This window comes from Thalia democratica, chromosome 1 (genome assembly GCF_965202585.1).
Source record: "Thalia democratica chromosome 1, ktThaDemo2.hap1.1, whole genome shotgun sequence".
Taxonomy (NCBI): domain Eukaryota; kingdom Metazoa; phylum Chordata; class Thaliacea; order Salpida; family Salpidae; genus Thalia; species Thalia democratica.
The window spans coordinates 64,415,236-64,530,043 of record NC_139165.1 but is presented as its reverse complement, the minus strand read 5'-3'; the positions used below and the strand labels follow the sequence as shown (position 1 = coordinate 64,530,043).

The window sequence follows — 114,808 nt, the reverse complement described above, 5'->3', positions numbered from 1 at the left end:
TAAAAAAAAAAAAAACATATCGACTTAAATAACTGCTTAAAATAGAAAACAAAACACAAATAAAGTTTAAAATTTTTCCGTTCAATTTAAGATAAAGTTCTTACTGTTGCAAAAAACGTGTTAAACATTAATTTTTACAACTGTTTAAAATGATGAAACGAAGTACAACTGAAAATAACACAGACTCATCATAAAAAAATGGTACAGTATCAACTATGGTAAAGTATTAAAAAAAATTACAACTGTTACTAAAAGTTGCTGCATTCAACTTAACATTAAGTTTTTACCATTACGAAAAAATATATAAAACATTAGCTTAAGCAAAAAAAACAACGGCGAAAGTCAGCAGAAGCCTGGACTTTCGTTTGCCGTGAGACAAGCTCAAGTTTAACAATAGGGTTGATCACGCCAACTCGATCATCAGACCACAAGTTTCGGTAGACTGAGATCGGTTTCGTCCTTATTAGGACTCATCAGTTAGTCACAACCGAAAAACTTTTAGTCGTCAATCTACAAACGGTTTATGATGCTATCACATGAATCAACCATTTGCTAGCAATGATCAGTGACGTCAAATGACAATGAAAATACTCTTAAAATTAATTAACCTGTGGTAAAATATGTTTTAAATAAAAAATACTTTTCAAACTAGTTTCAGGTAAACTATGTATTTATAATAAAATGTGTCTACAAAGCAGCTTATACATCAAATAAACTTTTAGATATTACTCATAGATTATTAATTTGAAGTATTAAAACATTTTCTGAAAAAAAGAAAATATGTTATAATAGATGTATTAGAAAAATTAGTTAGTAATTAAATAAATTTTCTGATTTTAATGACGGTTTTTATTTAGTATGTTAACAACCCTGCAAAAGTTAACAAATTTTTTCATTTTCTTAAACTTTAATTAAGAAAAACTTTTTTTTTTAATTTAAAAAGTTATAATTGGTGCGGTACATACATACGACTGTGTTAAGCAGTTAAAAAGTTTTTATTATTGCATATATAATCCTATGATTTTCGTTTTAGTTAACTTCGATGGTAAAGGTGATTATTTACGTTTTTAGAAAATTAAATAGCCCTTCAAAGTTGTATAGTATTTCGCCTAGTAGGACACTTTAATTATAAATAACATACTGTTTTACCAGTTTCTTTTCAATTCTCAATTTTTTTAAATTTGTAAGTAAAGAACTATTATTCTTCGATTTAGGACTAAAAGTATACAAAACATAGTAAATTTTATAAAAAAAAATTTTTATTAAAGCACATAAGTTTTAACTTTTAAGATTTATATCAAGTTAAAGTGCCTTAGTTTGTTAATGTAAGTATTTTGTTTACCATTAACTTAATATTTTTTATGATGATTTAATTTGAGTTTGGTTCTTATTTTCAAGTTGCATACTTTTTCCATATTATCTAAATTAACATTAATTAGACAATTTCAAATTGAGATTTTTTATTCTACACTATCATTGTATTTGCATGAAATTGAAATTGTCTAATTAATGTTTATTTGCTCATTTTCAGTTGAGCTCTTTATTGTGGAACCATAACTCACCATAAAGTTAATACAATTATCTTATTTAATAAATTAAGTTTTTAACATTAAAAATATTCATATACATATATATAGTTTATTGGAAAAATAATATTTTGAAAATACTGGTACATATGTTTTATAAGACTAAACGCCTTAATCATCAGCCAGTTAAATTTAAAATAAAAAACACTTTGCTAAACCTAGATGCAAAAATTATACAAAAAAACAAAAAACATTATGACGTAATATTGTTCAGTACAAAAATCGATCTACCATCTAACTTTCAAACAACTAAAATTAACAAAAACAACAGTTTAGTGACCATAAAATACTTCAAAATGTATTGTATTTCAAGAGGAGCTTTTTCGTATGTCGACAAGACGATATGAATTCACTCCTCTTATTTAAACAACCTTCCTTTTTTAACGCATATATAACGGCTGTTGATTCTTTTAAGCACAGCCTACAAACAGGGTTATTACCATCTGCTATTGGCTGCGCTCTTTTTATCACCTCCCAAGTTAATTTGAAATCAATGTTTTTGCGCTTCAGGCCGCAAACATACTTCGAAAGCTCAGTTTTATTTTCGTATACACCACCTTTAGAAGCTTTTTTATGGTTAGCATACCGAAATCTGAACTGAGTGGAGCATATGCCGATGTAGAACTTCTTTTCAAGATCAGATTTAACTGTTGCCTTGTAAATAATAATGTTCTCTGAACGGCAATTGCCCCCCTTCAAATTATATTTACAGCCACCAGCGCAATTACACTGATTTTTGATTAAATTACTTTTGTTTAAAAACCTTTGATTGTGTGACTTAATTAATCTCTTTAAATTTGCCATACATAAATAACTGATTCGCATATTATGTTTGTTAAAGATCTTTGATAATGGGTTATTTTTGTTGAAGTGTTTTTTTACTAGATATATAAATTCTCTGCCGATATTTGTTTTGACTGAAGTACAGAATGGGGGATTATACCAAATAATATTTCGCTTTCTTTTATTTTTATTGGTCGTTTTGGCTTTTTGCTCCGTTGTTTCAAAATTAAGTTTATCTTTGTAACCGATTTTTTTCATTATTAATTCTTAATCTTGCTTTGTCAGTCGTCAACATTGGTGATTTAACAGTAATTCGTAACCCCATAGACTTGAAGAGGCGTGTTTGTGTTTTTTAGCCTTTCAACTTTAAAGCCAGAAGAATTGGGCAGTACAGCTAGACCATCGTCCCTTTTTACGAAATTTCAGTAAGTGATTATAAAAGATTATTAAATGAAAATATTACTAAAGATAACGAAAAATGTACTGATAAAACTTTAAATGATATTAATGTAGAGGTTATAGATTTAACTAAAAACTTAAAAATAAATGATAGGATTAAAAAACTTCCGTTAAAAAACGCATACATAACGGTCAAAGACCATAAAGAAAATTTCTTGACACATCCAAGTGTAGATTAATCAATACTAATGTAGGTCGCATAGTTAAGGTTAAGATTGACTGCATTAGTAAGGATGTGCGTTTAAAATCTAAACTCATGCAGTGGACTGATACAGACCAAGTCTTAAACTGGCTCACTGGTTTGGAAAAACAAACGTACAGCTTTTTTATGTAGTTGATTTTTATCCTTCTATCAGCGAAGAATTGGTAGTATAATCACTAAAATTTACTGGTAATTATACTAGCGAACCCACTGAAGACTTAAGTCTAATAAAAAACGCATGTAAATCAGTATTTTATGAACAAGCAAACCTGTGGCAAAAGAAGAGAGCAAATAACACCAGCTCTCTTCTTGATGTAGCGCAGGGATCGTTCATGGGTGCAGAGTTGTGTGAATTAGTAAGACTTTTTTTTAGACGGGTGAAAAATATCTTTGGTTTAGAAAGAGTTGGGTTGTACAGGGACGATGGTCTAGCTGTACTGCCCAATTCTTCTGGCTTTAAAGTTCAAAGGCTAAAAAAACAAACGCACGCCTTCTTCAAGTCTATGGGGTCACGAGTCACTGTTGAATCACTAACGTTGACGACTGACTACCTGGATGTAAAGCTCAACTTGTATGATCTCTCCTATATGCCTTATAAAAAGAAAAACGGTAAAATCATGTACATAAATAAATGTTCTAGCCACCCAAAAATATTGTAAACCAATTACTAAAAATGATTAATCAACGTTTAAATAAAAGATCAAGCAACGAAGAAAATTATTTAAAGACAAAGCAAGATTAAGAATTAATAATAAAAAAATTCGGTTACAAAGATAAACTTAATTTTGAAACAACGGAGCAAAAAGCCAAAACGACCAATAAAAATAAAAGAAAGCGAAATATAATTTGGTATAATCCCCCATTCTGTACTTCAGTCAAAACAAATATCGGCAGAGAATTTTTATATATAGTAAAAAAACATTTCAACAAAAATAACCCATTATCAAAGATCTTTAACAAACATAATATGCAAATCAGTTATTCATGTATGGCAAATTTAAAGAGATTAATTCACACAATTAATTAATTAAGTCACACAATCAAAGGTTTTTAAACAAAAGTAATTCAATCAAAAATCAGTGTAATTGCGCTGGTGGCTGTAAATATGATTTGAAGGGGGGCAATTGCCGTTCAGAGAACATTGTTATTTACAAGGCAACAGTTAAATCTGATCTTGAAAAGAAGTTCTACATCGGCATATGCTCCACTCAGTTCAGATTTCGGTATGCTAACCATAAAAAATCTTTTAAAGGTGGTGTATACGAAAATAAAACTGAGCTTTCGAAGTATGTTTGCGGCCTGAAGCGCAGAAAAATTGATTTCAAATTAACTTGGGAGGTGATAAAAAGAGCGCAGCCAATAGCAGATGGTAATAACCCTGTTTGTAGGCTGTGCTTAAATGAATCAACAGCCGTTATATATGCGTTAAAAAAGGAAGGTTGTTTAAATAAGAGGAGTGAATTCATATCGTCTTGTCGACATACGAAAAAGCTCCTCTTGAAATAGAATACATGTTGAAGTATTTTATGATCACTTAAATGTTGTTTTTGTTAATTTTAGTTGTTTGAAAGTTAAATGGTAGATCGATTTTTGTACTGAATTTTTGTACTGAACAATATTACGTCATACTGTTTTTTGTTATTTTGTATAATTTTTGCATCTAGGTTTAGCAAAGTGCTTTTTATTTTAAATTTAACTGGCTGATGATTAAGGCGTTTAGTATTATGATACATATGTACCAGTATTTTTAAAATAATATTTTTCTAATAAATTATTTAAAAGCCCTTTAAGTGGGCTCAGTAGAAGGTGTTCAAGTTTATATAATAATAACCTTATTTTATATTTACATATAAAATACATCATAGAGTTGAACTAAGTTATTGATGTTTAGCTAAATGACTTGAAGATCTTTCAATACATCAGGTCATGTAACCACATTTTTACCATCAATTTTTAATCATATTCAAATACTAATTTTAACATAAACAACACTTTTGACCTTTGTATCTTTATTTTCGAACCTTATTTTCTACATCAACTAACAAAAGAATTTGGTAAAAGAACTTTGATCATTAAACCAAATTTTCAAATAGAGTAAACCCCGTGCCATATTCTCTATAAAACTTGTTGGTTGTAACCGAAAAAATTCTAATCGCCAGTCTATTGTTAATAATTCTATCGCCGTTAATTGCTAATAAATATTAATAATAAAATTAAATAGTAAAATATAATTGGTTATGATTAAGTAAACTTTTTATAATTTGTCGTTAAAATCATTGTTTATTTTACTTTTTGTTAATGTTTTTATATGATTCTTTAAAGGGTGTTAGTTTGTTTTTGTAGTACTATTTACCTGATAATATTTAAAATAGAACTACTTTATTAAAAAAATTGGTTGTAAACATAACTTTTGAAGTCATAGGCCATATTAGTAGATTACAGTTATTTAGTAAGGCTTTTCACTATGGTATACAGTGTCATCACAACTTAGTTTATGTGTTGATCGCCCAAGTACTGCTAGGTAATACTCAATGGGTATGCATTACTATGTTACAAGATAGCCAAATTAATGGTTTATAGGAATATTGTATTTTATGAAAATCACTGGATATCCTGGAACTTATTTTTTTATGAAAATATCTTTTACAATTTTGTGTTAATTTACATTTAATTGCTACTTTACCTGGAAACTTGGAAAAACCTTGAAAAACCTGGAATTTGACATTAAAAGCAAAAATAATCGAAAAAACCTGGAATTTTTAATAATTTTAACATTTAGAGTACTAAAATTTCAATTTGACACAAAAAATCTATCATAGAAAATTTTTTTTTTTTCATCATCAAAAAATTTTTTTATTAAAAAACACATTTAAAATGACTTTACAACATCTTTTAAACGTTTTTGTACTATTTAACACAGTTTCTTTTATGGAAATTAACTTAAAACTAAAAATAGACCCAAAAATGTGTACTTTTAAAAACCTGGAAGAAATTTGGAAAACCTGGAAAAAAATTTGAAAAAATGAGTGGCAACCCTGAACCCTGTAATTTATCTAGTCAAATAAATTATCAATTAAAACCATAGTTGACTCATACTTAATTTTTATTTTATTTTTAATTAGTAGGTTTTTTTTGTAGATACTCCAGGTAGTACTCTAGATTAGCAAATTTTTAAGTAGTTATGGAGATTTTAGCAGAGTTGCCACACACTCGAATAACTCATGACAGTTTGAAATATTTAGAAATATCTAGATTACTCAGCATAACTCAGGCACGGTTGCCAAACACTCATGATACTTAGAATATTTTAAAATTTTTGAAAATCTCAGGACAGCGTAGGATATTTCAATCCTTTTTAAATCGTAGGCTGATCAAAAACAGTTTTGTTTAAAAATTTCTAGACATTTTTTTATACATTTTGAATGAGATTTACTTGCACAATCTTGTTTTAAATCTAATTTTGTTTAGAAACTCAATTTTTATTAATTTTGATTTATTTTAAGGGTTTGAAGAACTAGGATGTCTAAGAACAGTTTTTGGTCACTCAGTACAGTTTTTTAAACTAAAATACAGTACACATAAGGCTAGCTTAACTTTTTTCAGAAAACTCATGATAACTCAATCCAGTTTGGATATTTTATCAAGAACTCCCTATAGTTTTATGATTTTTGAAAACCTCAAGCCATTTTTTTTCTAGATCTTGAATGAGATTTAATTATTCTAGTTTCAATATTCTGATATTATGTAACAGATTTTGTTCAAAAAATAAATCTTAATGATATTGGAAAGTTTGTATAGTTTTTAAGAAGTTTATTTAAACATTTTCTTAAGGAATCTAAATAACTCAGGATGACTCAGGACTTAAGGTCACTCAGGACAATTTGGTCACTAATGTTATTTTTTGTTTTTATTATTTTTGTAGAATATTTAATTACTCAATAAGTAAACCTAAACTCAGATATATTATACTTAACTTAGGTCCACAATTTAAACTTTGTTAACTTAAAAATTTTGAATATAAATATTAAGATTTTCTAGCTATTAGCTGTTTAAGTTTGCTCCCCCCATAAGAAACCTATTGTAGTCTCCAAATTTGACCAGCTATATCTCAAAAAGTATTTGATTTTAAAAATCTGTAAAAAGCATCTGGTAGCTTAGTTACAATTCAAAAAAGTCAGACTAAATTGTGAAAAAGGTGATTTACATTCACCTATGCTCTTAAAATGTATTGATTATAATACAATTTGACAGAAATTTGATCTAATTTACCTGGTTTTATAAAAATTAAGGTGCAGAAAAAACTTAAAGTTTTATTACACTTCTTAAAAGCAACTATTGCACATTAGGCTAGCAACTGGAAATAAAAAATAATTTTTGAATTTATCTTAATAAAAGGCAAAGATTGAAATTAATTTAAAACTTTTTTTACTAAAAATAACATTTGATCCTATACGAAAGCTTGAAATGAAAACTACAAGCCAGTTTTTATTAAAAAAATACTTATTTAAAATTTGAGGTATTGTAATTTTTACAAAAATAATTCCGATACAAATGTATAAACCACAAATTTTTCAGGATCAATTTTTCTGGAAATTTTAAAATTTACTAAAAATCTATCTTCTTCATTTTTTGAGCAAGAGACCTCAAACTTTTACAAAGCGGTCCTTTTATAGTTTAAAGACTTAGTATTTTGTGATTTTAAAATATTAAAAAATTAAAATTTTAGATAAAAAAACAATAAAAGGTCACCAACTTTGATTGAACATATCTCAAAAATTACTTTGAATTTTTTCAAGCGGTTAAAATGTCTGATAGCTCAGATAAATAAAATACAATCAACTTTAAAAAATCAATGTGGACCCTTCATATGCCCCTAGTACAAGGGCATTTGAAGAGTTTTTGAGTATGTTTAAAATGATAAAATCAAATTAAAAAAGAATATTAGAAAGTTTCTTAAAACTAAGATATTTATTAATTTTTCATAGTTTTGTTTATAAATTGTTTTTACTAGTTAATTAGGAATTTTTTAGTCTTTTCACAAAAAATAGAAAAAAAATATACAAAATTATGTACTTTTTGCACTTGTTTTGGTCCTTGAACTAGTAAACCGCCTAACATTGTTGAAAATGAAACAAGTTGATCATATAAACAGGGTTGCCAAAAAACCTTGAAACCTGGAAAAACCTGGAATTTTTAACAATTTTAACATGTTAAGTAGTAAAATTTCAATTTCACTCAAAATATATATTATATAGATAAATTTTTTTTGTCATCATCAAAAATTTTTTTATTTAAAACACATTTAAAATAGCTTTAGAATATTGTTTCAATGTTTTTATACTATTTAACACAGTTTTTACCTTAAACTTAACTTTAAACTAAAAATAGATCCAAAAATGTGTACTTTTAAAAACCTGGAGAAAATTTGCCAAAAACATTTGGCAACCCTGTAAAATTTATGTATTTATTTTAGCCCTTAGTTTGGTTAATATTAATAACACTAACATCTATAGTCCACCAATGCCGTTTTTAAGTAAAAAAGACTACTTTTTTATGTACAGTAATTTTAAAAATATTCTACCAAAATTTTTTTTCAACATTTTTAATTTAAAAAAATAGTAGAATGTGTTCTCTTTCACACCTAGTAATATCTACAACCTATTAAAACAAAAAATAATTTAGATTATAGTTAATCTTGCTTTAAAAGTTTTAAATCAACCCATTAAAAAAAAAAGAATCAAGTAAAAACATTTTAAAAACTGCTACTTTAAATTTGATGAAATTTATTTTAAGAGAAACTCTTTTATTTATTTTAGAGATTGTTTTTATGTAATCTTGATTACAATTCAAGTGCTATGTTTGTAAACAAACTTTTTATGTCAAACAAGACCTAAAGTTGTTTGATTGGGTAAGATTTGAGGTTTTATGTTTATCAACAAACTTAAAAAATCAAGTTCTATGTGAATTGAGATTTTTTGTACTACTGATTCTAATATGTAAACTAAAAAGGTAGATAAATTGCACTGTGGTGACTTAGTCATAGATTAAATGAGTCTTACTGGAATTTCTTTTTTAAGTGTTTTTGGGAAGCCGTTCAACTTGGGCGTGTCAGCCAATAGGTCAATTAATTCAGACACTTCTTTTGACATTAGCTTTGACTTTATATACCTTTTGTAAAACTACTTCTCAGTTTTCTCCTAAGACCATTTTAAGACCATTTAAAATTACCCTCATTTTAGTTCTTTCAATAAAATGTTCTTCAACTTTAATTTTTTCCACTTTATGAATTATTGTAAACATAAATTTAAGTAAGTAAAGTATAACTTACTCTAAATTTAAACCTTTACACAGGTTATTTACGATTGAATCTTTATGGCTTAACTACTTTTAGCTAAATGTTCAAAATTTTTATACTTATAAAGTTTATACTATACTATAGTGTCAATTTTCAGCATTTTTATTCTAAAGAGAGCTAAACAAATTTAATAAATAAATTTTCTTAACTTTCAAAATGAGTAATTCGTAAATCAACCTTCTAATCTTTTATTCGAATATACTATAAGAGCCTTCTAGTGGATAGTTTATTGTTATTGGAGTTTATTGTGCAAAGATGGACTATGGCATCAAAACCTGAGCCGCTTAAACAGTACACACAAAAAAAGAAACAAACAAATTACATTCAATGAAAATTTAAAAACTAAACATAACATAGTAAAAAATTTCAAACAAATAGTCCTGTATGATCAATTATAACCTAGTAAGCACAAAAAACAATACAAAATAAATTCTCATATAAAAAATTATGCATAGACTATAAAAGATTGTACATTTACAATAAATAAAAAACAAAAATGACTTATAATCTTTAGGGGGAAGTCCTAGGGAAGAAAAACTATTCTTAGTGATACTAATATTTTAAAATGAATTTTTATTCAATAATAAATGTATTTTACTTGTGTTTATATTATTTAAATATATTTATTTTAGTTTTAATCGAAAATGTTCCACCCTCCCACACAAAACCACATCCTGCGGTAACCTATTCCACATGTTTATTGCTCTGCAGAAAAAAGAATTTTGCCACTGACTATTATTAAAATTATTTTATTATCATTTCCTCTCAAATTATAATTGGTCTGAGAAAAAACAAAAAACTAATTTAAAAATTCTTTATATTTACCATTAACAATTTTAAAAAGTGATATCTAGTCAAACTGCCATCTTCTATACTCTAGAGACTCCAATCTGAGCTTCACCAATCTATCTTTGTATGAGGTATTTGAAATGTTGCATCTTTTACAAACAAAACAAGTAAACTCTGCACAGACTCAATCCTAATAATGTCTTTTTTAAATAGGGTGACCATATTAGGGTATTGTATTTGAGTTTAGGGCGAACGTAGATTTTAAATAATTTAGTAAGAACTGATCTTAAAACTTTTAAGTATTTGGTATGATGAGTTTTGAGCAATTTTATATAAATAATTTACATGTTTGTTCCATTTTAGATTTTCAGATATATGTAGTCCTAAGTCTTTAAAAAATGTTACTGCTGGTATTTTAGTTTTATTAATTAAAAGCTTAATAGGGAAGGGTTTATTTTTATTGATGGTTAGAACTCGGCATTTTTGGATTTAAATCAAGTTTTCTTGTTTTTTGCCATTTGTGAATATTATCTAATGTCATTTGTAAAGAATTTTCTGACTTGCTAAATACTTTTGCAACATCTGCAAATAGACATATTTCGCTTTGAATGTGAGTATTAAAAGTAATATTGTTTATAGTTTTAAATATTAAACAAAGTCATAAACATACTTCAGAAGTCAAAGTTATTTGTTCTGAATTTCCTATGGCGACCTTGTTTAGAAACCAACTTAAAAATTCACTACTACTATATAATACTACTATTTAGATTTATTAGATATAAAAAAAAAACAAATAGTTATTTTTAATAATTAAAAAAAAAAAGTTTTGTTAATGCATATTTACTTGCTTTTTTGAACACTTTAACAGCAAACTTAATCCCTGCATATAGTTACATTTGTGAAATGGTCAAAAACTTGGGGATTTTTTTTACTACTTTCTTTTTAAGGTAATATAATCATAACTGTAATTAGTCCCATTGAAATATAAAAAGTGTATTTGTATCTTCAAAAGTATCTCTAATCTATAAAACAATAGTGCTTTATATAAAAAATATTTTTTAGTATATTGTTCACCTTATTGGTTTAAATCCAAAAAAAGTTTTAAATTAGATTTTGTGATCAATTTTAGATAAGAATTAATTACATTTTCATTGCTCTGATGTAATAATGTTTGGCTGTAGGAGAAACTACACTAACTCCTGTGTAATAGCATAATTATAAGCTAGAGAAGGGTTGCTACTCATTCAAGACAGTTTGAATTTTCCAAATCTCAACTTAGTTATACAATTTCAAGTTTTTTTTTCTGAAGTATTTGAGTAACTGTTTTATAAATTATACTGGCATTGAAATTAGTGTAGTTAAGGGCATAGGGGGGTTGACACTTATTTTTTTTTTGAAATTTGATAATATTTTATATAGTTTTTAACTAAGCTACAAGAAGCTTTTTACAAATTTTAAAAAATCAAAATAATTTTTGAGATATAGCATGTCATAGTTGGTGGCACAATAGGATCCTTTTGGGAGACGCAAACTAAAATAGCAAATAACTAAAAGTCACTAAAAATCTATCTCCTCCTACGTTTTTTGAGATAACTACCTCAAATTTTCAGGAAATGTTCCTTGCAATATTTAGAAAGTTCTGTTGGAACAAAAAAAAAAATACAAGATAAATATTTTATAACATAAAAATAAAATAAAAACTTTTTTTGTTTATTTTTTATATATGCAAGGATTATTCCTTGGGCACAACAGGTCTCGACAATTTTGGTTTTGGAGACAAAGTTAATTTTTAAATTTATTTATTTACAAATTATTTACAGGCCTGAAGATCCCTTAGGGGAGAAACATTGTTGCATTTGTAAATAAATAAATTTAAAAATTAATTTATTTTTTATATAAAAAAATATTTTTTTTTATACTGAACATATTAAGTCAAACTATCCTAAACTTTTACAGTCAAACAAGCAAAAGTGTCTGAGGCCTTACCAATGCAACTATTTATTTTTGTGTCCAATGATGCGTTTGACGCAACACTTGAGACAAGGTATACAAAGTTTTACATTTTCAATATCTTCGTCATTGACTTTGGTTAATGGTGAAATATCTGTTTCTTGACTTAGAACTAAAGTCTTCTTGAGACTTATAGTAAGGCCAAAATCAAAGCATACCGATGAAAACTGATTCAGTAGTGTCTGCAGGTCTTGGGCAAAGTGAGCCACGATTGCAGCATCATCAGCAAAGAGAAGATCACATATTTTAACAATCTTTAGATTTCACTTTGCTCTTAGACTTGCAAGATTAAAAAGTTGATTGATAACTTGTAAAACCTTTTTTAAGGATTTAAAAAACTCAGGATGACTCAAAACAGTTTAAAGTCAATCAGCACAGTTTTTTTTTGACTCAAAGTATGGCAACCGTGAGACAGAGTTTAAGTTTTTCTTTAACAAACTCAGGATGACTCAAACCAGTTTGGTTGTTTATTAAAAACTATGTATAGTTTAAAGATAAATAAAAACTAAGCTATTTTTTTTCTAGATGTTGAATGAGATTAAGTTTTTTCAGTTTCAGTATTGTTGTTTTTTATAACAGATTTATGTTAACATGTACTTGTATTATTATTTAACCAGTTTTGTTCAAAAAGTTGTTTTTATTGATTTTGAAAAGTTACTTAAATATTTTAAATAAATTTAACAGGGTGGCCACCAAACCTGGAATCCTGGAAAAGTTTGGAATTTGACAACTTTAGCTAAAAAAGCCTGTAAAACCTTGAGTTTGAGAAATTTTGAAATAACCTCAAAAAACTCAGAATTTTAAACAATTTTTACATGTTAAGTAACAAAATTTTGATTTGACACAAAAATCTATCATATAGACAAAATTTTTTTGTCATCATAGTTTTTTTTTGTTTTTTTAAACACATTTAAAAAAGTTTGACAGTATTTATTCAATGTTGTTATACTATTTAACTAAGTTTTTACTTAAAACTTAATTTTAAACTAAAAAGATACCTAAAAACGTGTACTTTCAAAAACCTGAAAGAAATTTCTAAAAACTAGTGGCCACCCTGATTAAATATTTTATTAAAAAATCAGTTTGACTTGATACAGTTTAAGGTCAATCAAAATAGCTTTTTTCTTGACCCGCCACACACTCAAGATAACTCAAGATAGATATTTTAAAGTTTTTAGAAATCTCAGGATGACTCTAGATAACTTGGAGTTATTGAATTTTTTTAAACTTAGGCTGATCCAGGATAAATAACTTTTTTAATGAAAAACTCAGGATAGTTTTAGGTTTTAATAAATCTCAGAATAGATTTAGTTGATTTAGTTTCAATATTTTGTTATTTTATCACCAACTTTGATGAGGAGATAGATTTTTATTAATTTTGAAAATTTAAAATACACTCAAGATATGAAAAAAACTCAGAATGATTCAGGACAGTTTAAAATCTCTCAGTTCAGTTTTTTTAGACTCAAATAGTGGCAACCATGAGGATAGTTTAAACATTTTCAAAAAACTCTGCTTGACTCATACGAGTTTGATTATTTATAAGAACCTAATTTTTTTAATTTTCTTTAAATCTCAAGCTAGTTTTTTTATAGCTCTTAATTGAGATTAAGTTCTCAAGTTTCACTATTTGGATATTTTATAACCAATTTTGTTCAAAATACTGATTTTTATTGATTTTAAAAAGTTTGTTTAATTTTTAATTTTATTTATGCTTTCTTTTATAAGATTTAAAAACTCAGGATGACTCAAGACAGTTTAAGGTCACTCAAGACAGTTTTTGGTCACTCTGGATTATTTTTGACTCAAAGAGTGGTAACCCTGTGTCTAAATATTCTACAAAGTTATAGTTTTTGTGTAAGTGTTTAGAATTACTTTGTTTTTACTTTGGCTTTGTTGAAAAAAAGTTGTGTTAGTATTAATTGAAATTTGTTGTTGTACAATTTTGATTGTCTAGAAGAATAAGTTAAAATACAAGTAGTTTTTTATTAATAACTACAGAGTAAAATTGGCTAAATAGACTTAATTCTTGATATTAAATATATAAACATTTCCTTTTAAATCTGAATTATTATTTTAGGCTGCATTAATTAAGTGCAATTGAAATCTTGAAGGTTTAAATCATTTCTAATTTTACTGACAATTTGTTTTTATTAAGGGCATAGCGTGGGGATGATTATTATTTTTACCAAGAAGAAAGAGTCGCACGTGTTTCTTATAAACGGCTCAATCTAAAAAGCAAAAAAAAAAAACAACTAAAAGTTTTAGTGCAAAAAAGTTTTAGAGCAATGAAAGAAACTTTCTCTGTATAAACTAAATAAAATTTTAATAATTTTTTTTTCTTAAAAAATCAACAAAAAGTTCAACTTTTTTGTTTCTTAATTCTTGATTTTTTTTTAATTAGAAAAGTTTTTCCAACTGATTTTTTTTCTTATTACACTTTCTAAAAGTTTTAAGTCTCTATCTAAAAAAATAAACACAAAGGATAGATTTTAGTGAATATTTAAGTTTCCAAGAAATTAAACTATAAAAAATTCCTGACCAATGGTTTGTATCAGATTTTTTTAAATCATAATGAGGATGTTAATCAAAAATCGTAATTTAAAAGTTAAATTAGTTTTGTAAGAAATTTCATTTTGTTTATTTCTATGTAAAACATAAGTTTAAAACCAAATTGTTATAGCTTAGTTATTTATTAACCATATTCTAAAAAAAGAATATAATAGTATACAAAGACAAGCATTTAATAATTTCATTTGCTGTTTTGTCAAAACATCATTTAGAATAGTTAATATTGCTATTATTATTTCTGAGGATTTAAATGTTAATAATTTTCAAGGGTTTTTCATTTATTATGTTGAATTCAAAATATTTTGAATATCTTTTACAAGCTGATAACTAATATTAAGTAGCACATTAACTTCTGCTTTTTTATGTCAATATTTATTATACTGATGGTCAAGGAAAAGTCTAAACAATTTTTATATACAGATTAACATACTTTTAGATACAATTACACAGTAGGGTGCTAATTTTTACGGCTACTTTTGATTTTCAAGCTGGTATTTTTTTTGTTTTTTGGTAATATCATAAAAACTCTGTACAAAATTTCAGATGATTTAAAGAAACTTTCACCTTGGCACCAACCAATTTTATAAAAACCACCCCAATGCAAAATGTATGGGATTCAAAAATTTTTATCTTGGCGTTTTTAGCTCAAAATTTTTGGATCCCATACATTTTGCTAATTGTCACACAAACAAACTGAACAATTTAAAACAAGTTGAAGAAAGTTTTATGGTAGAATTTCTTGTCTTTAGAAAAAAAAACTGGAAATTCAAAAAAATTATAAAAAGTAATAAACATTACACAAAGGCAAGATATTCCACCATAAAACTTTCTTTAAATTGTTTAAAGTTGTTCACAGTGTGTTTGTGTGATAACTAGCCACATGTAAAAAAATTTGAGCTTAAAACTCCAAGGTTGCTATTTTGGGATCCCATAAATTTTGCATGGGGTGGTTTTTAAAAAATCGTTTGGTGCCAAGGTGAAAATTTCTTCAAATCATCTGAAATTTTATACAGAGTGTTTTTATGACATTGCTGAAGCATTTTTTTTTCAGCTGGAAAATCAAAAGTAGTTGTAATAATAAGCAACCTATACACAGTCGGTAATGAACTGGAAATAGTAAAATCAGGTGTTTTAAATGGGAATGGGTCAGAATTGCACATAGACATAATTGCATGAGGGTGCAAAATTGCACAAGGGGACAAATTTGCACAAGTGACAATTTTGTACAGAGAGTCATTTTTGCAGGAAAGTAAAACAAAGAAAAAAGACAAGTTAATGAAAAACAAAATGAAAAAAAAGTTACTGACCAAGGGTAAAGGTAAGGGGTAACAGTGATAGTAAAAAGAAAGAATTATTGTAAATAAAGAAATAAAAAAATTAAAGTAAATAAATTGAAAAGTAGAAATAAAAAGCTACTAATTGAGGGTAAGGGTTAGGGGTAACAGAGATAGTGAAAAGAAAGAATTATTGTAAATAAAGAAATAAAAAAAAACAAAATTCAACCATGCAAAATTGTTTGCTCGTGCAACGCAACAGTGCAAAAGTGTCTTTGTGCAATTTTGTCGGCTTGTGCAAATTTGACACCTACCCGTTTTAAATATCTAGGTCTTATCATATTGAAATTTTTTTTTAACAATAGAGTTTTGAGCATTGTTACTTGATTTTCTTAAAGTTCTTATATTTTATAATTAACTCTAATCATCTCAGGTATAAATTAATATCTTAAGTACAAAGCAACCATTATTGTCTTGTAAGAATGTCTAATAATGAGTTGAATTTAATTGATATTGGTGAAGAAGAAACAAAATGTATCATGAATGACATTCTACAGCGAAAAACCGCTATTCTTGAAGCTATTGAACAATTAAAAATGGAAATAAAAGAAACAGATGATGATTTAGATGGAATGGAGGAACTAGACAATATTAAATCTACTGAAAAAGAACTTCTTGTAGCAATAAAAAATTTCAACAAGAAACCTAAAAAAGGGTTATCCATGCTTATGGAGGCTAATCTGATTGATAATTCAGCATATAGTGTAGCTAGTTTTTTGTATAACAACTCTGAAAAAGGTTTGAGTAAAACTGCAATTGGTGAGTATTTAGGCGATGCTGATAAATTCCATTTAGAAGTTTTAAAAGAATTTGTTTATATGCACAACTTCAAAAATAAAAGACTTGATGAAGCATTAAGAGTTTTTTTATGGAGTTTTAGATTACCTGGAGAAGCTCAAAAAATTGACCGGATGATGGAAGCGTTTGCTGAATGGTATTGTACTTGTAATCCTGGGTTGTTTTCTAACACTGATACTTGTTATATTTTGTCGTTTTCTGTCATCATGCTTAACACTAGTTTACACAATCCATCAGCTAAAAGCATAAAAGTGACAAAAGAGTCTTATATTAAAATGAATCAGGGTATAGATGATGGAAAGGATGTTTCTAGTGAGTTGCAATCTCAGATCTTTGATAGCATTAAAAAAAATCAATTTAGAGTTCCTGATGATGACATGGATGTATCTCAGTTTTTCAATCCAGATAAAGAAGGTTGGTTGCTCAAACAGGGAGGGGGGAGATACAAAACTTGGAGAAGGCGTTGGTTTGTACTTGAAGACAATTGTTTATATTACTTTGAATACACTTCTGACAAAGAACCAAAAGGAATAATACCGCTTGAAAACCTTCAAGTCAGAGATGTGACAGATACTAAAAAGCATAACTGTTTTGAAATTTTCTTGCCTACAGATGCAGTATCAGACAGCATCAAAAGAGCAAAGCCAGACTCCGAAGGTAAGCTTTTTGAAGCTAACAAACATATGAGCTATCGTTTTTCAGCTCCTACACCCTCAGAAAAAGATCAATGGATTAGTTTTATTAGGAAAAGCATTAGTAATGATCCTTACTATGATATAATTGCTGCCAGAAAAAAAAGCTTAGTTGATCGAGAAAAAAAAGTCTGAATTACTAGAGTACTATCTTATACAAATATAAACAAAAATTGAACCCAAATTAACATTTTATAAATAAAAACAACATTAACTGAAGTAATATTGCACTAAAAGTACCTTATAACATTTAAAAAATGTCTACATATCTTTTATCTTAAATGTACAACAGAAAATAAGTATTGTTTTAGTATTCTAATAGTATCAAATAGCTTTTACATTATAAAACTTAATATTTTTTACATTATTTTTGATATTTAGAGATTCTGTTATAGTTTTCTAAAATAAGTATTGTAGTTTTTATAAATGTATTTAAATATCTTTTACTTTTGTTTAATAAAGAATTTTCAAATAAAAAAAAACACCCGATTATGTTAGATAAATTTCAAAGTGATATATGCATATTTTATTAAAGAATTTTAACAAATGTTTATTTATTGTTGTAAATTTTATAATTTATAAGAAGTTTTGTACAACACAAACTTACAGAGATTTAGGGCCATAGGGGATCTAACATAATTTAGAAAAACTTACTCATTGTTTGAAATAAAGATACTTTTAAAAAATATATAATAATTTTAATTCACTTAGAAATATTGTTTTCTAAAAAGTTTCCCAATCCAAACACATGTAGGAAAAATTTTTTATTGTTGATTTCAGAAATTTAAAAACAAAGAAATACATGTCTCCTACATTTTTGTACCAGTTTACTACAATTTTTTATATAACATTCCTTGCAACATTGAACAACTTGTTTTAACAATTTTTTTTAAATGTTTAGTAGTATTTTTTTTTTGCTTAACTAAAAAAAAATTCTTCTGACTAAGTATATAAATTTTATTAAATATTAACCTGAGCAAGTTTAAAAATAATTGCTAAAAAATTGTTTGTGACAGATTATTAGTGAAAGGTTTTTTTTTACTTTATAGCTTGGTCTACCATAAAAAACTAATTAAACTCTCCAACTTAATTTACTTAAATTCCTCCTCAGGCCTCAATCTATTGGTTCTCAAAAACACAATTAATTTATTACATTTGTTGAAGTTGATCAGGTTGTTTGTTATAAGTATTTTTAATGTAATAAATATATAAATTAATTAGGTTTTAATAAAAGCTTATGTAAATTACTTGCCAGATTAGTTTAGAAATTATAAATCCTTTTCTTAAATTTTAAAGGTAAATATTTACTATTTGCAGTAAAAAAGTATAAATTAACAATTAAAAAGAGTTGTTATTAAAAACTTGTCTGTCAAAAAATAGAATATTCTACTAAGAAATATTTAAGTTTTATAACGACATAAAGCTTATACCTGTTTTTTCAAGCTTATAATTGTATCTAATCAAAAACTTATGGTAGATCTTTAAATATTTTGTTATAGTGGTCTACTAAATCCCATTGCTGGATCCCTTCGGATCTGGCCCTAGCTTGCAGAGAAACGGATTCAAACATATTTTAATTTGAAAAAAAAATTGAAACAAGATACAGGCTGGATTTCAATTTGAAAATAAAGTCATAATTTAATCTGGTGTCATCTGAATTTGGATTGGCGGATCTGGATGTTTAACCTAAATTGATACCAGACTGGAACTAATAGAACCTAATTTTCAAATCATGATGTAGCTCGAACCAGGTTAAATATTTTTTTCAAATAGAGATCTATTTGAATCTGGTTCTCTGCAAGCTATGGCCAGATTTGGCAATTTGATGTGGTAGACCACTATTGTTTTGTTATAGTTTGATAGCTTGTGTGACTAAAATTATTTAACTTATTAAGAATAGTTTCGTAAATTACAAATAGATTCCATAAATCAATACTTGTGTTAAACTATAACAATACTAGGCTATTTGATTACCTTGTTTTAATTATTTTTTATTATAATTGTGTTATTCTATTTGTTAATATTTTGTTTGTATGTTTTATAATCATATACTTTATTTTGATATACACAGTTATTAAAAAAAATATCATTAGTAGATCTGTTACTAATTCGTTTCTTCAAAAACTATTAAGTCAACTGTTTTTTGAGTTCCTAAGACTTTTTTACTTTGATAAATTTTTTTATAGTTCTCACAAAAATTTATAAAAATTACATTTCTTTCATTATCATTATTTTATGAAATACACAATATACTGTTGAATTAGTTTTGTAAACTTACAAGTGCACTAAAAAGTTTTGATTAATTTTTTAGTATCTTATAAGTGGCAATTTTTTAAACTTTTAATATTTTACGCCATTTTCACTTAATGTCGAAATTAGAATTACTACATAGTTTTTGAATGTTTATAAGATAATTCTAAAATTTTAGAATACCATATCTATATTTTTATGTCCCAGTTAATATTAATACAGTTACTGTACTTTTTTATTGTTTTTTTTTTAAATAAATTATTCTTTAGTTTTTTTCTTTTTCAAAGTGTGATTAATGTTTAAAATTTAATTAAGATAAAATTAAGATTTTACTTGTTTGTTCTTCTTGTTCTTATTTAAAAGTTATTCAGATTTTTGAATTTATTATATTATTTGAAATCTTATGCTTGAAATTTAAACTATATTATTTTAGGTTAAATATTTTAGACAGAATGGATAATGACAAAAAGTTAAACGAAACTAAAATATTGTTACGCTCTGTCTTGATGAGCTCACAAGATGGTGTAAAAATACAGCGTGTCCAGTCTGATTTTCATGAATTTGCTGGTTACTACATAGACTATAAATTATTTGGCTTTGATACTCTTCATAAGTTCTTAGGAAGTTTGAAGGAAGTAGTTAGAGTGCATGTTAGGTCTGGCGAAGTTACTTGTCATGCAGTGGCTGATGCTTCTACTGCTAGAATAAAGAATTTAGTTGATGGCCAAAAAAATAACAGAAAGAAAAAGGCACCTAAACGAGTAGTGTTGAGTTTTAAAAAGTCAATGGTAAAACCAATGTATTCAAGACCAAAGCAACGTCCAAACTACAACTATCCCAAGTTTGGTTCTAATGAAAATAGGTATTACAGGCAAAATTCTTTTTCTAACCCACTTACTAAGAGCTACCAGCCTAGAAAAAATGATAGTGTTTACAGTATTCACAAAAGACCACAAGCTTCAAGTCAGATATATGATAGGTATACTAATCCTTTAATAGAAAATCGCCCAAAGATGAGAAGTTTTATGAATGTACATCCAAAAACTCCACCTAAAGTTAAAAATGTTTTTAAGCCAAGTTCCACTACTCAATCGGTGAAAACAAAACCACAAGCTAGTATTACTTTAGAAAATGTTGACCATTACAAGTCTAGATTAAAAAAAGTTCTAGCTGTTGAAGGTGGAGTTCATGCAGAGAATATAAAAGATATATACAAAAAAAGATTTTGTGAAGAATTACCTGAAAAAGTTTATACTGACTTAGTCGCAGGAAAATTAAGTGATGTGGCTACTTGTGAAGTTACTACACTTACTAATAAAACAAAGACTATTTTGTATTTGTCTAAGTCAGATAGCTTGAATTCTCCAGAGACTTTTGACTTTGATAATATAAAAATAACTAAACATAAGGCTTTAGAAGTAGGTAAGATTTATAGTGTAATAGTAAGCTGTTTTTTCGATTGTGATGAGTTGTATGTTCAATTGGAAAACGAAAAAGATAGCTTTGACGAAATGACAGACATAATTTCCAATTCAAAATTAGACATAAACAATAAGACAATAACAACAGGAACTTATGTTATCACTAATTTAAATCAACGTGCAAAAGTTTTAGCTGTTAGAGGAGAAATAGCTCTAATTTACAATGTTGATGAAGGTACAAGTGATCAAGTAGAAATAAAAGATTTAGTTTTTATGCATCCTAAATATTCAAGCAATTCGGAATTTTCAATTTGTTGTCTGTTACATAGACCAGAAGGTAGATGGAATCCTATTACTTCAAATTCTTGTGAAAATATGTTGTCAAATCAAAAGTTAACAATGAAAGTAATATCAGCAACTTGTGCTACATCTTCAAAAGACAATGAAGTTGAGCACTCTGTTGTTTTTAAAAATGATGAAGGTATTAATTTGAATTCTAAGTTGTTGAATTTAGAACATGAACTACTTGAAAGTAATTGTAAAAGTTTAATGAACCCTGAAAGCTGGCAGCCTAAGTCGACAGTTGATCTTATTTTAAACGAAATTTATCATTTATTTATTCTCTCAGCTCCTTGCACAACAGAAATTGAAGCTTGTCTTATAGGAGAGGGCTATACTGATGAGTTAGTTAAGCTAGAGACCAGAATGAAAGATTTTTATTTAAAGGGTAAAGGAGTTAGCCTAGTTCCTAATAAATACCCAATAAACTGTGTTTATGCTGTAATTTCATCTGATAGTTGTGCGCGTGCAAGACTTATTTCAGTATTGAACAATGAAGGTGGTGATAATCAGAACAAACAGGCAAAAGTTTATTTAGTAGATAACGGCGAGTTTGAAATTGTTGACTTAGTGTCTTTGCGTGTTTTGACAGAAGATTTTGTTTCTCTTCCAATGCAAGCAGTACTTGTAGGTCTTGCAAGTTTGGATGCTGATACACTGTGTAGTAATTGCAATGTTTTGGAGTTTCTTAAAAATGAAGTGCTTCACAAAACTTTTGCTGCAAAAATTGTTGGTAGTATAAAATCTCAATCAGTTACTGAAAATAGAAGTTTAAACATGGTAGAATTAATTAAAGTAAGTGACGATAATGATGAAGTTATCAATCAAACATGTATTGATTTAATTTTAAATCATAACTTAACTCCAACTATTCCTAAAAACCAAAACTTTGAAAACTTTGAAATTTCAAACATTGATGCTGAACATGATCAATTTTATGTGCAAGTATATGGCGAGGGATTGAGAACCCTAAAAGCAATGTTAAACAAGCAAAAAACTGTTTTCAATATGATTAATCCGAAAGATGAGCTAGCACATAATTTGTATGTAGGTAAAATTTGTCTTGCTATTTTTAGCAATGAGCTGCATAGAGTTGAAGTAGTTGAAATCAATAAAGACGATAAATGTCGTGATGTAACAGTTTTTTTAATTGACATAGGTAGTGAAAAGAAAGTTGCTCGCTGTAACTTGTACAAACTTGAGTCTGAAAGTTTATTTTGCATACCAAGACAAGCAATCTGCTGCAAAATAGCTGATGATTCAATTGATACAAAGATGTTTTCTACAAGTCTAAAAGAGGCCAAAAAGTATCTAAGTAAAGTTTGTAAGAATCAATTGACTGTAAGTTTCAAAGATGATTTTTCTGTTTTTCATGTTTGTAAGACTGTTATATATTTTGATAACAAAGCTGTTCAAATTGTACCATCTCAATGTGAATCAAAGTGTCCAATAATTCGATTAGCTGAAAATAAGAAAAATTCAAAACAATTTATTGAAAATAGCTTGAGTAAAGAAATGGCCAAGTCTTGTACAGTTAATCCATTAGATTTTGAAAGAAGAAATAAATTGATCAGAGTGAAAGTTCTTGAAGTAGAGTCCCCTGATAAACTTCAGATTATATCAACTGAAAAATTAAAACTCCGAGACGAATTACGTTGTAGTATGAATAAGTTTTATCAAAGTTCAATTACTACTCTTAATTATGTGGAAAATGTTATCAAAGGAAAGATGTATGCTTTGCTTATTATTGAAAAGAGTATGCCAAACTGGTACAGGGTAAGAGTTGAAAGTCAAATGGATAATTTTATAAGCTGTTATATTGTAGATTATGGGACGTTCACTGTTGTGAAAGACAAGTCAAGATTTCGCCTGCTTGACCCAAACTTCTCCTTTTATAAGGATATGGTGTGTTTTGCTAAGCTTGGTGGAATTAAACCTAAAAACCTCCCAACAATGTGGCCATCTCAAGTAAAGGAGAGATTTTCTGCAATAGTGTCTTTTAAGTATTTCTTTTGTGAAATCCTGGATGTTGTAAAAGATTCTTATATACCTCAGCGTACATGGATGGCAGTTGCTTTGTGTGATACTACTGGTAAAAAAGACATTTGGATTAATGACTTACTTGTAGACACATGGAAATGCGCAGAATATGTTGGAAATTAAGTTGTTAATTTTACTAGAACATTTTTTCAGAGTCTGAAACTCATTAGTTGTTCTTTATTAGATTTAATAAAACAATTAGTTTAAAAATTTGACAAGTTTTTTATTTAAAATATAAGACTTTTTTGTTCTGACCAGCTTACAGTGTTTTGAACTTTATGCAGAAACTTCTTTGCTAAGGTACTATAAGCTACAGTCTTCAGCTTTCCATAAAGTTTTAAAATACATGTTACGAATATATTTATTCTATATCAAAAATTGTTTCAGACAAATACAAAGTATGAGTTAGTGACTAAAACAAATAATTTTCAAAAAGAGTTGTTAAACTAAAATTTAAAAGTAAAATATGCTTGTTTTAACTCAGAAGCAAAATTAATAGAATTAAGTGAAATTGTAAACTTGTATCTAAAAAAGTTAAAGAAATGTATTTTTTCTAATGTTTATAAAGTGGATAATAAAAGTTCTTTAAGGTATAAAATTATTATTTCAAATTATGCTGTATATTTCTTGAAAAATCGCATTAAATACTTAGATAAATTTCAGTTCATTTTTTTGTAGATAAGTTTATTGTACAGTATTTAACAAAAAATCTACATTTAAAGTTAGTAAATGTTTTCATTACTTTTTTTTTGCGAATTTAAGCTTTTTGTTAAATTCAGAAGTTTATTTCATGTATTTTTTTGTTTTATAGGAACACAAAGTGTTGTTTGCTGTTCAAGAATTGAAATGGTTGTAATATAGGTTCAAATATCAATATAGTAAAGTACAAGCCATGTTTAGAAATAAGTTTAATATAAAACATTACTAATATTTATTCTATAGTTTTTTTTTAATATGTTAACGATTGACAAATAAATTTCTATAATGTTCTGCTTCTCATATTTTCTATTGTAACTAAAATTTATTTTCTTTCAGCTGTAACAAGTTTTCAAAAGCTGTCTTCCTAATTGAAAATTTTTCTACAGATCAGGTAATTTTTAAATCTTATTTTATAGTAAATTTTTTAGCAACCAAAATACTGTTGGATGTTACCATACAATTCCGGTTAATTTAAACTTGTTGAGTTATTGTGAAAAACTCATACCGGCTAATATGAGTTTTTGAAATGAATAGCATAACGAGAAGGGGTCCATCTAGTTTTTTATAAATTGATCTTTTTTCTAGATGTTTATATTAGCTATTAACATTTCTACAGAGTTGCCACTTTACCTGGAAACCTGGAAAAATTTGGAATTTGACAATTTAGGCTAAAATAACCTGGAAAAACCTGGAATTTGAGAAACTTTGAAAAAAACCTTGAAAAACCTGGAATTTTGATCGAAAAACCTGGAATTTTTAATAATTTTAACATTTTCAGTTGTTAAATTTTGATTTGACACAAAAAATCTATCATATAATTAAGATTTTTTGTCATCATCAAAAAATTTTTTATTATAAAACACATTTAAAGTAACTTTACAGTATCTTTTCAATATTTTTATACTATTTAACACAGTTTCTTAAATAAAAATTAACTTAAAACTAAAAATAGACCCAAAAATGTGTATTTTTAAAAACCTGGAAGAAATTTGGAAAACCTGGAAAAAAATTTGAAAAAACGAGTGGCAACCCTGTTTCTAGCATATTAGCTATTATTCTAGGTGTTTATATTAGCTTAACAAATTTCGAAGTAGATTTTGAGATCAAGGGGTCAAGCATGGTAAGTTCAATAGGTTTTATATAAAAGACGCAAATCAAACAGATAAAAAACAAATATATTTTACTTTGTTTTTAACCAATTTTCTTTATATTTTATCGTTAATCTGTTTTTTAATAATTCAAAAATAAGAAACTTCAAAAACATGAAAAAAAAAACTTGTTACAAAAAACTAATCTTTTTATGTTTTTTGTATAATATTTATTTATTAATCCTTTGAAAATTATATCTTTTAATTTGTTTTAATCTATCACAAATTTTCCTAAAACTTTGAAGTCTTGAGTTTAAAAAATAAAATTATTTTGAAGTTTTCCAAAAAGTTGACTACAAAAAAGTTGCATTTGTATAAGAATATGTTATTTAGAAATGGCTATATCTCAAAAGCTAATTAAAATTTATTTTTATGAATTTTTATATGCTGGTTTTTGTAAATAAGAATCTTTAATGTCGATAAATTAAATGTTAATCAAAATAGTTAGGTATCAAATTTAGAGTTATGTTTTACATTTGAAAAACAATACCATCAAATAAAATTCGTTGATGTTTGCTTGACTTATGAAGACATATGATTTAAATGTGTTTTTGTTTCATTAAGAAGAATCTAAAAAAAACAAAAATAAAATACAGTAACCTCTCGCTTATTTACGCACATTGTGTCCACAGAAAAAATGCGTAAAGATACGAGAGATCGTAAAGATACGAGAGGTATCAAATAAACTTACTATAGTAAGCTGTTTTATAATATTGCTTCTAGTTAAAAGCAGACTGGGGACTTTCCTTCATTTAACAATTTGTTTTATTTTATATATAAATGTGAAAACAAAAGATAAAACTATACATATATTAAATAAAAGAATTTAAATTTATATAAAATAATAACACTCGTAGACAATTTTTAATTTTAAGTAGATTTTATCTTTGTTTATATGTAACTTATTTGATACTTAACATTTACATTCTAATCAACTAAGCAAATTCAATTTATAATTAAGCTATTTTTTACAATTAAGAATTGGTGTGGTGTCTATATTAAAGTTTGTTTCTATAGCGTTTTACAAAAATATGCATTTGGTGCTGTAATGGATTTCTTCTTTTGAACAAAAACATATAAGAAAATGTTTAACAAAAATTGTTTATGCTACTACAACATTTTTTAATTTGACCTTTGCCCACAAAGGATAAACTTATCTTGCATTGTATTAGAGATATATTAATGATATGTAATAGATATACTAATTTGTACAATATCAATATAAATTAAAAATTTAATTTTTTAGAATCTAAAATGCGTAACTAAACGAGAGTGCGTAACGTCACGAGTGCGTAAATATGTGAGAGGTTACTGTACTTCTGCCCAAAAAAAACCTAATTTCAACCCCAAAAATCACATATTTTTTGATTTTTCGACTAAGACAGTAATTAAATCACTTATACATGTTCTAGACTTATAACTTTTATGTTAACTGAAAACCTATAATTATAGGCATAAACTTAAGACATTTCAACTGCTTTTGATGTATTATGCCGTCATTATTATACAAAATATGCAAATTTTGTTTGTAAAATTGTACTTTTTTTTTTCTAATATAAAAAGCAAATTCTTCTGCTGTTTTTACTTTTATTATTTTTTGATTTGGAATGTAACATTTGTTGAGTCAGCCAGCCAGAAAGATGTTATTGATGTAATGTCATTTCAATTGCAAGTTGATGTATATATATATATATATATATAATACATTTTAAATCACTTTCCGTTATTAGAAATTATGATTATTGAGAGCACCTGTCTAAAAGTAAAATATCTAGACTGGATATATCATAGAAACTGCATGTAAATTTATTAAAAGTAGTGTAATTTTCTTGTTAAAATATAAATAGTTGTTATTAAATTAAACTATATTTATTTGTCTGTATTTTTATTTAGCCTTAAGTATGTTATTGTTAAAACATAACTATTAGTTTAAGTTTATAAAGTGTTATACATTTAAATTAATTAAAACTAAATTTATTAGTTTGTTTAAATGTTTTAAGTCCCTTATTTAAAAGCTTTGTATCAAATAATTTAAACTTTTAAACTCATAGCAGTATATTATTATTGTATTTACTTATATAATTGCTATTTACAAGACTGAGCACTTAGCAAGGTGTGAACTTTTATATAATTTATAAAAGCTTATACCTTGCTAAGAGCTATATTATACGGGAATGGGTCTAAATTACACGATCAAATAAAATTGCACGAAGACGATTTTGCATTAAGGGTCAATATTGCACGAGTTACATTTTTGCACAAGAGTAAAAAGTACAGAAAAAAAGCGAATAGAAAAAAAAAACTTGAAAATAATTGAATAAAAAAAAATACTGACCGAGGGTAAGGGTTAGGGGTAACAGTGATAGTAAAAAAAAGAGGAAAAAAGGTTATTAAAAAAAATAATAATAACTTACCAACCGAGGGTAAGGGTTAGGGGTAACAGTGATAGTAAAAAAAAACTAAATTAAAAAATAAAATAATTACAAAAATAAAAATTAAAAGAATTTAACTCGTGCAATTAAAATTGTCAAATTTGCACAAGGGGACGAAATTGCACAAGTGTACAAATTGCACAAAGACACTTTTGCACGAGGGGATAAAATTGCACGAAAAAACTTTTGTACAAGTAGACTTTTTTGCATGGGTTAAATATTTTTTTTAAATTTTTTTATTTACTTTAATTTTTTTTTAAATTTAATTTAATATTTTTATTTTTACTATCACTCTTACCCTCGGTCGGTAACTTTTTATTTTATTTTTAATATTTTTTGGTCTATCACTGTTACCCCTAACCCTTACCCTCGGTTGGTAGCTTTTTATTTGTTGTTTATACTTTTTTTATATATATTTTATTAATATTAATTTTTACTAGTTATTTTTAATATATACTATCACCGTCACCCTAACCATCACCCTCGGTCAGTAACTTTTTTTCCTTTAGTCTTTTAATTAGTTTTTAATTATATTTTTCTTTTTATTTTATTACTCTTGTGCAAAATTGACCCTTGGTGTAAAATTATTGTCGTGCAGTTTTGTTCCCCCTTTAATTTTTTGCACTCGTGCAAATTTGTCTTTGTGCAAAAGTATCTTCGCTCAATTTTGTGCACTCTGCAATTTTGACCCGCTCCCATGTTAAACACATAGTAAAATTCCATTTTACTAGGTATTGAGTTGATACTAACAATTATTTAACTGATTGTTAACTAATAAAAAAATATTAACCTTAAAAGTAAAAAAATATTCATAGTAGAAAAATATTATAAGAAATCTGAGTTGATAGTAAATGTGATTCACTCTTTTGTTAAAATAGTATCATATTGTTTCTTGGGACACTTTTTTTTTGATTTCTCTCAGAATTGCCCAAAAGTACTTTCTAAAGTTATCAATTACTACTACTAACAAGTTTTGATTTACTTTGGTTTTTTATATAACATATCCTTGACCAAATACTTTGGTCCAATGTAAATTGAATTATTTGCTTCAAAAAGTAGCAAGGTGCTTTTTAACTTTGCTAATTTACAGAGTGACCAGAATCCTTAAACATTGTAGAAAACATGGAATATTATAAAAATTATTGATTAAAAAATGATTGATTTATATTTTTTAGTAAAAGTTTTAAAATGTATTACAAATTAAAATAAAAACCATTGAGTATCCAAAATTTTTGAATAATTTATATAGAAAGTTCATTTTCGAGAAAGGTTTTGATATGAAAATCATTTTTGTAAATATAACAGTTATGTATGATATTTTTTAGAATTATAATACAGTGCTTATTCACTTATCCGGACATGTTGGGCAAGATTTTTCTGTAAACTTTTCCGGATAAGTACAAAAATAATATTTCTCATTAAACAATATAATGTTGTATATTATGCAATGCGTAATAAATAATAAAAACTCAGCTTCTCTTTTTCTGCTTTAATTTTTTTTTAACTTTTCTTCAATTTTTAAAATGTCGTACAAAGTCGACCTGCCTATGCTAAACTCCTCCATTGTAAAAGTCTTTGGCACATTTTGTTTTACCATGTTACAAACTGATAGTTTATTTTAAATGTTTAGTGCAACTTGTTATTTTTTATGTCTTGTCCATTTCTAAAACCTTGTATGTTGAGTGTGTCAAACTTATATAACTTATAAAAATAAACACAACTGTCATGTACCTCATCTTAAAAAAAAATACTTGAGTTAAAAATCAAACGTAAAAGAACTGTTATACATTCATTTTCTAAAAAGACTTGAATTTTAATCAACTAAAAAAAAATTTAAAAGTTTAAATAAAAAACTTTAAATGATGTGTTTAATTTTATTGATTAAAATAGTTTTAAAAACTGACTTACTTTGCATACAAAGGTTTTTAAAAGGTAAACTAGTTTTGAAAAACGTTTGAATGTAAGCTTAAATAGTGTTATTACGTCATAATATTATGAACTAATTTGCAGAATCTATAAAATCACTCAAAATTTTCTTACAGCATAGTAGCTTAAATGTTTGTTTCAAACAAAAATGTATGTTTTTAATATTAAGTTATATTTGAGTTTTCTTCTCGACTGAAACTGTCCGGATAAGTAAGCGTCCGGATAAGTAAATAAGCACTGCATATTAAATTAATTAATTTGTAAAGTTATAAAGTATGGGTGTGTATCTTTTCTACTTACTGGGTAAAATTTATTAGAATGTTTGTTTAGGTTGTCCTGTTCTTGTTGTAAAGTCTTTATTAGCTACATTTTTGTTTACCGCATGTAACCTAATGTACATGCTTATATAGTTTTTTTTAACCTCAGTTTTTAAATGTTATTACTATGTTTAGATTTATATAATTTATCTGTTTTAGCAATTTGTAACCATATTTATAATACTGTAAATTGTAAAAACTGTCAAAGTTTATTATAAATGTTTATTATAAATATAAATTTAAACAGAAAGTGTCAAAGAAAGAATGCTTGTCAAGTAAGTTATTTTTTGTAATAATATTGAATTACTAAGTTATTGACTTTTTAAATACTGTTTCATAATGGGCTGAAACGGGGGCTAAGCAGCAGTTGACGACAAGAAAGGAATTTTTTTGATTAGAAAATGATGCAAGTTGTTATTACTAAAGTTTAATTATTAAAATATGACTTGCTGCAACTACTCCAAAACACCTGACATACTTATTTATTACTAATCTTTTTATTTTTTTGTCAAATTTAGTATAGTGTCTATCAAAAATTAAGATATAATTATCAATAACCAAAAATTTAAATTTTTAGTTTTAATAAAAATTTCAATATCTCCACTGTTTAGAAAATAAAACGTAAAAAGTTCTTAAATGTTGGTCAAAACACTTTAAAAAAAAGATTCTAAACTGAAAATTTTTGAATTTTTTTAAAGGATATCTAGAATACGTCCTGAGAAAATTAGAAAAGTAGAGGTCTCTCTTTAAATTTTACTAAACACAATGAATTTTCCCAAAAAAAAAAAGCAAATTTAAAAACATAAAAATAGTTTAAACATTTTGAAGTTTAAAAAACTTTGTTTGTTTTTTAATGGAGACTATACTGTATCAGATAAGAAAGGTAAGAAGAATAGATATATAACTGTTTTAGGCGTTTTTTCCGGAGGTTGTTGCAAGCTTTAATTTTGATGATAAATTAAAAATTGCTTCTGATTCGTTTTGAACAAAAACTAACATGATTTGATCGTATTTAATTTTAAGTAATTTCTAAAATACTGAAAGCAGAAAATACACATAACCAAATTTGAAAATACGAAAATCAGTTGTATAAAATTATTTATAACTCTAACTTTAAATTTTTAATCACCAAAAAAGTCTACCGCTTGCTAGATTTATTAGCTTTTTACTGTGTTATAATTTGCCCTTATGGTATTTCAATTTACACATTTAAAGATAATTCGTTTAAAAAACTCTACCTAATTTCCAAATGAATCTTTTAACGGGTATATCTTCTACAGTTAGTTGAAAAAATCAATAGTTAGTATTTAGATAAATGCCCTACATTCAAGGTCTCAATATTTTGTTTAATTTTTCCCCTTTTTTAAACATAAATGAACTTTAAGTTTGTTATCATATAAAGTGATTTTGATAGTTAGCGTTTTAATCAATTTTTTGTTACGTTTAGAACATAAACTTTTTTAATTATCATAATTGTATGTTTTTGGTTTTGTTTATATAAGTACTATGTCTACTTTACTGCAGCCATACATTCAGTTGAAGTTTTAAAATGAAAATTTGGTTTGATACTCTTAATCTAATTTAAACGTTTAGAACACTCTGGCTTACTCAATTTGGTTTTAATTTTTCAGCAAAAAACGACTTAAGTTAAGCAAGGAAACTATATGTATACATCACATAATAATTTTGAAAATTTTATAATTTTTTAAAACATTAATCTACTGTAGGAAGTTGTTATATTTCGAAATCTCATTAGTTTAAATGAAGGGTTGCCACGGGTCAGTTTTTTCAGGGTAAAAAGTCAGTGTTTTTGGTCAAAATAACAAAACGATTAACTTTCTATAATAGCTCAAGACCTCAAGTTTTAATATATTTAAGAAAGGGTATTGTTAGAATTAAGTTAAAATTAGATACATTTAAATACAAATCATTTTTTAATAAATTAAATATTAGTGAAAAATAAGCAAATTTTTTTGAAAGTTGCTAAGATGTTTTAGATGACAATTGGACTTTATTAAGTAATACTTTTTTATTGTTTACTTTGTATTTTCTATCTAAGAGTTAATTTTTTTCGAAATATATTGTTTTTTTCTTAAACTTAAAATACTTCAACAATTTAAGACATAAATCTCAGATAAGTTTTAATTTTAAAACTATTTTTAAACTCCTTCAAACCTTAATACAGGGGTTTGCCAGCCTTGTAGAAATCGCCTGCCTATTTTTATAAAAACACTAGCAGGCCACACTGTATATAAAGATCTCTTCGGTAAGCCGAAAATATTTAAAAATAATTGTAGTAATTGATATAAAAATACTATTTTGAACCAAAAATTTATATAAATATTAAAGCACTAGTAACTGATAGTTATTAAAAGTAGAACTTTATTTTAATTTTTCACCACAAAAAACTTGGCTTTTTATCGTTTTTGAAAATTTAGCTGACTGCTGCATTAATATATCATATTTCTGTTTATAATTTGATGCACTAGATTAAAAATAGAAGTTTTTTACTGTTTTGCCTGTAGTAATTCTAAAAATATTTAATTAGTTCTGACGTAATTGTCTAACGCAATTATGAAATATATATATATATCAATATTTAATAATGTACTATCTATAAGTTTAAGCTAGATTGGGGTTTTTCAATTAAAAAGCATCTACTGATTTCAGTTTATTAAAAAAATTGAAATTTTATATGTAAAAATTTTGCATTGCTGCTTGATACACCATTTTTTTCTGTTTTTTGTCAATGTCTTAATAACCAATCACATAACAGTATTGGAATCGAAGCTGACCCTCGTCTGTGCGGCCGCCTCATCGACGTGATAGATGCAGAGTGGATCAACAGCGAGCTTCCACTCGAAGACATTCTTGTGCCTCTCGATGAATTGCCAGACTCCGAACAAGTAAATATTTTGTGTATTAATTTTTTAAGTATGTAATTTATTAAGAAGAAATATTTTTTTATTTAATGTTAATTTAAAGATTGTTTTCATATATTCTTTCAGCATATTTCAACATATTTAAAAGTTAAGTGCAGTTTTAATAAGTAAATAAAAATTTAAATTGTTTTTAGGTGAGTTTATCATTCTATAGGCTGTTCCACGTGTACTACACAATGATCACAGAAAATAAGCTAATATAAAACAATGAAAAATTACTATATATAAAGTTGAGGCAATTTCACAATAATGTAGTAATTTTAATCCGTATACTGAGTTGCATAAGAATGAGTTTGAAAAAATCAATATTCATAATTTTAAACAATAAATTATGATACAAGTTTATGGTAATGAAAATACAAAAAAAAAAGTGATATGAATTAAAGTACAACAACTAAGTACAACAGGTTTTTAGACTAAATGAAAACACAATATTTTTAAATAACTCTACTATTAGCAAAATAAAGTAAAACTAGAGAACTCAGGATTTAAAGTAGCATCTTGCGAAGTGTTTGCATACTTAGCTTTTTTAATTTAGTCTAAATAAAATCATTTTATTGTTTATTATAATACAAGTAGTATTTTAAGTGAAGTTTGATATTTTTTATTAATGTTCTTTGTATTTAGTACCGTTACAAGATTGAATTTGAGCTTTAAAAAGTTATTTAACTACATAACTGCAAACAAACAAGACATTTTGTGTAAAGTTAAAAAAGTTGACTAGAAACTTCAGGGTTGCCAAAAAACCTGAAGTTTTAAATAATTTTAACATAAATAATAAAATTTAACATATATGTTAAGTAGTAAAATTTCTATTTGACTCAAAAAATCTATCATATAGATAAAAAAGTATTTCATCATCAAAAAATTTTTTATTAAAAAAACTTTTAAAGTAGCTTTAGAGTATCATTTCAATACTTTTATAGCTATTAACACAGTTCTTACCTTAAACTAAACTAAAAATAGACCCAAAAATGTGTACAAACCTGGAGAAAATTTACCAACAGCATTTGGCAACCATGAATAAAAAAAAGATAAATTAATAATTTTTCACATTTTATACTAATACTTGGAAGTTGTGAATTTGTTTATTATTATCTATTTGTGTTCATATCCAATTGTATATATTTTTTATCTAAGTCTGATGTTCCTTAAAAAATATGGCGAATGAGAGTATAAGTAGTGTTTAAATTTGTTAGCGCGGAATAATATATTTTCAAAACTGTATTTTAAAGAAGATATCGTTTACGGAGTAATTAGATATTGATTAGTTTTTTTATAAAGGAAAGCAGACCAAAAGAAACTGTAAAAGACATGGAGAAAAAGTGGAATGACACATGTATGCAGAATTTGCTTGACAGAATCGAGCATCGAGAATAGTCTTAATGAAAAACCTTGATGAAAAAATTAGATTTTTATTGCTGAAAATTAAATGCATTTAAGTTAACATAAATTGCTTTGTTTATTTGCATGCCACATACAAGTAATTGTTCAAGTCACTAGCTTCAGCGAAAAGACAAGTAGTTTAAATCGGTTATCCATTACATTTTATTCTTAAAAATTCTAGATTTAAAACTAATTGGTAATTTTTAGCTTTAAAACAGCAACTTATCCAAAAAAGAGCTTTTTGTAACAAGTATTTTGCTCTACTGTGCTTTTAATTAATTTACAGTAGTAGTGATAATAATTTATCAAGATTAAGTGGCCTGCAAATACTTTTTTTAACAATGCAGACTCATAAAAAAATATTTTTGGTATATCTGTCCCGCCAAATAAAAAAGTTACCCACCCCTATATTAGAGCTTTTCAAATCATGAATACTTAAAACTTGTTCGATTAATTAAGTTAATTGTTTTTGAATGGAAAGTGGTAACAAATAATAGTTAAATTAGCTTAACTAAATGTTTTATTTTTTCTCGATTTTTTTTCGTTATTTTAAAATGAAGTAAAAGTTTATTGGTATTTCATTTATTTTCGAGACTTTGTTTTATAAATACAATATTATTGCTATAAGTAATTTTTATACTACATATTTTTTCCACTGTATTAAGTGTAAAGTTCAAACACTTGTTTAAACAATCTGAGTTAGGCTTAATATAAGATTCTTATTAACTTAGCCGTTGAATTTCAACAAATAAAAACTAAAAGGTAATTAACAACTTTCAACTAGACTTAACCCCTAACATGTCGATATACTGACCTAATTAGATAAGTAAAAATTTAGTAAGCTAACAACATCATTACTAATTTATTTTATTCTAAAGCCTTATTAAAACAGTTTTTTAGTGATCTTACCGAATGCAAGATCCGGAACCGGCCATCTTTTGCTTGGAACCGGATCAGGCCAAATCCTAATTAATAAATAGATCAGGATCCTTCCGGATCTAAAATTTTTTAAAAGACCCAGATTCTAAATTTAAAAGAATATTCGGTAGGGTCCAGATCCAATTAGTTTCGAAAGACTTTGTTTTCCGCGATTAGCTTCTTTCAGTTTTATATACTTAGTTATTGTGGTTTTAATATTTTATTTATATAAATTATCTAAGCGAAACAGAATAATTAAACTTTTAGTTAATCATTTGTTGTTAAAATGTAGGTACATACAGTAGTTTATCAAACTGTTATTAAGTTTTCATCTTAATTACGACCATTATTTAATCTACTGAAATAATTTTGAAGTAGAAAATATTTTTTTGGTTCTATTATAGTAAGTATAGGGAGATATGATTTGGTTCTTTTAAATAAGTAATTAGAAACCGGGTTTTACACACGGTCGGGATAGTTATGTAAATTTATGAATTTTTAAGATTTCAGAAATTTTATATTCTACATTTCATCTTAAATAGTATTTACTTGAATTAAATTTTTTATAACCATACTTTTTGATAAAAACTTGAATTTTAATAATTTTGAAAAGTTAGAAAACATTTTTAAGTATTTGGTAAAACTCCAGACGACTCTGTACAGTTTCATTGACAAAAAGAGTGGCAACCATGTAGAATGTAAGACTAATATTATTTTTAATATTATTAACTATCTAACAGTTCTAAGTTTATTTCTCCATAATTAAAAATGTCATTTGCATGGAAGTTTGACAGCGTAAGTGAGGAAGACCTTTGTTATGCAATTTTAAGTCTTTGAAATTAAACTCATTAAAAGAGGTAATGCTATTTCGTATAGCACTTCTTTACTAAAGCATATGAATTCGAAACATCAAAGAGGAATTTCAGAAGCTAGAAAATCATCATCCATAAAAGCAGTCAGCGATAATTCGTCCCTAACTCCAAACAAAGGAATCTAACAGCAATGATACAATCTAGTATTGAGAGTTATTGCCCTATTAAACAGTGAAAAATAAACGATCAAAATTCATAAAAGTATTATGAACATGATTGCTATGGGCAACCAACTATCTTCAATTACTAGCGATCAATGTTCCATAGACCTGTTGGCTGTTTTAAAGCCAAGTTAATTGACTCCGAGCACTAACTACTTCACTGATACAACGCTTCCTCAGACTTAAGAAAGTTTAGAAGATAAAAAAACAAACTGAGTTATCAGAAGCATCGTTTTTGTCATTTACAGGTGACATATGGGCAAATACGAATACAAAGACGTCATATCTTTTTTTAACAGCGCATTGGCTAAATGAAAGCTTTGAGTAAAAGCACCGATATTTGCACTATAAGCAAATAGAAGGTTCTCGCACTGGCTTTAATATCTGTGAAAACATAAAGGAGCTGCTTGAAAATTGAAGTATTAATATGAATCGCATTCACGTTTTTCTGCGCGACAATTCACTAAACATGAAGGTTGGTATGTTGTTGTTAGAATCTTCTTCAGCACCCTATTTAATTCACACGCTTTAACTGATAATTAAAGATTCACTGTTTTCAGAAAGTAACATAAGTGTGCTAACAGCCGAGGCCCGCCAAACTTATTGGCCACTTTAACCATTCTTCTACAGCGTGCAAGAAACTAAAAAAATCCAGATCACTTTAGGTTCATCAGTGTTAATGCAAAAAGCCTTGCTACTTGTGCAAGATGTTGGAACAAGGTGGAACTCAACCTGTCTTGTGCTGAAAAGACTAGATAAATTAAAAACAAGTGTCTAGAACTACGTGGCTAACAACAAGTTCAAACCCGAAAATATTTTTACAGCTGATGAATTGAAACTTGTTAGCCTCCTTGATGAAACCTTTTTATATCGTAACGCAGAAGTGTAGTAAAAATAACTCATTGCTGTCAAGTGTAATCCTGCATGCAGCAATACTAAATATTTTTGTAATCGTAAAGCTAATAGTCCATCAGGTCTAGATCAAAATAGTTCTACAACCTTGGCAAAAAATATAGAGCCTTTCGAAAGAAGGTTTTATACTACTAATAACAGCACACGAATAGACTTTCATGAAAACGACTTGTTTTTACTCACAACAGCTGTTGATCCACGGTATCGACTTGACATTTTCCCTGCTAATCTAAAACAGAAAGTTTTAAGGCTACTGAAATCACAAGTAAAAAATCATAGTTGTCGTGAGACTGGTCAAAGTGGTAAAGTTCCTCTAGTACCACCTAATAAACCTAAAGCTCAAATACCTACAAATGATATTCCCAAAAAATTTTTGGCGTTCTATTCTACATTTAAATCGGAAAGAAGTGCAAACACTCACGAAAGTGAACAACAAGATTCAGTTGATCAGAAATTGAGGCTTTTTTGGCTGAAGAAAATTAATCTGCTGAAGAAGTTAAAGAAGCTGAAGTCTTGTCTTGGTGGAACTCAAACAAGAAAAAATACACAAATCTTGCCAGGTTTGCAAAAAGGTATCTTTCGGCACCACCATCTTCTGTTTATTCTGAAAGCTTATTTTCAGAAGCTGGTTACTTGTACGAACAAAAGCGAAATCGATTGCATCCAAAAACCGGCGAAAAACTTTTATTTCTATATCACAACTTTAAAAAACAAGAATAGGTAGATTTTTTTGTTTTTTTTTTACAACGTTCTTTTTCCTAGTACTCAAATAATACATTTAGAGCAGTAACATTGTGTTTTTTTTTAACAAAATATTTGTAACAAACAGTTTTTACTAATTTATGGTATTATAATAATTAAATATTATAAGTTTGTTCTCTATTAAAACTACACAAAACTTAAATCAAAAAATAGATCCGAAACCGGATCCAGCCGAGTCTTAATTTGAAAAATTAGATCCGGATCTTAAGTAGTGGATTCGGTAGATCACTAGTTTTTTTCTATATAACTATTATCAGTATTGTTTTCTTCACCATGAAATATATTTACAGGCTTGCCAAAAAACCAGGACTTTGAAAATTTAGGCTAAAAAACCTTAGAATTTTTAACAATATTTCATGTTAAGTAATCAAATTTCGACTTGACACAAAAAATTTTTTATATAGACTAAATTTGTTTGTAATCATTAAAAATGTTATTTAAAAGAATCAGTTATCTGTTTACAGTATCTTTTTAATATACTATTTAAGACAGTTATTTACCTTAAACCTGATTTTATGTTAAAAATAAACTTATAGTTTTGATACCTGGAAGAATTTCATAAAACTTGAAAACATGTATCAAACACTTTTGACAACTTTGTATTTAACACAAATGTTAAGTTCAAAAGAAAGTTAATTTTGATGCTTTCTATTGTTAAACATTCATTGTCAAACTAGTTACAATGTCGTATTCTGTTATTAGTAATTCGAAAACAACAGTTAGATATTTAATTGCTTGGCTCTGGCTAGATTTCGGTCAAGAAAATAACGGAAAACTATAAGAAAAGCCTTGCTTAAGTTTATAGCAAGTGAATCTCTTTAAAGTATTTACTAATAACAAAATTTGTATCTGAAAAAAAAGAAAAGTAACACCACTAAAAAAATTTAAATTAATAAGCGATGAAGACAAAATTCAAACCTCATTAACAAAATAAATAAAAAAAGTTAGTATTTTACAGTTTTTGTTTGCGTCAGGCTAGATTTTTTTTTTAACTGCCATAACGTTAGCTTTTGAAAGTTCCAATGCTTGAAAATATTTTTTTAGTAAATTAAAAGTACTGTTTTTCTCATAAAATAAACTCTTAGTTTTTTAGCCTTCATTTTAATACAATAATGGCAAAATGCTTCGAAATTTGTGAGTTTCTAACGCAATTTTTAGAATTTTTTTTAAGAATAGATATTATAACTTCCTAACCAGAAATGCTCTTATCTGATAAATACACTGCTATATTTGCAAAAATTCTTGAATGCATTAGTTGTACGAAGGCAATTACATAAAATGAATGTATCCATGGTGGAAAATTAAAGTTTTTTAAGAATGGGTGATCATTCTTAAAAATAATTTTTTACATATGTCAGTAGCACTTGAATAACAGTTCATCTTCCCAAAATTTCGATGACATTTTCTGGAGGCCATTTTTAATTAAGTACATATTTTGAAAAAAAAGTGTGCTTAAAAGTTTTATTCTTAATAGAACTAATCTAAAAAGTTTTGTCGTTTTATCTAGTTATGAGCCAACCAACAGAGTTTCCGAAAAAGTTAGTCTAGTTTTTCAAAGTTTTGCGTACGAACTTTGTTTTTAGTAGATATGGTGTAGGATTGCTAAAAAGCCTGGAATTCGATAATTTATGCAAGAAGTCTTTATTTTCGAACAAAATTACTAAAAAACCTCGAATAAGTATTTTCACATGAAAAGCAATGAAATTTTGATTAGACGAAAAAGTTATATCATATTTAGAACATTTTTGTATCATTAATTTTTTTTAACACATTTAAAATGGCTTTAGGTATATTACAATGTTTTTATAATATTTTATACAGTTTTTTTTTACCTTAAATTAAATTTTATACTAAAAATAAAGCGAAAAACTTGTTCTTTAAAAAAACCCGAATGAAAATTAAAAGAAAACTAACCCTGTATAGTGAATGGGAGCAAATATAGAACGTCTTATAAGTAAATAGGTATAAATTTTAACTAACGATTATTATTATCATAAATAAAACTTTTTTAAATAATCACATAATTTAGTTAATATTCGTTTACCTTTCCATTCTATCTTTTTATTATTTTTTTTTTTTCTTAAAGTTTAAAAGATTAGATTAAAAAAACGTAATTTTCTAGCTCGTGAGAAATTGTAAAAGCATATGGTGTACGACTACCGAAAGGTTTTTTCAGGTGCTAGACCAAACTTTTTGAGCGTTCTGTAAAGAGTATAATACTTGGTACTATTTATATTCTTAATACATTGGTTACTTTTTATAAAATAAAAAAGACTTTAAATTCTTTAAGTTTAATTTATTAAATGCATTAGAAAATAGAAAAAAACGACAACTACGACTCCTATGGTTTGCAAATAAACTTTTAAAATATTAAAAATCCTTAAAAGTAAGTTAGAATTTTACCTTTAAAATATTATTACAAAACAATGGTTTCGTTTATTAAAGTGTAATTAAAATTGCGTAAGATTAATAGAAATTATTTTGATTCAGATAGATTTTAGGAACAATCATACTTAACTATTTATGACTCTATTTAAAATTTTAACATACATGTAGTAACGTTTTATAAATTAATTTAATTATTTTTTAAAAGTTTTATAGGTTAGTAACATAAGCATTTATTGTATAGCTTTTACTGATAAATAGTATAAATTGTATACTTTTATATTAAGCTGTTAAATAGGTAACTAAAAAAATATTGAAAAAAAAACCTATAGAAGTAAAAATATTCAAAGGGGCGACTGCAAAATTTCCTAACCTAGAGAAAAGTATGTTTTCATAGAAAAAAACTTTGTACTTTTTTTCATGGTAAAACTTTTGCTATAGATTATAAAAAATATTTTTAAAAGTTTAAATTTTACTTATTTCATATACTTTAAAAGACTAAAATTAAATAATTTATCACTTTTATAAAACTGAATTCGGCAGTTTTATACTCTTATTTTTAATTCAACTTAACCAAAAAATAGCTATCATTTTATTTTTTCAATAAATAAGAAACTTTATACTACTCACGCGATGACTAAGAAATATAGTTTTAACCGAAAAAGGTTAAGCTTTGGATGTGGTAGGTTAAAGGGTATAAGAACACAAAAGTAACTAAATGTTTTTTGACGAAAATAGAGCAAAAAAAAAGATTGTATTACTGTTTTTACTGTTTAAATCTTATAATAATCCGTATTATAATTAAAAAAAAAGTATTTGTTAATCAAATGAAATATCTTTTGACTTACTTTTTTTTCTTGAAAAATCTTTTTTTGGAAAAGCTCTAGTTATGCTTCAAAATAAAACTAAGAAAAGTATATGAAACAATAATAAAATTACAAAAACTAATTACAAAAATAAAATTAGTTTTATAATTGCCTTACCTACTTTAAATTTTTGCATCAAATAAGAATCTAAATTTACGTTTAAGTTTAGGTTAACGCGTAGGTGAGCACTAGAGCAATTATTCCAAAAATAAAGACTGTTTTTAAAAACTATTACGATCCGTTTACAAAAACTTAAAAGTACTGTGGAAATTTTGTTATATTTCTGATTTTTTCACATCTTATCTTACTTCAAAATTACTATTTAAAGCTCTATAAAATTTCTAATAATAATACAAATGGAGCTGTAAGAGTGTTTATTAATATACTTTTTAAACTGTTTAAAAGATTATCAATAAAAATAAATTCAAAGTAACTAATTTAATTAAGTGGTAATTTTACCTTTATAACTTAGCTTCTACAAGAGTTAAGTTTTCTTAAAAAACAATTTAAGGGCTAACTAAATGTTGATGTAGTTGTTTCAATATGCAGTTAAGTTTCCGTTATAAAATAAAACATAGGTGATTTGAGTTGTTAAACAAAAAAATAGCCCTTTAAGCTTTTTGTAAATAAAATTTAAGTTAAAAGTTTAACTCAATAGTTTTTAAGTATACAAAAAATAGTTTAACTTCATAGTTTAAAGCAGGGTTTCCCAAACTCATTTACTAAATCGCCCCCTTTTCAGAAATTTGAAAAAAATCGCCTCCCATGATTTATAAAGTATTTTTCTCTTCAGGAGTACGCACTTTTGAGCCAAAAAATTTCTATTAGAAATGTAATTTATTCTGGAACTTCTTATGCACGCACTTTTGGGCTGTGTTCAAAGTAATTTACAGGGCTTAAAAAAATATTTTATAGTTATTTTCTTATAATCCCAGTAAAGTGTATTAAAATACTTAAATATTAATAAGCCCTTTGTAATCTGTAATCAATTCTGTTCAAATATGAATTGTTTTGAAATTAATGAAACCTTTAGGTTAGTTGTGGACAACTTTTGTAGTCAACAAGTCATTTTTACTAAAAAATCCTTTCTAGTGTCGACTTGCTAAAAAATTTTCTTTCGGGCTGCATAACCTAAAAAACTAACATAGAAGAAAATTTAAAAACTCGAGCAAAATCGTAATTAATTTATTTATTATTATTGTGATCTAGGAAGTGTTATTGTGAACTGAAAACCAATTGAAAGCGTATTTCAAAGTATTAACTATCAAAAAGCTAAATTTATTTGTTTTGCACAAGTAGTTTTTAAGTTACTTAGCGGGCCGAAATTCGATTGGATCTGGACCGTACATTACCCATCTAAAATCTTAAGTGAAACCTGACATTATAATAATCTCTTATATAACGAATTTCGGAAATGCTAAGTAACTTATTTAAGTCGCACAACGTACTTAATTTATTTTATAAATAGGCATATTCTGAAATTACTTTAACATAGATTAGAAAATTACAAAAGAATGAACAGTTTGTTTTACACATAATGAAATAAATATTAAAACATCATTGCTGATCTAGTTTTAGGAAGTTTGACCGACTGGTTGATTATCTCACATGAAAAATGGTTTTACTAAAAGCTTCTGTTAATGCAGAAAAATTATTAATTTCATTCCTAAAAATTTCAATCAATAAGCAAGTTAGTTGTAAAGTTAAAAATTTAATTTTTAATTTTTTAAACTAAATGTTTCGTAGTAGAATACCATGAAACACTATTTCACTTGGAATAACTTTTAAAAAACTAAACCTTAATCCTAACAAAATTATATTTTCTTTACTTAAGTTAGAAAAATTAAAAATTAAAGTTTTCACAAATAATTTTGTGAACAGAATGTAATAAACTATATATTTTTTTTTGATTAAAATTTTGTTTTGTAACTGTAACAGTCTTTTCGATGACTTATTTAATTCTGTTCAAAAATGAGCTTGTTTTTTAGCTATCAACCTATAACAATTTAACAGAAGAAAAAAGTGAAAAATTATAAATTAGGTTTGAAATATTAAAATAAACAACACATTTTAATTGTAAAAATATATTGAACTAAGATAAAACAAAAAACAGCAGTACTATTAGTTTTAAATTTTTTAATATACAGATTTTTAACAATAATAAATCAAGTTAGAAAATAAAACTGACTTTAAGAATTTTTTAGTAAAATAGTTAAAGTCATTTCAAATAGAAACCTCAAATCTATACTCTTTTAAAGTCAAAAAATATTTTTTTACTTATACTGATTTTACAAGTAATAACAAAAATCTGTCAAATAAATAACTTTTAAACAAAGATTTTATTAACTATATAAAAAAAATGTTTAGTGTAATGTAAAACGACAAATATAAACTACAAATTTAACCAACTCAAAACATAACTATTAATAACTTTAAAACATATACCACTAAATAAAAACAGTAGACTTTCGCTTGAATTTGCACTTTGAACAAAATCAAAAAGTGCGAATTCAAAAATGCACTATCATTTTTTTAATAGCAAAATTCAGTATATTATAATGCAATTATGTTATGAATAAACGTAAAATCCACTAAAACATAAATAAAAATTAATTAAAAAAGATTGATCTATATAAGCTATTAAGTATAGTAAAATTTTTGCTTTGTTAATACTTAGTTAGTTATATACTTTATCTAATTTAAGTTTAAGAAATTATAAATTTGCACTTTTTGTTGAAAAAAGTTCGAACTCAAGAGGAAGTCTACCGTAATGAATATTCATTAGGCATTGAGCAAACCTGTTGTAGAATAAATAACTTAATAAAATTGTTATTATAAAAAGACTACTTAAATACAATACAAACCAGATTAAATAAGATATCTTTTTGAAAATAAACCAAAATTGAAAACCTAACAGAAAATAATGTCTGAAACTGAAGTCTAATCTAATGTGAAGGATAAGCTCCATGACTGCTTGCAACTTTTTTACATCTGGTTCTAAATCAGTCAAATAAAGCCTCAAGTCACCTCCTTTACAAATGTCTAGATTATATATTTTGCTCAAGATGTTGATAACTGAACTGAAAGCTTTCTTAACAACATAGCTAGAAGAAAAATTTACAAACAACAATCTAACTTCCTCTGAAATCATTGGAAATTTTTGCCTTAGTTTTTGTGGAGTCCAAAAGCTTTCATAACGTTTTTTGAAAAAAATTACGTTAAGTTAAAGGTCAGTTTGTAAGTCTAAGAAACATTCCTGTAAGTCAACGTTTACTTCGAAAAGATCTGCTGAGAACGGATCCATAATCCACTTCGGGACGTTTAATTGAAAAACGTCAGTAAAACGTTTTTCAATATCACATTAAAGCTGTTCAAGATGAGATGAAAATACTTCTACTTCACCTTCACTTTTAAGTTTTTTAAGTTTTCAAAACATGCAAACTGTGAAAACTGATTATTTTTAAAAATTTTACCTTACAGTTCAAGTTGGTTTCTGAAACTGGTTATCTTTTTTTTTTGAATTTTACAAGATTTAAGTTTTTACCTTGTAAAGTTTTGTTCAGATTGTTTATCTTACCATATAAGTCTGATATGTAAGTAATGTCTATTCTTGTTTTAACAGTATTGTCTGCCGATACCTTATCCTTTTCAGAAAAAAAAACCAATAGCTGAATTAAAAACAGCCAAAAATTTTCTAAACTGTTTCCTTTTGATAACCTTTTCACTTCTGTATATATTATCAACTTATTAAAAACCTCATCATTATTGCACAGCTGTTTAAACAGACGACTTTGTGAATGCATTTTTATTTTCTTGACAGCTTTTATCACATAGTTTAATGAGTCAAATGGACGCTCAAATTTTTTGCAGCTAAATATTTGTGATGTATATCGCAATGAATAGGAAATATATCAGGGTTAAACTCTTTGTAGTATGTCATTAATTCACGATACGTTCCTAGTATATTTCCATCTGTTGCAATTTCTATAAGATGTTTTGAAGGTATTTTATTTACTTCAAAATATATTTTAATTTTTCAAACACAAACCTTCCTGAGCTATGCGTTTCCATAGTTTGGAGAACGCAAGTTCTTCGTATGTTGTATCATCAACTATAAAACGCACGCAAACAATAAAAAGACATTTATTTTCTTGCAAAGAAGACTCGTCAACCTGCATCGAAAAAAAAATATTGCACAACATTCGAACTAACTTTTGTTCAACACGTTCTGACATTTCATCTTTACGTCTTTTTACAGTCTTGTTGATTAAAGAAATAGAACGTAAAACATCTTGAACATGTTTGTGATTTTACATTGTTTTGTTTTCTCATCTCGACGTTTTCTGAAAAACTCTACATTTTTATCTACATGTTAGGAATGAAATCTATACATTATTTAAACAAAATGGACTTTTTTGTTAAAGGTTTATCTCAGGGTCAAATATCTAATGGCAAGCAAAATTATTAAAATAACAAAAAAAAGTAAAAATTTTATGACTGCCCAAAATTATAAAATCGCCCCCCATTTGCCCCCTTTCCAGTAATAGCCCCCCCTTTCGCCCCTTTACTAAAATTCGCCCCCCGACTTACTAAAATCGCCCCCAGGGGGGCGATATCGCCCACTTTGGGAAACCATGGTTTAAAGTTTCAACCAAAATAAATTAAGTATGATTAAAATTTAGTTCGTGTATAGATATTTAACAAAAAAAAGTATAACTAACGGTCAAACGTTTTCCAAAGTTTGAAAAAAGACTTTTTTTATAAAACAATGCAGGGGCGTGTCTAGACATTTTTCAAAGGGGGCTCACAGTTTTTTTGTTCTTAATTCGCCGCTTAAGTACGCATTTCTTAGGTATGCACTCGCAGTTAAGTACGCATTGTGCGTACTACGCAATTTTTATCCGAAAAACTCTGTGTTTAAAATGCTTTTTTACTGCATAGAAAAAGTAAAAATGAATAAGTAATAATAGAAATATATTAGATTCTTTAATTTATTATACTGAAAACAATATTATAAAATAATTAAAACTAGAATAAATTTTTATAAAGAGAATTTCAATTTTGATTTAAATGTTAGTATAGATGGAGTTCTTACAAATATTTCTTTTAAATTTTAAATTATTTACACTTATATATCTATTTATAATAAAAGTAATTTTTTCAAGTAATTTAATCTATAAAATTTGAAATTTCACTAAAAAATGTTTAGACTTGTATGTACAATTAAATTAAAATATCTTTAAATTATAACTAAACGTTTGCCTGATGGTGCAGGGATTCTAATGGTGGTTTTTAAATTTCTCTAAATTGAAAATTTCAAAAAATCAAGAATTAACTTTGTGGCCAACAGATATGCAAAAATAAAATAACTTAAATAAAACATTAAAATACCATTAAATGATAAAAGAATAAATTGCCAGGTGGTGTAGTATTTGTCTAAAGATGATTTTGAAAACTCTTTTAATTGAACTTTTCAAAGTTTAAAAGCTTCACACAACATTATTATATACAATCAACTAAGTGAAACAAAAGTTTAAAGATTATATTGGACATTTTTTTAAGTAAAATTGAACTTACTAGTTGAAAAACAATACTTAATCAAAATTTGTTTACACAAGTAACAATTTATAATGGGAACTAAAAGCATATCCTAGTAAAAAGTTTCCCTGAAAAAAAAATGCTACTTAGAACTTTTACCTATTATCACGTCACCATTAAAATCCTATGAAATCTATTTTAGCTTGGCAAAAACGAGCATTTTTTGTTACGAAAACTTATAATCTTTCAGTGTTATAAATTCAACATTCATTATTCAAAGTTAATCGAATAACCAAAACAAAGTCAATAAACAACGATTTTAGTGATATTCTAAGAATTTATTTTTTCAGGGGGTTCACAGGAAATTAGTTAAAGCACGCCCCTGATACAATGGGTAAAATATTTGAAGCGATTTATTGTTTTATTAGACGAAAGAAAATATTGCCACCATAGGTCAGAAAACTAAAGCAAGGGAATTTTAAAGCTATTTAAAGCCATAGTTTATACTTTTTACTATAAGCTAACAAAAAACTATAGGTTCTTAACCTATATAATATATTCTTATTCTTCTGTAAAAGTCTAAAAAGACACTATTTATTAGTCACATAAAACCGTTGTTAGTAGTATTAACCGATCTCACTTTAATAAAAAATAAAAAAACTTTTTACGCTTAAAACGAGCTGATCCAAAAATAAACTAGAACTGAGTCACCAATTAACTTGACGTTGGTCATTAATTTTGATGATTCACTATACAAAACTAAATTTAAATTTCTCTAAAACTCGCATACTTTTATAGTAAAAACTATATTAACTTGTTTTAACTAGACTTTTTTTACTACTTAGATTATAAGTTAAAATTTGTAAGCTTTTTTTGGCTAGAGCTTTAATAGAATATTATGGTGTTTTGTAGAAGGAGTTTTAAGTGTATTACCTTAAAATCAAACTATCACGATAGTTTTCACATATTCTTAAGTATTTTTTTTTTTCAAAGCTTTTGAAAACATAACTTTTACACCAAAATTATAAACAGTAGAAGCACTTGGTTTTTGCTAAAAAAATTCAATTTTGTTATAAATGTGTAGTTGTTAACACAAAGTTTTAGTCGTTTTGTTTGTATTTCTAAGCATAAAAAATTCAAATTAGAATTTTTATAGTATAAATATAAGAAATATTAAAAAACTATAAGTTTCAGTTTTCCTTTAATAACACTTGTTATAAATTTTTATAGAGGTTTTTTATAAGTTTTTTGTTTACATTTTTGCTTTCATTTAACAATGATTTTAAAGGGAGACATCAAAAATTTTATTGTTTAGACATAAAAAACTATTTAATACATATGAATAATTCAACAACAAATGGTAGTAACTCGAAAAATAGTTTAGAAGAATCTACAACAAGAGCTTCTCAAGCAACAGCACTTGTATTGTCATTAGTTTTACTAATAGTCTCATTGTGGATCGCATCTTCAGTTATAATGTATGGAGTTCGAACGAAAAAGTGGAAATTTTATACAAAAGTTGTTTCTCAGAAAAATGCACTCGTATCTTTGTGTCTTGCTGCAGCAGGGCTGCTTATAACGAGCCTGAGGTTTATGACGACGGCTCTAATCGTCGCTATTGGATATACTTACGAAGAAAATGAAGAAGGCAACCGTGCATGTGAAATTTTGCTAGACTTTTCTGTAACTGTATATGCTTTCTCTATTGCTGCAATTTATTTCTTTGTGTGGTATCGTCAAAAGCTGTTTTATAGTCAACCAATGATGTCTCACTTAAAAACAAAAACAGTGATTTTTTTTTCACACAGCTTTGTAATTATTTTTCTGTGTTTTGGAGTTTCTTCGGTTATTCTGTTTGTAAATCCTGTAACGTACGAATTAAGCAAAAAGGATGGATGTAAAATTCTTGAGGAAGCTGAAAATGAACATTTGTCTAATTATTTAGTTGCTGCAACTTTAGTAACATCACAAGTTATTTTGCTTGGACTTTTACTTAACCCAACTATAGCACTAAGATCTGACTTATCTATTTCGTCGCTTGAAAAAACATCTAAAAGTATAATAACTAAAAACAAAAGGATTATGAGAGCAGCAAGGGCGGCTTGTCTTTGTACTTTAGTCTGCATAATATCAGATCTTCTGGCTGCATTCCTCGTTTCTTTTATTTTGACTGAGACTCGGAGTTCTTTTAGGAACTTGGTGTATGATTTTGGTTTGATTGTTAACGTTATTTCTATTGTATTTTGTTTTGAAAACTACAAAAAAATATTCACTAGTTTGGTTTGTACTAACAAAAAAAGCAATTTATCAAACTCACCAGTTTCGTTTTATATAACAAGTTAGCCAATAAAAACTTTCAATCAATTCAATAACAAAATGATAAATGTATTTAGTTACGTTTTCAACAGTTCTTACAGCTATACAAAAAATTTCAATGCAATTATAAAGCTTAAAATGAAATATGTAGTTTTAATTTTTTATTTTGTAGATTACCTTTTGAACAAAGATTTTATTTTTTTCGAAATGTTTCTCTACTTTTTTATCAATACTTGTCGAAATTTAGATTGTTTAGTTAAAACCCAAGCTAGGCGTACCTTGGCAAAACTTTTGTTTGATTGGTCTACGGAAAATACACTTATAGTACAAAGTAAAGCGAAAATAACTTAACAAATTGAAAATATTAATAAATGTTGTAAGCATAAAAAGTATAAACATTGGACTATATCCAAAGTCAACATGTTTGTGTACCATAAAAATGTCTTTGTTAGTTATTTTCTTTAGATTTAAAAATAACTATGTTCTCACTTATCGGGAGCTTGTATTTATTTCTGATCTTTTCAAAGTAAACAAAGACTTCGCAGCAATTGACTTTTAGCACTGTCATCGTTTTATCTTATTAAATGAATGACACAATAATAACTTACATTATTATTTACACTTTAAGATATTCTGTAATGTTATGTATTCTATATCATCAAACGTATAATAAATTGTTCCATAAATGCTTAATCAACTCAATACTTTTTATATTATTCTATAACCAATATATATTTTTTAAATTCCTTAAGATTAACTTTGTTATATTTTCAGTTTATTTTTAATGTTTTTCTTTTTTCAATTTTACATAATTCTGTAAATTTTCAATAATAAAGCATTTTGTTGAAGCGTCTATAAACTTTGAAAAAATCAACAGTCAGACGATACAATAGAAATAAAATAACTCTTTATAATATTTCATTCTTTAAAAAGTCAATTACTCTGACTAGCTGCGCAGCGTATTCAACAACGTAGTCCATTAAAATGATAAATTGGACACATTTAAAATCAAAGATGAAAATAAAAAAACATTAACATAAAGTGAAGTAGGATAAGGTAAAAAACTAAACAAAAACAATTGTTTTATATAAACCGCCTTAACCTCCAAAGAGCCATAATGTCCCGACTTTAAAAAAAGATTTTGCATCAAAATAGACTGCAATGTTAAAACTATTTTTTAGTCAAAGTTATGCTTTTTTAAACAAAACAAAAAATAGTTTGTTGTTTTGTCCTAAAAATGTAAAATAAAGCAAGGTTGAAGTTGAAAAATTTTAGAAAAATGAATAAAATTATTTACTAGAGGAATTTAGTAACCCTAGTTTTTGACCTTATACTTAAAAAAAGCAACAAACTTGTTTTGTTATACTTACTTATTACTCTAATAGCAGTCTGATTTTACTCTTTTGTAATGTTTAGATGAGTTTACTTTAGTGTGTAAAGTAAATATTTTGCTCTAAAAGTTTTATTTTAAATTAGAATTAAAAGCTTTTTAAACTAGCATGATAAAATTTAACACATATAGTTTAACAAAATAGTATTCTAAAGTTGAAAACTTTAAAAAAACTTTATCTGTATGAGTTTTTTACGTCGCTATGACAGAAACTTCAATGAACTGCATTTAGAATTTCATTCTATTTTTCAGCCGTCAAATAAAGTTAAAAAAGTGTAGGGGTAGAATACAAAATGTATATTAAAAAAATAAGTTAAAACAACTACAGTAATTTATTAACTTTACTAATATTAAGTAGCCGAATAAACAAAAGTAATATGGCATAAGCTGCGGTTTAATTTTATACATTTGTCTTAGTTTTTTTGGCTAAAACACAACAATTAATACATGCTTGCAAACCATATTTTTTCATTTTTTACAAACTACCTTAATTACAGCATTTCATGCGAAGTATCAGCTATTTATCTCTGATATATTTTTTACACTAATTGTTTCAAAGTGTTTCGAATGAATTCTTTTATTTTTAGAAAACAAAAAAGTTATTGTTTAAAATGAGATATATTTAATTTTCGCGATAGTTTTTAGATAACTTTAATTTTTCTATGAGGTCAAATTTTCTAAAGTTCACAAACCTGTGTATAAATTAAACTCTATTTTTATTCATATAGAAATTTTCAAGAATATAAAAAAATGCTGTTACATAAATCAAGTTATAACAAAAATAACTCAGTAAATTTTAAAGTTTATTTTGTTTTAAATGTTGTTTAAGCATAATTTATTTTAACTAACTTCGAACAAACAAAATATGTTACGTAACCAAAAAACAAAAAAAAATAGTTTTATATATTATTTTCTATTTGTCAAGTATAAACTTAAGCGAACATATGCACTACTGTTTCAAAAAACATCATATAATTATGTCGTTCAGTTCTAATTGTATTTAACTGAATTCCATAGATATTATTCTTTGAATTATGCTTAAAAGTCGTAAGTAAATAACGCAACTGCTTAAAAAATTTAAGCTTTAAAACTTTATACATTAACGAAAGTACGTCATTTTATTTACGATGTTGTGTATAACATGGAATAACATACAAGCTTACAATTAAAGCCTTATTAACATTTTAGTATTAAAACTTTTCAAAAATGTAGCAATAAGTGAAAGCTTTTTCGATTTAGAGAGTTATATAAAGTATTGACATCTTAAAATTTTTAATACTGATATATTTATAGTTTAAAATAATAAAGCATTTTTAAGATTAAAAACTCGTTTTATTCAAAGTTATTAAATTTGTAAGTAATACTTATACGGTAAAAATAATAATAAACTATCAAGAATTAGGTAGGTTGCTTATTTTTAGTCCTCTTCGTAAAATATTTAGTAAATGCCAAACAAAAAGTTATATATAAACTGTGAGATTTTTAAGTTTTAATTTTCTAAGCAGTTAAACTTCTAAACTATAACAATGTATAAAAATATAAAAATGTTCTTAACCACTATAATTAAATTATAAAAACGTTGCAGCTTTTCATCGAAAAACTTCTAAATAAGTTATTCTTTTTTTACTCAGGTTTGTTAAATTAAAATCATACTTAAATTCAAATCTTTTTATAATTAGTTTTATTGAAATTTTGATATTACAAAACTACTTTCTGATAGTATTTTACAAAGAAACTTTGTGTACCACACCCTATTAAAACATATTTATAGATTTAGATATTTCTTAACAATTTATTTGTATTTCTTTTATTTAATTTTTGTTTCAGTGTGGAAAAACTGAAGTTTGTTATCGTTACTTACAAAATTTTGTTATAATAATTATAATGTAGTACTTAAATTTTTAAAAACATCTAAAACTAGGAGTTTAAGGGATACATTACAATAATAACTTTTTTGTACTACTCAACGTTTTATAGCAATACTTTTTAGTTTTGATTTGAGCAAGAGTTTTTTTGTTATTAGATTTATTTATTTTACTTTAAAAAATTTTCACACTTCAACACTAAACAAATATTTTAGAAATCTTTTGTTCTAAATATATAGTTTTATACTTAAAAACTTTTTTTAGTAATACTATAATATATAACATGAAAAAATAGTTTTAGTATAGTGCATAGCTGAACTAGTACTATCACTGTTGTAAGTTTTCAAGTGTCTTGTTTAATTAGTTGTTACAAAAAATACTATATCTTATAATTTACTGTATTAAAGCTTGTTATTAAACTAAAATTATAATTTTTTTTTTTGAATAAACGGTATTTTGAAACATATGTATTTAATATATTAAAGCCTTTGAATAAATAATGAAAAACATATGTAAAATATTTTAGGTATTATGGCTGCTTTTTTATAATACATAGTACATTTTTAAACACCTAAAAAAGTAAATCATGTTAAACTTCAAAAGTAGCATATTTATTAAGAATAATGCATATGGTAAATTTTTACGCAATAGATTAAACAAATCGATGCGAGTATTTAGTAGGGAAATTATTTTGTGTAGGGAAAACTTCAAAAATAGACACTACTATACTAATTAGTTTTAGTTTGCGAAGTTGTATTAACAAAAAACTTGAATGTAAACTTTATGTAAAAAGGCTTAACAGTTAGTTTCTCAACTTGTTTATTTACATTATTATATTAAAATAGTTTCTTTTTAGCAAGTGTACTGAAATAAATAACATAAGGTTAATTAAAAAGCTTTACAAAACTTTGATATAGACTGATACTTTATTAACTTTAAATTACCTGCATTAGTTATGTTATATGATGTAGTATGAAAAAGTAAAGAAAAATGTTGTAATACTAATAACTGGCTTAGATAAGGGTTTCTAAAATTGACCAAAACGGCTCTTTAGGGGCAAAACTCTCAAGGAGGTAAATATTTAAAATAAATAACTAATAAAGAGGTGACATCTAATGAAAGGAAACAATTTTTATAAAATTTCTGCAAAATAGGCAATTATTGAAAAAAAAAAAAGAAAATTCTAGCTAAATCGTTTTATTTATGTTGTAAAAAATTTAAAATTAGTGACCTAGGATTTAATCTAAAAATAATCGAAAACATAAACAACCTGTTGCTAAATTAAACATAAGTAATAATATACTTTTAAACTATAAAGTTAATTTTTCAACAAAATATAATAATTTATTATTATTAAATAACTACTTTGTACAAACTAAATCTTCATAATTGACTTTAAACATAACAAATAGTTGTGTAAACCAGAATCAAAAGTTTTTACAACCTTTTTAAGCAAACGACTTGTTCAAAAATTAAATTTACACAGCTTTAATTTGTATACTTTCAATTATCATCAAAAATTTAAATAATAAATTTTGAAATGTAAAGCGATCGTTGAAGTATTTTGTGGTGTTTTGATAGTTTTTTTGAATACTTTTTTTTTAAACAACGTGCATTTTTATAGCAATTTTCTCAAAATTTTCTCAAAATTTTCATAATTTTTTAAGCTATATGGTAAAAAAAAAGTTTAACCTGAAAAACAATGGCCTAAAAAGTAATTTAAATATAAAAATAGATGGAACTTGGGTTAAATAAACTACTATTTTTTATATTTTGTCAAAAACTTATTTTACTCCTAAGGTATGTTAAGACACCAAATCAAGTAAGTAATATTTGAAAAATGCTAGAAATTTTTCTAACTTTACTATTCTAAAACTAAATATTTTAAAAGAGTTTTAGAACTTTTCCTTTTTCATGTTATAAATTTCTCTCATTAAATTTTCAAATAAAACCGCGAGCCATACAGCTGACATTTCTGTATAGCTTCTATAAAACAAGCATGCCGTATAAAATTTAATTTATTAGAATTTTAATTAGGCAGTGTTTTCTAAGCCTATCTAAAAATTATTTTGGTTTTTAAAATGAAAATATTGTTCAAACACTTGAGATTTGTTACAACACTGATTATAAACATTATATTTTTTTATTTTTCTACATATTTTGTTATACAGAACCTTGTTTGAAATAGTTACAGAATTTTCTACCTAAAAAAAGACATTAGGGTTCGATATAATAAAGGAATTAAAAAGAATATTTTTTTTTAAACTAGTTTTAATTAAAACAGGTTGCTTAACTAGTTTAAATCTTTCTTTGCTTTACTAGTTAGTATAGCAGCTATAACAATAAAAAAATTAATTTGGTTAAACATAAATATTTTTTCTTTAACTTTTTTTACTAAAAGAACTAATTTATCTAATTAATATGAGAAATTGACAATAAACTTGCATAAAAGTTAAAAAAGTAGAACTTGTAGAAAAATAGTTAAAAAAAATTAACACTATTCATAAGTTTGCTATTTTAATATGCTTTTTTCTCTTTAAGCTTGCTCTTTTTACTTTGTAGTAAAATTAAGTATGTATACTTTGAATAAATGTACTTAGTTCAATTTTTTTTCTTACGTATGTTTAGTGGTTACATGAAAATTCAAATTTGGACAACTCTAATTCTTAAAAAAAATATTTAAAAGACTATATCTCAATGAGTTAAATAAATTTAAAATAAGTTTCAATATATTTTAAAATTACTAAAAACAACTACCATTTTTACTTTATTTAAGCCATACCTCAAAAAATACTTAGTGTTTTGCAAAAAGAAAAAATGACTTGTAGATAATAATAGGACCTACGTGTGTATGTTTTATATTTGACAAATATCCATTATTTTTTTAGTTTTGGAACTTTCATTTTATTTTTAGAATTTGAGTTGTCAGAACTTGAATTGTCCAAATTTGAATAATCGTGCACTCAAGTTAAGTAATACAACGTAGCTTAAGTTACTCAGAAGCTTTATTGCTCATAAACTTTTTTAGAGTAAAAGTTGCCCTAAAACTATTATTCTAAAGCTATTTTGTTATTCAGAAATATTAAAATATATCGCATAACTTTAGGTGAGTGATTTAAACAACTAAAACTCATCTAATCAAACTAATTTGAAATGTGTTTAAAAATAAAAATAAGATAAATATTTTAGTTAAATATAACAACTAACTTTGTTTAAGAACATAATTTAAGTACGTCACATTTATAATAAACACTGGTTTATAAAAATACAGTATGCCTCTAGTTTAACTCTACTAATATTAAAGTTTAATTAAATTATTTTTTTCAGACCAAGAAAATTTTATTTAGAAAAAAAATATTTAGCGATGTCCCGTGATGCTCTAAAACAAAGCTCTTTAAAAATTCGAAGTAATGAAGTTAATGAAAATACACAGTAAAAAGCGTTTAAAGATAAAAACAAATATTTAGCACTTGAAAAATTGCTTTTTGAGTTTGAAAATGCAAGTATGAAAACAGAAGTTAGAAGTCCATGGGTTAAAATTGCGTGTGAAAACTATACAGAGTTGGTAAACAGACAATTAATTCACAGTACTAATGATAAAGCTGGTTCAAATTCTGTTACTTCATCTACCTATAGCATTGCCGGACCATCACCTTATTCTAGCATACAAAAAAGTAATGAACTGACCTATCAAAATGAATCATATTTATACTTTTTGAAACAGAAAGACTTAAAAAGCTTAAAAAAACATCAAGATTGTCTCAGTCATTATTCTGACAAAAAACTAGTTCACAACTGTTTTATCTATAATGATGATAATTTCTTGAATAAAAATTCAATAATACCAACGAGGAATTGTCAGTATTTTTCTGATGATGGAAATAGGGTACTTTCTACTATAAAATGGAAAGTAAAAATACGAAAAAACGGGTCCAGGTATATTACAAAGAAAAAATCAAAGGAAGAAAGCTACAAGAAAAAGTTGAGAAGAGATTGTAGTGAAAAACTAAAAGCTAATGATATAACAAAAGAACTAAACGAAAGTAAAAAAAAATACAATTCTAGAAAACTTAAAACCGAGCATTCAAATTTTACAAAAAATAAGTCTAAAAGAAGAAGAAAACTATTACTAATTGAAGATGTTAATGAAGTTCACGAACTTTTAAGGAAAACTAAAAACGATTTGGTAGCTAACTATATTTAGTTTAAATTTAATAAATTTTAAATAGTTGGTAACAGTAAAATTATCAAAACTGCTGATAAAAGACTTTTTAACTTCTAATAAACATTTATTCAAACTTGACGTTATTTTCTTACTCTTAAATTTTTCAAAAGTTTAATGAAATAAGAGCTATAAATTAATAAAGTACTGCGTCATCAGTAAATCATACTGCACCAAAAAAAAAATAAGTAGTCATCTGTAAGATTAATAACTACCGTAAACTTTCTAATTTTTATAACTTTCTTATATATAGTTAGACTTATTATAGAAATAGCCACTGCTGCAATTTTTCTCTATATGAAGATCAATAACAAAAACTTAAATATAAGAATAGATAAATTAGATGATTTATGGTTAAGTCACTAGTGAGCTTTTAAACACTATCTAGTGTTAATCTAGAGTATATATAAAGTTTTAAATATATTTTATATGCTTATAGCACAAGATAACGTTGCTTATTTTATTATAAATCAAATTCTTAGTTTTTGATAACCGATTTACTAGTATATTTTATTTTTCGACATTTTTAGAAAGTTATTTAAATATAAAATGTTTAACAGTCTCATTTTTCATAGTTTCATAGAGATTTCGTCTTAGATTTTCGACTTTGACTGTTGTTTTTTTAGAACATTATAGTTTTTATTTAAGTTTGATGTTCGACTCGATAACCAAGAGGTCTTTTCGTGCACTTAGGTCGTTAGACAAAAATTAATTTTGAGCATCCTTTCGCTTCTTTTTAATAAACTTACTACATTAAGCTTAAAATTTAGTTTATAAACTTAGATGAAGCTATAATTGTTTTTTTTTTTGGGACACGTTCAAAATCCACCCGCGATCAAAATCCACCCGCGTTCAAAATCCACCCAGTCAAATTCGAGAACCGCTTACCGAACGAGGGTACGGTAACATAATAGTGAAAAATATATAAAACTTTACTTTACTTAAAAATATTGCATTTTTTTATAATTTAAATGTTTCTAAAAAGTTTAGCGCAAAAGTAACTGAGAATTTATACTCAAAATAAAAATGTAATAAATATAATTTTTTTTTAAAGTTAATTTGTGCCAATTAAGTAAGTTTAAGTTTAAAAAATTGAAGCTTAAAAATGTGGTCAAAGGACCTGGTGTATATGGTCAAAAGACCTTTTGGTCAGTTATCTTTACTTTCTAATAAAAAACTTTTATGTTTACTAAATTTATCAAATATTATTTTTTATTTAGTGTCTTTAAGATTCACTATACAAATAACTTAAAAACAATTTAAAATCGATGATTAAAAGTTTAAATTACTTTAGATAAATTACTTAAATTACTTTACTACAATAGTTTAAATCTTTATAATTAAGTTATCATATTCATTAATTTTTTTTAATAAACTGTTTTTTTTTAATTTATACAATTTTAAAACTAATTTAGTAAAAACAAATCATACAGTTAAAAGCAGTTGAAATTAAATTCAAGTTCAAAAGATTTATATAAAACATTATGGTTTTCATATAAAAAACTAAATACTTGCAAATGAAATTAGTAAATTGTTTGTGACATTTAAAATGTTTAAGTAGCTGAAGTTTAAATAGATCAAGAAATCCAATGGTACTCTTTAAAATGAAAAATAAAACAGTATTGAACTATTTTTAAAGTGCAGTAACCTAATTGAAAAAATATGTGTTGAAAATTGTTTTTGTATTTCATGTTTAAAAAAAAGGTGCAAATCAAATATTTTATATACTACCAGGTTTCGTTGGCAAAAAAAATTGCGACCTTTTCAAGTATAAAATATACGAGCATTAACTTAGCTCGATTAGCATTTTTTGCAATTTTTAAAAAATGTCCAAACTTTGGATCCAATTATTTTCCTTGTCCTTAAAGCTAACGAAGATTTTTTTTAATTCTAGAGGACGCTACTTTGCCTTTAATTAAAAAAGTTCATTGAATTGGGGTTTGACTTTTTTATTGAGGCCCCTTAAAAAAATGTTTTTTTTGGACTTTTTTACTCCAACCGATGTTTTAGCCAAAAAATATTATTATTATTTTTATTTTAATATCCTTACTTTGTGTGTTTTCATTGGTCGGTGTTTTTTTTTTAATTTTCTAATAATTTAATATTATATATATACTAATATGCCCCATTATAAATTTCAAAGACTCTCAATTTTCTAACGGTCACTGTAACAAAAAAAAAATTAAACTTTTTTTAATACACTTAATTATGACTGTTTTAAATGGTCCATGCTTTTTGTTATCTAAACTGTTTTAATGTAAGACATGAACCACGGACGTTTTACTAAAATTATCATTGTTTGAACATGAAATCCCTCATAAAACTAATAAGAACTATCTATAAATTTTAATTTCAACCAAATATCAACAAAACTCATTGAAAAGGTCAAAAACCTATTTTGTACTAGTATTATATTCTTATTTAGGTTTTATCTGCTTTCCAGTTTCTGTGTATGCATGAGTTCATTAATTCAGTTCTTTTGTTGATGGAATTTGTATCAGACTCAAGTATTAATAAAGCTTCATTTAAGCACAACATGCATGTTATTATTCCTGATTTATATTTTTCTTCCTTTTCAGTATTTTCCAAGTTAATTTGTTGTTCTTGTTTTCATTTTTTAATTTGTATGTTAGTTTTGGAAGTTAAGTTAATTGTTTGTACTCGAGGTAGTTTTTGTCGTTTGGTTTGCTTTTATTTGTGGTATTGTGTGTTGCTATACGTTTTTTAGCTGATTAGTACTTAGTCTAATGTACATTTTTGAACGAGTGTGAAGTTAGCTTGGTAACGTTTTTCAAGAATTAAAAAAAAAAAGTCCAAACTTTAGATCTAATTATTTTCCTTATTTTAAAAGCTAAATAAAAACTTTTTTTTTATTTTAGAGAACGGTCCTTTGTCTTTTATTAAAAAAAAAATAAAATGGAATAAGGCTTGATTTTAAGTGTGGGGCCCCTTAGAAAAAATGAGTTTTTTTATCAGTTTTACTTAGCTCGAACTAAAAAAAAAGAAAAGTTTTCTTTTAATATTCAAATTTATTAACAAATCTGTACAACACTTTTTTTTTCCAACTGTTAATATTGATGAATTGTCTGTTTTTATTGTTGCCTGGTAAAAAACATTTATTGCCCTACATTCTCCTCCTTCCAGGGAGTATGTTTGTTTCTTTCTGCAGTTACATGATCCATCTTTGTTTGTTTTATTGTTGTTTATTAGTTTTTTGTTGTGTTTTTTTATTAATGTTTGTCATGCAGCTGTAACTTAATTTTATACTTTTTTTATATACTATTGCAAATTAATATCAATAGATTATTCTTTTTGTTTTATATTTTATTACACAAAGCTTTTCAAAGCTATACGAGTTTCATTCTCAAGTGATAAATTTTAAATGAAATTTGAAAAAAAAAATTGGTAAGTGAACAGCTAAAAAAATAAATTTAAATTATGACGTATGAAAAAATTCAAATAAATACAAAATTTAGAGATTTAACAAGTAAAACTAAAGTAAAGATATGTTTATTAAAAATTGTTAATAATTTTGTTTTTCCGTTTAATGCTATTTGCGTATTTAAATAGGGGCGCTATTCCTCAATCAAAATTGATTCCAGGCTGAGAGCTCGCTTTGCTTACATCGTTTCAAAACTTTAAAGATATGAACTATGTCAAAGTTTTGACAGGGTGTGCAATTAAAAAGATGTTCAAATATTGCGCCATTTTTATCTGTTCCGCAGTGGTCTGTAATTCGTCGGAATATTTGCCGTGATGTTTCTTCAATGTAAGAGATGCTCTGATCTGCAGAACAGGTTTATTTATAAATAATATTTGCGTCAAATACTTCCGAGCATTTACTTTTGTTGCTGAAGTAGTCAGAAACTTTTTTGCTGGTGTAGGCCGGTTTAATATTAATGTTGTGGTTTTGAAACATGGATGCGCATCGTTTTTGCAATCTTATTGAACAACTACCTACATTACGTAGATAACAACGAATAGCATCCATATTTCTATTGCTATCAAAAATTTTTATTGTGTACAAGGGGTCTACATAAAACTTTAATCATATAAGTTATATTTAAAGAAAACATCTACGGAAGTCATAAAAGCCGAAAGGAAAGGGCGGGCTTTGCTGATAAAACTAAGTCAGCAAATTTTTATGAGGTTTTTTTAATTTATTACCTTGTTCCTAAGTTAGGAATCCACCTTACCTAAAGATATTAAAAACTAATTATTAAAACATAATTTTTATAATAAATTAAAAAAAAACATTAAAAGCTTGTTTTCTGCTTTTTTTAGTTCAGACTGATTTTTAAATACTAGCCGAGCCGAAACCTGAACTTTCGTTGCTTACTAAACTTTAATTTTGTTTTTACCGTCTACAACTTTCAGCTTCTAATTAGTAAGACTGCAGGCGCTTGCCAAAGAACCAAACTAAGCTGCATGAACTTGAAACTATATTTTAGTATGAGTTTTTCTCACAAGATATGAAAGTCAAGGCTTTGGTCTTTATAACTTTGGTCGATGTTATATATTATTATTTGTTTGTTTGAGAAGTTTGCTTTAAAAACTGACCGACTTGCATAAAAAGGTAAAACTTTTTTTAAACGCTAGAGTCCCGGTAAGGGTCCAAAAAAGTTTTAGTCTAAAAAGATAAGCTAATATTTAAATATGTTTGCTAAATAATAGACTCTTGAACAAGTATTTCTTAAACAAATAGTTTTTTGATTGTGTACAATCTTGTTTTTTTTAATAATTTTTTTTGTTAAATTAATGGACAAACTGTTTAACATAGTTAAAATACGACATGTCAAAAATACTATACGCTTGACGATCAAAGTAAAACATTTTACAGCTTTTAAAAATATTAGACTTACGCCATACTTAAAATCTGGCAAGTACGGCGGGCAAAACTTTGTATAATTACTTCGAAAAGATGTTTATGATAAAAACAAAGTTTTGTTAAAAACTCTTTCTTTGTGTTTTTAAAAATCACCAAGTAAACTTTTTTTTGAGTTATAGTTAAGCTTAAAATATTTATTTTCGTTTAACTAAGGTATTAAAAGTAATGATAATTTCTACTGTACTCTTTTTTTATTAAACTAAAATATGTTCTCTTCAACGGAAATTAAGTATATTAAGACATTTCGACACAATTTTGCTTAAGTTTTTACAATCTTATACTTTTTCTGTTGTTTTTTTTAAATTTTATACGGATTAATCAACTTTTGTTAATTTTTTGATTAGACTATTTCATTTACAATCTATCAACTAAATTTTTTAGTGTTTAACTGAAAAACTTTTCAACCACAAGCAATACATTTAAAAAAATTTCAAGATAAAATTTTGTTAAGATGAAACGTCGTATAAGCTCTGATGGGAAATTCGACCTAACTTGCTTATTTTAATTGGAAATCTTTAAAGTAACCTTAAAAATAAAGTATCTATGTAAAGGTTAATGAATGTCGATTATGTTTTGGTTTTGGTGAAATTAGTGGTTTATTTTTCTAGCTGTTATTACTTAAGATAGTTAACAAAATTCTAAACACTTGGGATAAATAATTGTTAAGTATTATTATTTAGTTTTCAACAATTAAAAAAGTTAGTGACTCACTCTTCCTTCTCCAACAATGAATATTTAAAAACACTTTTTAAGTTTAACTTTCAAATATTCAGTTTGGCCATTTGACCTAGAAACCTCAAATCTTTTTTTTTTTTTTTTTTTTTTTAAAGGTAGAAAAACATCAGAAGAAACCCACTCTCCCCTCTACAACGATAAACGTTTTCTGAAGGTCATGCAAGTGAGTTTCAGCTCATCACGTGTTATTCCACCTGCCCTATCTTTTAAATTTACTAAGAAAAAAAAAAACTTTTTAATTAAAAATAAAACTAAATCTGTCTAAAAACAAAAAAAAAAAAACAAAAATGTTTAACTAACCAAAAATAAAAAACTAGTCCTAACCCTTTATTCAAAAAAACAAAAACCCTTGGTGACACGCCATTTGGCAAACACTCACAAGGCTAAAATCTCAACATCAAAAACCACAAAGTGTGGGAAAACCAATGAAGCTCAAATCCCCAAGTAAGTATCCACCGGCGCTACAACAAAACACACATCAACAATCCAATCATGTGATCACTGCCACCAGTGTGAACTCACAATCAGCTGTTGCAAACTCAGATAAACCAATATCTAATTTAAAGTATTTAGTTGTAGAAAAAACAAGCTAGACTAAAGAAAAACTGTAAGTAGGAAAAAAAGTAACTATTTGTATTAAAAAAAATAAAATATATATATACATTAACACTAAAATCAATAAAATTATAAGTGTTTTACAACTTCTTTAGTATTAACTTGGTTCAAAACTCAAAAAAAAAAAAAATAATAATAAACAAATAAATAAAATAAATAAGTAAGTAAAATAAATAAAATAGATATTAAATAAATAAACAAACTAAAAAAAATAAACATTTTGTACTAAATTTAAACTTTTACCTATAATATCTAATAAAAATAAAAAAATATATAAAAAAAATATATATATAAATAAATAAAATTTTAATAAATGAAATGATCTATCTTAAATCTAACACAATAACAAAATGAAAAACAAATAAAATATATTAACAATAAACAAAATTTATTTCAATAATTTATAACAATCACTCTTACATTAACAGGACATTCAGAAAATAAAGACCAACACACTACAATCTGATGCCCCAATAACATCAACCAAATTTCAACACAAACAAAACATACTTGCAGAAGCACTCTAAATCTACTCCTTGTAGTTATTCAACAAAAATTTTTTATATTTAAATTTAAAACAATCTTTTTTTAAGTTTTTAAAAGTTTCAGGGACACTAGACCAAAACTTGGGACCCAAATACCTAAAGCAGTTTAGGCCAAGTCTTGTTCTAGGTCTTTCAGTTATAAAATTCTTTTTCTTTGAAAATCTTGTATTGTGTGAGTGAATAGAGCTAGCAAGTGTAAATCTATTGTGTTCTACATCAAATCCTGTTATAGTATTACGCATCAACTTACAAATTTGCAATCTATACACATCATTTAATTTTAGTACACCAGTTTTTTCAAACAAAGGGTTTGTTGTGGTCAAGGCAGGCACACGACAAACATACCTAATTACTCTTTTTTGCATACAAACATTTGGTTTTAAGTAACAGTCAGCAGCACTACCCCAAGCAGATATACAATATTGGATGTGCGGATAAAACAAACTATAATACACCATTATCAAAGTGTACAAAAACCATGAAAAAAGGAGTTTTAAATTTTGTATGAAAATAACAAAGTTAAAATTAAATCAGAAATAACTAAAATTTACAACAAAAATATTTAGTAATTACCTACGATGATGTCAAACCAATATCAAGCTGAAATTACACAGTATTTGATGTTTTTTTTAACAATATTTTTAGGCTAAAAATATTTTTTTTAAGCTTAATATGTTTAATCCAAAAAGATACTGTAATTACTTACGATGATGTTGCACCAGACTTACTTATCATAAACTAATAAAACTTAATTATTTAACTGCTTTTATTTTACAATATAAAGCAATTATATCAATACAAAAATTTATCTTGATTACAATATTGAAAAATAAAATCATTAAAAATTTTAGCTTATAATAATAAATTTAGTTTTACTTTGTATTTATATAAGATGTTTAAAACAAAGTATCTTTTTAGAATAAACATATTAGGCTTTAAAAGTTTATTTTTAGCCTAAAACTTTGGTTTAAAAAGACATCTACAATATAGTTTCAGCTTAATACTGGTGGACATTATCCTAGGTAATTAAAAAAAGTTTGTACTTGCAAAAACCTGGAAAAAATTAGTACTTTGAAGAAAAAATGTGGCCTGCTAGCATAAGGGTCTTAATGGTGGCTTTAAAAACTCTCTGAGTTGAACGTTGCAAGATTAAAACCAATGGCTGTCAGATATGCAAAAAAATAGCCACCCTGTATTTAAGGGCATAAGGGGATAAACACCTTTTTTTAGAAATTTTATATAGTTTTTACTAAGCTACAAGATGCTTTTTACAGATTTAAAAAATTCAATATAATATTTGAGATATAGCTGGCCAAAGTCAAAGGCAACAATAGTTTCCTTATGGGAGGTGCAAACTAAAGCGGCAAACATAGACTATTTCACTAAAAATCTATCTTCTACGTTTTTTGAGATAACTACCTCAAACTTTCAGGAAATGTTCCTTGGAATATTTAGAAAATTCTGTGGGAACAAAATTTAAAAGATAAAAAAACTAAAAATTTTATAATAAAAAGACAAAAAAAAAATTGTTTTGATGTAGTTATCTCAAAAAACATAGGAAAGATAGATTTTTAGTGATTTCTAGTTATTTGCTGTTTTAGTTTGCACCTCTCATAAGGATCCTATTGTTGCCTCCGACTTTAACTGGCTATATCTCAAAACATTTTTTGAATTTTTTAATGCTGCCCTTAAAATCCCCCTTAAATCCCCCTATGCCCTTAACTTTATCTTCAAACATCTTTACATTAAGTTAACAAAATTCAAAATTGTTTTATGGTCCTAATTGTGAAGCCATTTATTGTTTATTGAACGACAAAAAAACACACTCAAAAGGTTTGATCTGAGGACCTGGTGTACAAAAAACCTTTTGGTTATCAAGTCATACACCAGAACAGTTTCACGTCATGCCCAGGACACATCAAAACTATCAAAACCAACTCCCAAGAAAAGTATAACACAATATTTCAAGATAAAAAATGATTTGTTGAAGTCTCAAAGCTCACACTCTCAATCAAATCAAAATTTTCCTAACACTGCAAATGAAAAGTACACCAACTAAAAGTTCAACTAGATGATCACTGCTCTTAGTTAAAGCAATAATCAGTGGGTTTACATAATTAACTTATAAAAGTTTAAATTCGATTACAAATTTTATAAGCATTGTCTACTAATCTAATAGCTATTTACTAAAAGATATTGGTACTTTTTTCAAACAGGTTGTAAATAAAAACATAACATGTAGTGAAAAGTTGTGAAAAATAACTAATAATATTTTTGATACTAAATCTACATCTTTTCTAAAATGAATAATTTGCTTGATGTGCATTGTAATTTTGTGGATGAACTAAAAGAAATTGGATGTAGTGAATATAAATTTTTGTAGCTATTGCTGATAATTTAATAATAAAAAAGATGTTGATTGTTAAGTTCTTTGAAACTGAAAAATGGTTTTGTTTTGAAGAATCTTTATCAAAGAACAAAATTAAAAATTATATTAAAAACTTAAATTAAATGAGAGTCTGTTCTGATGTCCCTAGTATTTAATTTATGAAGCTTGTAGCAATAATAACTCTTTCATACCTTTCTATTAGTATAATCAATGTGTTAAGTGTGGTGTGTTTTCTTAGTCTTTTAAACATGGTTAAGTGGTGTCAGTTTACAAATATGGTAAAGAAAAAAAATGTAAATAATTATAGACTTAATTCTCTTGATCTCCCTTTTCTAAAATTTTTGAGTTAGTAGTGTGTGAAGGACTGATTAGTTATCTTCTGTCAAACAATTTACTGCATTGTAAAAAATATGGCTTTAGAAAAAATCATATGACTGTGTTAGCAGTAAATAGACTATTGAGGATTTACTTAAGGCTGGTGAAAAAAAGAATAGGTAAATTGTTCTGTGTTTTTGGATCATGCAAAGAATTATGGTTGATGGTTAAGTTAAGGGCATAGGGGAGGAATTAAAACACTCTTTTCACAATTTGATTTTATTTAATAGAGTTTTTACAAAGGTACAAGATGCTTTTACAGATTTAAAAAATTCAAAATAGTTTTTGAGTTATAGCCGGTCAAAGTGGGAGGCAACAATAGGTTTTTTATGGGAGGCGCAAACTAAAACGGCAAATAACTAGAAATTACTAAAATCTATCTCTTCCTATTTTTTTTGAGATAACTACCTCAAATTTTCAGGAAATTTTCCTTGCAATATTTAGAAAATTCTGTCAGAACACAATTAAAAAAATTTAAAATAAATATCTATTACAAAAAAAAAGAGAAAAACTGTTTTTTTGTTTATTTTTTATATAAATTATTTATTTTTCAATTTAAAAAAAAATCTTTTCCACAGAATTTTCTAAATATATCAAATATATTGTCACGGAGGAATTTCTTGATTTTCACAAAAGAACTTAAAAAAAGCAAAAAATAATAAAAAGTACACAAATAGAAAAGTTCCACTACAAAACTTTCTTCTAATCATTTTAACAACGTGTAGAATGTGTTTTTTTGATGGTTGCTACATGTAAAAAGATTGCAGCTAAAAACTTAACAGTTGAATTTTTAAGGTCCCATGCAGTTTACATAGGGGTTGTTTAAAATAAATATTAAGTGCACCACGGTGGTAAAAACTAGGAAGCTAATATTTTTTATGTTGTTTATTTATGTGATTCCCCACACTGAAAAAAAAATCATTTGGAAACTCGAGGGTCAGGTTAACAGATGCACCCTATTGTCTAGTTAGCATTGTTGAGTTGGCTGAAGAGGCAGAAGTAAATGTCAAGTTGGAATCCAGAAAATAATTATTGAAGTTGTAATTTAACTGCTTTTTTTTTTTTGAAAAAGTTCAGTAAATATAAGGTTGTTTTTTAAAGAATAGTTTAATGTGACATTCAAAGAAAAAATGATTAAATTTAATTAGTTCAAACCAGTGCAGTAATATTGACATATAAATTGATATCAAAATTAAGTAAAAGAAAATATGAACAGTAGCTAGTAGTAGTACTCTATCACTGTCTAGCAGACAAAATTGTTTTGATAATTTTCCTAGAGTTTTGATATTTTTCCATAGATTTCCCTAGAACTTGGTTCTGAAACTTTATTGGGAACCCTGTATAAAACTTTGGGGTAAGCTAAGTATGGTTAAAAAATTTAAATATAAAATTGTTTTGGCTATGCTAGATTAGAAATAAAAGCATAATACTAATAAGTTTAGAGGGATAGTTATTATAATTGTAGTACATAAAAATGTGAATCATGTTAAGGTAATATGTTTAAGTTGTTAAAATAACTTCATCACATGGGTAAAACTTTGCATTTGCTCCAACTATTGTTCTTTTAAAAAGCAAATATAGCTTCAACAAATACATAGTTATAACTATTTTTAAATAGTGGTAATGAAAATTATTTAAAGTCTTATAAATTGAATAACATAAACAGGAGTTGCAGTTAGCTCATTTTGTTTATAAAAGTTACTATTAAATCCCTAAACATTAATACTTAAATTAAGACAAAATACCTTTCAAGTACTAAGTACTCATAGTATTAAAATTATTGATTGCATGCTGTAAGGTTTCAGATGTAAAACAAAAGCAAAGTTTACTAACCAAAGTAGACTTAACTACTTCAAAATGTTTGCAATTACAAAACTTTCTAAGACTTCTATTTCAAAAGTTTTATATTTTTTTACATCTTCTGACTTGACTAACTAAATGACAATCATGTACATAAAAAAAGTTAAAATTTAGTGAATATGTGTTTGGTGTAATTCTAGTTCTTAATATTTTTTATAATAAGAAGTTTTGTTTTTTCAGATATATAGATTAATTGAAATGTGTTGAAACAGTTAATTAAATATGGATCCATTGTTTTATGCTTTAAATACCTACAAGAAGAAAAAGTATGAGAAGACTGTAGAATTATGTACAATCCTGTTGGATAAAAATCCTTATGATAGAGCTGCCTGGGTACTAAAATTAAAAGCACTGACAGAACAATTTTATGTTGATGAAGTAGAAGCTGATGAGTTAGGTATAACTGAGTGTTTGTTTGATGACACTAAAGTTGCACAAACACCAAGACCAGAAACCAGCACTAATAATTTATCAGATTTCAATCAAGGCTTTAGCCCAGCTATTAGACCAGTTACACAATCGGGTAGGCCTCTCAGTGGGTTTGTCAGACCTGGAACACAATCTGGAGGGCACAAAAACATTCAACAAGTTCTGAAAACTGCAAGAACAGCAATGACTGCTCGTCCTGTCACAAGTGCAAGTGGACGGTTTATCAGGCTAGGTACTGCTTCTATGTTGTCTCAACCTACAGGACCTTTTGTCAACCTATCTAGGCTTAATTACAACAAATATGCATGTGATCCAGCTTATGCAAAACCATTATTTGAGTACATCTACTATCATGAAGGTGATATTTTAAATGCACTGGAACTTGCAAGATTAGCAAATGATAACTCAAATGGAAAAGACTGGTGGTGGAAAGTGCAACTAGGCAAGTGCTTTGGTAGACTAGGTATGCTTAGAGAGTCTGAAGATGAATATAAGGCTGCCCTAAAGATATCTTTTTTGCTTGAACCATTATTGCTGCTTGGAAAGATGTATTTACGGTTAGATCAACCTTTGCAAGCTATTTCAACTTATGAAAAAGGTTTAGAGAAAAAATCAAAAGATACAAAGCTTTTAGTTAGTACTGCAAGAGCATATGAAGAAATGAAAATGCCTAATGACTCTACAAAATGGTACAAACTTGTTATTGCAGAAGATAGTATAAGTGTTGAAGCAATTGCTTCAATTGCATCCAATTATTTTTATTCAGATCAGCCTGAAATTGCAATAAGGTTGTATAGGCGTCTTCTACAAATGGGTGTTTTAAATGTAAGTGTTTTTAATAACCTTGGACTTTGCTGCTTTTTTGCTCAACACTATGACATTACTTTAAAGTGTTTTGAAAAAGCTTTAGAACTAGGTGACGGTGAAGAATTAGCTGATGTTTGGTACAACATATCTCATGTTGCATTTGGAATAGGTGATAGTCTGTTAGCGTATCAGTGTTTAAACCTTGCAATAACTCTAGATAATAACCATTCAGAAGCTTACAACAACTTGGCAGTTTTAGAACTCAGACATGGTGATATTGACAAGGCAAAATCTCTTTTTCAAACAGCTTGTGAACTTACTACTCATTCTTATGAACCTCACTTTAATCAGGCAACTTTGTTTGATTCTCAAGGAGATTTGCAGTCTAGTTATAATTCTGTGAAAGCTTCTGTTAAAGCTTTTCCTCATCATTCTGATTCAAAGTTATTATTTAAAAAACTTAGTGTTCATTTTTCAAACATTTTATGAGTTAATTTATATTTCAAACATTGTGTATTTTTAAGAAAAAAACTTAGCTAATGAGGTTTTTTGAACTAAAAAATTTTAAGTCTGAAGGAACATTCATTTAGAGTTCAATTACATTCCGTATTGTTTTTTTTTAATAATTTCATATAATTTTTTACTGTGATCATTTTTGATGAATGTTGTATATATCTTATTGCACAAGGGTTTTGTGTTAAATTCACAAATTGGTCCAAATTCATAGTCTTATCTTCACTTTCAAGCACATATTTCAGTTTTTTCATACTTGTATTGGCTCTAAGTTGAACATTATTTTATATCTTTAATAGGCTATTATTTTAAACAAAATAAGTTATAATTGGACTAAAATGTATTTCTTTTTATTTTAAATAATTATTTTTAGTTTTTTAAGTGCTTCTATGACATTACAAAAACAGTGTAAATAATAAAAAACTTTAAATTATTCTAAAACTAATTGATTTTAGACCACTTTTAGTAAAAACAGCTATTTTTAAATTTTGTTACAAAATATTATTTTTTACTATTTAAAACTTTCTTAAAAGTTTTATTGTACTTGTGTAAATATGTTTCCCAGCTGAAAACCTTAAGAAGAACTTGAATTTACAGATATCTTTGAAAGTGTGTTGTAAGTTTTTTAATTGTGCAAAAAATAGTTAAAAGGTGGTATAAAAGTCTAGAGATTGAAGAAAACTCGTAAAACTTAAGGGTTTACCCAAAATGCTCTTAATTTTTATTTTTATAATCAACTAAGAAATAATAGTTTGAATCTAGTCACTGTAATATTTTTTTTCAGAATCTCCTAATTAATCTGTAATTTATTTATTTCCAAATTTTTGATAATGGTATCTTTAGTGAATAAGAGGTTCTTACTCAATAGTGCAGAAAAGGTTTGTTTAGAAAATTAATGTAAAAGCATAGATAAAGTATTTTAAACTAAAGCTCGAATATTCTAATATACAAGTTGCCCTACACTCAAACTACTCAGGATAGTTCGGCTAGTTTTAATTTGTTGAAAAAATCTCTGGCTGACTCAGTCTTGTTTGATTTTTTTCTGCAGAACTAAGGCTAGTTTGGATATTTTTGAAAATCTCAGCTAGTTTTTTCTGAATTATATATTTTTTCAAATACTGTGATTTTATAAAGTCCTTTTATTTTTAACACGGTACTTTCAGGAAGATTGATTAACTTTTTCAAGTTTTGGCTTAAAATTTAATTTATTTAAACTTTCTATTAAACTTAGGCTAACTCAGGATGGCTTGACATCACTCAAGCTAGTTTTTGGTCATTTGTGATGGTTTTTTTATATCAAAGAGTGGCAACCCTGTATACTTATCTTACTTAAACAATATAAGGCTTTTATAAGGTGTGTTTTATTTTACAGCATAATTAAAAGTTAATTGTTTATAATCCTGTTAATAAGATTTTAGTTAGTGTTTCTAGTTTTAAATCCCAAAATACTTAAAAAAATACTAAAGATAAAATATTAGTTAGTTTAGATGTATTAAAATAAAAAAATATACTGTAGTTTGAGGTATTTATAAGTATTGCTTTTGTAATAAAACTATTATTATTTCTTTTAAATTAGTTCTATTAGTTGTTTCCTAATAGTTTAATATACTTTAAGAATTAAGCGTATACTGTATTTTTTATTTTCTAAAATACTAAATCATTACAAAAAGTCAATAAAATAGTGTTTATTTTGTTTTAGCAAGTGTATGCCCGTTACGGTTTTTATTGTTCTTTATATTGATAATATAATGAAACCTTTGTAACACTATGAAAAGTTATTTTAACAAATTAGTTTTTAAGAACGTACAAAAAAAGAACGTTTGTAATAATCACTTTTTTTTCAAAAAAAAAAGAAGCATATGCGCATCTACAGGATTGCAAAAAAAAATTAGGTTATTTATGCTACACATGAAAATTTAGACTTGTTTGTATTTTTTTATTTATTTATAAAATTACTAAAAAACTCAGGCTAGTTCAATATAGGACCACTAGTGAAGATATCAAATAAAGTTAAAACACTTTAAATTAAAACTTAGTACTTTTATTTAAGTAAAGAAATAGATATTCCTAATCCCAACTCTGCTTTAATACTTTTAAATTGTTTATTATTTTTATTTTTAAAATTTTTACACTTATATCAAAATATATTTTTTGTGTTTTTTGAAAAGTGAAAGCATATGTTAAAAATGAGATTTTTAGATTTTTATTTTACTTGTTTATAAAGTATTAAAATTAGTTTGTTGTAGTAAAAATAAAATGGTTATGTAATAGTAACAAATTATATATTCCAGTAAACTTGTTTCGCTAGGATCTTTTGTTAACAAAAACTTAAATTTATTTTTTGAATAGTGAAAGGTTATGTAGCTATTTTAATAACTTTTTAATGTTATAAGTTTTAAATTCTTTTCTCATCCCTTTGTTTAAATTGATGTTAGTAGTTATGATAAAAGTTTTTTGGCAACGTAAGTTGTTTTTGTACGTTAATTTATTTTGTTAAGCAAAATATATTTAAATTACTGACTTGCATATGTTTCATATTTGAAGCATATGTAAAAGAGTGTTTGTATTTCAAAAGTACTATGTTACCAAATTTAAATAATATATCATAAAGTATTATTAATATTTCATATTTTTATTTTTATATGTTACAGTTAAAAGTCACTCAGCAATCAAGTGGAATACTAAAGCAAGGTGCAAGGAACTTGTCTATTCATGAATACCTTAGTTTGAGCTTGCTTAAAAGTGCAGGTGTTAAGACTCCTAATGGTGATGTTGCAGATTCATCTAAGAAAGCTTTTAATATTGCTGATGGTTTAAGTAAGTATATTTTTTGCTGTGTTATTAAAAAGAAAGTACTTAGTATTAAATTTTAAAAAGTATTAACGAATAGTTTGATTAGTTTTAGTAGCCAACGACCAGTGTACCACTTTAAAAATATATACCACCTAAAATTTTATAAAAACTTTATATTTTAAATAAGTTTTATAACAATGCAAGTATATGATTATTAGAAATTTTTAAGGTTGCTGTAAAAAAAACTGTTTTTAAGAAAATGCTAAAGCACATATACTCATAAAACCATTTTTACAGCTATTTTACTATAAGAATAAACAAAGTAAGCAGTTTCTTTTTGTGAAGTCCTTACTTTTAAAATGTTTTCCAAACTTAATAGCTTTACTCTTACCAAAATTTCTAGTTGGTCGTATAGTTGAAGTTTCTATTTGTTTGATAATTATATGCATTTTTTAAAGTTTAAAAATGGTCTATCGCATTTATTTTATAGTTGTATAATTTTATTTAAAGATATAAAAAATATGAAAAATATAAGTTAAGTCATAATACAAAACTATTGCTAAAACTATAACACTCTTGCTCTACTTATAAAAGACTAAACAAAAAAACTGTTAAGTTTTTTATTTAACAAAAAGTTTTTCTAAATATTTCTTAATAAATTAATCTTTCTCAATAATACTAATATTTAAACTTTTTCACCTTTCTATGGGTGAAAATAAGAATTTTTATACTAAAAATGCCAAAAATTTAAATAATCTTGGATAAATGTAAGAGACAGAAAGTTTTTGACATTGTAAAAATATCGAATTGTTTTATGCTTCATTATTTCCTTGTATGACTACAAAACTGCAGTTTCAGTTTAAATAGTTCCTTATACATGCAATAACCATAAGTTCGGACAACTGAAATTAATAATAAATTATAAAGCAATCAGTAACCAGTTATAAAATATTATGAACATTAAGCTAAGAATTAAACTGGTGACTATAAAAAATTAAACAAGACTTAACAATCGTATTTATTTAATTATTGTAGTTATTGTTGATTAAACCTCTTATCAACGTTTTTATCTTACATAGTATTATTGAAAATAATATTTTTATATAAAAGATGTAGAAGAAATAAAAAATCTTTGTATGTAGCAAACTCAGAAGTTGATTAAAACGTATAGTTTGCTTTGTAACCGTCTACAATTAAAAATACTTTTTATGTATTATTAAAAAAAATATGTTTCTCAGGCTCTAAAGACTCAGTTATTAAAGCACAAGTTTTAGCTGGTGGAAGAGGAAAAGGCCACTTTGAAAGTGGTCTTCAGGGAGGCGTTAAACTGGCTTATTCGTAAGTATTAGTATAAATAAAACATTTCCTATATTAAGATTTTCTTTGTTTTGACTTTAAAAATGTAGTAATTTTAATATGCCTTAGGTTTTTTATTTACAACCTAAGCTAAAATTCACATTTAAAACAGAACACGTAACATTTAACTTGATTAACTTTAAAAAAGTTAAACAATAATTATTAACTAAAACTTACAAGATTACATGAATTTATCTTTATTAAAGTATTTTAATACTTTTTCTAAATTTATAATCAATCTCTATCCTAATCGTTAGACCGAACGAAATTGAAAATTATGCGGAAAAAATGATTGGAAATAAATTGATTACAAAGCAAACCGGAGAACAAGGTAGAATTTGTGAGAAAGTTCTTGTTGTTGAGAGACTTTACTTGAGAAGAGAGTATTACTTTGCCATTCTCATGGAAAGAGGCATGGATAGATTTGTTAGTAAATCTTTAGATAAAATTTTACGAGTCATTGTTATCTAGAAATGTGCACAATATTTTTATAATTTGTTTTCACCTTTTTCATCTAAAAAGTTTTTCACTACAAAATTAGTTTTTTTTTTCAAAAACCTAGTAATTTATTATCAAATTTTTTGTTCTAATTAATGAATATGTAAAATATAGTTCTGTAATTTTCAATTTTGAAAAAGCTAAAGTCTTTTATGTGATTATCGTATTTTTGATGATCTTAGCCTATAAGTATACCATCTATTAATACTTTAAATTTGTATTGTTGTCTTTCTTAGTAACTCACATTCTATTAAAGAGTTGTATTATATTTTATACAAAAATATTAAATTTTTTGCTTGTGTTTGATAACTTTTTATAGATTCAAGTTTTAAGTCATTTACTATCAAAAATAATTTACTAATTGTTATATTAATTTTTGCTATTTTTTTAACTTTAATTTTAGTATTTATACTCAGATAAGGGCATAGGGGAGTCCATTTTTTTTATTACTAAAAATAACATCGGATATTATAAGAAAACTTGAAGTACAAACTACAAGACAGTTTTTATAGAATAAAAAAAAAACTTGTTTAACTTTTGTAATACTGTATTTTTTATAAAAAGTTTCCGATACAAACGTATGGACCGCAAATTTTCGAGGTCAGTTTTCTCGAAAATTTAAAAAATCACTAAAAATATATCTTATCCTTCGTTTTTTGAGCTAGAGACCTAAAACTTTCAGGAAACGTTCCTTTTATAGTTTTAAAGACTTTTAATGTTGCGATTTAAAAAGTAAAAATTATAGATAAAAAAAAAGGTGTTTTTTTTAATAAAAGTTTTATTTTTTATAATTAAAAAAAAATCCTGCATTCAACATTTTTAAAATTTAATAAACACTTTCTGTGAAAACTTGAAGAAGATTGGTTAAAAAATGAAGGAGGAGCTGAATTTTTAGTGAAATGGTCTTTTTTCGCGTTTTTGGTTTGCGCCTTCTATTAGAAACCTATTGAGGTCACCAACTTTGATCGCTTATATCTCAAAATTTACTTTGAATTTTTTAAAGCAGTTAAAAATGTCTGATAGCTCAGACAAAACTCTATATAAATAAGATCAACTTAAGGTGGACCCCCCAAGCGCTTTAATAGTAAGTATACATATATTTTTGGTAAAATATATTCAAAATTATTACAGATATTTTCTACAAATTTGTTATATATACATTGCTAACGTTGTCATCGATTGTTGCAATTTTATTACTTTTGGTTATTTAGGGACCAGTGTTGGTTGGTAGCAATCAAGGTGGAATGGATATTGAGGCTGTGGCTGCCAATACGCCAGAAGCTATAATTAAACAATTCGTTGACATTAATGCAGGTTTTTTGATTATACGAATAGTATGTACTTGCAATACTGCTAAATAAATGTATTATGTTTTACTTTTAGAATATTGGAGCTTATTTGTTAATAATTTTGACTAATTTAAAATGAGACATTATAAATTTGAATTAACAGAAAAAAAGGCTATAAAAAATCGAATAGTGTTTAAATGCAGTTGCATTCTGATTAAAAAAAAGTTCAGCAATTTATTAACAAAAAACGAAACATTTTTTTTGTAGTTTTCTGGTTAATGTAAGTTTTATTTTTATCTAACATGATTATAATTTGAGTTTTGGCTCAATAATGTTAACTGTTAGATATCGGTTTTGAAGTTGTATAATTTTTATTTTGTTTATCTGTTTTGTAAGTTAAAGAAATAATTATAGTTCATTTGTTTTTCATATTGAACAAATTTAAATTAAAGTATGTCAGTACAAATTATTTACTATGCATTCAAGGGTAGTTTGAGTTAGTACTTGTAAATGTAAAATAAAGTTATCTATAATACTAACAAAATTAAAAGTTGTAAAAAAGCTTAACAGTAATCTATAACAGTATAACACATGTTCTATATACAGGCCTACAAAAGCAAGATGCGCTTGACATGGCAACAAAGATGGGTTTTGACAGTGATGCAGCACAGCAAGCTGCTGAAACTTTCATGAAGTTATACAATCTGTTCATAAAGAAAGATGCAACACTCATTGAGATCAACCCACTTAGTGAAGATAGGGAAGGAAACGGTAAATACTTTAATAACGTGCTATACTTTTTTGTTCAAAATTGTTGAATTTTCATTTTATATAATATTTCACTCTTATAGATAAATATTAATTTTTTTATTTATCTAAGCCTAACTTGTACAACTCTTAATTAATTTAGTAAATTTACTAATAAAATAAAAAAGACATTCTTATAGAAGCAATAATTTTAGTATTAAACTGTTTTTTTTTATCGTAAAATTTAATATGTAGATGCTATATGCTAAATATCTATATGCTATGTAGATTACTAAATTTTCAGATTTAAGGTTTTAAAGTTAGTATGAAATAAAAATTTTCTATTAAACTTTGGCAGACCTATACATAAATAAAAAGTATGTATTTTTTGTAAATCGAAGCAACACAATTATCTCAATAAAAACCTACTATTTTACAAAAATACCATGTTTTATTATTAATCTTAATGAGAGTTTAAACTACAGTTTTAGTTATATATTCCTTTTTAAAATTGAATTTTTTATTTGATAATCTTGTTGATTCCAATAAAGTTATTTGTATAATAAATAAAGATGATGCTGAAATAAATAGATATTATTAAAATTTCATTTTAAGAACACAATAACAACAAGTTTTATTTTATAAATAGTCTTAGTTTTTGAGTTGTATAGTTTTCAAAATAAAAATGCTTAAAAAATTACTAGTTAGAAATATTCATGTAAGGGCAGTAAAATAAAACCTAAATTGTTATTCAAAAAAACGTTGAAAAGACTATTGTGATTACTTTACATGTGAGCTTAAACCAGATCTTTACCTATAAAAATTGTCTACTTTGGTGGAATAAATCTTTATGTTTTAAAGGGCATGTTTATTCGTTTATAAAGCAATGAAAATATTTCAAGCTATTTAGATAACATTAAAGTAAAATAAACACTTTAGCTTATAACTAATAAAAAAAAATTTTTCTGCCATCATAATAGTGGCGAATATTTATTGCAGTCTTGTGTATGGACGCCAAGTTGAACTTTGATGACAACGCAGCCCACCGTCAAAAGGATATATTTGATATGAGAGATTGGGCACAAGAGGACGCTAGAGATGTCCAAGCTGCTAAATACGATCTCAATTATATTGGTCTTGACGGAAACATCGGTTGTCTTGGTAAGTTGTGAAAAGTATATAGACTGAGTCGTTAAAAATTTCTTTAATTTTTAAGTAAAACAATCTAAAAATTATTGTATAAATAACTACTTTAAATGGTTTTTGGTATAGTGTTTAAGACTTAATTTTAACTTATAAAGAAAGTTTTAGTTTTTAAAACGTTACTACAAACCTAGATTTTAGATTTACGCCAACAATTTTTTATTAAATTTTTATATAAAGTTTATGTTTATTAATAAATTTTATATGAAAATTTAACAATATTTTTTTACTTAGTTCAATAGAGTTTTTTGTACACATACTTTTAAATGACTAGTCAAAGGTACAACAAAGATTATATTTAAGTTAGAAAACAAGTTTTTTGTAGTAAAACTTTCCATTATTTTTTAATGTTTTATACGTCTATGTTAAAAATTGAAATAATGTATGCAAAACTTAGTTAAAAAATAAGTTTGTGTACAAGTTTCTATATGTATTGCAATTAAAGTTAGCTATACAGACAAAAAATTATTTATAAAAACAAACATGCTTAAAGCCCGTGTTCGTTGTATTTTAGTTTTCTATGAAGGTGTTTTTATAATAATTAAAGAAAATCATGTTAATGCATTTATTAAAAATAATAAAATATTCAAATTAGTTTGTCTTAAAAACTTCGCGCCTAAAAATAAGTACTTTTTCATTTAGCAGAACCATACTATTTCATTGTAAAGTATATCAATTTTACTAGTAACAAATTCTAACCAATTTGCTAAATATGTTAAAATTAAACCTCTACTCAAAACTTTTATACCTATATTAAATTGTTCAGCTTTTAAATTTGATTACAAACATTAAAAAAGTAGTTAATGATATTTATTAATTCTTTTTATACTAAACAAAAAAACTTTAAATGTTATTATAGATATTTGTGAAACAAAGTTGAAACTAAAGTTATAAACAAATTAGTGATCTAAAAATATTTTTTTAGGTTTTTTTAGTTATAAAGTGTTATTATTTAACAAAATTAGAACTTGTAGAAGTCAACAATCTGTTTTTGATTGAGCTTATTCCACTAAAATTTTATACAATGCAAAGCATCATTAGCGTTAAGTATTTTGGACTTTAGTCTTTGTAGTGTTGAATTAATTTAAATATTAACTTGATCAACTTTTCATTTCGACAGTGGAAAGTTCAAAACTTTAAGTAATTATTTATTACTTACCTCATAAACATTTATTACAATCATTTTATTTTTAAAATTTATATAATATAGTTCTGATAACTTTTGTATATTTATAAGAACAGTGTTTAATAAAGTCAAGAGTTTTTTAAAACTATTCTGCAATTAATAAGTATTTTGGTTTATTTAATTATATTAAGAGATTATTCTTTACATACTGCATATATAGTACTTAAACTAAAGTCTTTTTTAGGTTATATATAATCTTTAAATTATGTTAAGCGAAATAAAGTTAATTGTTATTATAACAGAAAACTCATAATAAAATTTCAATACTTTTAAGTACTAATTTATCATTTAGCATTGATTATCTTTTGTATATAATAAAATTTTCAGACGATGTTTGTATAATAATATTAATATTAGAATAACGTATGAAGTAAAACTTATAAGAAAGCATTAACAACAAGTGTAGGTCGAACGCGTTAGAGCATTCCAGGCTGTTTGATTACATAATATTTGCTTAACCAACATAGTTACATTCAGTAGGAGAAAAATATGCTAACCAAACTTAAGTTTTAAATGGTATTGAACTTATTTGTAGTAGCTAGTCATAAATGTTAAGATAAACAAGTTTTTTTTTAAATATATTAAAATTTCTTTTTAAACTTTTTTATAAATCAAATAATAGTTTCAACTGTTTTTAAATATAGTTGTTAGTAAAACTTTATAACCTCTAAATTTAGCGGTTCCTTTGTGTGATATTAGGATTGTTGACTTGTAAATGCTAAAGTCAATAAGTATTTGTGAATACTTTATTTTGTTAATTAAAGTTTTTGTCTTAAAATTTGGGTATAAAAAAATACATAACGTAAGTTTTGCGTTGTAAAACATATTTTATTAACAAAAAGAAAAGTTATTAATTATTTTATACATGATTGGAATTCAAAAATACAGATTTTATCTTTTAAGGTAAAATTAATTCATTTAGCTAATTGATAATATTTAAGTTTTTCAAAATAAATAGTTTTAAGATTAAATGGATATCAAAAGTTTTTTATTAGACAAATAAATTACATTTACGTCTAAAAAGAACCACAAAAAATTTAAATTAGATTATATTTATGATATCTGTTTAAAAACTACTCTACTTCACAGTTTTATAAATTAATTAAGTTGTTAATTATACTAAATGTTTCTTAAAAAAAATACCTTTTTGTTTTATAATTGGCTTTTATATTCTGTAAAATGTATTTTACAAGAAACAAATATTAATGCAAGTTTTTGAATAAAGTTTATTAAGAATAAACATATGTCAGTAATTTTATAATGGAAATAAGTTTTTAAAGTTAATTAAAAATAAACTTTTTTTATTAATAATTTGATTTCAAGTACTACTAACAATATACAAAGTATCAATATTTATATATTGAAACAAAATCTAAAAAAATTGCAAGTTTAAAATTTCACCAAATAATATTTCCTTTTTTTACAAACAAACAATATAGAATTTACAGATATTAGGCTAGAAGGTATACTATGTATTTAAAACAAGACATGTTAATACAATTATGCTGAGTTGGTTACACCAGTAAATGTAACTTACCCATTAAAATTAGAAATAAACCGTTTAGTAATATTTTTCCTAATTATCTCGAAAGAACTAGAAGCTTTGGCTTCAATGAAAGTAGGTACTAAAAACTTTTAAAATTACAAAAACAGTAATCTTGCTTAAGTTGAGAATTGAGTTTAATTCAAAGACTTTACGAATAAGGCTTTATGTCTAAAATGGTTATAAAACTGACATATGAAATAAAAAGACATAGTAAGTGAGTTTAAACAAGTATAAAAAACTAACCTTAATTGATTTTTAGTGTATGTGCGTTTTATTTTCTAACTATAAAATTATTTGTTAAATTAAATTTATGAGAATGCTTTACAAGATTTTGCTTGTTTAGAAAGTTCAATAAAAACATCAACTTTTCACTTCAACCATATTTAGTAAAAAAACTTTTAAATTATTTTGTGGTTAAAATAAAATTATAAAAACCAGGGTTGCCACTCGGTCAGGAAAAGTCAGGAAATCAGGAAAAGTCAGGAAAAATTTTAAAAAATTACAAAAGTCAGGAAAAATCAGGAAAAAATGGGGGGTTTTGAAAAAAAGTCAGGAAAAGTCAGGATTTTTGATAAAAAAAAAAAAAAAATCAGATTTTGTCAGTTTAAATTTACTAAATTCCTTGTTTTCCAAAGCCTTCAAATGGTAAAAATTAATTAAAAGTCCTTTAAAGTCAGAAAAAATTTCAAAAATTTTCCTATAAGTTTACAAAAATATTTAATTTTATTTCCAATATCTTCATCTGGTATAAATTAGTAAAATATCCTTTACAAAACTGCAAAAATTGTCTATAAACATATTGAACAACCAGATTTTGTAAGCTTTTTAGTATTGATGATCTGTAGCAAGGACACTTCCATAGTGAAACTGTGATATATATAAAAAGTTTATCTAGCATAGTCTTAGAATCAAAGTGTTTTTTGTTTAAGTAAATATTTGAGTTCTTTATAACTAAGCAGTTAGTTTAGTATTTTATGTAACAAGTTAATGTGTATACTTTAACTCTTTATAATTTTTTCAAAGTTGTTTAAATTTATAAAATAAGTTATAAGAGAGGTATATGCCAAGATTAAGTTTATTTGTTTTTTTTGTAGAGTAACTTAAGTTTTTAAAGTAAATAAGAGTACATTTATTTGTTACAAATTTTATACTAAACGATAAGAGGAGTTATTTTATAAATGAAAGTAAAAATAAATGAGTGTCAAAAGAAAAAAAATGAAGCCCACAAGTTGTGGCTTGATTTAGAGAAAAGATGCTATTCAACAAGTTTAGGGGAAGCAGATGAGGGCGATTTAAATAAGTTGATGCAAATGATTTTAACTGCCAAGAAAATGAAGCGGAATGCAGTTCAGATGAAGGAAACCATATCTTCATTAGATGAAGAGGTTGAAGTGCTAATAAAAAACGGAAAAAATAAATTTTAGTACATACTTTTAAAAAAACAGTATTTGATTAAGTTCTTTATTGTTTTAATGTTTTTATTGTAAAAGTTCGTTATTGTTTTAAGGTTTGAGTTGTGAAAGTTCCTTATTGGTTCAAGGTTTTAATTGTAAAAGTTCCTTATATGTTGTTTGTTTATCTAGATACATTTGTGCTAGGAAATGCTAAAAAATTGTGCCTTTTTTCAGACAAGCTGTGTATTAAGGTAATAATACAGGTATTTTGCTGATAGAGCTGTTTATTACAAACATCAATCATACACAGATGGTTTAAGTGATTTACTGGAAGTTGGATGATAGAATTCAGCAAAAAACTGTTGTTTTTAACCTGTATTTAAATTAGATTGAAAGCTTTATATAGTTTCAAGTGTTAGATTATGTATTTTAGAATAAGTTTATTATAAGAGTTTGATTTAGAAAAGTCAGGAAAATTTAGGTAAAAAGTCAGGAAAAGTCAGGAAATTTTTCTCAGCTTGATCAGTGGCAACCATGAAAAACTCAAGCTTAAAACATAGAACCTTTTAATTTAGTCAATCAAAAAAAAATGTTTAACAATAGCTATTTTTAATTATGGTATAAAAACAACATTACGAGCTAAATGTCAGCAAAAAGTTGAAAATATTTAATAACTATTTTCAAAGAACTAACTCAAAACTTTCAACTCTTCTTTAATTTTCATAACTAAATAAATCAGTGTTTACTATGAACTGATCTGTGCCTTAACCATTTTCTATCTTACAAAATTTGAATACGCAACAGTCAACGGGGCGGGATTAGCCATGGCCACCATGGACATCATCGAGCTGCACGGTGGAACTCCAGCCAATTTCCTCGATGTGGGAGGTAGTGCCACTGCCGAGCAAGTCACTGAGGCATTCAAACTGATTACAAGTGATAAAAGTGTTGGTTGATATTTTTTAGTCACCATGTAAATTTTTTTGTTAAGAATTAAGTAGCTTCATCTATTATTCAAGTGAAAACGATTGATATAAATAAACTTATGATTATGAGTTTCAGTTGGTTTTAATGAAGTTCATTAGCTTTGTGATTTTTTTATTTAAGCTGTCAAGATGTTGTTTTCTGACAACCTCATTGTGATACAAAAAAGACATACCACACATCCAAGTTTATGTTTGTGTAATTGAAATTTTGTCGTAAATAAGTTGATATTATATGTTACAATACCAATAAAATGGAAAGTTTGTGAAATACTTGTAATATATAAATACGTTTATTATGTTTCATAATTTAGCATTATGCTTTTTATTGCGTATTTTTTTTGCTAAATATTTTCTGATTTTCATAACTAAAAAGGTATTCTTTTAACTTTTTAATAAATAAAAAGTTGTTTGAAAAAGTTTGGTCATATTTTTCTTATACTTAAAGTTTATTTCTCTTCAAAAAATTCTTTCAACTAATCAAAAAATAAAAGTGTTCATGGTGGATACATTTGTTTAGTATTCGAATTTTTAAGTGCGCCAAGAATAGTATCTTGAAAATCAACCTTTTTTTTTAATGTTTTACTAAAATAAACAAATTGAGTTGTTTTATAAAATTTTGATGTTCTCTATTTCTTGAAGAAGGACAAAAAAAAAAATAAAAACTTATTTGATAATTGTTTTTTGTCGTCTATCGAGTTTAGTATTTATATATGACAAAAAAGCTTTTGAAACCCTTAAACAATTTTTCACCTGTTGAATTGTATACTATTTTATAATTGTATAAAGTATAATACAAATCGATGAAATTACATATTTAATAATACTAAGTTTTATAGGCTTTTTTTTCTGTGTAAAACGAAAATTATAAATTCTCTTTTAAATTAGATTTAAAAGCCTTTAAATCGCCTTTAGATTTAAATAATGTGGTTGAGCACAACTTAAACTTTTTTTCTTTTTCATTTGCCTTCACTTACTATTATAGTCTTCAGGTTTAATTTTAAAATTTCTTTGGTTGTAACCATAAATAGACTTCGAAAAAATGTATAATGATCCTATCTAAGCTTTCATAGCAAAATATTATAAAAAAACAGAAATAAGAATCACTAAATAATTAGTATTTTAGTCAAATATAATTCAAGGTCAACGCCATTTTAGTCAATATTTTTGGTGGTATTATGAGATGTGACGTCATTGCAAGTGGAATCATTCAAGCTGCTAAACAACTGTCATTGACAATACCTATCATTGTCCGTTTGCAAGGTTTGTAAAATTAGTTGTGTATAACAATGAATAATAAAGTTGCTGTTTTGACATTTATAGTTTTACTGAAATAAAATTAAATAAAGTGTGTATAGTTTAATAAGGGTGAAGTTATGTATCATTTATGAGTAAAAAGTTGATGTTTTAATTGTTCATTAGTAAATGAAAACCACTTATAAAGTAACTAGTGATCTACCGGATTCAAATCCGGCCATTTATTGCTTGGATCCATATTTGCCCGGATTCGAAATTTGTAAGAAAGATCCTGATCCTAGCTGAGTTTTAGCCGGATCCGGATCAAGTTAGTTTGGAAAAACTTTGTTTTCCGCGATTTGAAGTTTCTTGCAGACTAGATTCTTCTATCGACTCTATAATTTTATTGTTTTTATAAACTTAAAGTATTTTCGTAAATTTAATGTATTTAAATTTGCTAAAAGTTTTTACAGTTTTAGTTTAACTATTTTATTCTCATTTAAATATATTAAATAATGTAAAAACTCTACAAATAAAGCTCATTTAATATTTGGTAACTATAACTTTAAGAGGAAGCAACTGTTCAACAAAATTTTGTGCGCGACAATGCATTTAACATGAAGGCTGGTATATTATTGTTAGAATTCTCTTTAGCACCCTGTTTCATTCACACGCTTCAATTGATAATAAAAGATTCATTGTTTTTAGAAAATAACATAAGTGTGTTAATTTAGTCACTTTAATCATTCTTCTACAGTGTGCGAGAGACTAAAAAAATCCAGGTCACTTTGGGTTCATCAGTGTCAATACAAAATGCCTTGCTACTTGTGCGAGATGTTGAAACAAGGTGGAACTCAACCTAACTTATGCTGAAAAACCTAGAAAAATTAAAAACAAGTGTTAAAAACTACGTAGCTAACAACAAATTTAAACCCGAAAATATTCTTACAGCTTGAATTGAAACTTGTTAGCCTCCTTAATGAACTGCTCGAACTTTTTTTATATAGTAACGTAGAAGTGTAGTAAAAACAACGCATTGCCGTCAAGTATAATCCCGCATGCAGTAGTACTAAAAAAGTTTTTAATCATAAAGCTAAGAGTCCACCAGGTCAAAGTAATTATACAACCTTAGCAACCTTGGCAGAAAATATAGAAGAAGCTTTCGGAAGAAGGTTTTATACTATCAACGACAGCACACGAATAAACCTTCATGAAAATGACTAATTTTTACTCACAACAGATGTTGATCCACAGTATCGACTTGACTTTTTCCCTGCTAATCTCAAACAGAAGGTTGTAAGGCTACTAAAATCAAGGTAAAAAATCATAGTTGTCGTGAGACTGGTCAAAGTGGTCAAGTTCTTCTAGTACCGCCTAATAAGCTAAAGCTCAAATACCCACAAATGATGTTCCCAAACATTTTTGGCCTTCTTTTCTACATTTAAATTGAAAAGAAGTGCAAACACTAACGAAAGTGAGCAACAAGATTCAGTTGATCAAGAGTTTGAGACAAAAGTTATTTTTTTTGGCTGAGGAAAATTTATCTGCTGAAAAGTAAAAGAAGCTGAAGTCTTGTTATCGTTGATCTCAAACAAGAATAAAATACACACATCTTACCAGGTTTGTAAGAAGGTATCTTTTGGCACCACCACCTTCTGTTTATTCTGAAAGGTTATTTTCAGAAGCTGGTAGCTTGTACGACCAAAGGCGGAATCGATTGCTTCCAAAAACTGGCGAAAAACTTTTATTTCTTTATCTCAACCTGAAAAAACAAGAATAGGTTTCTTTGTAGCTTAATGGCGTTGATATGAGTAAATGCTATTTACTAAATTACTTGCTTTTTTATATGTATAAAGTCGCTAAAAAAAATATTTTTATCTTATAGTTGGAGTTTTTTAAAATATAAATATAATGTAAAGCTTATCATAAAAAAAAATTAATTAAGTTTGCAATTCTTTTAATATAATATAATTTTTTAAAGCAGTGTAACACTTAGTTTCTTTTTCGTTATACAAAGTACAAAATTCTAGTTTAGTCGTATAAGTAGCTTGAAATTTAACATTTAAACTGAAATTTTATATAAATAAATTTTTTGTTTTTTTTTACAACGGTCTTTTTTTCTAAAATTCAATACAATATTTATACAATAACATTGTGTTTTTTTTTAACAAAATTTTTGTATTAAACAGTTTTTTCTAATAATGGTAACATCATAATTAAATTATTTCAGTTTGTTATCAATTGAAACTACATAAAACTTAAAACATTTAGTACTTTAAATAATTGATCCGGTAGATTACTAAAAGTAATCTATTAAAAGATAACATTAAAAAAAACCCTCAGTTTGTGTTTCTGTTATACCTAAGCATTTTGAAAATTTTTAAATACTTTAAAACAAGTAGTATCTTAGATTTTATAGGACATCATTTTTCTACAGGAACTCGAGTTGAAGAAGCCAGAAAGTTGATTGCCGAAGAAAATCTTGACATTATTACTTGTGACAATCTTGATAAAGCTGCTAAAATGGTAAGTCTCGATAATGGGTAACATATTTTTATTAATAAAGAAAACACCATTATTTGTCTAAATAATCTGAAAATGCGTTTATTTTTTGTTAAGTAAAAAAAAAAAAAGTTTTAACAACTTTTAAACAATTTTAAAAGTTAAAAAACATATTAGGTTGTCCGATTATCAAACATTGTTGAGTTGGCTCAAGAAGCAGAAATAAATGTCAAGTTTGAATCAAGAAAATAATAATTATTCAATTTGTAATTGCCTGCTTTTTACAATTCTATCATTAATTTCTTTAATTAAAATAACAAAGTGTGTTTAAGTGTAGGTCAAGTATACACAAGTTTAATAAAAGTACTTTGATTTTAGCTAAATACTTTTTATACGTATGTGTTTTGTTGGTAAAAATTTGAAAGATAATACAATAGTGCATAATACTTATTGCAACGATTTGAAGTTTAGGAATAGTAAAATAGTTAAATAATCTTGCCAAATAAAAAAGCCTGATTATTTTACTTTGAATATTTCTTACAAAGACTTTTTTACTATAATAATTGTTTACAAAGTGTAAAGTTTAAGACATACACTTTTATTTAAGGTAAACTTGTTCTAACTGGTGGTCTATTTTGTGAAAAGTATCTTTTTGCACTATTTTTATGTCTTATAGATTTTTATTAAATGCTTTTAAAACTTTTAGGAAAGTTGAAACTTTTTTTCTTAGTTATTATTCAATAAAACCAAATTTATTTTATGCATTTAGCTATAGTTTTTAAAAGGTGATCTTAATGCATACAATAGTACTATTATTTTATTTTTCTTAACTAACCACACTAGCTCAATAGTCAATTAGTTACGATAAGCTTGTAGTTATTTTTTTAACTAGTATTTATCTAGATTATCTAAATATTAGCAATAAAATTTTAAAACGAAAGCAGGTTTGTGTAAAACGAAAACTTATATAATTACCCATACAATAACTTCTGTACGCTATAAAAAGATAGAAAACACCAGTATGTTCAAAACTTTGCACAAAACATAAGTCAAAAATGCATGCTGTGCTTTTACGAAGATTGTTACTTTTCATCTATTCTATTAAAAAAATATTCATTTGTCTTAAAAGTATGTTCAATTTGTTTTTAACCAATTGTTATAAATATTTATATAACTTAATAAGTCCTATGAACTTTCAAAAAAAACTTTTTTTTTTTCTTTAAAATTTTAGTTATTATTACTTTAGAATATTACGTTTGGTTTAGCGATTTGGATAGATTAATTAGTACTTAAAGTTATAATGGTATTTTTATTTGTAACTGATATGTATCTGATTTCAGTACAGTAACCTACCTGCTAGGTACACATTTGCTAGGAACTAACCAGTGGCTAAGCGTGGTATTTTGGTCAGAGGGTGCGCAAATTTTTTTCTCAAGAAATCCCCTAAATTTAAACTTTTGTAATTAGCTGTAACAAGATCTTTTTATAAGTAATATAATTGAAATAAATTCATTATATTATATCATAAAATAAGTTCAAAGTAACTGTTTTAAAAAATACTTATATATTACAAAATAAAACAATAAAAAAAAAGTATAAATTTCATTAGAACTACTTATACTTGCACAAATGTAAACTTACTAAATAAAAATTGTTTTTACTACTTACAGTAAACTTTATATTTTTAAAAATGAATGTATTCAATAAAACGAAAGTATCTGTTTTATTTACAAAAAAAAATATCAATCTCTTTAAAATACAATACAACAGTGATAAAAACACCTCATTGCACATAATTTAAATAAAGTTACACAAAAGTTAAAATAGACCAACTTTATAACTGTTATTTCAATATTTTACAACTTTGTAAAATAGTTAAAAGTTTACTTTTAAGTTTAATTTATCTGATTGTATTTGTTTGAAATATAAATCACAAACAAAGTTTATTTCTCTTAGGCCGACACGCTTTTTCTTATATGTTTACAAAAATAAAGATCAGAAAACTAGCAGTAGTCTTAACATTTATTGTACCATAAAAAAAAACTTGTAAAACTGTTTAATTTTCTTTAAAGCGTGACGTATTTTTGTAAACTTTTTGTAGAAAATTCTGTCCTAAGGTTATACTACTGTGGTGCACTAGTTAATTACGTACTTTTTGGGTCTAAATTCTCATGAAGTTAACAATTTTTTCCTTATGGAGTTTTTCATCAACATCGGTGCGCACTTTCGCTTGCGCACCGAATCAGTATATTGGGTAGTTTTCCGAACTTGTCACTAATTGGTATTCAAAATTTCGTTTAACTTTTCGAATACTAGATAAACATAGTTGAAAAAGGCAAATTAAGCAGAACCAATAAAGGTATTACATTCTTTTTTTACTTCTTTTTTTGGGTGTCCCTCCCCACGTTACGCCCCTGGTACGAACTGCTGGTATGGTGCGCACTTTGTACGGAAAAACCTTTTTCCCTTAAAATTACAAAAAAAAAGATTATTTATACTAAACTTATATAATTTAAAATAGAATATAATGTACTATATAAATTGAAACCAGAAAACAAGTTATGAACTTACAAATTGTATATCAACCCAATATTTTAAACAAACATATTACAGTTTCTTTATCTAACGAAAATAACAAACAGTGCAGTTTAAATTTGCATACCTTATGATTAAAACATCTGAATAAAAAGTTTTAAAAAAATAATGAACAGTGTAATTAACATTTACGTAGTTAATGATTGAAACATAAATGTAAAAAAAGGAATAAAAATTTAAAATAACACTTAAAAAAACAAAAAATGAACAGTGCAGTTGAAGTTTAAATACCCTTTTACTGTGTAACGCCTCTAGCTAAATAAAATAAACTTTTCAATATTGCAAACATTAAGGGGTTTTTTATATTGTTTTGCCGCCAAACAAACAAAAGTTTTTAGTGCATGAGCTTACTGAATATTGTGTTTTTTCCTCTTGGAGTTTTTTAGATTGGATTTTTTTGAGTGAATCTTACATAGAGGTGGACTATAAAACATAGTGAGTATATTTAATATTGTTTTGGTATTGTTTTTGCAGTAAATTTCGTGTTATAATAAATATTTGATTTGTTTATACATGGTGGTTGCTGCATTCACAGTACTAGTTAAAAGTTTTTGCTAAAGATTTAATAAGAGTTGTAAACAGTTTTACTTTTCTTAAAAGTGATTTCAGTCAAGATTAATTCTAAGAGTTATAAAATAATTGAATTCTTTGAGTAAAATATTCTCATAACCAACTTCTAGTTATTTTATATTTGGTTGCTGCTATAATTAAATAAGTTTTAGTTTTTGCTACCATTATTCATAAGTTTAAATCATTGTGATTTTAGTAAATAAATTGCAAGCAGTCTCTCTCACTTATTAACATTTTGCTATCAAACTAAGTTATATCGGTTTTATACCAGCGGTTCAGGAGTGTGGCTTAGTACCCCTATACCCTGTTTAAATAATATCATCAGTGTAATTCAATAGCGTGGCTTTAGCTCCCCTATTCCCTAAATAACTTACATCATGGCTAGTAATACCACTAATGATGAGAGTGAGCTAAAATTTAAAAGACGAGTCAGTAACCAACTGTTAGAGCAAGGCTTCGAGCCCCGGCCTGTTCACCCGAAATGCTCTGCACTCCGTGACAGGTCTTGTCCCACTGGACAAGTATCGTCCACGAGTGTACGACAACTGCAACATAAATGTAAAAAGTGATATTAAAGAAAATAAAAATAAATTGTAATTTAAATCTAGATTCTGTTGAAAACATGTGTGTTAGTGTGAAATGTAGATCGAGTTTCCTAAACTGAGCCAAGTGGCTCCCTTAGGGGCCATTACAGAAATTTAGGGGGCCATGAGGTTAATCTTACACTAGATGTTCTATAGTTGACGATTAAGAGCAAAAAAAGGTCTATGGCGGTTTAAATGCTAAATTTGAAACTTATACTAGATATTGTTGAAAAAAATTAGGGGGCCACACGGCCATAATTTGAAAATTACACTAGATATTCTGGAGTTGGTGATAAAGAGCAACAAAGAAAAAAAGAGACCTTAAGCAATTTTAATGATAGTTTTTTTGAGAAGACTCATTGGAGGAGGCCATAGCTTTTTAATTTCTCTAAAGGAGGCCTTTTGAAAAAAAGTTTTGGGATCACTGATGTAGATTGTTATTTGGGTTTAGCAGACAATTTATGTTGCTCGGGAGTTAATTTCAAAACATTTTGAAATTTTTCAAAAGCTGATTGTTGCTTTCCATACTTGTTACAAGCAGCTACTTGCGTCTCTGCTGAAGACAGCTTTCCTTCTAGAATAACAGACTTAATGTAAGTGTTATAAAAAGTATTTGTAGCCTGTAAACTTTGGATATTTATTCAAATATCCATTGGCTCATCATAACTTTACATAATATTCTCTTCCCCATTAAATGATCATACAACTAAATTACAATTTAATCTCACGACTTAATAAAATATGATCAATGTTTTAATAAATCTGAATTTATTTAAGATTATTAAGTAATTATAAGTTAATTTTAAAGGTACGAGATAGATAATAAAACTTTAAGAGTTGAACATGAATATACATTAATAAATAAGTACCTACATATAATAAACCAATGCTCAAGACTTCTTATATACTTTCAACAAATATTCTTTTATTGTTAAAGTTTTTGTTTCAGAGGATTTTTCTTTTATAGTCTTTTGTAAACCTAAGTGGCTTTTAATATGTATTTATTAGGCTTAATGTAGGTAATTAAAGACCAAAATTTTCAAGGTACGCATTGGCAGTTGGGAACGTACTTTTGCACTGTGTTCAAAGTGCGTACTTATGTGGTAATATGTTGTATGTAAGTAAATAAATTTTAGTAAGTTACTTTTACATTATTAACGACAAAAAAGTCTGAAGTGTTTTTATTTAAGAAATTACTTGTTATGGTAAACTATAAAAGTTTTTTATCTGAAGTACAAAGAATGCACTAGGCTGAGTAAGTTGTGAAAATTTCTTGATATAAACTGTGTATTCTTAAAGTATGCATTTAATAAATAAGTACAGTTAAACTGACATGATAATGATGGAACAATATTAGAATAAATATTAAAAAAGTAGTTCTTTATTAAAAACTACATTAACCAAAAATTTAAGTATCAAAAGTAAAATTAAGAAGCGTTGTAAATTACAATTAGAAACTTATTTTCAATTATCTGTTTGAAGAAAATCGACTTGTTATGGTAATCTTTTCAAAATATTTTATATAAATTCTATTAATTAAAATTAAAGAACGTTTTATATTATTTGGTTAAAACAATTCGACTTTTAATTGTAAATAGTTAACCAAATAATAACAGCTAGATTACACAAGACACACAGGCTGTAGACTGTTGTGTTGTTGCAACAGTCTAATATATAGACTAAAATAATTTATGGAAGAATATTTCGAATATATAAAAATAAGGTTTAACAAACAGTCTACTTCAATAGTTTTTCAACTTTATAGTAAATACTTCACAAAAAAATTCATAGGACTTTTAAAAGAGTTTGAATTGTCATGTAGGCCAAAACTATAAATGAAGTAAGAACTACTTCTATATTTTAGATAAAGCATACAACTAAAAAAATTGTTATTGCTCGAACTTTTATAAAAGTACCTGCACTTAATTTTAATACTATCAAATAAAGTTTATAGAAATTGCAAATATAGAGAGTAATAATTTTGAATGCACCTTTTACTTATATTAACGTATCATACATGTAGTTGTGCATTTTTGGAAATATAATTCATTTATATTTGACTTTAAAGAGATTGTTTCACATTTGAAATAAAAAAAGTAAATGACTGATATAAAATTTATAAATATTGTACGTTAATTTGTCTATTGTAACTCAAGTAATTTTTTTAAGCAAACTAGTTATCATACCAAATAAATTGAAATAAGTTAAAACTTGAAAAAATAAAACACCAAGTAGTTTTATTTAGGTAAGATCCGAATCTTAAATTAAAAAAGGTTCTGACCAGGTCCGAATAATTAGAAAAAGTAGGACTTAAGTTTCTTTTATTTTTAAAGCCAAACGTATATAGTTTGAAATAAAAAGTTAAACTTATAAAGTAAATTTTAGAAAACAATCTAGCATAAACAAATCCATGACATAACATACTTTAACAAATAGTACTCGACTTGTTTTGTAAAGGTTTGTATTTACAAATATTTTATCGTTGCTGTAGAAATTACAAAAGTGTTTGATGAAAAATTCAAAAGTAAGTTTTTAACTTACATCTTATTGCATATGTTTCCTAAATTGGATTAATAAACCAATCGTCTTCAAAGTGCTGGATAAATTTGTAGGACTGCTTCGTCTACGTACTGTATTTAACCGACACGTTTAAGTTTTTTTGGTTAAACTGTTAGAGTTAGGTTTAAATTTCGCGTTTGGGTAAGGGTAGGATAAAATTAGAAATATTTATAAGAAACTCATTATAGCGTGTTAGTAAAAAATCTGCATGCATTTTATTGCAATCCTATAAGTTTGTTTAATACTCTAAAGCCGCCTAATAAATAATCTATGTTGGTTGATTCATTCATAGTAATTTTGATTCTTTCTTTCTATGATAGAGCAATCCTTTTTTGTATGTTTAAAACTTTATGTTAAATGATTTATTTCTTTTTAAATTAGCCGTTGTATACCTATACAAATTTAACAGAATTGACAGTCAATAAATCAGATTGTATAATTTAACTTAGTTACTTGCAGGAACAAAATATTATTTATACAAGTAGTAACCTAAAAATCATAAATACTGAACTAAGAGTGTAATTTAGATTAAACTATTTGAATAAAAATTAATTATCCAAATTAGACAAGATTTTGACAAAAAACCCGGATCAGACCGGATCGTAGTTTTGGATCCTGTAAATTACTATTTATGATTTCTGACAGCTGTATTTACTTAAACATAAGTAATTAGCTAAAATTTTAGGTTTCTTTACTACCAAGATTTACATTAGTTTAGATAAAGATGTTTAATACAATATTTTTTTTTCATACTTGCATACATGAGAGACTAGTGTATCTAAAAGCCAATATAAAACTAATTAAAGTATTTGGTTGTGTTCAAATTATTATACTAACTAAAGGGGTATTACAACTTAAAAATGGGTTTAAACTGTTTTTTATAAAATATTACAAAATAAAACACTGTGATACAAAAATGTCTACTTACATTTATAGTTCTAACTACCTAATTTTTTTATCTAAAAAAAAATGTTTACTAAAATCATAAAAATGTTTGTTTTAGAAATATAAGAAATGTTTTATATTCTAAACAATGAAACTATTTATCACAAGTTATAAGCTAACATAATCAATCTTAAATTTCAAGTTTTTCTACCAGATCAAGCTTATGAGAGTCGAAAAATATACCAGTATGTAATTGCTTTGTAAACTGAAATAAAGTTTTAAGGAAACAATTTTAAAAGTAAGCACTTTTCGTTTAAACACACTTTCCTCTATCTTGGTTATCAAGGTAACTTAATATCAACATTTTTACCACCAAACTAAAAGTGTTGCTTCTATAAGTGGTTACATTCAAGAACGTCTCAAAGGTTTTTTTTACGGATTTTATCAGCATGAGCAGAAAATCCTTAAAAGTTGGGATTTTCAAAAGAACCTAAGAAAAATGATGTTTCCGCGATCAACAAACAGTTTAACATACATGAGTTTGCCAGTAACTGTAAGGATGAAAACTTTTTGCTTAATGAAAACTTTTTTAGCTAAATATTCTGGAAACTGTTTCATGCCAACATAAAAGCCTAACTATGTAAACAGACAGAGTTTGTCTATTAGACTAAGTATTTTGAACATTTATATCAAATCGTTATATTATGTTCCTTTTTCTAATAACTGATTTGTTTATATTTAAAATGTTAATTTTGTTTTGTAGTAATTTTGCTTATAGTATCGTTAATTCGTTTAAGCATGATTTTGAAACTTTGAAAAGTTCGATACTTTCAAACAGCTAGTAGTAATGTTAATCATTTAATAACTATTTAAGTTTAAACTTAAATTTCAGACAATTATAACAAAATTATATATATACTTTCAAAAGCAAGCATTTGCTGGTCACGAACGATTTTTTTAAATAAAAATATTCGCGGCCCACAGTTGTAGTTTTAGTTTTTACTTTCCACAATAAACCTAAAATATCCAGCGTAAGTTTTAAAAATCCCTTAAGTTTTACCAATTTATTTTCTCTTCACTTCAAACTACAAAATATCTAGCGTAAGTTAGAAAGTTTTTCTTTTGCAGGCCACATTTGTATGCTTGCGGGCTGCATCCTACTTACGAAAGAAAAAAACTTAAGACCGCACTTTTACCCTTCATGGACCTCATGTGGCCCGCGGGTTGCAGTTTACCGACCCTTGGTTTAAAACTTTATTTAGTTTTATAGTAATAAAGATGGTATACTGACCCGAACTGGTTGAAAATACTTAAAAATAAATTTTATTAGTTGTGCAACACTTTATATTAAATGTTCTATTTATTGTAAATCAGGTCATGTACTTTACTTAAAATTTTAAAATAAAAACTAAAGTTTCTTACTAAAATATTTTTAATACAATTTCACTTACTACAGTTCAATGCGAAATTAGTGGAAAAAGTTAAAATGATTGTAAACACTATTCTGTGTAAACACTTAAAAGTTAAAACTAAAAAACAAAACCAAACGAAGTTTTGTTAAAAACATGAATAATTTTATATGAAAAAGTTTAATAAAAAAAGTTTGTGTATTTACTTAAATTTGCTTATTTAGTTTAAAGTTACTCAAAAAAACTATTATGCCCAATTATTTGATCATCTATAAACTGAAAAAAATTAAAAAAAAATCACATTTCATTTAACACTTAGTAATGTTCTATGAGTTTTCTACTAAAACCTTCTCTTTCTTTTTTTCGGCTAAAGTCAAATGCTTCACAGCATTTTTTAAACATTTGTTCATCTATGCATTCTTCGTATGAACTCAAGCTACTAGAGTAAAGAAAGTAGACTCGCGGTTTATTCTGAACAAAAACAATGTTTTCAAGCAAATTTAAGGCTATTACAAAATCGTCTTTCCAAGTTGCAAGCTGCTTCATTTGCCTAAATTCTGTGTAGCTTTTAAGACCATAGGGCGAGCAAATAAAAATAATACTGACACATTCTTCTACAGCCTGAAAATGACAGTTTATTTGAAATAGTATTGAGCTGTTACAAATATTCAAACATTTTTTATTAATGGTTTGGTAATAAATATCCTAACGAAATAATAAAATAAACAAAGTTATTAAATAGCAATAAAGATCACTAAGATTTTCAGAACAAGATTTCTGTGCAATTAAGTACTATTTTTTCAATAAAAAAATCTTTAGCTTTTAAATTATTACAAACAGTTAATTTTAAAAGGTAAAGCCTAATTCAGTATTTTTTATAATATTTTGCAAATACTTTTTGATTCAAGCTAAAAAAATAAGATTTTTAACAATTAAACTAAAGTTGTATTAATATATTTTAAAGTCGATTTTTAACTAAAGGTATTAATAGAAAGAATTCAATTAACTTCTAAGTTAAGATAACTGTTTAAAAAGTTATTCTATATTTTTTTTACCATCTATACAGACCTGTCTTATTGTTTTTTCTTTCTTAGTTGATTTCCAGCCGTTAAAGTAAACCTCATGATCTAATGACTTAATTTTTGTTGCAACACGATTAGCTAATTCGAGGTAAACTTTTGACGAGTCACCACTCGAAGCAACAACAACCGTTGGCACTTTTGTCCTTTGTTTTTTGTCCTCAAAAAAAGTTCTGCACAGTTTTTTTGAACATTTTTTGTACACCACAAATCCTAGAAGTAATACTTACTTTTTTAATCTATGAGAATTAATTTTAAAATATAGAGCTTATTACGTAAATTAATTTTTATAATAAGCTGCAATAATTAGTAGATCGTTTAAATTATCAAATAACTTATTTTTTTAAGTAAAAACAGACCCTTAAAAATAAGCTAGTTTTGTATAGTTTATACATGGTTCTGGCAAAAAAAAAATTTAAACGAATAGTTTTCACAATAAACAAGGATAAAAGTTTATACACAAAAATCAATTGATCAAAATTGACTTTAAGCTTATTTTTAAATTTTATCAGCAAAGCTCGGTATATGTTTAAACCAAATTAACCAATTAGGTTAAAGTTAGAAAGTTGTATAAGTAAAAAAACAATAATAGCATTTCAATTATTGTAGTTTAATTTTTTTACATAAAAAAAGAAACAATGCTTGTAACCACTTGTTTACTTTTTTTGTGTCTTCTGAAAGTAAATCACTATTTTATGGTAAATCAGACCTTAATTACTTTAACTTATACTGTACACAATATTGAAAAAACTGTATATTACGAACTAAGTTTAAACTATAGCTTATCCTTTTTGAAATAAAAAAAGTACTGAAATTTACAGATTTAAACAAAAGTACTAGTTTAACACAGTTTTATAAAGGATTACTGTAACTTTTGTTTTTCATTTGGTTTTTATTTTTAGTTTAAAAACACTGTTATTTTTTTGTATACAAGCGTGCAATAAAGAAACACTGTATTTAAACAAGTAAAAAACTTTAAACACAAATATATTTTTAAATATTTTAATACAAAAGCACGTAATATTGCATTTATAAAAGATATGAAATTATTTATACTGTTAATTTTTATTTAACACTTTGAAAATTGATGGTGTATTTTAACAGATATTCTTTGCAGAAAATGATATAGCTTGGTTACTAAAAAGTTTTTTATTGTACAGGTCTTTTGATTAATTTTTTTGATTGTCGTTTATTTTTTTAAACTTTTAAAGATACTGTTTTATTTCAACTTTATAAACTGTAAAAAAATTGCAGACTGTTATTTCAAACTATAATATTCTTACTCTTTACGTTTTTGGTAGAAAAATGCCATTATAAAATAAAACAAAGCTAATTAAACAAGTAGGAAATCAAGTGAAGTCCGTTAATTAAAAAATAGGGTTATATTTAGTGAATTTATTTTTCAAAACTAGTTTTAAAAATCATAAACCATTAAAGGATCAAGATAGAAGTGATTGAACAAAAAAGATAATGATAATGTATGTTAATTAACTTAATAATACCTTAAAGTTTCATTTTAAAAATTCATAGAATGTTTAGAAAAATAAGATTGCAAGAGTCATGTCTTTAATCAAAAAACAACGAAACTAATTCTATAAGTTTGATGAAAAATACACTTGTCAATTGTTCTAATAAAATGGTAAATAATATTATGAAATATAATTAACTTGTTTATAACGTTAGAGATTTTTTTATAAACAAAACCCTAAAAAACTCTGATTAAATAACTTAAAGTTAGTTTAGATATTTAATATAAAACACAAACCTAAAATAGATGAAAAGAGCAGGCCGCCCGAAATCAATAAAATAATTACTACTGGCAGCTGACCTATAAAAAAAAGTTAATAAAAATTCTTATTTTGTAACCAATCGTCATATTTTTAAAACATTTTTAGTAAACAATCATATAAAAAATTTATAACAATAGTTTATAAACTTCTAAATTACATAAAAACTAATTAAACAAAAAAAAAAGTTCAGTTATGTTAAAACGTTTTATTTATTTTTAATTGCGGCTGTAAGTAGTACATGATTTGGTTTTTGAAAAAATTTTACCTATTTTTTGCAGATTGCTTGTGTTTTGAATGGATAAATATTTTTGAACTTTGCTTGTAAAATGTTTTTGAAAACAGTTTAACGAGTTGTTTTTAAATAATCGATGGATTAAATTACGTTGGATTGACCTTTTCTTACCTACTTTATATTTTTCTCAATATTATGAGACTGGTGACTATTAATTTTGAAACTTTGTTTATAATTACTTCAAGAAAAAAAAACCAATACTACCAAAAAATTAGTATTCAAAAATCTTTTAATTGCTTATAATGCTACATAAAACCTCTGAGAGATCATAAAAACATGAAAGTTCCAAAAAAGTACCAGCTACATTTTCTTTAATAGGAACGTTAGAAAACTTACATTAAAACAATTGATAGATTTATGGATAGTATTACGCTTTATTACAAAGTAATTTATAAATTATCTTACATTTTGTAAAACTTGGCACTCTTTCCTTTATTTAACTTTTACTGGAGAATGTAATGCCTTCTTAAGCTTTTTTATGATCTTTCAAAAAAATAACAGATTTGTTACTTAAAACAACACACTTAAAAATTACAATGAGTTTTTGTTTTGTTTTATTTCTCAAATTGTTTAAAAATTATACAGCTTTTAACTTTTTTAACTAACTGTGCTAACAATAATCTATTATTAGACTTTTTTACACTGAGCATGTTAGTAGTTTACAGTTATTTAACAATACTTGTCTAAGCAAACAGTTTGTACTATATAACCATTAACTAGATTTAAACCTATAGTTATTATAATTATATAAATATAAATATTATAGCTTAATAAATTTAAACTTAAAGTAACGTCTATCTATCCTTTACTCATCTACACATCTGATCAGAAACATTTACAAATATACTCTTTTAACAGTAGTTTTAAAACTAATTGTTCATTTTATTTTTACTTGTGTTAAATCTAAATGACTTTACATTTCTATTATTCTTGATTTTCATATTTTAGTAGTTTTAAAAGGTTAAGTTAGTCTACCTAAATATAAAAACGAACTGTTTTACGACATAGTTTTCATATAAAAAACTTATAATTTTTTTCCAGCGACTTGAAAATATTTTTATCAGCATACTTTGTCAACTTTTTAATACCACATATCAACCTCTCAGACCTAACTTTTTATTTATGAGTTTTCTTAACATTAATTTAGTTTTTTACCTTCATAATAAAACATTTAACAGTTTAAGAGATAAGTGATTATTTTATAAAAAATATAAGCACTGACTATCTTTGTATTTTTGCTAAGCTATATAGAGAGAAAAAAGAATGTTTCTAGTACCTTTCTATTTTTATGTAAAATTTTGATACTAAATTTAAATAAAATTATTAACACATAAAACTAAATGTTAGACAATATTAATGTTAATACTTATTTCTTATAAACGAGTAAAACAAAACAAAATTCTTAGAATAAAAAGTTAACAACTTAAAAAGTATTCATTTTCTTAAAAACTAACGACATTTGTCTATGCTATAACTAGCACAGTTCTACAGAAGATACTTGTTTAATAAATTGAGTACTTTTTTTATTAATTTTATAACACTAAAATTTTCGTAAGCTTAAATAGAATATGTTTTGATTTTAAGTTGCGTATTTTGTTAAGTTTTTAAGTATACTGTATAGGTTAGTAATTTAACAATTAAAGCTATCAACGACAAAACTATTTTATAAAAAATAAAGCTTTTAAGAAATTTTAGTTTTAAAAAGTCCTTATTTTGTAAAACTTTTATATAAACTACATTACGATTCTAAATGATTATTATGATTTAAACTTGTAGACTTTTGGCTATAATGTAAAAACTTATAACCAGCGACCAAAGCTATAAAAAAACGTATATCAATAATTAAAAAAAAAAACATTAAACTTCATTATTAATACTTCATTGATGTTTTTATAACCGTATTTAAGTTAATCTTTGTATAAAATGTTAATGTTGTTCTTATTCAAAAACGTAAACTATCTCTTTTTTAAACGTATATCATTAAAAAAAAGCATTAAACTTCATTATTAATGCTTCTTTGATGTTTTAATAACCGTATTGAAGTTAATCTTTTTATAGAATATTTACTTTGTTCTTATTCATAAACGTAAGCTATAGCTTTTTTACAAAATAAAGCCTTAGAAATTTATTTAAATGTAGATTGGTTTCTTATAAATCTATTTTAGTACGGTTTTAAGAATAATAACAGTTTTTAAATTTTAAAGTTAAACATTATTTTCAATAAGTAGAGTGTTTAAAAAATTTATTTATTCTTTTGATGCTTGACAGAAATAGCTAAAGTTTTTACTATTTATAAAACTAAATATATAGTTGTACTACAAAGCAACAAATAAAGTTGTAAAAGCAGCTATTCTTAATTGAGACTTACTTGTTTGCTTGTACTCAGTTTCTTTATCTTCAGACGGATGACAATCTGCAAGATTTTAATTATAACTTCAGAAATAAGTTTATTTTGAAAATATTAAACTAGTAAAATACTTATTAATGTAAGTTTTTGAACTTTAGCTTACTATTTTTACAACTTTTTGGAAAATATTTTGACTGAAAGGTAATTTTTAAATATTTTTTTCTATTAAATTTTTAGTCTTTTAAAATCAATTTGAGTTTTATTTTTTGTAAATAGTACTTATTTTATCATAAAACTTTTAGTACTTGAATGTAGGAACTAGTCAAAAAATCAAACTTTAAAATAGTGACCGTATACTTTTTGTAAATTTGACTTACTGCTACAAAAAGCTTGCCGACTTCTGCTTTGAAGAATTGTATTTTTAACTGAACTATTTAGTTAATCTATAGTAATTTAAAAATCAAAGAGCCGATGATAATACTTGTTGTTTAAGTTATTTATTCTAATGAGAATATTTAACATTTTATAAAAGTAACTTTTTTACGTGCTACCTAATATTAGTACTCTTTTAAATTCCGGTAATTGTTTTGTATATGACTATAATCAATTTTATTTTTTAAGAGTTTGTATATACACTTTATTGAAGTTTTTATGAAAAACATACTTTCTTCTCCGCCGTGAACTTCGCAATAAAGTCCAAACTTTAAGCCATCTAACTTTGTTTTTAATATCTCACTACTCTGCTTTGAAGTGGCAAAAATTTTAAAATCTCTAAAACCTATCCAATTACTGCAGGCTTGAACAGAAAAACTTGTCTAAGTTAAAAATATTAGTTAAATTTTTTTAACAAATCTGGTTATATACTGTGTTCTTAAATAAATATTGAAGAAAGCAATTACTTAAATTCTAAACAACAAACAGTTTTTATACTTCAAAAAACCTTAGTAAAAATTAATTAATTTTTAGATTACTGTTGATCATTATAAGTTTTAAAAAACTTTTTAAAATTGTTTAAGTTCTGCTAAGGCTGTTAGTTTATTTACCGTTGAGTTACATAAAAAAAAAAACTTTAAGTTATATGTTTCAGTCAGTAGTTTCAAAACAGATAATAAAAAAGGATATTATAATATATTCTATACTAAATAGTTATAACTAACACTAATAAAAGAATTGAAATTTTTCGGTAGATGTAAGTAATAGTATGCAATACAATTTTTACAATTTTCTTGATTTACATCATTAAGATTTATTTTTTTTAATCGAGCAATGATAAATCCTCTCAAGTGTATGTCGCTGTGATGCAACCCTGTAGAAAAATTTTGATATCATTAAAAAAGCATATTTATAATTTTTAAACTCTTTAATGTTGTTATAAATTTTGAATCCATCAATGTTAATACTTTTTTCAAGCTTTTTACCTATGACTTATACAGTATAAATCAGTAAAATTTATAACTTAGATAACTTATAGAAAAAAATTAATATAGGTTTTAAACAAATTGTAACTTTACCTCGAAATTACAACTCACCATGGTAACGCCATTTCAACTTGAATCGTTCTTCTTTAATGAAGTTAGTTGTGTTAAAGCATTTAAATGATATATTGCATTGATCAGGGCTTGGTAAAGCAGGTTTATTTGAAGATTTCTTTTCTGTAAGTGTAAACAAGGCAGTGTATTTATTGATTATTTGTTAAAATACTTACCTCCTGCATCTTGGCGGTCATAAAGTTTTTGTACGTAACATCCAGACTCATTTTTAGCCTTATTGTACTCAGAACATTTATTATCAAAGTAGCAGTTAAATTTTTGCTGTCCGCATGCATTACTAATGAAGCAAAAAAATATAGTCGTAAAGTAAAACATTTTATTCTGTATTATGAACCTATCGTTTGAAAAATAAAGTATAAACAACCTAATAAAATAATAAATAATAACTTAAGATATTTTTCAAAACAAAAAAAAAAACTTTTACTTTTAATTTAAGAAATTTCAATACGTATTCTAATGTAATATTGTAAAAGTTGTCAAGATCAACCTTGAACAAACTATCTAGTTTTTAGTAGTTTGTGTTTCAATTTTTAAAAAAGTAAAACTAATTCAAAAACTTAAACTTTTTGAACCATTTTTTATAACTAAAACAATTTTATTCTACAAAATAGCTTTTTTTTTTCAGTAAAATTTTAGAAACCCAAACAAAAAAAACTAGTGAAAACTCTGCATATCAAAATATACTTGATATTTAGTTTTTGTTATTTTTAAAAGAAAATTAAGAAAAATTCAACTTATACTAACACTTATTTTCTTTGTTTATTCTTTTTGGCTAAAAATATTTATAAGTGTATTTTGTTTTCTACTTTAGGCTACCTGTCTATATAAGTTGCCTAAAACTAAAAGTCTACTTTACGGCTTACTTTAATATTAATAACTTATGTATATATCATTTATTTAAGGAAAAAACTTAAAACTTTTTGATTTAAAGCGTTATTTTGATAAAAAACTTTAATAAAAACTGAAAACATTCTTAAACTTCAGATTTTTATAATTTTTTTAATTTTACCCTCATAAAACATAAAATTTAAAATTTTTAGGTACAACTAAATGAAACTTAAAACTATAAATCATTTATCAAAGCAGAAATTGTCACTACTTTAAGCTCAAACTAGTCGTGAAAATTTGCCTAAACTCACGCGACAAAAAATAGTTTGATAGTTGTCCTACCTAATATAGTAGAAACCAATAATCAATAACTCAACTTTTTTGGCAAACTCCTTCTTTATAATGCTTATAAAATATGCACTCGCTTTCAGCGTTTTATGTTTTTTATTGACTTTAATTGAAAGCTTAAGACTGATTCTTTTGTAAGTATAGTTAGCTGAAAATATCTTATTTAGTTTTGCTAGTATAGGTTTGGGCTTTTACGTATAATAATATAATAAACTATTTAGAAAACTTATGATAGTTACGATTATCTTTAAAAGCAGACATTTATCAAATAGATTTTTAAGTTCATTTCGTTTAAAATTAAAACCTTTTAATTTAAATTTTAAAAACCGATACTGTATAGGCATTTTTATCACTTTAAAGACAACTAGATATTAAAGTTATTAAGTTGTTGAATAGGCAGCGGCTTTACAAAGGATGCATTATAAACAAAACTGGTTTTTAGGTTAAATTATTTAATGAAAACATTTTTATTGAATTTATAAATAAAATTTTATAAAACATAGTTTAAATTAGTTATAAACTAATCATTTTATGAACAGGTTTTTATGAATGATAAAGTTTATAAAATATATTTGAAGAAATTTCCTTAACCAACAAAATTAAAGTAGTAGAAAAAAACTTGAGAACAAACTTTTACTACTATAAACACTTCGGTTCTGTTTTGTATAACTCTTTATCGATACAAAAAAAAACTTTTCTATCTAAAAAGCGCTTTTTAAAAGCTATAATTAACGTAAATTTAAAATTAAACAAAATTAGCAACTAAGTGCTTTTAGCTGTTCATATAAGAATTAAATAAAAATTCTCAATTTGACTATTTATAATAGTTTTTGCCTATCTTTAGTTATATTTCAACAAATTTTAATAAATATTTAGTAAAACTAAAAAATCACTGTATAAACTAACATAAAAAACTCAGAAACTCACAAGGTTTTAAAATTAAAGTTGTCTTGTAATTTATTAAGTGTATCAACAACTTAAAGTTATTTTTTAGCATTGTACTATAGCTTAGTAGGTAATTTTTACTACATATGATATTAAGTTGGGTACTATTTAAAACATTTTCATTGTTTATGAAAACGATTGAACACAAAAGTTTTCAAAAAACTTTACTTAACTTAGCTGTTGTACGTAATAATAGCGAACACTAAAACATAAGGTACAAGATATGCTTGTTATAGCTTACTAGTCTTTGACAAACAATGTTGGAACTGTAAAAAAGATAAGCGAAGGACATAAACAGCTAGTGCTTAAAGTTAACACCCTGATTACACGCTAGTACCTGTTTTTGTAATGAGAAAAAGTAATAGTAGAGTTTGATAAATTCGCGGTGAATATCGATTGGTTTTGATTCCCCATAGGGTTTGGCCACTGCAAAAGTTCAAGCGAAATAAAATTATTTGGAACTTTGTCACACTCACCTATTTTTACCTTTTAAAATAGGCAATTCGCTTGCCGTGATAATTAAAACAGTGTATCTAGTTGTGATTTGTTCCAATTGTATCATAAATCTAAAAAAAATTTTTCATTTAAATTTTTACGGTAATGAACTGAACTATTTCTAGTAGAACTGTTCTTTAGTAGTGTATAAGTTTATATTTGACACTTTTAATCTTCTTTACTGAAGCATAAGCTGCTAACTAAACTTAAAATGTATTGTGATTTTTATTAAGCTGTAATTTTCTAAATGTTTTAAATTTATTAACAAACATTTTTGATACTAAACTATGCTTTAAGTCAAATTAAAAGTATATAAATACAAAAATTACCTTTTTTTTTGAAGAATTATTTTTCTTTATTACTTATCCTTTAAAAAAATACTTTTGAAAAAAGAGTTGTACATAATTGATTAAAATAACTTTATTATAAGTATACAATATACAAATTCATTGATATTAGTACAGATAAAAAAATATGGATATTCCAAAATTCGATTTGTGTTTGTTTCATATTATAAGTTGTAGAATTAAGAGTTTAACTTTAAAAAAGAAACCTGAAGCAGTTTGTTGTTATATCTTGACATAAAATACAAATAAAGATTGTTGATTTGTTTTAGTTTTAAACGTTTTACAACATATGTAGTAATTTTATAAATGTTTGATTTTTTTTTATACTAAGCAAAACGTTAAGATTGGAATTTATGAAAAGGTAGTTTAGATTGAAGGTAAATTTACGTTTTATTGGTAAAATTTCAAAAATAAATCAAAAACCGCAGCAATAAATTAATTCTTATTAATATACTAGTATAATCTTACATAAGTAATAATGTAAAGTGCACAAAAAGGTAATGATTTTTTTTAACACTAATTTTTATTTTAAATATGTGCAAAAGTACCAAATAGAATAAATTAATAATGACAAAACTAAGAAATAGTACACAATAATTTAATAAAATTTTGTTAAAATTTTCTTATAATATTATAAGGTACACGAACCGTTTCACCTAGAAAAATTGTCAAGCAACTTTTGTCACTGTCATTAGTATTGACAGTAATGGAAACTATGGTTAAAACGTAATCGTAGTTTGTGTCTAAATGTATGATTAGTTACTTTAAAATATTTTTTAAGGATTCATCATCAACAAAAGTTTAAGCATACAGATAATACATCATTTTGTTCAAAAAAAAATTTTTGTTACTATTTTGTAAAGTTTAATTAAGTAAGATTCTAAATTGGAAAAAAATTACAAAAAATAAATATATTATGACAATAAAGTAAAATCGTTGACAAACTAATTCATATAATATTAACATTAAAAAACATATCTAAATTTAAACAAACTTTGTTATTTTTATAACATTAAATTTAAACTTGCATTCTTTTTTAAAATACAGTTATAAACATATTTTTATAGTCTTTATTAAATTTACACTTTTTTACTGAGTTACAACTTCTCAGAAAAGAATAGAGCTAAAAAACACAGTATTCGTTTGATCGATGACAAACGACAAAGAAAATAAATAACCCTATTAAAAACAATACTAAAAAGTTAGAAAAACAAGCAAAACATGTACATAAAAAATTACGCACAATTATAGCAATAATTAAAGCAATACTTAAGTGTAGTAATATCAAATTATAGCATTTTTTTTTTCAAATCATAGGTAAAGTTTTTAAATAAAGCTTTAGAAACTCTTAAAATTGCGATATAAAAAACTTTAACTGATTTTTTTAAACAAAAATTCATCGGCTATATTACCCAAATTAAAGAAAAAATCTTATGACAAGACGGTTTTGTCTAATTAAAAGCTATACATCGAATCGTAAGTTTTATCTAAAATTTTTGAAATAATAGTTTAAAGATATCTACAACTAAAATGAAGTCAGACTAGGAGCTTTGATGCTGCTTATTATTAGTAGTGATGTACCGGACCCACAATTTCGGGTCCGGCCGGACCCGGATCCGGACTTTTTTTTCAAGTTAGAATCCGGCCGGAACCGGACCCGGACTTTTTTTTCAAATTAGAATCCGGCCGGAACCGGACCCGGACTTTTTTTTCAAATTAGAATCCGGCCGGAACCGGATCCGGACTTTTTTTTCAAATCAGAATCCGGCCGGATCCGGATATCAGACAAAAATGGCAATATCCGGCCGGACCCGGACCCGGATAGTGAGTCCGCTACATCACTAGTATAAACTAGCCTGAGTCAGAATGAGGTTTTTAAAAACTAAAAAAAAAGAACTTTAATCTAATAATAAGTAGAACAGCTAGCCACAAGGTTTACAAACTTAGGTGTTATTTACAATTAAAAATCTAAAATCAAGTTCTTGAGCAAAATACACTAGAAAATTACCAAATATTGAAAACTGGATCAGTTCAAACTCATTCAAAATTTTAAAGAAAACTAGCCTGAGTTTTTATAAACAACTAAACAACCTGAGGCAGTACAAGGTTATCTAAAATTCCCAAAAATTTTCAAACTAGCAGGGTTGCCACTGTTTAAGTCAATAAAACTAGCTAGAGTGAGTATAAACAAGCCTGAGTCAGAATGAGGTTTTTAAAAACGGAAAAAAAAACTTTAATCTAATAATCAGTAGAACAGCTAGCAAAGGTTGACAATTTGGTAGTAAAATTGTGGACTGATTGTGGTACACTTAACTTATTAGTACTATCCGTCATAATTAAATCCTACCTTATTTAATTAATATCTAACAAATACTAAATTCTAACTGAGACTACTTTCTATAATCAGACAAGACAGTTTTGAGTGATGAATCTTTTATATAAAACACAACAAGAAATACTAGCATATACAAAATTATTAATTACTTTGGTAACACATTAAAAACTAGAAGCTATTTAAATCTATATCAAAAGACTTAAAACAATAAACTAAAAATTAAATAGAACTTTTAGTAAAGAAGAAACTGTAAAATTTTTAATAAACTTTTAAACCTGGCTTAAATATTTAAATAATTAAAAACCAGTTTAAATATTCACTTTTAAAACAAAACACTACTTACAATAAGCATTCATAAAAAAGTTCAAGATATTTTGTTGCTTCAAGCTACACACCAAACTAACTAACTGCTTACATATAAACTGCCTGTCATGTTCTGATGTTTTGTTGCATCAGTGTTTAGTTTGAAACTTTTCGTTATATGATTCTCATTGGCTCGTACATTCAACCGTATTAATTCTAAATATTCTCTGAGCTCAACTTTAAACAATAAATAAGGCAAGTATTCATTCCAAAGTTTTCAATTTTACAACATATGTATAGAGTTGTATTTCTGAAATGTTTATTTCATAGTTTAAATGTAAACAAATGTAAATTAGTCACGTGTACAAAATGAGCCAATCACGGTAGGTGTTTTATTGTAACTGACGAAAATGACTTTTATTAATTTACACAGGGTTAACATTTACAAGTTTTTGAAAAAAAACTTATCAGTATGCTCTTTTTTACTAACTAGATCCGGGTCCAGCCGGATCCTAACAGAGATCCGGCCGGACCCGGACTCGGACTTTTTTTTCAAATTAGAATCCGGCCGGAAACGGACCCGGACTTTTTTTTCAAATCAGAATCCGGCCGGAACCGGATCCGGACTTTTTTTTCAAATTAGAGTCCGGCCGGATCCGGATATCAGACAAAAATGGCAATATCCGGCCGGATCCGGACCCGGATAGTGAGTCCGGTACATCACTAATTATTAGTAAAATGAGTTATTAAAAATTTCACGACTAAGTTTTCGTAGCATACCTGAAATTTTTAAGCTATGACTTAAAATGTTTTACTGTACATACTTTAAAAAAGTGTTAACTAGTTTCTATGTTAGTTTAAGTGTAAAAACACGATTCACTTATAATCAAATAATAACACTAAAAAACATTTGTAATGATTGAGACTTAAATCCCATTAATTTATTTTAATTTATTTAATGTAGTAAAAAAGTACTAAAAAACTTATCAAGTAAAATAAAACAAGAGTAATATTGTTTATAAATTCTATCTAAGTTAAAATATAATAATCAAAGTGATTATAACCCAAATTTTAACAAACATCTAATTAAGCTGGGCTGGGTATTACCCACACACATAGAATTTCTAACTAAATAGTTGTTTTGATTTCAATTATCTGTTCTTGCAATAGGTTTAAGAGTTTTTAAGGAGTTATACACTTTGAATTTTTATCACTTTAATTTTTTTGTTATTTTTGCTTAAAATAAACAGGCCTGACACACTTTTTTTTTTGTTTTAGATAAAGTATGATTAGAGCAAGGTAGAACTATTTCTTAAAGTATATGAATTTAAAAAAAAAAGTTTTTTGTGTAAGCTTAAGTTATAAAGTTAAAACATTATCATTAGAATTATAATAAATTTCTTAAACTAAAAAAGTTTGTACAACCAAAGCATATTTCACTACTTAAAAAAAATATTTTTGTATAGACGTTCATAAATAATTATATCATGACTGTAAGTTTACAAAAGCTAATTTTTTACTTTTTTATTATTATATACTTTTTGTTAAAACACTATGTTAAATATAGCTTGTATAAAATTTAATGTTATTGTACCTGTTTAATTAGTTTTTGTTTATATTACTGTACGATTAAAAATTTAAAAAATAATAATTTATCTATAACTTTTAGTATTTCATAAGTTATTAAACGGTATCAAGTTTAGTTAATTAATTATGAAATAAAGCTAACAAATATTTTTTTACTGTTCGTTAGTCTTTAATAATAGTATAAATTAAAAAAAAATTGTTGACCTAAATCTTTTTGAAATCTTATGACAGTGTCAAATCAAAGTACTACTTCAACACATAACATTACACAATACTTATAAACTTAAGACAATAAAAAATAATGAGTAACTAAAACTTTGAGAGCATTTTATTACTAAAATTTAAGTTAAAGCTTTAAAATTAGCATTTTGCTATCAGATAAAAACCGCCATGCGTAGAGGACCCAAAAGATTTTTTTTGTAAATTAAGTGCACAAACCACAAAAATAAACGTACTTGCAAAAAGAATGAAAAAATTTAGTATTGGTTAATTTTTTTCATCTTCTTTTACTTTTTGTTTTTTAATCTTACAAAAAATATTTTCGTTTTTTTATTAAATCTAGCTGATTATGACGCTTTATTTGTTGAGGTTATTAAAATTCTGTCAAAGAAATTAGTTCATACCTTTCAGCTTTTTAGTTTTTACTTGCAAACATCTTTGTTGTTGACTTATAGTAAGTTTCCAAACAACATTTGAAAAAAAAAAACAATTTAGATACGCTAGTGGCTCAATCTCAGAAGGTGACCAAGCTGTAATGTATAAAGTACAGAATCAAAAAAACCTAAAAAGTTTTGATTAATAATCTTGTCCTGCCAGCTTATAATTATATGGATTAAAATAGTTATTTTATAAGTATAAGTTATTTTATAGTAAAAGTAAATCCTAACTGTCTGCAGATTTCTGACGAAGTGAGCTTTTAGTACAATATCTTTAGTAAAGGTCAGGTCTTGTACGATAACCTTTTTTACTATCAGCTTTGCTTTTTTAGTTGGTATTAAACTATTTGAAAAAAAAGACTTATATATATACAAATATACAAACTAAAATCATAGCTGATTAGAATTTAGAGACAAAATAATTAAAAAAAACATCAGTTTAGTTTTTTAACTTTTTTTGTTTTTTTGTAGCTGTTTCTACTGTACTTACAATTTTCATATTTTGTCTTTTTCAAAACTAACAAATATTTGTATTCCCACTCATTTTTAACTTTAGCATTCATTTTATTGTTATTTTTTTATGTTAAAATTTCAATAAAAATTTAGATAAAAATAATTTAATCTCATGTATTAATAATTCAGTATACCATTTTTTTTGTTTAAGCGATAATTGTAACAATGCTTTATTATGTTTTGTTTTGATCTTTTCCTATTTCTAAGCTTATCACACTCTCTAGAATCTAGAACACTCTCTAGAATCTGTAGACTCTACAGAGTCTACGCCTGGACATTCGTATGCCGTGAGACAAGCTCAAGTTAGCATAAATTTTTGATCATACTAAATGGATCATCAGACCACAAGCCTTCGGTAGACTGAGTCCAAGGTTTCGTTTTTAATAAACGCCGCAACTACAAAACTTGCAGTCGTCAATATACCGACGGTTTATCGTAATCTGCTTTTATATTGAATACTGCAAGTTTTTCGGTTGCGGCTGACTGAAAAGTTTCAATAAGAACGAAACCCGGGCTCAATCTACCTATGGCTTGTGGTATAAAGATCGAATTGGTATGATCGAACCTATATGTTAACATTAGCTTGTTTCTCTCTCGGTAGACTTCATCTATTGATTTATTAACTACTTTCAGCTCCTACGCTTTTTCTTATAATATTTTAAACAAGTTTTTAAGAAATGTTTTATTAATATAGTAGTATAGATATAAGTTAATATTTTTGCCCTATATACTTCTTGGTTTTTTATTTTAATTTTTGTTTTCATTGTTTTACTCTTTATAAATATGGTTTAACGGTGTGGTGTACAGTTCGATGACCAAGAGGCCTTTTTTTAAATCCAGGTCATTAGACCAAAATTTGAAATTTCTTTAAACTTATTGAATTTGTAAATTCTTGAGAATTTTCGGTTTTTTTATTTCGTTTTTTTTTTAAATACTTAATTAAACTAGAAAAATAAAAAATTTATAAATAAAGTAGGTTTTTAGTCCTCAAAAGTATATTTTTATCATTAAAAAAAAATTTGAACAAAACTGTAGCTTGTTTTTATTTAACATTTCTTATAAACTTCTAAACTTTATGTGATCATAAATATTATTAGTTAAAACAGGGACTGGTGAAATTTTGAAAATAAAAATGTTCACGGGCCACTGTTCTAGTATTAGTTTTTACTTTTCGCATCGGACCCAAAATATCTACTGTAACTTTGATTTTTTTTTGAGTTATACCTAAAACTTTTTTTTAATCGTTTTTCAAATAATTACATGGTAATTTATATTCTGACCTTTCAAATTCCGATAATTCAAACTTTTTAAAATCAGTTTAAGGGATAATGAAAAGTAGTTTAAATTTTAAGAAAATAAAACATACTCATGTAGCTCATATTAATAAGACTATGGTAAAAAAAAATAATTATTTTTATACAATTTATAGTATAATATAAAAAAAAAAAAAACAACATCTCTAAACTTCTAAAACTTGAGTTGTCGGAATTTGAATTGTAACAATTTGAACAATCAAGCACCCATTTCAAAACCCATGTACCAAGAGTGAATTTCAAAGTTTTTTTTTCGCGGATCAAATTTGCATGTTCGCGGTCCGCAGTTTTACCTTAATTGGCCGTATCCCAATTAAAATAAAAGTATGCTCGCAGGCTGCAGTTTGCTGACCTCTAAGTTAAAACAAGGGTCGGTACTACCGATTTTCTGCACTACCAAAAAGTTTACCACGTGACACCACTGATCGGTAGAATTTTAAAAATCACGTGCCAATGTTTGTAGAAAAAATTGCTCGCGAGCCATAGTTAATTAAAATATTTGTAGTAATCTGCGTAGAAATATTTTTTAAATAGAAAGTATATTAAAAAGATCAACAGTTAATCACTAATAGCTAGTTAACACTATTTTAAGAGCCTAATTGTGAGATTTTGCTTAGTTTTTATAATATTGCTTTAAAAAGTGTACTTTTAACCGAAAAGTCTACAACGCACGAGTTGCAGTTTGCCACCCCTGAATTGAACTCAAGTATTTTAGATGAAAATTTTTTCTTTTTGATTTTTATACGTTTGAAAAAAAAAAATCTCGAGATTCTTTGATCTACACTAGTGGTTTTTATTATGTATTTATTGCGTACTAACAGGTAATGTTCACTAAAATAAGTTAAGAAGTGCGTACTGTAAAGAAAACTTACTGTATTCAACAACCTAGTAACTTTTAAAAATAAATGTTTATGGAAGTAATAGTATATTGTGAAAAATAAAACTATTCAGACTACTTCTTTTTTAATTTTTGAAGATATATTAACAAAACTATAGTGAAATGTTATTAATCAATAAATTTTGAAACATACCAAGTAATTAGAATTTGCTGTGGGAAATCGAAATCAATAATCTAAAAAAAGTCTTTTCAAAATAGCGCTAGGTTAACTTTTTCTTAATAAAATAAAAACATCATTGTTTATATTAATTTGTATACAGTTTAATCTTCACAAAACGGAAGTTAACACCCATTAATAAATTTCTTAAACTATAACGTTTTTTTTACCTATTTTAAAGTACAAAAAGTCTTTTTTATTTACTTTAACATCTTGTAAACTGTATTTTCAGTAAAAATTTTAAATAAAGTTTTAGTGATAAATAATTTTTACAACTTCCGTTAAATTACTTACTTAAGTAACTTTAAAAAATTTTAATTTATTGAAATTAGTTTAGAATTTCTTACCAAATTATATTATATTACCAAATGCAAATAAAAAAATGTCAAAGATTACTTTGAATATTTTCAAATTTAAATGGTTTTATAAAATAAAAATAGGTAAACTGTTAGAAATTTATTTTAATATACACAACTATTAAAACCAACAAATTTTGAGATCTAAATCCGAAATAGAATTCAGTTACTTCATGAATGCTATGAAGTATTAAATTTTAGATCTGATTTTATGTGCTGATAAAATGTTATCAATTAAATATACAAGTTAAAGTTAAATTTTGAGTTCAAAAAAGCAAATGTTTTGCTAACAGATAGTGAGAACGAATAAGTTACATATAAATTAAATAAAATTTTATGAATGCATTCTAACTCTTATGTATAATTAATCTGTTTTAGCTATTTTGAACTTATCAACAAACACTAAAGCCAAAATATTTAATATTGTTTTTTTGTATGAATTACTAATACTGTAAAATTTGATTACAATTTCACTTTGGATACAAGAAAATTCTCAACCTAATTAACGTTGTTATAATCAGCTGAGAGTGGTAATGCTTAGTACGGGTGAGCTTATTTGAAATCTTGTCGAATCCTTCACAGCTTTGCATGTCAAGCCCGCCTACTACAAAAATTTTGTTGCTAAACACCAAAGATCTGTGACCCCATCTTGCTTCCAACAAATCAGGTCTTCAACTGGTCCACTTAGCTGTCGTACATTTCAACATAATTTATTGTGCTCATGAGTCATGACGCCTCCTGTAACCCTGTAACAATGATCTTTCCATCAAGATCACCCACGAAAGAAGGCTTCTGTTTCTATTCATGCTAGACATCTTACCAATTTTTTTTTCAGGATCGTTGACGCAGCAGTCGTTTGAGGAAAATGCATTTGATTCACTTGTTAAGCATCCCCTCAGTATATGAAGCTTCCCCAAAAACAGAAAAGAAGCATATTAATTAAGGCCAACGACGTCAGAAAATATTTATTTTCACTTGAGAATGTTGTTTTAGTAAAACTAAGCTTACATCTGCCGCTTCTTTCTAAAAAGTTTTGTTTGAATTGAAGAGTAGAAACTGTACATGACTGATCGAACTTGAATCCATCTATACTTCTTTTAAATTTTTTAGTCTTTTTACAGTCGTCATAAAACATGAAGTTCACATTTTCGTGCATACAACAGCGGTTCTCATTCTGAAAACTTTTCAAATGTGAACTGACACCTTTCCTTTTTTGAAATAGAATAGAGTCAATGTGATTGCGACATTTAAAAAAATTAAATCTCTAAGGGTGGTTTTTTATAACATTTAGACATTTTATAACAGCTACTAGATTTAGAAAAAATTAAACATGACACATATTCTTTGCACCACGACTGTTTTTTATATGCGCCTGATCAAGTTCTTATTAAACTGATTACATAATAAAAATGCTATATAATTTTTCTCTTAATGCTTTTAATAATTTCTTTTAATGCTTTAAAGATAGATTTTTTATAACATTTACGAAAAT

The 114,808-nt window shown here is 25.8% G+C and overlaps 5 protein-coding genes across 6 annotated transcripts; all 5 read left to right on the top strand.

The window, feature by feature from the left end:
- The first annotated feature begins 16,466 nt into the window (after positions 1-16,466).
- Positions 16,467-35,099, top strand: LOC145849275 (cytohesin-1-like). Of its 2 annotated transcripts, XM_082954429.1 has the most exons (5): positions 17,929-18,751; positions 24,665-24,719; positions 30,399-30,426; positions 32,928-33,057; positions 34,378-35,099. In XM_082954429.1, the coding sequence occupies exons 3-5, from the start codon at positions 30,416-30,418 to the stop codon at positions 34,471-34,473; spliced, it is 237 nt and encodes a 78-aa protein (XP_082810555.1). In that variant the 5' UTR covers positions 17,929-18,751; positions 24,665-24,719; positions 30,399-30,415; the 3' UTR covers positions 34,474-35,099. The 2 variants fall into 2 exon arrangements, with proteins under 2 accessions (XP_082810554.1, XP_082810555.1); XM_082954428.1 differs by lacking the exons at positions 32,928-33,057; positions 34,378-35,099 and having other exon boundaries at positions 16,467-18,751.
- LOC145828835 (tudor domain-containing protein 7A-like) lies at positions 20,282-24,343 on the top strand. Its single transcript, XM_082936587.1, has one exon. It carries the CDS (start codon positions 20,282-20,284, stop codon positions 23,750-23,752), a length of 3,471 nt encoding a protein of 1,156 aa, XP_082792713.1. The 3' UTR covers positions 23,753-24,343.
- A 13,127-nt stretch (positions 35,100-48,226) lies between the features above and the next one.
- On the top strand, positions 48,227-63,451 carry LOC145838041 (uncharacterized). The gene is made up of 3 exons (XM_082945570.1): positions 48,227-49,105; positions 62,405-62,472; positions 63,353-63,451. The coding sequence occupies exons 1-3, from the start codon at positions 48,232-48,234 to the stop codon at positions 63,449-63,451; spliced, it is 1,041 nt and encodes a 346-aa protein (XP_082801696.1). The 5' UTR covers positions 48,227-48,231.
- A 4,831-nt stretch (positions 63,452-68,282) lies between these two features.
- LOC145828513 (tetratricopeptide repeat protein 8-like) lies at positions 68,283-70,628 on the top strand. Its single transcript, XM_082936271.1, has one exon. It carries the CDS (start codon positions 68,316-68,318, stop codon positions 69,816-69,818), a length of 1,503 nt encoding a protein of 500 aa, XP_082792397.1. The 5' UTR covers positions 68,283-68,315; the 3' UTR covers positions 69,819-70,628.
- Positions 70,625-87,339, top strand: LOC145828523 (succinate--CoA ligase [ADP-forming] subunit beta, mitochondrial-like). The gene is made up of 11 exons (XM_082936282.1): positions 70,625-70,720; positions 72,494-72,659; positions 73,874-73,973; positions 74,249-74,417; positions 75,701-75,803; positions 76,385-76,549; positions 77,525-77,686; positions 82,659-82,801; positions 83,980-84,100; positions 86,511-86,599; positions 86,753-87,339. Exons 1-11 carry the CDS (start codon positions 70,673-70,675, stop codon positions 86,825-86,827), a joined length of 1,341 nt encoding a protein of 446 aa, XP_082792408.1. The 5' UTR covers positions 70,625-70,672; the 3' UTR covers positions 86,828-87,339.
- Positions 87,340-114,808: the final 27,469 nt, after the last annotated feature.

Coding starts and splice junctions, on each gene's coding strand:
- LOC145838041 (XM_082945570.1), top strand. CDS start 48,232: ATGAATAATTCAACAACAAATGGTAGTAACTCGAAAAATAGTTTAGAA. Junction 49,106..62,404: donor GAACTTGGTGTATGATTTTG/GTTTGATTGTTA, acceptor TTTTTTTTAAAG/GTAGAAAAACATCAGAAGAA. Junction 62,473..63,352: donor GTTTTCTGAAGGTCATGCAA/GTGAGTTTCAGC, acceptor TTACATTAACAG/GACATTCAGAAAATAAAGAC.
- LOC145828513 (XM_082936271.1), top strand. CDS start 68,316: ATGGATCCATTGTTTTATGCTTTAAATACCTACAAGAAGAAAAAGTAT.
- LOC145828835 (XM_082936587.1), top strand. CDS start 20,282: ATGGATAATGACAAAAAGTTAAACGAAACTAAAATATTGTTACGCTCT.
- LOC145849275 (XM_082954428.1), top strand. CDS start 16,512: ATGTCTAATAATGAGTTGAATTTAATTGATATTGGTGAAGAAGAAACA.
- LOC145828523 (XM_082936282.1), top strand. CDS start 70,673: ATGGTATCTTTAGTGAATAAGAGGTTCTTACTCAATAGTGCAGAAAAG. Junction 72,660..73,873: donor TAATATTGCTGATGGTTTAA/GTAAGTATATTT, acceptor TATGTTTCTCAG/GCTCTAAAGACTCAGTTATT. Junction 84,101..86,510: donor TATCATTGTCCGTTTGCAAG/GTTTGTAAAATT, acceptor ATTTTTCTACAG/GAACTCGAGTTGAAGAAGCC.